The 109854-nt window shown below is 40.5% G+C and overlaps 6 protein-coding genes across 14 annotated transcripts; 5 read left to right on the top strand and 1 right to left on the bottom strand.

The window, feature by feature from the left end:
* Positions 1-15087: 15087 nt before the first annotated feature.
* Positions 15088-20927, top strand: LOC113574106 (mucin-15). Its single transcript, XM_027004788.3, has 4 exons — positions 15088-15266; positions 15339-15399; positions 18516-18686; positions 19848-20927. The coding sequence occupies exons 1-4, from the start codon at positions 15234-15236 to the stop codon at positions 19967-19969; spliced, it is 387 nt and encodes a 128-aa protein (XP_026860589.1). The 5' UTR covers positions 15088-15233; the 3' UTR covers positions 19970-20927.
* Positions 20928-21052: 125 nt separating this feature from the next.
* On the top strand, positions 21053-28283 carry dis3l (DIS3 like exosome 3'-5' exoribonuclease). Of its 4 annotated transcripts, none has more exons than XM_027004764.3 (17): positions 21053-21298; positions 21866-22019; positions 22218-22346; positions 22443-22578; positions 22782-22949; positions 23091-23169; positions 23284-23463; positions 23779-23948; positions 24239-24400; positions 24664-24914; positions 25008-25100; positions 25220-25744; positions 25910-26064; positions 26376-26554; positions 26899-27044; positions 27218-27389; positions 27769-28283. In XM_027004764.3, the coding sequence occupies exons 1-17, from the start codon at positions 21169-21171 to the stop codon at positions 28105-28107; spliced, it is 3168 nt and encodes a 1055-aa protein (XP_026860565.2). In that variant the 5' UTR covers positions 21053-21168; the 3' UTR covers positions 28108-28283. The 4 variants fall into 4 exon arrangements, with proteins under 4 accessions (XP_026860565.2, XP_081562392.1, XP_081562393.1 ...); XM_081706266.1 differs by having other exon boundaries at positions 21158-21298; positions 22178-22346; XM_081706267.1 differs by having other exon boundaries at positions 21175-21298; positions 21852-22019; positions 22178-22346.
* A 140-nt stretch (positions 28284-28423) lies between these two features.
* On the top strand, positions 28424-32683 carry slc25a44b (solute carrier family 25 member 44b). 4 transcript variants are annotated; one of them, XM_027004767.3, is made up of 4 exons: positions 28424-28820; positions 29704-30378; positions 31025-31152; positions 31936-32683. In XM_027004767.3, exons 2-4 carry the CDS (start codon positions 29748-29750, stop codon positions 32125-32127), a joined length of 951 nt encoding a protein of 316 aa, XP_026860568.2. In that variant the 5' UTR covers positions 28424-28820; positions 29704-29747; the 3' UTR covers positions 32128-32683. The 4 variants fall into 4 exon arrangements, 3 of the variants coding, with proteins under 3 accessions (XP_026860568.2, XP_026860567.2, XP_026860566.2); XM_027004766.3 differs by having other exon boundaries at positions 28424-29049; XR_014119563.1 differs by having other exon boundaries at positions 28424-30378; positions 31030-31152; positions 31936-32074.
* Positions 32684-35850: 3167 nt separating this feature from the next.
* Positions 35851-41484, top strand: crabp1b (cellular retinoic acid binding protein 1b). The gene is made up of 4 exons (XM_027004779.3): positions 35851-36089; positions 37477-37655; positions 39021-39134; positions 41078-41484. The coding sequence occupies exons 1-4, from the start codon at positions 36020-36022 to the stop codon at positions 41126-41128; spliced, it is 414 nt and encodes a 137-aa protein (XP_026860580.1). The 5' UTR covers positions 35851-36019; the 3' UTR covers positions 41129-41484.
* Positions 41485-43315: 1831 nt separating this feature from the next.
* sin3ab (SIN3 transcription regulator family member Ab) lies at positions 43316-59140 on the bottom strand. 2 transcript variants are annotated; one of them, XM_027004762.3, is made up of 21 exons: positions 58929-59140; positions 56895-57147; positions 56319-56501; positions 56028-56134; positions 55461-55758; positions 54004-54255; positions 53629-53781; positions 53333-53488; positions 53017-53103; positions 52365-52483; positions 50930-51140; positions 50552-50668; positions 50209-50447; positions 49900-50083; positions 49170-49764; positions 48619-48788; positions 48220-48393; positions 47850-47942; positions 47530-47624; positions 45080-45281; positions 43316-44871 (listed from the first exon to the last, which is right to left on the bottom strand). In XM_027004762.3, the coding sequence occupies exons 2-21, from the start codon at positions 57072-57074 to the stop codon at positions 44650-44652; spliced, it is 3837 nt and encodes a 1278-aa protein (XP_026860563.1). In that variant the 5' UTR covers positions 57075-57147; positions 58929-59140; the 3' UTR covers positions 43316-44649. The 2 variants fall into 2 exon arrangements, with proteins under 2 accessions (XP_026860563.1, XP_081562437.1); XM_081706311.1 differs by lacking the exon at positions 58929-59140 and adding an exon at positions 57466-57578.
* Positions 59141-73329: 14189 nt separating this feature from the next.
* Positions 73330-87727, top strand: lingo1b (leucine rich repeat and Ig domain containing 1b). Of its 2 annotated transcripts, none has more exons than XM_027004750.3 (3): positions 73330-73430; positions 73670-74105; positions 84862-87727. In XM_027004750.3, the coding sequence occupies exons 2-3, from the start codon at positions 74094-74096 to the stop codon at positions 86713-86715; spliced, it is 1866 nt and encodes a 621-aa protein (XP_026860551.1). In that variant the 5' UTR covers positions 73330-73430; positions 73670-74093; the 3' UTR covers positions 86716-87727. The 2 variants fall into 2 exon arrangements, with proteins under 2 accessions (XP_026860551.1, XP_026860550.1); XM_027004749.3 differs by having other exon boundaries at positions 84859-87727.
* The last annotated feature ends 22127 nt before the right edge of the window (positions 87728-109854 follow it).

Below are 109854 nucleotides of genomic sequence, written 5' to 3'. Positions count from 1 at the left end.
GGGTCTGTGTTTAAGAGTGTGGATTTATTTTCAGCTTTTTAGAGGAGCACAGAGGTAATCACGCTGTCTCCTCCACACTAACATGGCACATTTTAGAAGCCACAGTACTGAGCATGGCCTAGGGTATCAGCTTGTGTATGTCCTCCCTGAAAAGAGCCACAGATTTACATGTGATATGGACACATGGCTTGTACACAAAAAGGAAGGAAGAAAGAAATGCTAAAAGCAAAAAGGAAAGCTGCAGTAGGTCTCTGAAACAACTGAACACCATTACACCTTTCTCCCCGGAGAGGTGTTTGTCTTGCATTGCTGATACCGTATTGATGAGATCAGAGGCTGCAAGCTTTTAGAATGCCACCACCGTTAAACCATAATGGCCTCCACATGTGGCTATAGGGGCCTGGCAGCTCTGTGGTGCTCTTCTTTATGACAGTCATTATCCCATGATGGCTTAATTGCAAATATAGTACAGGAAGAAGAAAGGAAACAATCAACAATCAACAATCAGTATGATCTATGGAGACAGAGTGTGCATGTTCTTCATGAAAAAAAAAAATGTTGCTTGCACATGACATTTGCAGTTCAGACGCCACCCAGTTTGCCATTCATAGACTTTGTTTTAGCTTGGGGGCCCAAACTTATTTGAAGAATTCAAAGTTAGGACACAATATTATATTTTGTACTATTTTTTTCATTATTGTGCTCTTTGAGACAATAGGATTGTTAGTGTCTGGAAGATGAACAAAGCTAAGTAAACTATGTAAACTATATAAATAAACTAAGAGGAAGAAGAAAAAAAACAATGAAGAAGACAAAACAAGTCACAAATAACAATCTGTACAAGAAAACCAAATACTGCATCTCCGGGCTTAGTGTTGACCTCAGGCACAATTAAATAATAAGTTCCTAGTGATCTGAGAGCCGTGGTTAAAGGTGGGGGCTGTAGATGGATGTATTGGTCCTAAACCATTTAGTGATTTATAGTCAAGTAACAGCACCTTGAAGTCAATTCTGTAACATGCTGGGATCCACAGGGTGACGTGTTACATTCTTGAGGTTCTAGCGAAAACTATTAGCTGCATTTTAAATCAGCTGATCTTGTTTTAATGTCTATTTAGGAACACCCATAGGAGACAATTACAGTAATCAACCCTGTTAGAAATAAATACTTGGATGAGTTTTTCATGGTCTTGTTTTGACAAAAGGTCTCTAAATTTGTTGATATTTTTGAGATGACAGTATGCTGATAGTAATTGCTTTACCATGACTGCTAAAACTGAGATCAGAGCATAGCAGGAGACCAAGTTTATGAAGCAGTTCTTTTAATTTGAGGGCCCTAGAGTCTAGATACAAAGCAAGTGTACCATTTACTTCTTTATTCTCAAACAAAGCTATCTCTGTTTGATCTTTACTCTGCTGCAGACCTTATAGGCTTCGTATTAACACTGAGTCAGTGGCCTTGGCAGTACCCTACCTCTCCCCAGGTGTTTCCACTTGTGAACTCTGTTCTTTTAATGTTAAATAAACTTTGTTACTTAAAAGTGGTTATTCAGGTTTTCATTTCAATTGAAAATTTCCCAGCAAATGACTGTTTTATGATATTTAACTAAGTGGAGCAAGTTTTATAAGCTATAAGGCCAAGCAGCTCTCTGCCAAGATTGCTGCCAGAGGGCCCTCACAAGAGCTGCCCATCTGTAGGTCCCATCCTGTTCAAGAATGAAGGAGGGCTCTCGATCTCCACCACTGAGCTGTATGGAAAGAATGGCACTTCAAGGATGTTTTGAGAAAAGAGACAGAGAGAGAGAGAGAGAGAGAGAGAGAGAGAGAGAGAGATTCAGAGGAATGTTCTAGAGAATGAAATTGACTCATGGGCAGTGAAGAGTGAAATGACATTGGTATATGAATCTAGCTATTGTGTTGGGTCTACATATGGGGATACAGCACTCATTTAATAATGCTCATAAGCACATTTAAGATGAGAGAAATACTGTTTCTTTGAAACCAGTCAAGGAGAAACTGCACGGCTAACTGTATTTGAGATACCTGGAATTCAGTTTAGACTGAAATACACAGAGATGAAAAAGAATCAGAAACCAGAAGAAGGACCTTAGCTATAAGCAAATGATACTTTAAAAAGGCTCTACAGGTCCTGCTACCTGCAATCTAATAAGAGGGCTATACCGAGCCTGGATAATCAAGTTATTTTTATGTTCCATCTGGGCCACGGCCTTAATTAACTAAATGTTTCAGGATCATCAAATCTCGCGTGATTTCATTCAGCATATCATTTTACCTACGATAGCTAGCTACTCAACTTCTTCATTGGTGAAGAAACAAGGTAAAATAAACTTAAACATTTTCTTAAGATAAACCCCGTATTACAGATTGCGTTAGGCAGATAACCAAGTCTGTCTTACTGCTGCGTTGCATTTGTAAGACTGAGAGGAAAAAAAAAAGTTTTCTAATCCAGACCAGGGACGGCTAGCTAGTTAAATAAATGTTAAGATTTTATATAGTTTTACATTTTTTTAAATATTGTTATTATAATGTATACTATTTTTCAAATGAAAATAAAATCAAACAGACTGTGACTATATTAGCTAACTAGCTAAGCATGTCCTGTCCCAGGATAATCTAGATCAACTAGTGACCATTGCGCTTAGACAAAAACTCAGTTTTGCCAACAGTTTTGCTTATAGGGCTAACTATGATTTTTGATTGGCTAACGAATCACCAGAGACGGCAGAGAGGAGCCTCCTATCCCACCAATGAGAGGAGCTGAGTCTTCCTTTCCATCCAATGAGAGGATCTTAGTCTTCTTTTCAATCTAATGAGAGAAGACTAGTCTTCCTTTCCATCCATTCAGAGGAGCTTAGTCTTCCTTTCTATCCAATGAAAGAATCTGGAGTTTTCCTTTGCATTCAAAGAGAACAGGCAGTGTGATACTCCTTAACCATTCTGAACAAATGCATATGAAATTTAGATTTGTTAAAATCGTTTGTTAAAATCTTTTGAAGTAATTATATTAAAATGTTTAAATGTTTGATGAAATATCTTAATGGCACATCACACAGAGGAAATAAATACCAAAAACATCTTATCAAGAAATAACCATATTTTTTGAGAGACACCTATGTGGCTTTTACATGTGAGCTTATTTTGTTAAACGTCTTTTGGGAAATCCAGCAGTTAAAGTGGAAAAGAATCCCAGAGGTTATAAGGCAAATGAAAGACAGATTTTCTGCACCCAGAAATGGCAACTACGTAATGCATAGCTCAGAAACAACATAGGACAAAAATCAATTGGGTCCTTCTGATCAGAATCAATAGTTTATCATTTTTGTTCATGCATTTCAACCCTAACATCCTAAACAGGTTCAATCAAAATGAAAGAATGGTTAATTGTGTTCCTTCGACTGACACCGACAAACTAACAACAGCAACTGTGTAAGACATGGCCCTATAGATATGAACTTACTATTCACATATAGATATGAACTTACCTTGGCCAACTGTTCACATATAGATATGAACTTACCTTAGCCAACTATTCACATATAGATATGAACTTACCTTAGCCAACTATTCACATATAGATATGAACTTACCTTAGCCAACTATTCACATATAGATATGAACTTACCTTAGCCAACTATTCACATATAGATATGAACTTACCTTAGCCAACTGTTCACATATAGATATGAACTTACCTTAGCCAACTATTCACATATAGATATGAACTTACCTTAGCCAACTGTTCACATATAGATATGAACTTACCTTAGCCAACTGTTCACATATAGATATGAACTTACCTTAGCCAACTGTTCACATATAGATATGAACTTACCTTAGCCAACTGTTCACATATAGATATGAACTTACCTTAGCCAACTGTTCACATATAGATATGAACTTACCTTAGCCAACTGTTCACATATAGATATGAACTTACCTTAGCCAACTGTTCACATATAGATATGAACTTACCTTAGCCAACTGTTCACATATAGATATGAACTTACCTTAGCCAACTGTTCACATATAGATATGAACTTACCTTAGCTATATGGCCTTGGCAGTACCCTACCTCTCCCCAGGTGTTTCCACTTGTGAACTCTGTTCTTTTAATGTTAAATAAACTTTGTTACTTAAAAGTGGTTATTCAGGTTTTCATTTCAATTGAAAATTTCCCAGCAAATGACTGTTTTATGATATTTAACTAAGTGGAGCAAGTTTTATAAGCTATAAGGCCAAGCAGCTCTCTGCCAAGATTGCTGCCAGAGGGCCCTCACAAGAGCTGCCCATCTGTAGGTCCCATCCTGTTCAAGAATGAAGGAGGGCTCTCGATCTCCACCACTGAGCTGTATGGAAAGAATGGCACTTCAAGGATGTTTTGAGAAAAGAGACAGAGAGACAGAGAGAGAGAGAGAGAGAGAGAGAGAGAGAGACAGAGAGACAGAGAGAGAGAGAGAGAGAGAGAGAGAGAGAGAAAGAGAGACAGAGAGAGAGAGAGCAAGAGACCACCAGAGAGATGGAGACTGAGACAGACTTACTGCCAGCACATGTTCATAAGCTACTGTTTCTTATTAAGAGAGTCTCAGGCCAGAAGCAGCAGTGGACAGGAATATGGAAGAGAGGCTGAACCACGGCTTGACAGGCCAGGCTTCATTTTTCCATCCATGGGAACATACGAGGCCTCTTCATTCCCCATTCATCATTCTAAGCTGTGAGAGAGAGAGAGAGAGAGAGAGAGAGAGAGAGAGAGAGAGAGGGAGAGGGAGGGGATGAGAGAGAGGGAGAGAGAGAGAGAGAGAGAGAGAGAGAGAGAGAGAGAGAGAAGGGAAAAAATTAATGGAGGAATAATTTGTTTTACAAGTACAGGCTGTTCTACACACCTGTCAATGTGTTTCCTGTTTGCCGCCAGGAAGCCCAAATTTGACACGAGACATTCTGCAGTTCCAATAAGCTTTAGCCCTCCCATTTTACGATGAAGCAGTAAACCACTGCCACTTTGTATGCAAACAGCATATACTTTCAAATTTGACGCTTTGTGAAGGGGATGCTTTAGTAGAAAGATAAACCAACTGTCAAAGGCAAAGGCATCCGAAGAAGCTGAACCAATACAAATGCAACTTTTTGAGTTTCTGCTGTTAGACTTAAAGTGCTGAACAATGAGCCACGGCCGGGGTGCTTCCACCACTGCTAGCAGCTTAATACTATTGCTTTGTTGCAACAGTATGTCCAGGGAATGGCTTTGTTGAAACGTGTGGCAATTACAACTATGAAACCTTTCACACTGAACATAAATACTGTTGCTACAGCAATGATCTCATCATAACAACAACCAGAAGCAACTGCTGTCAGCAAGATTTATGGTACACGCTGGTTTGATAGTATCCATTTCCAGTACTGCGATGCACTCGAAACATGTGCTGAATATATTATATATGTTGTTCAGGAGAAGCATTTCAGCTCCAAAATGTCCCAGACAAATGGAAGCTTTTGGGGCCAAATCTGCAAAACGATGACCATTAATGAACTTTCCAAATGTCGACTAGACTGCAGTAACTCCCAATGGCCACAAATCCGGGTGGTTAGTCCTTTGCATGGTCTATTTGGATCCAACTGAGCTGGAATTGTATGAACATTTTGAGCAATTTAGAATATTTTTTTAAATAAACTTTTGAAGTCTTTTCACCAGAATGTGTGTGTGGGTGTGGGTGTATGTGTGTGTGAATGTGTGGGCTTGAGAGCTTATATGGTTTTGTCATAATCCTAAACAAATAAGAAATTAAACATGAATAACAAATGAGCATGTCAGATATGGATGGGTACATGGTTTCCATGATTGATAAAGAGTTAAAATGTTTGTGATCTAACTACCTAAACTATCTCTCTTTTTTGTGGTTATGTTTAAGCATTACGTTAAGTTCAGATGCACGCTTGGTATTTTTTAATTACAGTTAGTACATAGGTCAATGGAAATATCCCACAAAGATGGTAAAACAAATGTGTGAGTGTTGTATTTGTGTGTGTGTGTGTGTGTGTGTGTGTGTGTGTGTGCACGCATTCCACCTGAGTTACTGGATTTGGAGCAAAAACAGTTCCCTCATTCTCTATTTAATTAGGAAACCTGTAGTGTCTGAGACAATCAGACAGTTTAGCTGAACAGGGAGAGGATCAGCCTGGAGAATTAATAACCTATGACAACCTCAGCCAAGCTCTCCAAGTGATGGATTCTGGGCAAAGAACACAGCTGGTGGAGTTCTGCAATTAAGTAGAATGCTAGTGAAACAGCTATGCTTAAAAATTAGGTGTTAAAGCGATGCTTTCATTTATAAAAGATAAATTTCTTGGTTTGCATAAACTCACAGATGTATTCTGTCATTGTCGAACAATCTAAAACCAAATGTTAAACAAAAAATGTGTGAAGGAGGAGGAGAGAGTGAGTAAGACTAAGTCAGCACAAATGAATCCTGTGAGAAACTGAGACTGTCATAGATGACAGTGGGAATAGGTTGCTCATGTATGCGAACACAGCTTTAATAATGCAGTTGTGATACAGCCCTCAGTAATACAAACTGAGCAAGAAGTAAAGATGACATAAAGTAAGACAAGGCAAAACAAGTTAATTTCTATAGCAACGTTCATGCTCTGAGGTCATTCAAAGTGTTTTACAGATTAGGAAATACCAATATAATAAAATGAATTTAAATTAGCTTCAAAAGGATGCAAAGAGGAGGAAATTAAAAACAATGGATTTAAAGAGAAGAAATGAAAAATTAAATTAAATTAAATTAGGATAATTAGGTGCCATTACACAATAAAGGTACAGTAGACCTAAGAGAATAGTGTTTTACACTGAGTTGAAAGACTGGTCAAATAAGAAAACATTTAATTCAGATTTAAAAGTGTTGGGGGTCTTCTAATATTCTCTGTCAGCTGGATCTATATGCAGCATAACAGCTAAACACTGCTTGTCTGTGCCTGGTCTTTCCTTGGGCAGGACTACCTGAGAGTTCTGCTTGACTCATATCACTGAAGCATATCAGTGGTCCTACACCATTACAGAATTTATAGACCAATAACAGGACCTTAAAGTCAATTCCATAAGATACTGGTACCTGTGGAAGGATTTAAGAAAGGACCACAGGAACACAGTACTGACACCCTTTGAGGAGGCCAGGTGTGCTAAGCTAAGGTGAGATTTCGCAAAGGGTACAGGGAACCATGGGAAACATAGGAATGTGATTACAAGGGGCAGGTGCAAAAACAGTGTTCAGAAACTGGGCAGGGGATATGGTTGTGTGACAGTGGTAAACCAAATAGCACCAACCAACCAACCATCATGTCTTGAGAATAATATTACTGCCATTGCCTGATGTCAGTGGAAGCATATAAACTCCACAGAAGGGCTTACTGAAATTTTTGTTAAGTCACAATAGAACCATTGGAGGCAGAGAATCCTACTGATCTATGATTTTTATCTTCCAAGTTCAAAGGTCAATCAATTCACGAATAGAGATGCTTAAGGTTGCTTTACTTAAGTTGGACCATTATTTAAATGGTCCTTTTTCCAGACAGGAGCAGTCAAAGTTGGGCAGCAGGTGGCCAAGTGCTATTTTAACGTCGTGTGCTCTAGAGAGGTCTGCACAAAGCATGTGTGTTCAACCGTGCATCGAGCTGCTCTGGTTTTAATCAGTGATCTCTGGCTGGAATGGCTAAGGAGCCAGAGGATGGTGGGGGTGACTGGGAAGAGGCCCTGGCTGCTTTTGTTTACTGCAGTGACACACAAAACCTGTGGCACAGCAGTGACGTCCCAGTCCTTTACTCCCTGCAGCAGGGCATAATCCGTTATGGCTTAAGTATGCAACAGCTGTTTTATATTATTATTCTGAGAACATCGTTTATTTTTCAAACTGGGACATCCTGTGAGAGTGCATACACATACATGGCTGTGTGCATTTATTGTGGCATTCGAAACATCTCAAAACTGTCCACAGCTATCACTGAGAACCATGGGTGTGGAACGAATGCTCCTACATAGTCCTGCATAGCCTGGGAGAAAAAAATCTAAATAATTTTCCCTGAAGTGGTCTAAGCCATGGGTCTGCATACGTGGGCAAATGCATGTTGTGTGCTAGCACGTGCACCCATGTGTTTGCCCGCCCGTGTGTATCTTAAACACTCCCAGCAGCCCTCAGGTGTAAGACACATCCACACAAAGGAGCCGTTGAGAGCACCTTGGTCCAGGGCCACACGGGCTTTTTCTTATTTTAGGCCAAAGAGGAGGATCACAGATGCCTTCCACATGCGGTAAGCGCTGGGAGCTCTGCGGTGCTTGGCTGGGGCCCACCCTGGGCCTGCACTGCCGTGCTAATAGTTGGAGTGTGCTCTGCAGGAATAGCTGCGGTGATGCTCTGACCGCCGGCTACCAGCCAGCGGAGCTGACACCCGCCCAGGCCCCCCCACAGATGTCTACTGCCCATCAATGGCCTCATTGTGCCCTGCACAGTGCCAGCTTTACAGACCCGCTGTAGTCACTGCAGGAAAGTGGGGAGGCTTCTCATGGTGAAAGACCGAAGAGTGGCATGATGGCAGTACAGTACAGAGGCTAGCGGCAATGACGAAGGTGTCAATGTGGTGGGAGAGGCTGACCCAGACTGTTGCTACTATACGTCATGGAAGGAGTGAGAGCCATCTGCTTGTTTCAGATATGTGTGAATGACGTTGCTGAGCCGAGTTCTTGTTTTTCCTTTGAACTTGCTAGGTACGTAGGCCTTGGCAAGATAATGACTTATAATAAGACTCTTCTTATTCTTTATTTGTAGCAGAGAGGGTTGGATGTGTGAGACATTACAAGACATTAATTATGTAATTAGCCTGCATATCCTTTCATTTGAGCAACAATACATCACACTATGCAGTGATACATCTGAAAATGTATTTGAGTGAAACTCTGTGCCACATCCGTTACTCGCTGAATGATTAGTCAATGTCCATTTTCTGTGCTGTGGACCAAAATTCACATCAATCCTTATACGTTCCTTCTGTGAGTCAGAGCCAACACCAGGTGTATAAGTTTTTCACTTGGAGTCTGTGGATGACAGCACTATCCTCTCAACTGAAAGCTGGAATCCCAGCAGTCAGTCCTGTCTTTGAACTATGAGGTCATGGGTTCAAGCTTGGTTGTCAGTATGCTTCTGGGGAAGGCACTTGACCCCAATTTGCAACTCGCACCTGTGACTGGTATCTGTGAGCCCCTTCAGGTCAACATGACATAATAATCTGGGCTTTTCTTGCCAGTGGGTTTGTGTTATGCTCTTAAAATAAGATGTAATTTCTGTTCCTGTAGTAGAGCTGGTCTTCATTTTGGCAAGTTTTCACTCTCTGTGTGTTATTAAGGAAGTGCTTACATGATTTTCCACCAAGGGAAATGGACTGAGACATTTGCTGGATTTAGTCAGAAAATTAAAACCTTTAAGGCATTTTGCTCTTTTTGAGCCCACTGAGAAAGGACATAAGAAATAAGAAAATAAATGCTTTTGTAACATGCATACAAAAGATGAAAGGACTAAGACACCATGAGACCAAATCATGAATTAAATTAAATTTATGACTAGTGAACTATGCTCAGGAGGTTTGTATATGTCATCAGTCAAATTAAGTTGCACTCTTGCACATAATTATCAAAAAGTTAATTCCCAAACCAAACCTCCAAATAAACCAACAGGATAGAAAACGGTAGATCATGGCCATTTTGTTCTGGCATGCCATTCCTTCTCAGTGCATCATTAAAGCTCTGTGAGGTAGTTGTGGTGTTCAGCATTTATAGTGACACACAGGTTATTCATTGTGATAAATGGGTTGTGAATGAAGTAAAGCTGGAAAATATTTCCCTCTAAAATCATTGCAGATTTAGAAAACGAGCAAAATCGTCTGCCATGAGACATTTTTCCACCCACATGTTTTTGTCTGCTTGTGACTAATGAAGTTTGTATGTGTATATGCGTGTTTGATTTTGGAACATCAGTCTTAATTTATGACTGCAGATTGTATTTTGGATCATTTTTCATGCCCCTGAAGACTGATCAAATGATGTTGCTGGTGCGTTTGTGTGTGAGAGAGAGAGGAGAGAGAGAGAGAGAGAGAGTGTTAGAGAGTGCATCTGTGTCTGAGGATGTGCGCGAGTGTATTCTATATGTGATGTCTCTCAGGAACCTTCCAACTCCCTCAGTGGGGAATTCAGCTCAGAACACAATCTGCTAGAAGCAGTGACTGAAGAGCTGAGCCAAATGACCCAGTTTATACATCTGAGTGTACAGCAGTTTGCATGGATGGTAGATTCGATCATCAGATTTCACACTGAAGAATCTTCTGTCTCCACTTCCCTTCATTTCAGCTACTCCACTCCTGATATGCTTTCCCTCTTCTCAAAGGCCAGTCCTTGTTCCTGGCTGGTCTTGCTTCTCCTTCACTGTCTGGAGTCTGGAAGCTCCTTTCTCACCTCCTTCATGTCATGGTCACTTTCAAAATCCCTAGGACTCTCTGGTTCTGTAGGTTTGAGCAGGTATGCGGCTCTTGGCAGGTGAGTCTTGGAATGTACTGGAATGATTCACTGCACACTAGATTTATGACTTCAAGACATGATTTATTAAGATTATTTTAAAATGTATTTAACCTGTGCAAAACTAATACCATTATAAATCATTTCAGTACTCTTTTTAGTCAGTTTGCATGTGCTAGAAATCACGTTTATATACATGTCCAAATAAAATCTATTAATATATAAAATATATTTAAAAATGCATATTTTCTTTTTATTCTCTCTCTTTTACTCATTCTCTTTTTTCAACAATAATTTATTTATTTTTTGCTATCTTTATTTGAAACCCAGAAATATTACACTGCTGTTGTGCAAGACCTCATACACTAAACAAGTCAGGTCCTTTCTTTCACAGTTCATTAGCCAAAGCGACCCTGGTATCGACAGAACCAATCCCCATGAGGCTATGCAGGACAGCAGAGATCTGAAATTGCAGTGTTCTCTCCTATCAAGTGGTGCTTGACAGGAGGGCTTCTCTTACTCCTACATTTTTTCAGAATTTATGTAATATGTGGGTAAATGGAAAACCAGCTGTGTGGATTTAATAAATTTTAAATAAGGCAAGTCTTTCTGTGGTCATGGAGGAGGGAGGCTTGAGGCTAGCCAGAGGTTGAAGCTTGGCAAGCATCTAATGTCCACTATCCATAAAATGCATGTTGTACAAGTCTGAATGACTACCATTCCACCACATCACCTTAATTTAACTGAGAAATTGTCACACCCTTTCAAATGTTTATTACCTAATAAATGTATGTATGTATGTATATATGTGTGTGTGTGTGTGTGTAACCTAGTCGGCCCGAGTGCCGCAGGGCACGGAGGACGACTGTGAATGACATTTATTAACATAAAACATAGACAACAACGGTGGCATGACTACACATTTAACATTAAACGAAGAACACATACACATTAATAAGTGACTACACAAATCAACGTTACGACTACAGCGATGTTCACAGAGATCGATATTAACACATAAGTAGCAACAATGACCAACAGGGTTGCATACACTGACAGGGGTTTTATAGACAGACAAACATGTAACATTAAAACCTGTGCAGGTGTGACCCATCCCAGGGGGGCGTGGTTACAAATTATACAAATATGAATCCCCCTGCATGTTTTATTCCTACATATATAAATACATATTCCATATACCATATTCCCCACTCATCCTCCTCCGGGCAGTCTCTTTTTCCTTCAAGCTTGGGGTCCTCTACCAGAGGCCTGGGAGCCTGGGAGCTTGAGAGTCCTGTGTAGTGCCCTAGCTGTTCCCAAGACTGCACTCTTTTGGACAGAGATATCAGATGTTGTTCCTTGGATTTGCTGGAGCCACTGTCCCTGTGGAACCACTGTTGCCTTGACGTTCCACATCTTTTCCAGCTCTTCATATGAGCCACTTCCACTGTTTGCTGGTGGTACATAGCATGCAGGGGTTTATCCTCCCATGATGGTTTCTGTTCCTTCTCATTTCCATCCAACTCAGGTTTCTGCTGTCTGAAGTACTCATTAAGCACTTCATCACTTGGGGCCATCTTCCTGGAATACACCTGGATCTTGGATGTTTCATCCTGGATAGTGGCATTCATGCTCACTAGTCCTCGGCCCCCTCCCCCTGCTTAGTGTATAGTCTCAGAGTGCTGGATTTGGGATGAACCCCTCCATGCATTGTGAAGTGTTTCCTTGTCTTGATGTCAGTGGTTTCTATCTCCTCCTTTGGCATGCTGATTATCCCAGTGAGGTATCTGATGACTGGTAGAAGGTAAGTGCTGATAGCTTGAATTTTGCACTTCTCATTCAGCTGACTTCTCAGGACTCACTCTTTGTAGGTATTTGGCTGTAGCTGCTTTCCTTGTGGCCTCTTCATGATTCCCATTTGCCTCTGGGATTCCAAGGCACTTGTAGCTGCCCTCAACATCTGCTCTGTTACCTTCTGGTAGTACAGTCCCCTCAATTCTAGCTAACTTTCCTCTCTTTGTAACCACCCAAACACACTTATCCAGTCCAAAGGACACTTTGATGTCACTGCTGTATATCCTGTTGAAATGGATTAATGAGACAATGTCGCATTCATACATACAGCTTGATGCCATCCATGTAGAGGAGGTGGCTGATGGTTGCTCCATTCCAGAGCCTGTATCTGTAGCCACTCTTCTTGATTATTTCACTGCCTGGGTTCGGACTTATGCAGAACAGCAGCAGGTACAGGGCCGCTCCTTGATAAATTCCGCACTTGATGGTGACTTGTGCTGTTGGCCTGAAGTTGGCTGCTAGATTTGCCTTCCACAGCCCCATTGAGTTCTTGATAAAGGCTCTTTATATCTGAAGCAACATGCTTAATTATTAAATACATTTTGTATGTAAAAACAATTCTGCAAACCTACAGGTGCCAGAACTGGGGTTTTATAGGTGAGTTTATGGGTGAATTGTTTGGGCCACAATTCCAGAATAACACCAATGTATAGTGTCATCTGCAGCCAAGGCTCAAATAAAACCAGAATTGATCTGGCTCTCTGGATGGAAACAACCAAAGTTAGAAGGACATATGTGTAATAAATAGCTTGAGACTAAAAAAGAAGAAAGATCACCAGGCATTCCCACACTGAACATTTTAGCATAATTTTGAATTTTTCTACCCCAAACCTTTTCACTTTTCCATACATTTATAATAACGTATACTCACAAACATGAATAAAATATCAAATATATACTCACTGATTACTGTTTCAGGAAGATTGATGACCCAAGCACATATTTCCTAATAGCTTTGCTGCTCTATTCAGTCAACTTTATTTCAATCACATTCACTAAACCACTTAGTTTTTAGTTCTACATTTTCATCCCTGGTTAATCACCAGGCCAAGGGCATGTTTTTGCTTTGCTTTTCTCAAGGTCAATTTAATTTCTCAGGTCAATTTCATTTTATTAATATTAACAGTGTAATTGTGCAGAAAACTCATAAATTGTTGTAAGGAAAGTCTTGGTAAGTAGTCGTTAAATGGTCAAGAAAGTAAAAACAGTTAACGCTCAGCCATCGAAATGCAAATGTTCAATTAAAATCAGCCATAGTACTCCAACCTCTATTATAACATTGTCCAGGGCTTTTATAGGTTCCTATGCTGCTGCTGGACTGACTGACAGTTTCATCGGGCCTACTAGATCCAGATGCTCATTACCATTTTCTGTAGTATGTAATCACTTGTATAATCTGCTGAATTTAGGCCAAAATACAAGAAGAAATGGCAATTCAGGATGTGGTGTTGCACACAAAGAGCAAGATGAGAGTGAATATATTAAAGTACAGAGTCTAATTTAAAGTCCAAAAATATCAAGAACAGGAGGGAAAGGGAAAAAAAAAGCAAAGCCAAGGCACTAGCAAAACACACAGACAAGCAGCAACCTCAGCAGACAGCTGCAGCAGCTCAAACGCAAAATACTTGAGCCGGCGACCTGTAGGACTTAAATAAGGCGAGAGTGAAATGAGGAGCAGGTGCAGGTGATTACTAATGAACGGGTGATTGGGAATGGAGTAGTCGTTGTGAAGTGTGATTGGTGGGTCTTCGGCTGACCGACCACCGGGGCATGGCACAGGAGAAACCTGACCTGTTCTTTACAGATTTCTAGGCAGTTTAAACTTTTGAATAAATACTTCTTCTATCTTGGATAAATGTTTTATACTGGGTCTCATAAGTCAAAATAACAAAAGATACATTTTTAAAAATGCTGCTTTTGTTGACTGCCTCTATATATGTAGCCCAATTCACTAATTCACAGTATTGTTGACCCTTTTTATTACACGTATGATGGCAGTGGATCATTATAAATTCATTAATCCGTACGTCTAGACGGCCTTTTATACTGCCTTAGCTCCTTTTCCGTTTTTCTTTTTCTCTGTAACAAAATTTTCAACAATAAACACTGCCCTCTGCTGTTTAGGCCTTGGATTAGTAGATATTACATAGTTACCTCGTCAGCTATTTGCATGAATATATTACGCTTTTTCTTCTGTTTATTCTATAGTGCGCATGATCGTATTCACATTATGGATTAAAAGCTTTTAAAAATAAGACTCTTATCAGATGATTTACACACACACACACACACATACACACCCCACTACCACCGCCACTAATATATTCATAATCACTCTACATGGGGTATGACATATTATTCAACAAAAAAAAAAAATGAAAACATGATGTAATGGTAAGAGTGATACTCCTCTCCCTCCAGACAGAAGTTAATTTAAGATGAGGGTTATCCCGGCGGACTTGTGACGCATGCCGTCATTAGCTATGTAAAAAAAAAAAGCTCTGTCTTTTGTAATCAGATATAGAGAATAGATATGAGCAGAAAGAAATTGGATCGGTGTTGCTCCGTGTTACCTCGGAGACAGCGCATGGTTGGCATGCCTGACAAACCTGTTAGGCAGGTGCTGCTCCTATTGGGAAATTGTCACATGTACCACAGTTTTGTAAAAATATTGCGCAGAGTCAAGGGCGGCTAGTAGAACACACCTGTGAGTAACGTGCTGGCGAATGCTGAAGCAGAAATGAAGACTTGCGATAAACAAGTGCTTCTCGTTGCATCGACGTGACGTCTCATGTGACGTTAGGCGATGCAGAAGCGCGGTCAACTGGTGCAAATTCAGGTACGTTCAGTTTTTGTATAAGCTCAGGTGTGACAGGGACCGCCCCTCACTTTCATTTTGTTTCTTGAACAGAGAACAGTAGGCGATTTTCTGTATTCACCTGTTCCGATTGCCACAGCCTTGACAGATACAGGTAGGATAACATTCTTTAATGTTAATTCATTATTTTATTTGTTTTCTGACAATTATTGATTTGGGTCAGTTTTTTAAACAAATAATTAATTAAATAAAACAAATCGAAATGTAGGTGTTGCAATTCACTGAAATAGCTATAATTCCCTAACTTAGCAATGACCCCAGCTTGGATCCATTCAACATACTGTTAGTGGTAGTGAGAAACTTAAAAAATCTGGCTGATTTATTTAAAATGTATCACATTTATTTTAAATTTATCACAGAATTATTGCTAGCTTTGTGTATGTGTTGGCATTTGAGTGTGTGTGTACGTGTGTGTGTGTGTGTGTGTGTGTGTGTGTGTGTGTGTGTGTGTGTGTGCGAATGCATGTGTGTGCGAGAAAGCGAGAGAGAGAATGAGAGAGAGAGAGAGAGAGAGAGAGAGAGAGAGAGAGAGAGAGAGAGAGAGAGAGAGAGAGAGGGAGGGAGGGAGGGAGGCCAAGGGGCAAAAGAAAATAGTTTGTTCTTTTGTCACTAAAACCTGAATCACAAGAATTTGAACCTTGTGATGCTGTGACAAATAGTTTCCATATATTCAAACAAACATATATTTTAACCTTTTTAATACTACCCTTTATCAGGCAAAACATTATATAATGTTTTTCTAACTAAAACAACCATTCTTTGTAACTACTATTAGAAAAGATATAACTGAAATTGATTGTAACACCAGTTTGGAATTCTATGTATATTATATTTTATGTATATTATATTTACAGTTTTGGTAATCTCCACTGTATAGCATTCACTTGGGTGTTATGTTAACCTCAAGTTCAGAGAGGCAGTGCATAGATTCACTTCACTGAATACACAACAATAGAATTGGAGAGATTATGAGAATCTTGGGTGTGTCGTTGAAGCGATGTATTGTGGGTGATTATGAAATGCAAAGGATTCTATTATAGATGCACTTTGTTGACCTAGTATCTTCCTGTGATGACTCATTAAATACAGCAGCCTACTGTGTCCCACGAGGTATTTGGCATAATCTTTGTGACTGTGGGTTTTCTTCTCTCCTGACAAGATTATAACCATTTTCAAAATAAAATTAATGTTAAACCATTAAATGTTAAACCATAAAATGAACAACAAACAAATAACAAACAAACCAACAAATGAATAAATAAATCAGGGTTAAACTGTATTAAAGCTCATTTTTAAGTAAAGGTCTTAAAACAATTACAACAAACAAAATTTCACATGGCTCCGATATAGACAGTTTTTTTTTTTCTCTTAGACAGGGAAAGAAAGCAGAAATGAAGCTGGGTTTAGGCTTTGCCTTTGCTATACTACTGACACTTCACAGCCTCCAGCTAGTGTCTGCTCAAATACCGAACAGCTGGAAGAGAATTCTGGCCACAAACTCACCTGAGGAAATGTTCAGTGGGGATGATGAATACCCAAACTCAAACCAGACTTTGGAGGAGAGCAGGCAGGATTTACTTTTGACTACCCCAACCTCACTCAATTCCAGTAGTGAGCTTTTAGAAATGCCAGACAACACCAACAAAACCTTGATCCAGGAAGACATCCCTGTTGTTCCCACACCACATCTGATTTCTTTGATGACCAATGAAATGAGTGTGAATCACACAAACACAATGCAGCCTGGAAGCTTGCCCTCCAACAATACAGCCAATGACACTTTTGAGGCCACTCAAAACCCAACATCTACAGGGGACAAAGGAAGCATGGCACCTGTGACAAACACTACAATAACTCCATTTGAAGGTACAGCTAATGGGACCTCTTCAAGAATGACCACCATGTCACCGACAACTAATATGACAACTGGCAAGTTACCAGAAACTGTAAGACCTGAGACTACAGCTATGTATTCCACAAACTCAAATAGAACTTGGGGATCGTTTGATGTAAAAGGAGGAACAGATAGAGGTGAGAAACACTGCTCGATTTTTTTGTCCATACCTTCTCAAAAAGAATTGACATTGTTGAGATTTTCTTCAGTTAGGGGCCCATATTTATCAAACCTCTGAGTACTTACCTTGGCAATATCTCAGTAAACTTAACAAGGTCAGGTCTTGTACTCTGGAAGCTTAATGAGCACAATTACATGGGTGTGAAAAATATGATCCTAGAATAGCACTCTTACTTGAAGAGCCTTCAGAGTTGTGGTCCTAAGATTTTGTTTCTTATCTTTGAACCCTAAGAGTCAGACTAAACTCACATACTATATAAAGACATCCCAGTTTTGATTCATGGTGCTGAGTATGGAATTAGTACAATTTTAAATTGAATCAGGGAGATGTAAAAAAAAAAAAAAAGGCCATTTAGCACTGATAACAACATTTTCAATAGAAATTTTATAGAAGGCATGAGTCATCACGAGCAGCATAATTTTTAAGCAGTGAGACATCATGGGTGTCCATAGCCAAAGAACAGATCTTCTTATTTCCACCCCCAAGCTGTCCCACATTTTTAGTGTCTCATTTCAGCTATAAAGCTCCCACTGGCTCTGTGCATAGGATTGAGTTTCAGGGCTGGGCTGTCCCCTGTGCTGGACCGAGCTCTCTGATTACTGACACCTAACCTTACAGGACAATGAGGGCTGTGTTCTTTCAGCTGGTCTGTGAGGGTGTGTGTTCCTAGGTCAGGAGCAGACCTGTGCAGGGCTACCTTACCGCTAGGCTAATGCTGTCATTGTCATTCTCAGAAAGTACCAAGGTGTTTCCTGAAATCAGTGTTTCTTAAACCTGTATAGATACGCATAGTTATAGGCAAATATTTTGGCAATCCAGTGAAAATGTATTTGGGAAACAATGGGTTAAGTGTTGAAAATGGTTTTGAGAGTGCTGGACGCTGCTAAACTAGCAGGAAAAGGAAATCTTTGTGTTGGGAAACTCTTCTAGAACTCAATAGATCTATCTATATCTATATATCTAACCTTGCTATAAGTGTTAGATTTAATGTCTGTATACTTTAACAGAGGAAAGTGTTTCTTCTTTGCATTTTGTGCCATTTCTGTTGTGAACATGTTGGCTTTAGATCCTACATTAATATGGAAAAATGACTCTGCCTCACCAGATTATCTGATGATCTACAATCTTTTTGCAGGTGTTTCTTCAGACATTCAGAAAAACACCAACAATCATGCATGGGGAGCCATCTTGGGTATTGGCATTGCAGTGGGAATCACTGCCCTGGCGGTCTATGTCATCACCAAATGGAGGAACCACAGGGACTTCTCACATAGGAAACTAGTCGAAGATACCCGATGTGATCCAGGTAAAAGCAAACCATTTATCATTCTCATCTTCATTATTATCACGCTATTAGATAATTGCCATATTCTCCAGTCCAAACACAATTCCAATGTTCTTGCCACAGATTCTGTTCACTGTAAAGACTTTAGGATGTCCTTGTGTGGTTGTATGACGGTAAAAAGAGAGAAAGTAATCAGGACAGAGGAGCTGAACTAAAATCCATTGATCTCCGCAAAGTAAGACAGGCCCTAAAAAAATCCATCTTAATGAGAAGAATGAGATCAAAGCTATCAGGACATATGTCTTTCCCAGTCATGATATTTACACCCACCTGGCATAATGAGCTGTCCAAGGGAGGAAGTGGAAGATGGCATTGTGAAACCCCGAAACTTCTCGCAGTGGAGCAACCCTGACCAATCCACATTCAGACACTGTAAGAAGTGAATGAAAGCAAGGCCTTGAAAGTATCATGACCACTGCAATGAGTGGGGGTGGCCCTTATTAGACAATATGTGCAAATCAAGCAAAGAAAGCCCTGAGACAATTCATCATTTAGTAGCAGACAGCAAGAACATTCAATATGAAGCATGATCAGGTGGCAGAGATAGGGACATCTGCAAGGAATATGAGTTAAACATTCTTAAGTAACAGAGAATGGTGGTAAACAACAGAACTAAGATTCTGTGGAACTTCTGTGAAAGAAGGGTGATCCAAACATACACAGTGAGATACAGCGGAAAACATCAGTGGCAATAGATATAGCTACCCAAAGGGGGTGCAACATCAAAAAGAAGTAATACAAGAAGTTGGAGACGTATCAGGCACTGAAAGAGAAACAGAAAGGGATGCAGAAGGTGGTGGATAATTCAGGTGTTGTCAAAGAGCATTTGGGGCAGTGACCCATAAACTGAAAGAATGGCTACAACAGCTCCCAGGACTGACATTGACAACATTGACATCATTGTCGGTGCAGAAACATGCAGTTCTCAGAAAACACTGTGCCATACCCTTAAATTATTGTTTTAAACATTAGCCTGTATCTATTACTGTAAACATTCATAACACTTTGTCAACTTTAGGTCACGCTCTGTTTCAGCAGTGATGGCAACTAACAACATAGTAGTGATAGGGCTACATGCATTACCTATTGGCTCTAATATATGTTTGTGCTTCGTATTTATAGTTCTCAGATTGGACAACAGTGAGCCTCTCGACTTAAAATTTGATGGCTGTGCTTACTACAATCCTGGGCTACAAGGGGATAACATCCAAATGACTAACTTCCCACAAGGACACTATAAATGAAGAACAGTCCTTGGGGCCAAAATACTGATAGCAAATACTGGGAGCACCGCTTCTGTAAAATGATAAGGCCCCTTACCTAGAAATCAGTAAATGCCAAATGAACTTTAAATTAACCTCTTACTCATAAGTAAGGGATTAAAACTTTTCCTTTTCTGTTGTTTCCTTTAAATGTTTTATTCCTCTAGACAAAGTCCTTTTCCTCATGGATGTTTCTGAATATTGAAGAATGTTATACTATTATACTCCATAAATGTTTTGTTTTATAGGATTTGTTTTATAGGAATTATGTGTCTTTGAAATTGTTATGTAGGCATTACTTGTTACATTTTTTGTTAAGGCAGTAAATATTAAGCAATTAAAATAATAATTAGAATTATAATAACAAATTAAAATAAATTAGTCAAACATTCCTATATATATGGGCATTCTTTGGAACAACCAGATTTTCATCAAATTTTCATTTTATAAGGTGGTAAGATTTTAAGGGTGTAATGGGTAAGACTGTTACATATTTAATACTAAATTCCATTTTTATGGTAAGACTGCTTTTACCTGCCAGAACACAATAAAATCTGCATTGAGGCTTCATTCTTAGGCATTTTGTTAAACATTTTCTTCCATTCATTATCAATAAAGCCTGAGAACTGGGAACTGAAGAGCCTCATATGTCTGTAGCTGCAATCATTTTTTTGGTAATGTAGATTACAAATGGAGGATTGTAGTACAATGTGCAAGAACTGTGTTTATCTTCTGTTTTCATGCAGTGTTTTAGATCTTCCAGAAGTCATCCAGTGAGCGAATGACTTGCCATGGTAAAACAGCTGTCTACTAGGAAAAACCCTAACTACTGCACCATTAAGTGCATACTGCAGACTATATGCCTGCTATCAAAATGGATTTATGCAATGCTAAAATATAACTGAGAAATAATATAAGAATAAAAGTCTTTTTAAAGCGTGTCAGCATTTTTATTCATATAATAAGCTATGTCCCATGCTTAATAATGTCCATATTACTTGTACCGATGTTTTTAATAGGCTTCATAATTCATCCAGGCCTATTGGTGGCGACACATACATTTAAGTTCGTTTCAGTGCACCAGGTTACCAAACTGAAGAAGATTGCAGGAACTTGGCGATGGTACTTGTTATTGATGAGACGGAACACGGCATTTAGATGCAACTCTTCTAGATTTGGAAATGATTAAAACTGAAAAAGTACTTCATCTAAAGAGTTCGCGTGGGCGAAAAGTGCGTGTAGTGCGAGAGCTTTATTTAAGAGAACAGGTGGCGTGCGGCAGCGCACTGTGTCAGGCAGGATGTGAAAATGGTAAGAGCAGTTTTTGTTATAGGTGAATTAATGTAGGATTCAGTTTATTATTACATATTACAACACAGAAAAGGTTTTTGTTACAGGTGAATTAATTTAGCATTCAGTGTTTTTGTTATTATTATTATTATTATTAGTAGTAGTAGTAGTAGTAGTGATAGTAGTAGGTTACTGTCGACACAAAAATAAAAAAGAAAATGTCGTTTTCTAGTTTAATTAAAACAATTCACTTTAGCTTCCTTTACTGATCCTGTCAAAGACATGTGGCACCTAACTTGTGTTTTTAAAATACTATGGTAATGTTTTATTAATGTATCATAGCTAAAAGTAAAATGTAGGCAAGTGTTTTTGTGCAAGGAGCTATATATTTCAACTGTGGAATCCACTAGACTTGGTCTCTGTCTCAGTTATTTCCTCCAATTTATATTTGTAGTTACAGAAGGAAAAACACAGGGGCCTGATGGAATAGTGAATACTCTACTGTCATTGTGAGGAGAGACAGCAGATTATTCTTGCTTTGTTTAGACTGAATCCTAAATGCTAAGGTTGTCAGTGTGCTGTAAATAGATGGCAAGCTGCTGTCGGGAGATGTGACCCACTATGTTGTTCCGGATGCTGGTGTGGTGCGGGACTTCCTGGAGATTCTGGAGTTCAGGGAGCTGTGTGGGATTGTGTTCACCCAGACGGCTTGCCAGGCTGCCCAGCACGCACGTGGCCGGAGGTATGCTACCCAAAAAACAACAACAACAAAAAATAGTGCATGTGTATTATTTAATATCGAAAAGAGGAGAATCATTGATAATCAGGCTACTTAAATCCACTGGTGATCTTTAATCTAGGAGATTTGAAGCATCCAGGTTTATGTTCTGTGTCCCACAGTGGTGTGCAACTGTGTTGCTGTTATGAACCTATCCTGCAGGCACTATAACAGGTTACGTGGTCTTCTGAAAGACCCTCGCCATGACTGTGTTCTGTTCGCCAATGAGTTTCAGCAGTATTCCTACTGCCCCCGTGAGAAAGGAGAAACGCAAGAGCAGTGGCACACAAGGTGACTGATTCATGTGTGCCTATAATTCCTGAGTCATACGACATAAGCTCGTCTGGTGAACAGCTAGCTGATCTTGTGCAATTGTGTTTGCTTCAGGTGTGTGTACCATGCAGCAGTGTGGTATTATAACCATCTGGCTGGTCTGACCCCAGTTGTTATGATCACAGAAGACCAGAATACTATCAAAACGTGCAGCAGCCTAAATAGTGGAGTTTATGTCATCTCAACTAATGTATGTTTGTATTTTTTTTTTAATTAATATCTTAATCTCTCATAGCTAAATGCTTAGTTTTTCCCCTTAGCAGAATTGTTATTTCTTGTAGTTACACCATCAGGCATTAGAGTTAATTAACCTCTTACTGTCTTGTCATGGATTCTACCTAACAGTAGACTCTTCATGACTTAGCACTGCATCATTCATCTCTTGATCTGTAGGAATATTTGGAAAGTTTCTGGCCGGATCTGCAGGCGGCCCGGGAGCTGTATGCATCCATTGCTCAGACCCTGCAGGAGAGAGAGAGTGAAGGAGTGGAGAAGGAATACCCGGAGCACCTGCCTGCAGATGTTCTAGAGGCAGGGATCAAATCCGGAAGGTACATTCAGGTGAGGTCTACACGAGAGGAAAAAAGAACCTGGTTTTTTTTTTTGTTGTTGTTGTTTTTTTCATTAGAAACATGTACTTCTGCTCTGGGCTTTTTGAGGAGCTGCTATTAGGGTGATCTTTCCTGTGATTCCTGTTTCAAGGGCATGCTTAATGTAAACAAGCACCGGGCGCAAAACGAGGCCTTTGTGCGCTTTGAAGGCTCCACGAACAAGAACACAGGTCAGCAATCATAAGCACAATTTCTGCTTGCGTTCTACACTGTGACAGTGTGCAAAGAGTGGGCTTGCTGTTGAACTTTGACCTCTGACCCAGCCTGTGACCTTGTATCAATAGAGCTGAACAGTGATGTGCTGATCAGTGGTATGAAACATCGTAATCGTGCGATACAAGGTGACTCAGTTGCTGTGGAGCTGTTGCCGCGCAGTGAGTGGAAGGGGCGGACCACAGCATTAGCGGCAGGGCAGGGTGAAGAGCGTGCAGGGGAGGACGCCCAAAGCCAGCTCATGCCCACAGGTAAATGCAGCAACCCCACATTTTTACCTTACCTACAGATATCCTAACCCTCACATGGCTACCGCATTATGGAAGAATAACTTTACTTGAGGTTTAAGTGGCTGTGTCGGAAAGCACTGAGCTCTGGCCAGGCAATACAGGTGAGCAGATACAGTCAGGGTGAATAAGGATCTGCATTTACTTCTGAAAACAGTACCGTGTAAACCTAAAGTATGATAAGATTAGATGTATGCACAACGTCACCAACCAGGACTAGTGGATGGTGTAAAGGTGGAACAATTGATACTAGTGACTTTTCTCATCCCTCCAACGTAGGCAGGGTGGTGGGTATCCTCCAGAGGAACTGGAGAGACTATGTGGTAACGTTCCCACCACGAGAGGAGCTCCAGTCCCAGAGCCGAAACTCCCAGAAGATTCTGGTCATTCCCTGGGATTATCGCATCCCAAAGATACGGATTAGCACCCAGCAGGCAGAGACACTGCAGGTCTGTCTTAGACAAGCAAGAAAATATATAATTTCTTTTCTCTTTATTTGTGGCCTTGCTCAATATACAGAATTAGCAACATTACATTGTTTATATGACATCACTTTTTTAATCAGTGTTCCAATGCTTTATAGACAACTTTTGAAAATATCACTTAAAATATCAAGTTATTAATTTAGATAGCATATACACCACATGCTTGTGTACCATAGCTTGCTCAGAATTCAAAATGGTACTGAAAATGGTACTGTGTGGAATGCAGCACTAATGTGTTTGAGCGCTGTGTACAGGACCACAGGGTGATCGTGCGCGTGGACTCATGGGAAAGCACCTCTCTCTACCCGAGCGGCCACAGTGTCAGGGTCTTGGGGAAGGCTGGAGAGCTGGAGACCGAGATCCAGACCATCTTGCTGGAGAACAGCATCCACGTGGCTCCCTTCTCTGAGGCCCAGGTGAGCAGGGCTTCCAGCTGGCGCAATGTGCTGTGATGAGCATGGGCTCACAGCAGTTAAAGTGGATAAAATCACCCCTTGCTTTTCAGCCTGATGGTAGCAGCTGAACATAGTGTTGCATTGTTATCACATTTGTGATCAGGTATAAGTAAATATGAAAATAAGAGTTACAAAGGACAGATTTGAATTATATTTTTGCTTAATACATACTTTGTGTTTATGAGGTGTTTTTTTAAGTGTACTTGTCCATTTTTCTTTCCCAGTTGCGGGAGATGTCACTGAACTCTAAGGAACACCCATGGCAGGTGGATCCGGCTGAGGTCAGCTCACGGCGGGACCTGCGGGATACGCACCTGGTGTTCAGCATCGACCCGCTGGGCTGTGAGGACGTGGACGACACACTGTCCATTCGTACCCTGCCAGGGGGCAAGCACCTGGAGCTGGGTGTGCATATCGCAGATGTCACACACTTTGTTAAAGAGGGCTCGCTTACTGATCTGGAGGCACGTTCCAGGTACCAAGCAAATGGAAGCATGATGGCTGTAGGGTCATTTCTGCTAAGGTACTGGGCCCTTTAATCACTGCTATGTGTCTGCACTCCTTCCAGGGCCACCACCTATTACCTGGCTGACCGCAGGTATGACATGCTGCCAGCAGTGCTGAGTGCTGACCTCTGCTCCCTGCTGAGAAGAGTGGACAGGTGAGCCACATGAAGTTAGAATGTCCCTGAGAAGGTTTTTTGTACAGTTTACGGGGAATATTGCTGGTATGTGGTTCTTTCCATTTACTTGTTATCCTCTTATTCATTGTATTCCTTAGATATGCCATGAGTGTACTGTGGGAGCTGGATGCAGAGTCTCTGGCTGTGTGTAATGTGTGGTATGGTCGCACTCTAATCCACTCCTCCTACCAGCTGCACTACGAGTTGGCACAGAGCCTGCTAAATGGGGAAGGGCCTGAAGTACCTGAGCTAGCACAGCTTGAGAGCTCTGAGCAGGACCGGAAACTGGCTGAGCTCCTGCATGCCCTGGAGACTCTGACCAGGGTGGCTCGACACCTGCGAGCACAGAGGGATTGGGGGGGCGCTCTTGAGCTGGAGGGGGTGGAGGTGAGGGCACAGCTGGACAAGGACAAGAACATTGTAGCTCTGGTGCCCAAAGAGCCCCTGGAGGTACATGAGACGGTGGCAGAGTGCATGATCTACGCCAACCACTGGGTGGCGCGTAAGATCCAGGAGCGCTTTCCACACCAAGCACTACTAAGGCACCACCCGCCGCCAAAACAGGAGTTTTTTAACCAACTGATTGACAGTGCCAAGAGTCGTGGCTTTACCATTGATACACGGTAGGGAATTCTGTCTCTATTCTGAGGAGCACAACATTTGTTGCACAGAATCTCTAAAATGTACAAAGTAACTGGATTTCAGATATAAAGGCCCTTGTCCCAGTAATGCCATAGTTTTGCTAAAAGTTGTTTATGCCTGTCTTATGCCCACCTATGCTGTAACAGGTCAAACAAAGCTCTGGCAGATTCTCTGGACCAGGCAATGGATCCACAGGACCCCCTGGTAAACAGGCTGCTCAGGATGATGGCTACCCAAGCCATGTCTAATGCCCTGTATTTCTCTACTGGGTCCTGTCCAGAAGAAGAGTACTATCACTATGGTACAATGGTTTTACCTCGTACATTCTCTCTTCTTCTGCCTAATGGGGCCTGGGCTCTTAAATAACCTTTGAGAGTGGAATTACAGGTCATGTCTTAGCAATAATTAAGATCTGTGTTTATTAACTAAAAATATACTAAGAGGACCACAGGGGCTAAGAGTTGTGTCCATCCGGAACAGCAGTATGGTTAAGGCTTGAAAATTAGCCTTTGCTCTACGTATTAACTTTTTAAACGCCTTCACAGGACACTGAGCAGAACTTTTAAGAATGTCTCTGACCTTTCCAGTGCTCACTTTATGTCTTACTGGCAGGTCTTGCTCTGGATCGCTACACTCACTTCACTTCTCCAATCAGGCGCTATGCTGATATCATTGTGCATCGCCTGCTTATGGCTGCTCTCCAATCAGAGAAAGAGGACTGCCTTCACAAGACCTTAGCTAGCAACAAGGAACTGGAGGAAATGGCTCAACAAATCAACAACAAGAATCGAGTAAGTAGGGCTGGTCCCAGGCATGTTTTTATAATTAAGATCAACATCAGCTTTTAAATAGTACAATCCTATTGTTCATCTTTGTACTATGATACCTTTCATGAACTTGTACACTTGTAACGATGCTGATGCTCAAGATTAATTTTTTGGGATTACTTTTCCTACCCTTTTGTAATTCATATGCACATAATTTGAGGGGGCTAAGCATTTGATGAGACACAAACAAATGTTAAACATGACACAAAATGAGTTAATGATAAGACTTCAATTAAAAGAAGGCACTGGCTGTAATGGTGTTCTTCTGTAACAGCAGTATACAGTAAAGCTCTCTGTTTGACCCACAGGCAGCACAGCACATTCAGAAACAGTCCATCGAGCTATTCCAGTACCTCTACTTCCGAGACAAGGACCCGCTCACAGATGAGCGTTGTGTGGCTGATGCCATTATCTACACCATCAGGGCGAATGGCATGCTGGTCTTCATCCCACAGTAATAACCTGTTATAACACTCCACAACGAACGACTAGAGTGTTGGAACTTGAGTGCAGTAGAATACTGGTATCAAATGTAGAACTCTGTATTTGTAGCATACAGTATAATGCAGAAGCAGTAAACAGCAGAAACGGTCATGGAAGATTTGCCCTTGGTGTGAATGCTTGCAGGTACAGTTTGAAGGGTGCCGTGTACCTGAAGAATCGGGAGGGACAGGTGGTGAGCATAGAGGATGAGGGCAGGTGTACGTGGCAGGCGGGGACACTGCAGAGGCATCCTGACAGAATCAGCACCTGCACCACCGCAGGGACACACATCTTTCACCTGTTCGACCATGTCACTGTGAGTACAAATACTCCTGGTAACCACATTGATATGAACGTCACAATGCAGGTGTGCTCTTTAGCCCAGGCAGACTCCAGCAAAACCTACTGATGTCCTATAGTCCTTTTATGAAGTTTTATAAAGATTCAAAGATGTAACATTGCTACCCAACACATATCATGGGATATGTTTTGGGAAGCAATGTCATGTTTTTGCAACTTTACAAAAGCTCCAACAAATAGTATTATAAAGATAACCTGAAGGGTTCCTGTTGGAGTTGATATGGGGAGTGAACGGACTTCAGAATCATACCTGTAACTGTCTCTTCACAATTTAACATCATATTTTCATTTGCATTGTATTCCTCTCTTTGGTTTCCTGGTCATTCACACCTTAGGTGCGCATCTCTGTGGAGCCCTCCCGTTGCCATGCCAACAGCTTGAGTCTGGAGCTTATCAGCAATAGGCCACACGCGGCTGCACGGTCTGAGTCTCGGCCGACCGGCCGTGGCCACTCGGAGCTGGTCCAGGAGGTAGTGCGAAGGGAAGAGGCCTCCCAGCAGGCTGTGCAGGAGAAGAAAAGACCCAAACTGAGCCGGGAGGACAGGGAGTTCAGGCAGAGCAAAAAGCCCAATCTCTACTCCCTCCTGCAGGAGATCAGTGAGCTGGCTCTGCTTGACTCGTCTGTTTGTCACGTGCCCAGCAGTGAACCACAGACATGCATTACCTCATCTTAGCTTTATTTCAGGAACTGAATTCATTCCAGAATCCAAAATATAGTATCTTCTCTTGAAGTAGCCCTAAGGGGCTACTTCATTCATTATTTGGATGGTGGGTTTTATGTAGTATTGCTGGTAGTCTGGCTGCGCATTTAATATATTTTTCTGTATAAAGTGTAGATTTTAACTATGAAGTTTTTAAGTGTTATGTCCTTGTTTCGGTACTCATTTACCTTTACCCTAAGGCACCGGTTGTGGCTAACGTTACGAAGGCCCTGCAGCGTGAGGATGCCCAGCTACTGGGTGCGTGTCTCACAGGCCTGGTATGGGTTTAGTGAACGGGACAATCTGTTCGAAAGAACCTTGTCCTCTGTGGTGTCACCTGTGCTGGGTAAACTGGGGAAAAAAGAAAGAAGCGATAATAAGAAAGTATCGAAAATGAAAGTATAAAAAAAAAAATCAGTGTTCCTTAAAGCAAGCTAAGTTTTCTGCTGTAGCATTTGACAACACGATATAAAAAGGGTAGCATTTGAAAGCTAAATGAAAACAGGAACAAAAGAACAGTGAATGTCCAGTACCAGTATAAATTAATATGTAAAACATGGGTGTGTATACGTGTTTGCGTCCTACACATATATGGTGCTAGTTTTGAGGACCTTTCTGCTTACACGTGCATCACGGTATCGGAATCCCTCCACTGAGCACATGTGCAGATGCTGGCTATCTTAAATGTGTGTTTCTAGACCGCCAACTATTAACCTGTATGAAGGCTTGATTGGTAATATCATGGTTTGGTAGTTGTTAGCATGACGTCCAGCTAGCTGCCTGGGAAGGTAGAACATTCGAAGCTGCCGGTGTGTTGACAATAAATAGATTGCTAGCTAGGTTAACACGACTTAATGGAAAGACATAAAATAAGCCTGTGATGGGATTTAATTAACAATCATACTTTGCTGCACGGTAAGGCATTTGCCAGATTATAATGTGTACTCTTAGCTGTCATTTTTATAGTATGATCACGTTTTCTTTGGCTAGTTAGCTTGGCTAGCTAATGCTATGTAACTAAACCAGTATTAAGATGGCTATCGTTGGGGTTTTTCTCACAACATCTAACTGAATAGTCTGGACAGGTGTTTTGCTTTGATCAAAGCTAATATTTTAATTGGGGTCAGTTTAGTAGTGTCCTGTTAGACTAGTTTTTGTGGTGTCTCCAAAGTTTAGCTGTCTTAGCGTTCTTAGCTGGAATGTGCGAAGGCACATTGCCTCTTGGCTGTGCCGACTAGGTACTTACTGTGCCGATTAGTTGATTGATTTTTTTTTTTTAAAGCCCCTTCCTTTAATCAGTAAATTATGAACCGTTATTCCAATCCCAAACTAACTGATTGGTTAACCTAGTTCTAAGTCACTAACAGTGTTTAAACGTCCGACTTGCATTTGGTATTTTGCAGCAGCTTCACAGCCATCTAGCTAGTTACTATGTAGAGCATTATCGTGTCCTGGTATACTAGTCTGTTTGTCATGGTGTGTAACCATGTTTGAGTTTAACATCTAACGTTAGCTATATTTGAAGCAGTGACGTGAACGTATGGCCGAGTAAATATAATTGTTCCTCAGGGGGAGAAGCCTGAGGCTGGGGCCGGGCACTCCAAGCAGGAACCATGCAGCAGAAGAGGAACATTCAGATCATAGAGTGGGAGGACTTGGACAAGCGAAAGTTCTACTCCTTTGGAGTATTCATGACCATGACCATCCGTGCTACTGTTTACCCAGCCATGCTCATCCGTACCAGGCTCCAGGTGCAGAAGGGGAAATCCCTCTATACGGGAACCTACGACGCCTTTCGAAAAATCCTGCGAGCTGAGGGCATTAGGGGACTTTACAGGGGTTTTGTGGTCAATACATTTACCCTCATATCTGGACAGGCGTACATCACCACTTACGAGCTGGTGAGGAAGTACGTGTCCAGCTATTCCAAGGACAATACACTAAAATCACTGGTGGCAGGGGGATCAGCGTCGCTAGTAGCCCAGAGTATCACCGTCCCAATAGACGTGATCTCCCAGCAGCTTATGATGCAGGGCCAAGGAGAACATCTGACTCGCTTTAAAGTCAAACCCAAAGCATCAGCAGCAGCAAAGCACACAGTCACTTTCGGTCAGACCAGAAACATTATAGCTCAGATATTTGCAGCCGATGGGTTCCGCGGATTTTATCGAGGTTATGTGGCATCTCTCCTCACATACATACCTAACAGTGCAGTCTGGTGGCCTTTTTACCACTTTTATGCAGGTAAGAAACTCCTTTAGTTCTGATGTTAGAGCAAGGTGCCAGCAAGACCTGGGTTGTGGGTTCAATTCCCCAGGGGAAAATTATAAAACATTGTCATACTGATAAATATGTAACATAAGTTGCTGTGGATAAGAGGGTCTGCCAAATGCAAAGAACTTGTCAGTTAAGTATTTTATTCTTCCTTTTAAATAATTTAACAAAATAACCCAGGAAGGCTCCTTGATAATTTCGCCAGCATTTCTCACAGGTTCTTTCTGAGTGACATTCCCTCTTTCTCAGGGAATTTAGGAAGAGTTTGCCTAAACTGTCGTCATGAGTTTATTGAAGTCATGGATATTAGGAGTTACATCTTTGATCATAGGCAAAAAGTGGCAAGTTGTGAGTTGCTGTTTATGTATGAAAGCAATTCACACAAGCTTTATCCCTGATATTTCGGTTTGTCATCAAGTATACTGCTTCTGTGTTTACTTTGAAGAAGAACTTGTTAAAAATGGCTTCCCTGTGGTTGTAACAGTATCAAAGGAATCTGTGAGATTTTGAGGCCAATATCTTCTAGTCAAAAGCTTCTAAGCTATTGGAACCAAATTCTTCAGTTCTTTGTAGTACCTTCAGACATTTGGGCCTGTTAATTGCTGCTTCTCCACAGAACAGTTATCCAAGATGGCACCAAGTGACTGTCCACATTTAGTGCTTCAAGCCATGGCTGGACCACTTGCTGCTGCCACTGCTTCCACTGTCACCAACCCCATGGATGTAGTCAGAGCCCGGGTTCAGGTAATGCACTAAACTGCCCACTTACTGTTTTTGTAAAAATGGGGCACTGGATTTGAAGACATAATAACTAAAGAGTGCAGACTATTTGCTGTATTTTGTAAATGACTGCATTATTGGCTGGACAAAACTATCAAAACAATGCCCAATGTTTAATGATGACTGTGGACTCAAATTACTGTTATCGATTGCAAAAGACATTTACTCTTGGTTCATATAGTGCAGTGGGCATCCGTGCTCCCTCTCCTATAGAGGAATGGTGTTCAGTCCCCCATTTTATACCAATAAGACTCCTTGTGCAAGACTCCTAACACTACATTTGTAACATGATTGCAATTGTAAGTTACTCTGGATAAGGGCATCTGCCAAATGTGTAAATATAGACTTTCAAAGTGAAATCTTAGTTTTAAAACTTTCAGGTTCTCTTTACTTTTTGTTCTATGATGGAGACCCTGTATATTTTTTTGTTCCATGATTTGGAGACCCTGTATATTAAAAAACTAAAAACAAAAACAAAAAAAACCTCACAAATTAAAACTGACATTCTACACTTTAACCTCCTTGTCATTTTTCATGTCAATGTGTTAAGGCCAAAGACCAGTAATGATAATGATGGTAAAATTACTTATCTGTGCTGAAAACTCAGCTGCACTTACAGAGCTCACATAGTCTGTCCTGTGTATTTTCAAAATCCTTTCAAAGTGTTGCTTTTGTGTTTTGTGGTTTGAATCTGTGCAGTGTTTGACTCTGCCATAGATGAAAGGGATGTATTGTTTGTGTTGGCAGGTTGAAGGCAGGACTTCAGTGATTGAGACTTTCAAGCAGCTGCTCAGTGAAGAAGGGTTCTGGGGGATGACCAAGGGCCTCTCCGCCCGCATCATATCCTCCACCCCCACAGCAATAGTCATGGTTGTTGGCTACGAAACCCTGAAAAAACTGAGCCTTCGGCCAGAGCTCGTCGATTCCAGGCACTGGTAGAAGCTCTGTTATGTCTCAGCCATCTCCTCCGTGACTCCACTACTGAACATCATCCAGCCTAGATTTTGCCATTTAACCTTGCAGCATTTCAGTGTGTTGGGAGCAAGTTACATTTGGTATATTTTATATTATGGCTTAACATGACATGACATTAATTGAATGTTGTATTGATTGTAAGTGGGGAAACCCTGCTCAGGAAGCCTGCATGCTTGAATGCTTTTCGGCAAGGCATTTGATCGGAAAGAGGGAAATTTTTATTGTGTGTTTTAATTTATTCTTTCTTACAATCTAGGGCATATCTTTTTTTCCCCCCAAGTAATCAACGAGATGTATTCTGAATGTGGGAGAAGTTATAAACAGAATGTTTATTTTAGTGTTTTTACAAATAGCACCTGTCTGCCACTTTGTGTTTTGTAGTGCACTGGATCATGTGCTCCCTGTAATCTCTTTATAATTGTCATATGTAATTATGTAAATCATTTCATGTGCCAGTCATTTCATATAAACCTCATACTGTTCTCTTGGGCTCTGATGGGAGTAAAGGTGCTTAATCACAGTGAAATGTGCTGTTTCAAAGAAAGCAATTTGTTGCGCAGAACATGTGACAAAATATGCACTGTTGTCAGGTTGGTAAGTAAACAGAGTGTGACTGAATGCACTGCAAATATACCTTTGAAATGTGTATTTGAAGTTAGAAAGATGACTCAAGCTTTGACTCAAGTTACTACAATAGTACAGCGTCAAAGGATTTAATGACTCATATGATGGAAACAACATGCTGTGCGTATTTCTTGTACCTCAGCCTTTATATGGCCTGCACTTTTTCAAGTTTCAGTAGGGATTATACCATTTTTAAATCTGAGTTTTGACTACAAATTTAACAAAGATTTAACTGATTTGGTCTCATTTGTCACATGCTCTAAACCATAAACAAAATTACATATAGGCTACACTGGGAAGAAATGCCAGGCTGTAAAGACATTTTGTCTGTATAAATATTTCATCACCACTTTGACAATATTATGCACACTGACGTTATTATAACCTCTTTCTCAGTGTTAAGCTACAAAGATATTTAAATTCAGACCTCAAAATCTGGTCATGGATTTTAGAATTCAGATAGTTAACGAAAGAGTTGATGATGCTGGACTGTTTTGTCATTAGATAACTCCTGTAACAGGGTTGGAACAGACCGCGAGGACTGATTTGAATATCTGCTATACAATTTTCACAGTCCTTTGAAATGATCTACATCTTCCTTCATCATCCTGAAATGAATCCTATGAAATGAATTTGTTTTATAGGTTCCTGAAAGTGTTTTGAAACCTCTGAAATTGCATAGTATTGGGCTCATTTCAGAGTAATATGTATGCGCTAGTGGTTAAATTGGTTTTAGATTAAAAAACAATTTCCAACGTTTAAGTGGTAATTTTCATAATAATGATAACTAAATACGCTACTGCAATCCAATACAATACTAAAACTCTGCTAAATTAGGACACCATTTTATGAGTTAATTTTATTTTCAAAGCAGTTATTTTATAATAACTCCTTTGATCGTAGGTGCATACCTGCGGAGCTCACGGGTACTACAAGCACGTGTTCAAGGCAGACGCGTTCTCTCCACGCCCGACGTGAAAGTGTTCTGCTCAGTGAACACCTGGCCACGCAGGCATTAACATCCTCGGGGAGCGAGGCCAGTGAGCGAGCCCCGGCTACGTTTCTGCATACACTCTTGCGGTGGTGTCTTATGAAACTGCCACCAGCCTTTTGAAGGGTCTCGGCTCTCTGCAAAGGTTCTCGTAAGCAGTCTCTCTCTCTCTCTCTCTCTCTCTCTCTTTCTTACCCCCCCGGTTCTAGCTGCTAGACGGAAGATAGTAGTTCAGATGTATTTCCTCGACGTTATAGCCTTAATATGCTCTTGGATAAATGCTTTGCCACGGAGCCTCGGGCAAAATTGCCTCGAGCGATCTATATCTCTGCTGATACCCAGTGACATGCAGTGCAAAGGAATATACAAAGGAATATTAATTTCTTAAATTAATCGTTGTCCTGAAAAAGAATTTACAACAAAGAATACAGACTTGGGCTAATTCACTTAACTACTGAAAAGGAATGTCGTGTCTAAAGTATTAGAATAATATATGAAATAACGTTAGCTGTTAAAAGAAATTGGTAAATAGCTTCTTGCCTAAAATAAATAACAAATACTTTCATATTTTAATTGATATTAATATGAAATGGGTCCTCGAGGGGCCCGATGCTTCAGCGAGTGACCAGTGTAAGGTCAGCAATTACTAATGGGGAGGACCTTTAAGATACTGCTTGCTACTAAATCAATCTGTAGCCAGGGTATCTACAGTCTCTAAACCCTGGGGCTGGGGGGCATATACTGGGGGGGCATTATTAATGACAAAATAAGGACAATGGCCCCAATAGATGCCCCAAAGGGCATGAGAGCTAAATAAATATGATATTAGGAGATAAGGTTTTGACAGAGAAGGCAGTGCTTCTGTTTTGATGCCTCATGGGTGATGAATGTGGACCACTAGCAGAACATGTGTTGATGACTGGGCTGTGATTTAATTGGATGATTTCATATGCCAGCTCCAGCTGAGGCCTATTAGAATGGGCAGGAGATGATTGAAAGTTTTGAAAAAACCATGTTCAAACACATTTGGTATTCTGACCAGGACTATCCTTAATGATACAGAAATAGTCCTATGTGTGTTTACATTGACAATAAAATATAGTCAAATTGTAAATAAAGAAATATGTAGTTTACTAAAATATTTACCAGAAACTCACTGGCAAGATCTATATGCGAAGCAGTTGGTCTTCACATCACACTCGCAGCACATTCACTGCGCTTCTTAAAACAAAGGGGAGAAAACGGACAGACACAGAACATCTGAAGTCTCAAATCAAACCCATTGATTGATGGGACAAACTGCATCTGATCAGGGTGCATAGGGAAGTAGATGGGTCACCCCCCCACCCCCCCTGCTTCCTGGGGGAAAGACAAAGTGCTCTCTGGCCTCTCTCTACATTAATTATCAACCGCTGTCCAGAAGGCACTTTGTCAAGGAGATAAATGATACGATGTCAGAAAAGGAACAAATCAGACAGGAGAGGAGGGTGGGCCTCTCTCTCTCTTTCTCTCTCTCCCTCTTTTTCTCTCTCTTTCTTTCTATCTGCTTTTTTTTTTCTTTTTCTCCTGGGGCCATTCCTCTGTGCTCCGAGAGGTGGAAACAGGATAAATTGTTTGTCATGGCAACTGTATTAGCAACATGACCAGAAAGGTACTGGGCAATTTTCAACATGGTTTCAGACATCGAATAGGCCTAGCCCCACACTAAATAAATAAATAGATAGATAGATAGATAGATAGATAGATAGATAGATAGATAGATAGATAGATAGAATGATTTTAATTTAAATATTTAACCAAGTATATACTATGCAACTAATAATTCTCTGATAAAATGTCCATGCATGATGAGATTTCCATGCAACCCCCAACCCCCCCTCCCCCCATTGCTCTATAGTTAGCTCTTCTATGAGAGTTCATCAGACTAAAGTGGAGGGGAGTAGAATGGGGGGGTATTGGTGGTAAGGGACTTTGCTCCTGTAAGCCAGTGCATCTGCCAAGGCAAGAGGGCGGGACCTCTGACTCACGTCACAGAGACTTGCTATTGCCAATGGTCCAGATGAGCAGAGAGAGAGGGAGAGAAAAAGAGAGAGAAAGAGAGAAGAAGAAGAAGAAAAGGGGAAAGGAAAGAGGGAAAGGGTGATAGTTCCTTTGACATTAAGAGACTTAACAAGGACAGAAAGGAATTCCAACTAGATCTTTTTAAGGCTTTTGTAAAAGAAAATATAAAAAAAATTAAGGATGCCAAACTTTGCAGGTACCTGGAAAATGAAGAGCAGTGAAAATTTTGAAGAGCTACTCAAAGCTCTCGGTAAGTAATTTACCAAGTCCTTTCCCCATTCTGTTATTTAAAGCTGAAGCAGGATCCTTTGAACATACTTCGTAATCACGTGCAGTCATTTGTTTCCCCTCTGCCTCGCCTGTGCTATCCCTTGTGCTCTTGGTTTGTACGGCAGCATATTCAGGCATTAATTGGTGTGAAGAGTAAATCACTGTTAGTTTCAGGCTGCTGCACAGATTATTTTCTGTCCTGTTGTTTCTTTGGCAGTGTGTTTCATTCTTATTCAAATTTTCAAATTAAGATGTACATGGGAATTTGGGTTCAAAAAATAAGTCCTTTCAAACAAGTGGTTTAAGGTATATAATGTAAATGAACACCTGCTTATTTTAGTCAGTTACAGTAAAATATAAAAATATAAATCTTTATAAAGTGTTCATGTTCGAGTGTTCATCATGTAAAGCCCCTGTGACATAGTTTTTGTAGTTCATTTAAATAATGATGTCTGCATTCTAAAAGGTTCAGACAGAGTTGTGAATCTGGTGCTGTGTGTATGATTAAGAGGAAGCAGTGAGTTGTTGAACTATTCCACCCAGACTTCTTGGTTGATGACCATAGGTGCTGACGGCACATGCTTATAAAGGGTTTTCCAGCTAAGACTGATTACTTTGGGAAATTGAAAACTCCACATTCCTGTTGCATGTGGCTCTAAGCTCATTGCAGGATTTGGAGAGATACAGGCTTCGAAGAAAGAAACTTGCACTGAGGGACGCATAATAATTGTATACAGGAGGCAAGCCAGAAGATTACTCATTCGATTGTTTATACCAGACGTCTGTGCCGAGAGTGTGTAGGCTTGTAATCAGTCTGTAGAGAGATCTGCTGCACTCTGATGAGAACACAAAACCAAGAGTCGTGACATTCCTTCCAGTCAACACCTTGTCATTACATTCCCATACTGCAACATCTGTTGATAACAATCTGTTCTGTGGTGGCTTGATGGCTTTTTATGCATAAAATTGCAAGACCCCTGGTGAAGCTCAATGTCAGTAAATCATATTGCATAGCTTTAATTTTTGCCCCTTCACCGAATACACAAAAGTAACAGAAATACAGTTCAGTTATCCCCTCTCTCTAGATAGAAATCATGCCAGAACAAATCATGTAATCGTACCCACCTTGGAGGAAATTAGGGAGAAAGATGTGAAGACATTCTCTGAACATGAATAGAGATGAAACGCGGCACAAAGAAAAAACTGTTCCTGGAAATTTAATCTACTTTGAAATACAATCTGTTAACCTAGTGTACCTACAATGCAAATGCTCTGATTCCTTGCCCAGTTATATTTACTGGAGTTTTCAGTCTTAATGGAGATTAATGTCATCATTCGGATTTCCTGGTCTGTGGCGTGTTTTTCAGGGGTGAATGCCATGCTGAGGAAGGTGGCCTGTGCAGCTGCCTCCAAGCCCCTGGTGGAGATCCGTCAGAATGGGGAGCAGTTCTACATAAAGACCTCTACAACTGTCAGGACCACCGAGATCAACTTTAAGATCGGTGAGGAATTCAACGAGGAGACTGTAGATGGACGGAAATGCAAGGTAACTGCAGACAGCAATCGTGCCGTGATGCCATTCACATGTTTAAGAATGGTTGATACAAGACATGGCTCAGACTAACTCAGGATGCTGAGCTATTTCTCAGAAACAGGTCGCGTGTGGAACCATCATAATAAGATCATCCTCTGGCCTGTTGGTGAACTTCACAATGAACATTGAGATCTCAGTATCTACTTTAAGCTTTAAGCTACCTTTAAGCTGCTACACAGACAGAGCCATAGCGGATTCCTTTATAGATCACCAGTGCCTCGAACTAATACTGCAGGCTTAACAAGAATAAACTAAGACAACCTAAACTCCTCATAATCTGCTAGATTTGAGTAGGCTGGATCAAATTGGATTATGTACAATAGGAAATAATCTAATCATAATTTTCACACTCAGTTTTAGTAGCACAGTTCCTTTTCATTCACTAATTCTTTGGTATGGGTTTGGTATCTGCCATTCAACCACACAACTGAGGGTTCAATTGTTTGTTTGTTTGTTTTTTCCATGTCCCCACCCATCAATGGTCATGGGACAGGCTGCTGTACACCAGAATGGCCCCTTCTGAGAGGTGGCTGTGAAAGCATAGGGTGGTCACAACCTAAATCTTCACGTAGAGGTCAGACTGGTGGCAGGCAGCTTTACTGACTAACTTTTATGACTGCTGATTTTTTATGGCTTTGTAAAACCAAGAACAGCCATGGCTTATAATAAACAACTGCTATTTAGAGTATTCATTCACAAAATGTGCGTTCATTTCACCAATCTACTTTACAAATAAATAAAGGGCAAAACAATAAAATTGCATTTGAAATATACTGCAGAGTGTTGTTAAATGACTTATGGGAAGGCATACAGCGATGACTGCCCAGCCTGTAGAAAGTTCAGAGGCCCCAGGTGGAACCCATGAGGCCACTGGGGAGCTTTTCGGAAGGGTGAACTCTGGCAGTGACTTATGTCTACATTGTGATGATGTAGCAGGGTCAGCCGCAATGCTACACTCTTCAACATTCTTAGGAAGCACTTTCAGGTTAATGGTCCTTAAAGTGCTGATGGCAGTGTCTATGGAAATTCTTATAATAATAATAATAATAATAATAATAATAATAATAATAATGATGATGATGATGATGATACATATTATTATGGTTATATTATTATTATTATTATACTTGTTATGATTATTATTGTTGTTATTATTATTATTTTCTATTACTATTATTATTATTATTAAGCTGACATCATAATCTCTTAAGCTGCAATAATTGCGGCAGTTCAATTCCCAATGATTTTGCAACAGATTCTCATTGAAACACCAGAAACCTTTGTCTCTGTTCAGTGCTGACCTGAGGTTTTTCGCAGAGCCTGGCTACATGGGAGACAGAGAACAAGATTGCCTGCAGGCAGACCCTGCTGGATGGAAATGGCCCAAAGACCTTCTGGAGCCGGGAACTTCGGGGCGACGAGCTGATCCTGGTGAGAAAGCTCCTGTCCGCTTTGTCTTCAGCTCCAGCATGGTGTGCCTGCCACATCCTGGGTGCTGTTTGCAGGGCTCAGTTCTGATAGATGACCCAATCTCAAATGGATGGCATGCAAGATAGATGTGATTCATACTCGTGTAAAACATACATCGTACATTCACTGTACAGCACAGGTCTCGGGGCATTTTCTTATGGTACTCCTCAGTCACTTTTCAGGGCAGATCTAATCTTTCCCGTTCGTGCTGTGTGTTGACTCGGACATAAGGTAGTGGTTAAGGGTACATTCCATGCCACTCTGTGCGCTAGACCCCATTAGTGACACGTCTCTCATTTCTTCTGTTCATTGCCTTTTTTCCAACCGATTTCGAGAATGTGGAGTGAGTAAACATCTGGCCTTTTGGTTTTACAGACCAGATGGACAACAGTAAATGGGCCTAATAACCCAGGGGAGGGGCTTTACCAAAGGGGAGGGGCTTTACTGGAGAAGAGGATTTCCTCTTTTACAGCCTTTGCAGTCCCTCAGGGATGTCAACTGTTCTCTCCTTACAATGAAGTGTCTGTGATCAATAACTGGGAGCTTCTTTTTGCAAGGCTCGCCACAGGGAGAATACTCTTGTAAAATGTGAAATTCATGAGACTACCCACTGAAATTATGTACAATATCAGAACAAATTGTATCCATAAGTTAATGGGAAAGAGGCTCTGTGGAAATTCTGTTCGACTGATTTATTATAGTCTTATGTTTCCTTTTGCATTTGAACATTGGCATGATGCTTAATACAAAGGAAATCAAACCTATGTAAACTGAGGGAAAAATACCATTTAAGATAAGAATCGAAACTTGAAGAACATAATATAAAATGTAATGTAGTTTTGCTGCTTTCAATGAAAATACAGTAAATAACTGTCAACTGCTACTATTCTAGTAATGAACTCATACTAAATCACCACAAAGGGGAAACCCCTTCGTCTCTTAACAAACATTATGAGTGAATGATGAGATTTGTCTCAACCTGTCCCAGGAAATAAAGTAAATACTGTACCTGATGTAGATACTGTGTGTAGCCCACAGTGAAGGCGTTCTGTCCTGGGTCAATGACATCTGTTTGCCAGTAAAACTGTGACCCATATCAAAATAGCTGCTAGCTGATTGGGAAATTAGGCTTTTTAGTACAGGATGAGTAAGCAGCCGGACATTTTTTGCCCAGCCTGTTCTTCTGTTTGCTTATCCTTTCATCGGGAGGAAATATGATTCCTCCAACCCAGAAGATTCGGATGCAATGCCTCTTCGTTTGTGAGAGCCACGTTTCCATGATTCTGTTGGCCAGCAGCAGAGCAGCAGCGCTCCTGTGGGTGACCTGGGCCAGGCTGCTTGATGGGCTTCATTGATCATGTTACGTGGGGGAATGCTAGTGGCGTGCGTGGCCCTGACACTCCCTGTGCTAATGTCTCCCAGGACGCTCCCGTGTTGGGCAGATGGCCTGTCTTTAACACCATTCTTTAAAGAGTTTGCGCACGTGGTGGTGCAGCCCTCTCCCCCTCCAGATGGTGTTTGGTGCCGACAGCCGCTCCATTCCGGCCCGATAAATATGGCAGGCCAGTATCAGGCTGTCAGACCAACCCACCTCTCCTCCCCTCTGGCACTGATGTGACTGACCGCTCTCAAACAATGGCGAGTCTCAGCTTGTGGAGCCAAGCCTTTCCAGGGGTGCAGTAGCTGGACATGAAATCAAATATGCAACTGTGTAGAAATACAGACCTGTAAAAAGAGTATTCCATTGGCACATGCTAGAGGAACATATAGTATGATAGCCATGTTCTTGATTCGAGGCAATCCAAGGCAACCAACTATTCTCTTATGTGTCAGGATTATATGGAAGAGGATGAAAGTTCAGTAACATCAAATTAAAAAATTCTCTCTGTGTTTTCACTCTTTAGATTTTTGGAGCTGATGATGTAGTGTGCACAAGGATTTACATACGGGAATAAGATTCACGACGAACAGATGACGGAATCATCCAACACTTGTCAACTTGCAGGAGTGACACTTCACTCCTACTTTACATTACAGGGTTTTTTATTTTTGTTTTTGCTTTTGTTTTTTTAAACTATTTGTAGTTTCCTGTGAGATTATTTTGTTACACATTCCTGGTCATGTAACTAATAGGTTTTCATCGTATAGAGCAACAGACAACTGCGCAAAGTAGAATGTAACAAGGTTAATCTATTCATACTAAAACCTGTCAGATAGTCTTCACCTCATTTCTGCTTTGATGTTTAATTGCTTTGTACTTGTTTAACCAAAACTACAAGATTATCGTGGATAATAAAGATCCATATAGAGATATCTTACTAATAAAGGGCTCTGTTTATTTCACAGTAATAATTATCTATAATTAGCACTCTTTACTGTACATATATAGAAGTGTGCAATAATGATACATAATGTTCACCATACAACATTGTTCAATTATAATCTTTGACACTAAGCCACAGAAATGCAATAAATAATGGAAGCTCAGCTTAGTGACAACGTTTTGCTCCAGAAATTAGTGAGTCACTTTGAAAAAAGTGGATGGTGTACTTACCAAAACATTTCTCCCCCACTTTAGCTGACTTGGCATAAATTGTAAATAATTAATGTAACCAAAGATTTACAATAAATATTAAAGCTTAAACCTATCATCATTACTAGGGCAGGATATCAGTGAAAAAACTAAGAAACAGCTGCTTGCTGCATTCTATGCTGTGTTTCTATGGTTACAAATATATCACACCAAGAGGAAGCGAGTAGCATAGTCCCATCTGAAACTGGTTTAGAGTACTGTTCCTTATGTGAACTGCTGGCATATCTTGAAACATCTATTTGTAAAAAGAACATGAATATGTAACTTCAAAATTTTGTTTTTCCTTGTGCTTTTACCACTCAAAACACAAAGAGTATCATTATGAAATCTTTTATCTTCTTTATACATCCAGCTATTCAAGCAGTCACGCACAATAGAAATCATGCTCAGTAGAAAGACAACATGATTAGAAACAGGATAACAAGTGAAGTAAAAAATGAAAGTAAAAACAAGTACGTTTTTGTGAGCAACGATAAAATGTAAAAAATGTAGCAGCAAATCTAGTGTCGCTCAGGGCAACCCAGTAAAAAGGCTTTAGGTTTCCACACCCCATTTGTGAAAAAGCACTATTCTGTCTGACAGCATGGTCATTTGTCTGCTGTGAGGCCTACCCACTGTGGGCCTGAAGGTCCCTCTTTCAGCTGTTGCATGAGAGAAAAGGCAACAATGGTCTGAGCTGAGATCAGTGGGCTTCTCACTGAGTAATGAGCCACAACACCCACTAGTGAGACAGAAAGTTGGTTTGGGTGAAGAGGCAACCAATGCTAGCTCTTTTGGCCTATGTAAGACCTTTGCATTGCACATTGCACATCAGCGTTTTCCGTTAAAAAAGGCCTCCAGCACCCACAATATTAAGTGCACTAGTCTGGTTTTTCCTAGTTTCTCTTACCATCATAAAAAATATGGGAATATTATTGTGCTTATGATTTAAGCTAGCAATTTAACTCTTAGTTTGATTACAATGGAGGATTCATGTTTCAAGAGAAGCCAGCAAGTGCATTGTACAGGTTACATCATCTATAAAATGGGGAGGACCAATGCATATGCACAGTGTACACTGAACAGATACAAAAAAAAAAAAAGTAACATTAGATTACAAAAAAAGGTTGCAGCACATTAGTCTCTGTAGCCAACAAAGCTAACCAAATGCTCCCTCTGCTGTCATTTGTACACAATTACATTAATCAGATTGCAGAGATGTGTTTTTGATATTTAATGGGAATTCATTCCCATCTTTGAAGTGTAGGGCTTGTTTATCTGCATTTTGCCTTGTTTTCAGTGTGCCTAAACCAATTTAACAGGATCAGGAGACCTAGTTAGGATAAGCAGTTTGTGGAGCTTTACTCATTCAGTGACTACGGTAAGGAATCCAGCAGATGAACACCTCTTCTCATGCTTTTGAGCATGTAAATCCCACCATATGCACCTTTCAGTGTGTAATCTTGTGTCACAGTGAAGACCAATTGTTATAAAATGAGAAACAAATATTGGACTGCTGTCATAATGTGGAAAAACTGTTGTGGAAGTAAATCAATGATAAAGGCATCAGTTTAATCTACTACAACTTTGTTTTATTTCAATCTTTAAAACAATGGTAAATAATACAAAAGGACTGTACATGAGACCATAGAAACATGCTGTCATTGTCTTTTTTTTATAGGCTTTACCATATTCAGCAGTTATCAATGTTTAGCGCACCAAAAAAAAAAAGTGCTCCGACTTCACAACATTTCATATTAGGAATAGGGAGGCAAAACTGGCCAATAACAGTGAAGTGTTTCTAAGCTCTACTCATAATATAGTAGCACGGGCAGTGTCACAAATCTCAAATTTTTTAAATGTGTCATGGAATGGCAATGTACATACAGAATATTTTCGAAAGTTTCAAAGTTCCAGACAACTCACAGCCACAAACATGTAAAAAAAAAGAAAAACTCCCTTTGGTTAAAAAAACGTAATCGGTTTTAATATACAGACCAGCATTAGTCACCTCTGCTATGATAAGAAAAGTCTAAAAAGGTGAACTACAGTTTAATGTTTTCAGAATATAAACAGTCTGGAAAATATACAAGTTATTTACAGTGAGATTCTGCGGCTGCTGCTCTTGCTGTTTTCATGTTGAGGCTGGTATCATAGATCTCCATTAATGCATCATTACCTTGCTCAGGGGTTCTATAAATATTTAAGAGCACAGAGCTGTCACGCAGATCTGCAGCACCTGTACAAATTCACAACATCAAGGAAGGCTTAGCTGCTTGATCCGACACAAACAGCTCACCACACTTGCATCCAACACGTTATCGTTTTCAGTGTTTTCTCCATCCTATTTATCTATGCGAAGTAAAATTTGGCTGTGAAGTGTGTGTTTGCATGTGAAGATATGGGTAAAATTGAACCAAAATAGGTTTTTTCCCCTAATCAATGACTCAATTTCAAAAGACAAAAAAGAAAGAGAAAAATTAGAAAGGAAGTATACTACACGCTGACCTGTGATGCCACTCATAAAAATTAACTTTACATTTTGATTACTTGTGTAGACATTTACACAAAAGACTTTGTGTAATTATAAAACAGACAAAAAAAAGTTATTGCAGTGTACTCCATCATGACTAAAAGACCAGAAGGTATGCCAGCTTGCCATTATGCTCAATAAAAAAGTTCCCATCTAAAAATTTAAGACACTAATAATAATAATAATAACAATAACAACAACAACAACAATAATAACAATCTTGATAAGAGTGAGGAGTCTACAAAGTGCTCCATGGCAACCAGCATTAAATTTCAGTGCTGCTTCAGTCATGTGTCTTTTTTTTCCTTCTTAAAAAGTTAAAAAGAAACCACACCCCTCCGTAAAGGTCACCGCCCCCAGAGAGTGCAATGTTAGGGAGTGGTGCTGTACAGGACCCTGTATCTGTTGATGGTCTGGAAGTGGAGGACGGTGGGCTCACAGCTGGTCTTGCAAGGCTGCAGCCCCTCTTGGCCTTCTCCCATCAGCCACCTCTGATTGTCGGCGGCCATGTCACTGGTCACATGAGCCTTCCTCCATGTGTCCAGCCATGCCTGGAAGCGCTGGTGCAGGCGTGTGCTGACTTGCTGGTGGGACTAGAGACAACGACACATCAACAGCAGCCAAAAACGATATTGCAAGGTGACCAAAATACCAGCATGATGTTGTGCTATTAATGTTATTGTGACAGTCCACTGTGCACCCACAAAAACAGAGCTTCTTGTGATATGCATTTAGCACTTATTGACTTGCACAGAGCTTGATGACAAAGCACCCAGATGAAATCTGGTGCTCCTCTCATACCTGGTGGGCTCTTGACAGCGCTGTGCGGCGGTACATGTAATCCTCTGATTTGATGACATACACCATCTTGTACGAGTTCAGCTTGAACATGCATTCCATCTTGGGGTCGTCTGCGGGGTCAGAGGCTTTCTTGGCAGCTTCCTTCGCCTCCCGCATCTGTAAGTCTGGCCCTTGCTGGCACTTGCGGATGCGCCGGAGATTCCTAACAGAGAGGAGCATCGTGTCAATGTGCAGGAACATGTAAGGAAATACCTTCACCTGCGCTATGCATTCCACTACTTCTGACCCACAACCCATGAACCAAAGCTTGGCGCCTCAGTGCGAGGAGAAAGGAAGAAACCCCAATCAGAAAGGGCTGATCATGTACAAAGGCAACTGTGTACAGTGCACCTCCGCTTGGAGTCATAGATTGCTTTTAACAGGCTCATATCCTTGGCAAATCTCTTTTAAGCACATCAAGTCCAGATTTTGAAAAGGGCAAAAATAAATAAATAAATAAACAAACAAATAAATAAATAAATAAAGCAAAAAAAAAAACAAACATAGAGGTAATTTCCCCGCTTCAATAAAGACTAAAATTAGAAGTGTACTTACCACACAGGTTACAGATGAGAACGGGGACTGAAACCATGAATCATATTTTGTATTCAGGGCTCCACTTTACAGAAATTGAGATGCACTAGCCAATTCTCAGTAAAAATAAGAAATGACAGTTAAAAGGCCAGGATATGGGTAGATACTTTTTGTAAACATCAACAGTTCAAACATATGGCCATGCACAAAGAAAAACCTACTTGGTTGTCTGTTGCATTAATTTTCAAAGGGCAAACTGTGAAGCAACATAAATATGAAATTGGGGATAACAGCCTGAACCGCCCAATCACACATCTGTGGTGAGATGCACAGAACGGAAACAATAGTGAGTGTCAAACACCACATATCAAAAACCTGTTGCCAGTTCATGTACGATCAATGTAAAAGCTATCCAGCACTGCACACACTGAAACATGCATGCCAAACCAAACCACAAAAATAATTGATGAGAACAAGCCAAGAAACATCTTCCCATGCAAGTGCAAGTGCTTGAGCTTTGGGAAAGAAATGCACGCAGATTTGAGGATACAGTTCAGACCAGCATTTTATTTTGACAAGCCCCTCTCCCCCCAAATCTCAAATACAGCTGTATGGGAGTCAGTCACACACAGTGGAGAGTTACACTTTTGCCCACAGCACCACCCTGTAAACTGACAACTGCACCCAGAAGCACAAACTACAGCCGGAGGCGCACTGTATCTATGAAATGTGTAATACACAGTGTCTGCTGAGGAAAGACCAACACTCAAATTATAAAGACCATACAACCATTTATAAGAACATGAAAAGCTTCCATACATTGATCAATTCTGGTCACTACAGAATCATTTATGTGAAAGTCATTGCACGAACAGAACAGCACAAAAAATGTTTTTATATCTGATAAATAGTATAATCGAAGGCTTTCAATCTGTAAGCCTTATGCCATTTAAAAAAAGGTTATGGAAAATCTACTGAAAGGACCTGTGGATCTGTTGAGGGTACTGAGTGAATCAGCCTGTTGATCTAATCTCAGTCTATTTATCATTTCATTCCCCAATGCAAAGATGAACTTCAAAGGAACATGCTTACCCAACAATTCCTTATTAAGAGTAGTGGTATAAAAAATATTTTTTCCATACTTACATATGAAGTACAAAGATTAAAATCATATGCATTTGCTTCCTGCATGTCAGTTATTTTCAACATCACAGTTATAATAAGCAGTCAGAATTGAATAATGAAATGCACCATGGTTTGTATCTAAAAACCAAAAAAGGTTTCAAATGTTTCTGACCAAAAATATCTGAAATAAATAATCACTCCTCTACTTACAATGCAGTTCATAAATAAAGTACACACCAATATTAATGTTCCATAGCATCCCCTGAGCAAAAAGAAACAGCCTAACAACTCCCCTGTCCCTTAAATAAATTTCAGTAAAGTGCAGTGGCAATGAGAGAAAAGGTTTGTGTTTGAGTGGGAAACCAGTGAGGTGATTATAAACAGAGGCAGTTTTCAAAATGGTTCCCCAAACATTCCACCACAGCAGACATAACCACTGAACGTGCCTACATTGCATCTGTTCCATTACACCATCGAAACTGATGCATGCCAGCAAACCTGTGTGTGGCATGGTGTTCTACACATCCATAACAGTGATTACACTTTGGGTGAAATGCATCACTTGACATACTGCAACATCATACTGTGCCCTGACGTTCTTCTGACCAGACCCAGAGGGCCTCCCTAAACGATGGCCGGAGTTTTGAATAGTCTATCTATCAGGCTGAAGGCAGGGGTTCGCAGGAGGGGCTTCGGTTAGGAAAGCCGCTCACGGCTCTGGGCTCAGGAGACAGGTCGGGGCCGAGCCTCACCTGGGCAGAAACACGGGCTTCTGGGAGAGGTGCTCCCGCAGTTCCGGGGATGCAGAGTCCGTGTTCAGGTACCGCTCCACATAATCGGACCAACGCTGTGCGAATCAAACAGACACACCTCTTAGAATGTCAGCAGTAATAGCTCATTGCCTTATAAAGACATCCAAAGATAGGTTTGGATTGTGGGGAATTTCAAATGAATGTTTATAACAAATGAGATCAACAAAGTAAAAGAAGCAGTGCAGTGATGTCGGTGCTGAGAGTGTAGTGGGGAGAGTGATGCAGTGTTTTGAACACAGGGTTAATACGGTGTTCTGAACCTCGGCCTCCACGGGCTCGTCCGAGTTTTCCTCCTCTGTATCCAGGAGCTCCACAGCTACCTGTACACTCCCTTTACTCTTTTGAAACAGTAACTGCAGAGAAACCACACACACACAAACAATGACACAGAGATACAGCCTGCACAGTGTTTTCAGCTGACTAACAATTAGTTTAATTGAAGGACAGGTAGCATGGGGCAAACTGAAATCGCCTACACAGAAACGATATCCTCAAACTCCATCTTCTACCGTACGTGTTAAATCAAACCTTCTGCATCATTTTCAGTTACAGAGTGCAGCAGAAGTTCTCCCTGTAGCCCCTGCTGCTGACAGGCTCAAAAAAACTGCCATCATCTAGAGCACGCCGTACCTTGAAGCAGTTCTCATCTGCCATCAGCTGCTCAGCTTTGCGCTGGTAGACCACCTCAGCACTTGCCCTGTTCGCCTGAGTGGCCACACTCCCACCGGACGCTTTAGTGCTGCATTCGCTGAGAAACAGGTCTGTCACCTGAATGCAGATCTCATCGCTCACAATGTGCTGGAGCTGTGGAGGGGGGTGGGGGGTGGGGTGTAAGGGGAAGAGGAGAGGAAGTATTCAGCTCCAAGTCAGGCTCCAGCCCAACGCCTTGGACAGAAATATCGAGGGCGTTAAAGGACAAGGAGCTGAGCCCATGCTGAACACTAAGGAAGATGTGTAGGAAGACTGTTGAGGGGCTGTCTAGAACCCAGACAATTGTCATTTATATGTGGTTATGCGAGTGTCCCCCACCTGCCGGACGATGCTCTGGATAAGCTTGTCCATGGTGAATGCGATGTAGGCATGGATGGTGAACATCTCCCTCAGCTGGTCCTCGTACTGACACGTCTCCATGTTCCCATCCAGAAGATTGCGTACCATCTCCAGAAAGGCCGAGTAGTAGTCCTCAACTTCAATGTCCACTGTAAAAGAGTAACGAAGGACATGATGCAACAGAAGTGGTTTTCCAGCCAGGAAACCCCCCCTCCCCCCCTAGGAAACCTCGTTCACAGCTGAGAATGACTCAACCCTCCAACACATGCTCATTTCACCATATGCGTGTACACGTCTCGGGTCATTACCGATCCGGTACTTACATCCCCCACGATAGTGTAAACTTAAAATATATATTTAAATTGCTTGCACAGCTGATGAACAACCTTTGTCCAAAACACCTATAGCTCGCCTGCTGGAGCAGGTAGAGCAAAGTGCTTGCAACAACAAGCTCATGGGTTTGAGACACAAGGGTATTTAAATTTATCAGTATTCATCATACTGTGATGTTCGTCAGAGGCCGCACTTACTGGGTTCCCTGAGCCGGAGCTGGACGGCGGGGCTGTCGTTCTTCTCTCTCTTGAGACCGAGCACATTGCGCTCCCACTCCCTCTCACGCACCTCCTCCTCGATCTGCCGCTCGGCCTGCTCGTAGATGCGCAGCAGTCGTGAGCAGAGCATGTGGTGCAGCCGCAGGAAGACATACCAGTTGTTGTTGACATAGAACAAGTTGTAAGCCTCGTCGACGGTGCTTGCATTCTGCTGCTGCGTCTGCTGCACTGGCACCACTGGCCCGGGGCCGAACAGCAGCTTGGACTTGGCCGATGCCGTTCCGTTAGGCCTCTTGGCACTGTCCACATCCGCCTCTGCTGCCTCCTCATCCTCCTCCTCTTCCTCCTCGACGTCGGAGAGCTCGCCTCGCCTGGCGAACAGCATGTCGGGGATGAAGTGGTAGATGACTTGCTTTATCTTGTACTTGTCATCCTTGTGGATGCTGGATTGCCTCTTGACATGGTGGATGATGAGAGAGGCTGCGTCCTCCAGGATCTGGCTGTCCTCGTACGGCAAGGTCATGTGAGGGCCGGATGGAGGGGCGGCACTGTCCTCTGATGCCTGCTCCTGTCGCTACATGGATCACACAGCAGTTAACCATCACAGTAACACCAAAGGTGGCTGGACAAAGAATGAGCATGTACACAAACATACAATGTACAAACATACAGACAAAAGAGAAACAGAAATTCAGCTCCGTACTCTCACCTCATCGTACTGAGCCTCAATTTCGTTGAGCAGTGTCTTCGAGCGCAATACTTTCGTGTCATTCTGCTTGAAGTTAATGCCCTGGTGGTCTAATGACTTGAGGTAATACTTCTCATTCTGCTCCCTCCAGATCTTGTTGAATCCCCTCTGAGCCTCACGCCACTCTTCCTCTTTCATTTTCATTCTGAAAACACAGTGTCAGTATGCACCTCACCAAGCATCAAATAGAAGAAAAACTTGCCCAAAAAAAATGGTACTAAAAACAGTAAAACCAAATGTATTCATTTTGACTGATTATTTTAGGCTTACCTTCTTAAGACAATGGGTACAGAGACTGAAGGATTCCTTTTTAAACCATCAATGATGTCAGCAGCCTTGTCCCCATATATCCTTTGGATAGCTTTGCGGTGAATGACCTCAGAAGAGCCTCCGATAGTGTTGTCCAACCTAAATCTGGCCTGCTCCTCCGCAGACATCCGTGACAGTTTCTTCTGAACGGTCTCCAGCACACGGATGGTGGCCAGGTTCGTCTCCAAGACTACATCAAGCTACCCAAAAATATACATGCGCATATTGTATAGTACAACCTGACCAGTGCCTGGCATCAAATACATTCAATGCAAATAGGTAGACATTATGGGCCTTCTCTTACCTCGAAGCGCTCGTCTTCACATCTGTATATGTGCTCTTCATACTGGGTCTTTTTGGAGCTGACAAAAGTTGAGTCCTCAGACCAGGATGGGAATGAAACCCATGTGTCGTTCAGCACCTGAAAATGTTTTTAAATCAATTCATTAAAATCAGCATTTAAGATGATTTAAACATTTTGTATTAATTATATGACCTGATTCTTTCTTTGTTCCGATGATTAATTTAACAACATTGTTGCAAAAAGTACATCAATAAAGAACAACATTCGAATTTAAGTAAATCAAGGCTAATCAAATAAGGAAGTATATATTAAAACAGACTCTTTAACAAGATGTCTGAATGGAAGGAAGCCATAATTCACATAAATCACTGTCCTCACCTCCTTACAGAGTGGAGTTCTTCCTGTGCACTTGGGCTGCTGGAAGGTCTTGGGCAGAGCTCTGTAACTGAAACCTAGTCTCTTGCAGGACGAATAGTCAATCTCCATGGCAATGCCCTCTGTGGCCCGCTCTTTGGGATAGCTCTCAATGTGGGTACACTCTTTGTAGCCCAGGAAGTTCTTGAACCAGGTAAACAGCTCTGGGAATTTCCTGCAACAAATAATTTTTTGGCAATCAAATGTCAGAACCACAGTAGAAATAAACAGGGTCATGTTTCTCAAAAATAAAGGTTTTGCTTAGCATTGATCTGGTTCTATGATTACCCTTATTAAATTAGCAATAAATATTTTTACCACCAAAAAGGAGCAAACAATATTTATGAAAGTGATTATTATTTAAAATTTTTTTTACAATAAAATGCATTTGACATGAGATGAAGAATTAAACTGCACTGTAGACCTCAAAATACAACAAACAAACCACCACGCCCCACACACAATTTATGCTCCCTATACTAGTCGTCCCCCCCCCCCCATGACTGGAGGCAGCCATGTTTAAAATCATCCAGGCCACTAGATGTCAGTATAACGGCTGTGCCAAAAAGCAAAGAAGGATTGGAAACATTGGAAAAATGACTCCTTGCTCCTTTAACAGATGGGCTGGTATTTCTGCCATCAAAAGTTTATAAAAATTTATTTGTTGACCAAACAGATGAAGCCATGCCAACTTTTAAGATTTTAATATTAATACTATATTTTTAAGTAACATATTAAAATATAATACTTTGCAAATGACTTCAATGGTAATGAGAGAAACATTCCTATTGCTTCCTGTTCTCTCTTGTTTTTATTTTTGCAGGCACATTCAATAGAGCACAAGCAAAATTACAGACTGCGTCACGACCTGATCCGTTTCCCTGCATCCTGATTTACATATCTTAAGCACACCGTTGTCATGCCATTTATGAACATTTTACAGCACTGTCATAGCCGTATTATAAACAATAGTCTTACTAGATGTGACAAAAAATTCCAGATGCATTTATACTTGTAATTCTGCCAAGAAACGGCAGCACACATTGTGCTCGTCACTTTGAAAAAGAGAGAAAAAAAAAACCAAAAAAACCCCCACCAGCATGATGTACTTCAACACCGAGTTAGAGTTATTTACAAAATGTTAAGGTTTGGTTTAGTTTGTTTATTTTTATGAATTAAAAAGTTACATTTATAAATTATATTGACGAATTTAAGGATTAAAAAGTTAAAATGCTCAGTACAAAATAAAATCTACTTGGTTTTTTGGTTTTAGTGGGGAGGAATTAACACTTGGTTTATGGTTTCAATTTTTGATTGTGTCTTCTCAATGTAAGGAGCCATTCTAGTAAGGATTTTAACACATGCCCTTTTATCTAATGTTTAGCAACTTCTGACTCACCCTAAGAAAGGTAGCACCAGTTGCACCAGCTCTGCTCGGGAGATCACCTCTTGATTGAAGATCATCAAACAACGCAGGAAATTGTCATAGGCTTCTGCACTCCGCAGTGCTTTCCTCACCTGAGATAAATTACCATAAATGCGATAACCATTCACGTGAATCAAATTTCTGTAATTTAGTACTCCTTTAAGCTCCTCTGCATCTCAATTTGGTCCCATTTTCATATACAAATAAAATACACTACCAGTCACAAGTTTGGACACACCTACTCTTCGGTGATTTTTATTGTTTTCTACATTTTAGAAAATGGGTGAAGGTTATAAAATTGAAATAACACATGCGATTGTGCAGTGTTAAACAAATACTGACTGTCTTCTTTCAAAGTAGCCACCTTTACTTTGATGACTGTTTTGCACGTTTGGTGTTCTCTTAACTAGTTTAATGAGGCAGCCACCTCTGCTCCATCAGTCTTGAAGAAATTCTCTCACATGCTGAAAACATGCAGGTTGACAGATTCTGCATGAAAACTATTTGCTGAGGGGGCATTTAAAATGAATTTGAATGTGTCCAACCTTTTACTGGTACTGCACCAATAAATCAATCAAAAGAACAGAAAACTGCAGAGTGACAAAGCAACCATGTATGTACTTACCTTTTCAAAAAACAACGATTCAGTGCCAATTCCATATTTGCTGCCTTCTGCCATTGGATGCTCTTTCCCCATAAACTTTGGTTTCTTCTGGTAATAAGAATAAAACAGCAGGTTTTCAAGCTGGTAAACAAAGCAACTAAGTGGACTCCTAACATGACACCCACACACACACACCCACACACACAATATATATATATAAATAAAAATAATACACACTCACCCACACACATTTATGCATCCACCAAAATAACCCGGCCCACTACTCTGCAAAAGCTCAAACAGCAGGGGGAAAGGGAAAGCATATTGCAGTATTTACCTTTACAGGTGGAGTAGCACCAGGCCCAGTATGTCTGCGGATCTGACAGCCATTCTGGTTAAACCGTTGCTTGTTGTTGAGCTGAGGCCTCTTCAGCACACTTCCAGGGTCTATACGCACAGACTCTGCCTTATCGGCGGCTGTTTTGCTCAGTAACTGTACAGAATAGAAAAGCATTACAATGCAAAGAAAGGTATTACAATGCAAACCAGACCACAGTTAGAATTTTAATTAGAAGATGTTTGGTTTTTCTAACCAATTTAAGTGCAACTTAAGTTTATCATCAGACTGCTTACCACAGAACTGTTGGCATCTGGCAGAAACTGCCCAAACTCAGATAGAAGGTCCTCCTGGTTCTTGAAAAGTCTAGCCACCTGAGCGTACACTTCCTGCTCAGTGAGAGCTGGAGTGTAGTTCCCCCCTGCTTCCTTAGCATTCCGCTGCTCCTTCTACACAAACAAGCCCTCTCTTAGATCCTTCCCAGAAACTAGCTGGTAGGCCAAGTATACTACTTTGTTCAAAGGCCGATTTATCTGTTCGAAGAGTCTACAACATGTTAAATAAGCAAAGATTTTTTTTAAAACATCAAGCTATAAAGGACACTCTCCCATAAATAATGTCTTTTTTCTTCAAAGCTGCTTCTTGTCCGTTTCATCTGCATCGTATCTTACCTGGTACGTGTGCAGAATCTCCAGGAAGGCTTTGTAGATGTCTGGCTGCCCCTGAAAGCGGTTCTTGATCTTGTTCACGTAGTTGATGGCATGGTTGAACTCCACGGGCTGGTTGTTCTGCAGCGGGGGGGCACTGGCAGGTGTGCTGCTCAGCGGAGTGTGAGACTGCACCGATGGGGAGCGGGGTGAAGCATACGAGGGTATGGATGGATTGGGCTGGCTGGTTGGGGTCAGTGCAGGAGACTGCATTGGCTGTGGCAAATGCAAAGATTCTATATTAGTATTAAAACAGCACTAGGTATGTGACAACTGTCTCGGTTGCCATCAATTCCATCCATAAGTGACCATAATTTCTGCCTGTATGCTCCAGCACACGTAATTAAACAAATGCAGTCTTCAACAGATGCACACGCACAACTCTAGATACAAGAAGTGAACTGTGTGGAAATTACAACAATTTTTATACATAGTGCTCTCATTTTAGGGCTCCAAAAATAATTGGACAACTGTCTACTCAGTTGGATCTTGGCTGACTATGTGTTATTACTTTGTTGCTTTGTCATGTACAAGGGACACCAGAGCCAAGTCTATGTAGTTGGTACTAATGTAGTCTAAGTAGTCACAGTCATGGCCAACACATATGGTGCTTCAAAGGCAGCTTTTAAGAAGGTAAGACAAAAGAACTTGTGATCTTAGCAATGTCAAGTGGTCAAGATGAACATGGAAGATACCAACCACTGATAACCCTCAAAATCAGAGGGTTACAGGTTACAGTTTCTTAAACAAATACACAGAAAGTGTTGGAAAGAGGAAATAATGGAGGAAAAGAAAGTACAAATGGTACATAGCATCACATCACCTGTAAGACATGGTGGAGCGAATGTCATTGCCTGAACATGTATGGCTACTGGTGTTGCTGGCTCATTTGTCTTTGACTGATAATGAACGTGACATCATGACAGCAAAAGCATTACAAAGTCTGAAGTGTACAACAGCAAATCCAACCAAATGCCTCATAACTCATTGGGACGAATTTCAACCTTGCAGCAGGACAATGAGCACCAGCATACTGTTAAAACAACTTTGGTGGTTGTTAAGGTCAAGAAGTAGAATGTTCTTGACTGACCAAATAAATCATTTGACCTGAATCCTACTGAAAAGTGTCTTTGGTATTGAAGACAAGAAGAAAGGCCAAAGTACTGAAGAACAAAAGGGAACTAAAAATGACTGCACTCACTACAGGCTTGTGCATCACCATCGTTCTGTAAAATGGGGACTATGTATAGAAAGGGCTGAAAGTCCTGCACGCTTTACTTAGTACATGAGTCAATAGGCCCTAGAAAGATTCCATTTCAAAATCAATGTGCCACAACAGGAAAACAGCGCAAAAAATGTCACTGTCCCAAAGTAAAAATACTACATTTGAATGAAGTGTATGTAGTACAAGTACTGCTTACCTTACTGATCTTGGCAGGAGTTGGCTGACTAGGCATGGTGAGTGCAGCGGTGCTGGTGGGAGCTGGGGTCTGGGTCTGGGGTTGTGCCTGAGCCTGCTGTGTGTAGGGGATGTTCTGGACTGAGATGCCATGTGGGGTGATGTGGTGGATCTGGCCTGGGGTCGTGACGTTGACCAGGTCGTTGGTCTGCACTTCTATCTTGTAGCCGGGAGGCAGGAAGGTGTTGAATCCCATGATGAGATCTGGGTGGCCTTTAAACAGCTGCGAGACTCTGTTAATCACGCCTGGAGTATCGATGCTGGAAACACATAGGTCATATTAACTCAGGGGAAAAAGAAAGTCAACAGTTTTCAGAAACAAAATTGCATGACCTCTCATTAACAGTGTACTATGTGCAAGTTTATCAAGTAATTGCACAGTAATTACCTATTTACCACTTTCCTAACACAGTAGTACAGCATAAATAGCTTATTCTATGAAAGGTGTGCAATAAAAATAAATATAGCATTTTCTTTTAAACAAAATAATCTTGAAAACATTTAATGACAGCACAGACATCATACTGACCTTTGAGATTTGAATTCTTTCATTATATCCAGAAAATCATTGTACACTTGTGGCTGATTTCCAAACTGGAGCTTCACTTGATCAAGGTAGGAAAGGGCATCTTCAACCTGTCAGCCCACAAACACAGGGTTGTAATACTAAACAGAAATCACAAATAACCAGCAAATGACTGCCATTTACGTTGTCAGACACAACATAAGGTTACTTATTTATTCATTTGTTTGTTTAACTTTTGCGTTTACTGTGCTGTTCCTAAATTACACTGATAACATCTGGGAAAAGGGGTCATACTTTAAGTCTCTGAAATTGTTGCTGGCCTGAAGGTGGGGCAGAGGCAGCAGGGGGAGCCTGAGAATGGCCCTGTCCTACAGGAGCTCCCGTGGGCTGGACCGCAGGGCTGTGGTGGTGTGAGCCACCATGTACGGTGGGGCTGCTTGTGTGCCCGTGTCCTCCAGAGTTCTGTGTCAAGGGTACCTGCAAGGGCAATGGACAAAAGAAAGCAAATCCAAGGTACTCTTAGCATAAAGATTTTTTTGCCGAACAAAAAATGTCTATGGAAAAGCTAATCTTGCAGTCTTTTGTGACTGATCTTGCACATGGATAAGCTGCAGCTGTGCAGTGCATTAACTGCAGTTTTAATAATATAACTGGTTGAAGCATCTGTTTGTGTCTCAGATGTGACATTATGCCAAGCTGTATTCTTTTCAGTTGTTTTTTTATTTTATTCTTGCACTACTATATTCACCAGTTATTTAGAAAGGGGGAATAAATTATGGAAGGAATTACATATTCTAGATTTTGTTCCTATGAAATTGCTAGCAAGTAGAGAAAAGGCTACTTAAAACCTTTTTTATGACTGCCACATACCTGATAGGTCTGTGGGACTGGGGAGTACTGCACAGTGGTAGAGGGCTGCATGTTGTCTGAGGCAGCCTCATACACGGACGATGCAGAGGAAAGGACGCGGTGCTGAAAGCCCTCTGCACCCCCTGGAAGCCTCCGCTGAGACCCAAACGCTGTATCCTGATCCTCCAAACGTCGCTTCATTATGTACTCATGCTCCACGGCTTAACAGGACCCAGCGCAAAGAAGCAGTGGATCTGAGGCAGCTGAGAAATAACTGAACAAACAGTGCAGGGAGACTCTTGTAAAATGCAAGGTACATATTTTTACCAAGAAAATTGTAAGTTACATTATCAAAAAACAAGCCATATCTATTACTACATAAATATGGCATTAAAAAAGAGCAATGTTTTACTCAGAGTACTGAAAACACTGAACAGCTGTGCGGATTCATGGTGTTTAGTTTTGTCTGTTCAATGCAGAAACATAAAAGCCTGTCACATGGTTGCTGAACATCTATATTTTGCAGATCAGTTCTTAAACAAATACTAAAAAGACTGCAGCGCACTGTGTACAACTTTATGCTACAGCTCACCTGGTAGAGCAGGTAGAGCAAAGTGCTAACAACACCAAGCTCAAGGGTTCGATAGCCAGAAAGCACACGCACCGTCATACTGAAAAATATATTTAAGTCGCTCTGTGTAAAGCGTCTGGCAAAGGCAGACTGAAAATGAAAAAAAAACCAACCAAAAAAAAACCGAAAAACAACCACAGAATAAAAAAAAAATCCACGTAGCGACAATGAATCAATGGCAGCACCTTTCAAATTAGTACGACAGATTAGTGCGACTTTGTATACTTATTTTTGTTACGGTATAATGCGTTCAGATATTATGACAGCTGTCGACATTTGGACATTTAGGGAAATCACCTTATAAACACACGAATATTCAACAAGCACAATCTGTTTGTTGCAAAAAGTGTCTGCTTTTCACGAGAGGGAATACAGCTACGCCGATCTCTTTGGAGACGGTTTTGCGCCGTTAACTCGCTCTCTAGACTGTATCTGCCATTAACGCAATAGCCAATGTCAAAACAAGGATTGCTAGCGAAGTTAGCAGTCTTGGTAACTAGCTACCCACTACAGCTTCGATTTTAAGTACCTACAGCTGTCTTAAACAACGGAAGCTGTCAGTACTTCGCTTTAAACTGCACAGAATTCATTTAAAATACACCAAGTTTGGCCAAACTTTGAGCTTCATATCTTTACACTGACTCCGCTTCTTTCCCCTCCCCCCCGCGCCAGGCCTGGCTGTGACCGCGAGCTGGCCACCGTATACCAATCGCACACACGAGCTACCTAACACGAGCTACCTAGCACGAGCTAACTACAAGGCGACTATTAGCTACCATATCTTATCTGAGCTACCATCGTTTACGCTGGCTACACGTGAAGCGTGACTTGTTATTTTTGCCAAGCGTTTTACGGAATGGTAAAGAATGCCTCGCACTGCATCAAGTAATACATGTATATACATATATACTTAATTAAATGGGCAAGAAACGCTGCCTTAGTTGGCTAACGTTAGCTGGCTTGCTATTCAGCTAGCTAGCTAACTGTGTTTTTTAAAATCAGGAAGTCCCGATGAATGACTTTTACCGGTCTACGACCGAATCAACAAAACAATGCCAGCTAGACAGTCAGACTGCTGTGTTCGTGTTGTACAATTGTATAAAGTAATTCAGGAATTACTTGTTGTAATTACAGTTAGCCAATCATTAGCTAGCCAGCTAGGTTATATGATTGGGCATATGTTCAGGCAAGCTCAATTTAAAACGCGTTAGCTTGATAGCTAGCTAGATAACTAGCTAGCAATAGGTCTCTAGTTTGCATTTATCTTTAGGTTCTGTGTATTACCTACTGTTTTTCCAAGAGTAAATTAGTCTTCGCTAAATGAATAAAAGGCAAAGATCACCCCGTTGTTTCTAGTTTACATAATGCTCTGCTTTCAAGCAAAATCTAGAATGGCATAGCTAGCTAGTAAATAGAAAACTCACCTCACAAGTGTGACCTGAGACAACAAAGTCTCCTAGTCAGTCCACGTTTAATCACTCCAGTATTACTCCCCAAAAAATCTGGACAAATAAAATTGTTCTAAAACGTTAAACAGCGTAAAGTCTGAAATCTAAATGCCAAAATAACAGTGTACTAACCATCCATCCAAAGCGCCAGACCTCCAATTACATGCTAAGCTGCTAATTGGCTAACATCGGAAAACAACCTCAGTAGGTTTTTCAACGGGAGGCGTGGCTTTGAAATGGGCGTATCCTTAGAGACGATAGTAACTCCCCCCCCCCCCACAACATGATTGGGTATATTTGAACCTTATGACCTTATTCGTGGTTAGATTCGTATCAAATTTACACAAGTTTCGCTCGAAGAGTAGAAAGACTAACATAATCGCACCTTTGCAAGAGTGATAAATATTTTCAGACATCCAAAGTATTTTACAAGTTCAGATGTTTAACTTAAGCACTGGACAGACGCGCGCATCGTTTTGTCATCTGCTTTCATCTTTGTGCCTTTTAAAATTGAAATAGGACCTAGCATAAATGTGCTGCGGATGTAGTAATTGCTACTGTAATTTAAACTATAATGAAAAGCTAAAAGACGCTGTTTCATGTTCATTTTCCCTCTTTTCGTTTACACATGTGCTTGCACATTGTGAATGACAATAAAATTGAATTGAATTGAACTGAGTTGAATTGAATCGAATTATATTGAAATGAATTAACTGGCTTAAGACGCATATGGAATGACGTTTCTAGGGCTATAGAATGGCGAGTATTTTCTATGTCTGCAACCTATCACACAAGGTGGTTACTAAAATTACTTAGTTAAAATGAAGTTTATCCTATTTTGTTTTGCTTTTAAAATGTAAAGTTTACAATTGATAATAAAGTAGTTAAATTATTTTTACTATGAAAAGAAGCTTTAAGATCCGTCTCTGAAGTCCTCCAACTAGGTTTTAGAAAAGGCTCTGGTCGATGGGATATAAGACAATCATAAATGCATCGTTTTATTGGACTTGGACGACGAACTTGGTTGGATTAAATCACCAATGTGGTGATTTCAAGCAAACAGAAATTGACAACAGGTGACCAGGTCCTTTTTAAAAATAATGTATCTTTCTGATAATCCAAAGATAGCTATAATGGCTAATAAATAGCGTGTCACCACCGGTTTTTATATTATAATGAATCCCCAGGGAATTCTGGAGAGTAGCGAAGAACTGCCATACCCATCAGCAGATGGAGACAAATTGCAAACGCTATGGCTTGTGGTCCCTGTCATAGCATAATAAGATAGCTTCGTTGGCATAAGTCTGAGTCCTCTGCCAAATTACATTATCACTTATGAGGTTCAAGATCACTGACATAAGTCTATGACCCTTGGCTAATTGAATAGTTTTATAATGTAAAACAAATTGTGCTCTGCAGTCCAAACTTTGGCTCACAACACACTTTAGTGGAAACCCTTATTTATGAATTGATCTGTCTGTTATATTATTAACGTTATGTATTCTCATAGTATGCAAGTCTATCTGATGTATACTTTACTTCTTGTGGCTTTTCCATGTCTCAAATAATTTGTAATAATAAGAACATTACGAGCTATTTATAGAAGTTAGGTTTGATTTCAGTCAGCATCTCCAAGATCAGTTCTTTTGCCAAGTAACAAACATGCCAGTCATAAATGATGTCGACCAGCCTCTGTTCATACTTGACATACTAACTTAAGAACATTTGCTCTTTGATCATCCACAAATGATCTCCAAGGGCCTCATGCTATGATGCATTCCCTTCCATGATGTTTCAGATTTGCTTCTTTTGACCGGTTCTGATGTTTGTCATCTGTTCCTGGGTCTGTCACATTTCCTTTTTTTCTTAGGAGTCATGAATAAGAACATATCTATTTGTCATTCATTGTTTGGCTCCAAACCTTATTTTCAGAGTTTTGTTCTACTCGTGTGCTCTTCTATAGATATTCATTACATATGTTTTTGGCAAGTCTATATCAAGGACATTTCTTAGTGCATTATTAATGAAGGTTTTTTGTTTCTCACTGTGCTACTGTACAACATTTCTCTGCTGAACAAGATGCTGAACAAGATCTGCTGAAGAAGAATGATTTGGTATAGGGAGAATAAGTGCTTTAGTTAATGTTTGGAGCACCATATTTGTCTCAATGTTGGCAAGGCAGAATTTGTTTGTTTGTGGACACCACTGCACCATGTTTGTGCCCATTTGTGCATTAGTGATATGCAACGGAGAATTAAAGCAAATACCCGCAAACTGCCAGGGAAGAGCTATAGAATATTGATTCACATGCTTCAATCAATTACTGTATGAATGAGGCATTTTCAACAAGCAGATAATGTGTTTTGAGAAACTTCATCTTTTTACATTGTAGCTTCTGTTGTGACCTTCTGGTGCTCTGTGGGGGTGTGTGATAGTCCACAATGATTAAAAATGACAAATTAATATAAATGTGATTGCCCTAAACATCTGTTTAATTTTTCCACTAAAGCAGTAGAGGCCAAATGATTCCTCTTTTGTGCCAGTGGCCTTTAAAAGCTTACTGTCCCATCGATTCCCAGTTCACCTGTGGCAACAACCAAGCACTCTGAAATATTGTTTGAAAAAAAAAAAAAATTGAGAATGCTCAGTCCTGACACAGAATTTTAAGGAACAAACAACATTGTAAAAAGGATTGACTCAATCCTCTAAATGGGCAGTAGAATTTGACGGAGAACATAAATCAAGTGGTTCAATAAACAAGAAACACAGGTGAACAGAGCTGTCGTGAGAAGCATGTGGACTCGTATGAGATCAGCCATGGGAGTCCTCAGATCCTCCTCTGCTTGTGTGTCTGGCTCAGACAGAAGTTCAGAGGTGGATGAGAAATGATGTTTGCTCCTGTTGAGACAAGGGACTCCTTTTTTTTTTCTCTCTGCCTGTTTCCTGCACTTTGTCTACTTTGCAAGTGGGCATTCCTAGACACGAGGCTGTTTAGTTGTATGAGGGCCTTGAAGTGAAGGTGCCTGGAGGGGGGAGGGTGTGAGGTGGGGGGCGCGATGAATGGGGAGGAGGATGAAGAATGCTGACGTTTCACTGGGTTGTGTATAGTGCACAATTAGTCTGGTGTGATACAGACCCTGCTCTGACTGATCACAAATAGTCTGCCATGTTACGAACCCTGTTTGCACCATTTGTTATCGCTTTAGTTTGTCAACTGGAGATAATACTCAGGTATACTATTATATTTTCTCAGACAAACCCCCAATCTTTTTATTTAATTAATTAGTTTTTTTTGGTGACAAAGACTAACCTATTAGCTGAGTATGCTATCCATGCACAATTAGGAAATCTCCCAACACAGCAGGACGTTGGATGAATCCAACTCTTACTGATCATCTTGGCACTGAGGCGAAGGTACCTGACAGATAGAGCAACGTATAATCTGAGATTTTCTATCACTGTGTTAGGAGCCAAGGCCAACCGTGATCCCTCCATTATCATCTTGGGTAATCAGATCCCTGCCATCAGCACAGGATGCTGAAAAATGGTTCAGTCTATCAGACTTAATTCCCCATTTCCTTCAGTATGGCCACTTCCTGTAAATGTGCCCCATTTTAAATGTGATGCATAACGAAGCTGCTCACTGGGACAGCAATGAATAAATAGTGTTTCCTCATTTCTTCCAAAGACATCACCAAGTTTCTCATAAATATAAATGATACTCTACAATCACATTAAAGCATCTTAATTTTAGAATCTGGTTTTCTATTAATTGTCTAAGCAAATGATTGCCAAAGCCCACTACACAGTGCTCTGTGTGCAGGCAGTGTACACACAATAATATGAATGCTAAAACCAATGACTCCAGAATGAGAGTTTCTTAGTGTGTAACTTGGTATGTCCCTTAACACATTTGTTTTTTTTAAAAATACACTTGAGCCTGGAAATAACAAAATGATATTTTGTTATAAAGACAGAAAATTAATATTAAATAGAGGTGATGAATTTGTAGATTTCTTAGAAGTCACGCTTAGTGGAACAGTTCCTCAGGGCATTTTTTGCACTTCTTCATATTAATAATTGAGTGTTGGGGTGTCACGGAATGCTCGCCTCTCGTGAGTCATGTGGTTTGGCCCACCACGTGCAGTGGGAGGGTTTTGTTTGTTACCACGCCTGCACACACCTGCACCTTGGTTGTCTTTGTGTATTTAAACCCGCATCAGTGTATGTAGTGCTGTTGGTCATTGTTGATGTAGTGTGCTGAGGTTTATGTTAGTGTCATCATTGTTAAATGTATTTGTGTTCATCGTTTTTGTTATATGTGAGTGTCATTGTCTTTATGAATAAATGTGTGTACAAGTCGTTGGAATCCGTGCATCCTGCCCCTCGCCCTTCATCACTCGGGCACACGTTATTGTGTACACACAATAATATGAATGCTAAAACCAAGGACTCTAGAATGAGAGTTTCTTAGTATGTAACTTGGTATGTCCCTTAACACATTTTTTTTTTTTTTTAAATACACATGAGCCTGGAAATAACAAAATGATATTTTTTTATAAAGACAGAAAATTAATATTAAAATAGAGGTGATGAATTTGTAGATTTCTTAGAAGTCATGCTTAGTGGAACAGTTCCTCAGGGCATTTCTTGCACTTCTTCATATTAATAATTGAGCGTTGGGGTGTCACGGAATGCTTGCCTCTCGTGAGTCATGTGGTTTGGCCCACCACGTGCAGTGGGAGGGTTTTGTTTGTTACCACGCCTGCACACATCTGCACCTTGTTTGTCTTTGTGTATTTAAACCCACATCAGTGTATGTAGTGCTGTTGGTCATTATTGATGTAGCGTGTTGAGGTTTATGTTAGTGTCATCATTGTTAAATGTATTTGTGTTCATCATTTTTGTTATATGTGAGTGTCGTTGTCTTTATGAATAAATGTGTGTACAAGTTGTTGGAATCTGTGCATCCTGCCCCTTGCCCTTCGGCACTCGGGCACACGTTACATGGGGAATCATTGTTACAAGCTCTAAGATCAGCAAATCAAGACACTAGATCAGGATGTAATTCAGTTTAAACATCAGATTAAATCAGATTAAAAATTATATGATCAGACATTGTCAAACAGAAAGTGTTGCAAGATAAGGCAATTAGACAAATTGACAATGTGTTAAGGCTTTTGGCTTCTAGTATAGACACACTGCAGGGGACAAATATAATTTTTAGGACATATTATTATTATTATTATTTTAGGACATCATGACTGTTTCACTGTATATATATAATAATAAATAATGTTATAATAAATTGCTGCTGTTCATGTAGGGGGGCATGGCCTAGGAGCAGAGCGATGTAGGGGCAGATCAGTGAATGGAAACGCTTGACTGTGTCCATTCTGCAGGACATGGTTGAGAAGTCCTTTGCGCTTGACTGGTGGCTGTTTCACTTTTAGGCTTTTTGTTCACAAGCCCTGTCGCCTGGCCTTTGCAGCTTGTTGCTTTTTTTTCCTGGTGCTCATTGAGCACTCATTATGCCATTCAGTCTCTAGTCTAATCACAACTACCAGGTCATCAGCCTGCTAGAGTCTCTAAGTCTTTGCTTCATCTCTAAAGAGCACCAGAGGTTATTTTGAATTGATGAAAGGGGCAGAAGCAAATTAGAATTATATGATGATTTTCCTTTAAAAAAGTATATGGCATCTAATAAATGTAAGTTTTGAACAGTGTTGGTCTTTGCTTCTGAAGTCAAAATAACTATTTATCAATTTGCATCAAATATGCAGGAGAATCAAAGTTAGGAAAGATCCCTTGGCTGGTTAAAAGTTCATGCATTTTAATATGCAGCAACCAACTTCAGTTAATTTTCACCTCCAAACTGACATGACTGTATAACAAAAGCAGACAGCTAGCACTGACTCTAACTAACTTTGTGGGTTATTTTTTCAGGCAGAGTAGGAAAGTACAGATGAACCATTCCCTCTGTGTATCATCATACATTTGCGCAGCCGGAGCTTTCATACAAACCTGTAATGTGTAGCATCTGCTACTACAGGCTTCCATTTTTTCATTTGCCCTCTAGGTCCCCTACTAGTTTTCAGACTCTCTAGGTCTTAAGAATACCAATTATCCAACCTTAAAATTGTGTGCAATGTGCAGAGCCTCAGGCAAGTAACGTCTCTCTTGGTGCATGTTAAGGCATTTATACTGCTTTGCCCCAAATTACCAGATAGATAGGTTTCTACCGTATTGAAGGAAAACTTTGAAACCTTGAGCTTCACAGCACACGAGTTGTAAAGAACACTCTCTCAGTCTTATGTTTCCTTTTCATTGTGTAAGATAAACTATATGTTTGTCTTAAAGGGATATAACTACATCGTATTTGTTACACACTTAACTAAGTCCAAATTTTCATCCAAGTTGATATCTGATTTCAGTGTCAACCAAGTCTTAATTATTAAGGGAAAACTTACTGAACAGTAGCATCCATTAGGACATTTCATTTGAATGAAAAATCTAGCCTTTGCCTTTACCAAAAAAATGCTCCTGCATTTATTGCAGAAAAAAAAAGCTTTTTAGAAATGTCCAACTTGCAGGTCCAACTTGCCTGTTTTATCCATAAATTACCTGAGCTGTAAGAGACTCACATGTGCGAAGCAACCTTTGTTTGGTGATACAGATATTGCACCCTATGCGTAATGAGGTAATTTGTCGTCCTCTGAAGCTGTGGAACAGGGCAGCTCAGGAACAAAAGGTGGCTGGCGGGGAACCTGACTCATAATGACCGGACCGCCAGCTGCGTCTGCCCTAATGGCAGCCTGTCACGGCTCATGTGATTTCTGTGAGTTCATTTCATGGGTTTTCTCCCTGAGTGGTTTGTCTGCATGATGAAGAGCGGAATGAAGTTCTGATAGATCGGACATGGTTTCCAACTAACTTGGCATGATGGGAAAGAATGATTGTGCCTTGCGATGTACAGTACAACATGACTGGTTGGCCATATATTTATTATTTTAATGCAGATATTACCATCATCCTCTCTGGAATTAAACATGTCTGAAATGATATATGTCTATATGAATATTTATATACAGCAAACAAGACGTCCTTAGGACTACAAGAGACATGTGACAGAAATTTTCCCACATTTTAATGCTTTATTATTTAGGAACACATTTGTGAGATAGCAACTAAATTATTAAATTATTAGCAAATCAAATGAAAGTTAATACTCTGCTTAGCTGATCAGAAAACTGGACAGCACTTGTAGCCAAAGTTTTTGTTAAAGTATATATGACAAGCCACAGCAAGCAAGCTTGTTGTAAAACACCCATCTGTCCCAAAAATCACAGCTCTCTGCAAACTGTTAGATATATGCTGCAAAGGGATGAAGACTCAATTAGTTATAACAGCTATTGCATTTGTCCAGAGGGGCGGATGTCTGCTGGGGAGGATGTCTGCTGGGGACAACTCTGCATGCTGCACCTTCATTATGGGTGGAAATCTTAAAGCCCCAATGACTTGGTTCTAGCCTTTCCCGGGCAGTTGAACAAAAGATCAGGATTTGCTGCAGGTGTTGTTTAATAATTCATGGATCTGTGTAGCTCACTTCATATTCAGCAACACTCTATAGACCTGCCAAATCCATCAGCCTCTGTGTCCGCCCAGACATGAGTTTTAATCCCTGGATTACATTTAAATGATCCTAATCTGAGAAGAAATATGGTCAGGTAATATATACATATATAATGCTTCCTGGATTAAGTTCCACATCGAATGTCAATTAACCAGGACACTTTGATGGCAAGTGGGCTATATGAAACAAACCATAGATGGATAAAGTTGGATAACATGGAATTAATAGAATACTACTATAGCAGCAAGTCCAATGGAAGAATTTACAAGAAGCACAGAAGGGAACTATGGATGACAAAAAGACCTTCATCCATAGTCACAAATAAGCATCTAGTAAGTGTTCAAATGATACCTCCTGTCACAGCTGGAGATGAATGAAGCATAGGAAAAATAGCACTGCCCAAATACAATACAGCATCTGAGACAAAATGGTCAGAATGTGAAAAGAATGCAGGATTACCAGAGTATATAATGGACATGGTGTGTGACCCAGCTGTGGACATGTGGAAGGTGATCATGTCTAAACTAACTATTGTCAGCCACCGCTGTAGGCTCCCCTGATTTAGTGGCAAGCTATCTTTAGACAATATGGTAGAATATATGAATGCAGCAATAAGAACAATCCCAACCAGAATTATAAATGAAACCAGCAAACTGGCATATGCCACTGAAGAGGTCTTGAGACCATAGGCTACAAATAGAGCAAACTGGAGAATGAATCATCACATAATATAGCAACTCAGAGTGATTAAGACAGCTCCCAGAGCAGCAACCTGTCAGCATTGTCCATGAGTAGGTCACTAACAAGAAGAACTGGGCAGCACCTAAATCTGATATGATCTGATTTGATCTACTGACTAAAGAAACTAACAGTTCTGCATGGCTAATTAGTAACTCAAATGAATGAGCTGCTTTACCAGCTCCTATTCGTCATGAAGGACCCCAACAATGGCCAAACACCAACCAATGACAGACCTGCCTGTCTACAACATGGAAGCTCTTGTCAGGCATTCTAGTCACCAAACTGATTAAAAATGTCTGCAAATATATAAGCTCTGTACAGAACGGGATTGGAAACAATAACAGAGGCTCAAAGCAGCACCTACGGATAGGTTGAACTGTCAATCAAGAATCAGACCAACCTAAGCATGGATGGATTATATAAAAGCATATGAATGAATGCCACACACCTGGATACCTAATGCCTTTGTAAACCAAATAAGACCATAAAACCTTTCATCCAGAACTCGGTGGAAGGCTGTAAGCCAATTATAAATACCTGGGGACTCTCAAATCACACAGGAATCATAAGGCAGAAATAAGTAGAAGAACAGCCAAGTACCTTCTTAGTGTAAGGCATGTCCTCTAGAGCCAGTTGAGCATAATGGGAATATAAGAGTAATAAGATCAAATCCATGAACATATATGCCCTGCCAGTCATTAGAAACCCATCAGAAAAAAATAAGATGGGCATGCCGGGGCAGTGGTAGCTCAATGGATATGTTACTTGATATGCCAAGTTGCCACTTTTGGGCCCCTGAGCAAGGCCCTTAATCCTCAATTTCTCAAGTTGTGTTCAGTCAGAATTGTAAGTTGCCTTGGATAAAAGCTAAGTGTCATAAATGTAATAGAAGTTGCCAACATCAAGACCAGAAAACCCACAATACATGGGCACTCACCCAAAAACCAATGCCCAAAGTGACAGGGAGGAACAACCATCAAGTGGCAGGGATCACATATAGTAGCATACACAAGACATGAGCTGGACACTTACTGTTGGAGAACAACAAGGCTATGATTCTTTGGGACTTCCAGATCCACATATAAGCAAATAGCAGAGAACCATCCAGACACTATGATACCAGCAGTGGTAATAGATGTGGCAGTCCCAAGTGATATAAACATCCAAAGGAACTTCCCAGTTTTGCTTGCACAGCTGATGAAGGATCTCTGTCTGAAACCCCTGTTTCTTTTTTTCTATTGTGCACTACACAGCATTTTTGTGATTTATATATCAGTATATACAGTATATATACTGTGTGTATATATAAATATATAAGAGAAGCACTTTGCTTGCACAGCTGATAAAGGTCCATGTATTTTACTACAATTTTGAAATTTTGAATCTATCTATATATGTCACTCTTTTTGTTTTGCTCCAGGTTGCATTCACGGAGGTCACACATGTAGAGGAATTGTCAGAAAATAAGCATTTCAAAATGCACAAGTACGTGGGTGTGCAATGTTTTTCCACTAAAGACATTTATTCAGTCTTCTGAAAAACTGCCTATAGTAACATTGACACTCTTTACACTTAAACAGTGCTAAAAAGGGTACACTCGTCCATGGTTTAATTTTGTAGTTTTGTAACGCTGCTGGCCCGAGTGCCGCAGGGCATGGGGCAGGACGCACAGACTTCCTCGACGGTGCAAGATGTTTATTAATATAAACATAGATGACAAAGGTGGCACTCACATACATTAGCTACGCTGAACATGATAAACACATTGAACATTTGACGACTAACACATACACATGAAATGGTGATAACACAAACAGACGTTACGGCTACAGCGTTGTTCACATATATCAGCAGTTGCACAAAGTATCGACAATGACCAATGAGGGTGCACACACTGACAAGGGTTTAAATAGACAGACAAACATTCAACATTAAACCCTGTGCAGGTGTATGCAATCCCGGGGGGGCGTGGTTACAAATAATACACATGTGAATTCTCCTGCATACGGCGGGCCGTACCACGTGACTCGTGGGGTGAGGAGCATTCCGTGACAGTACCCCCTCCCTAGGGGCATGGCTCCTGAAGCATCCTATTCCTTGACAGCGAATCCCAGGCCACCCTGCACACATACAGACATCGCACGGCAATGCCCGGTGCCCACCTAATACAAGGCAGCCACAAACCGCCAGCCAGGGAGACCTCTCTGAAAGAAGGAGAAAAGCAGAGTCCCTGCCTCTCTCGGGGCAGTCCAGTATGCTCCACGTGATGTGTGGAGGGGAAGCATTCCTCGACGATAACCCCTTCCCAGGGTCGCAGCTCCCGATGCCTCCCATTCTGGGACAGTGAACCCCAAGACACTGCACGGCAATGCCTGGTACCCACCCAGCACAAGGCAGGCTAGGAACTGCCTACCAGGGAGATGTGATGCGTCCCCGCAACGTGATGGCCTGTAAACACACAAAAGGTACGAATACACACAAATAAGTATGCCATTAAACCAACACATAAGGAACACTGTGCTGGAAATGTGTCCTTGGCCCCGATGGACACACAGGGGTGCACGTCCACCCCAATTCCGAGTGTGGCACACCCCCTAACGGTCCTCCTTACACCTGCCGCTCTAGGAGTGCTCCAGAGGAACTCTCCCTCCAGGACTTTGGACAGACCCTTTCAGTTCTCTTGGTGAGTTTGCAGAAGCGGAAGAACTCGGGCATTCCCCTCCTTGGCCGGAGACCTCGCTGAGTCCACCTTACCGCCCTCACCACAGTCCTCGTGGATCGCCTCGGCTTTCCTTGGCCTCAGCTTGATAGCCCTAGGCACCCCCAAAATATTTCCAGGGGGTGTTCCTCTCCACCTTTGGAGTTTCCGCGAACGTCGGTCGCAGTACTCTCCCCAATCTCCCGGGATCCTGGCAGCAGTTTGGGACGTGCATAAGTACCTTCCAGTAGGAAGTCCGTTTTGTGTCGAGGGGGTAGGCGTCCTGTGGAGTGTTCATCATTCTGTAACGCTGCTGGCCCGGGTGCCGCAGGGCGTGGGACAGGACGCACAGAGTTCCTCGATAGTGCAAGACGTTGTTTTGAATTAAGTTTTGAATTAGGATGTCCATTTTTGTACTGCAGCACAAAAAAAAATGCACATAAAAGCATAAACAACACTGAGCAAAATGGTCTAATATATTCAGATGTTTGATATCATCTGATTTCGCTGTATACCTGATATATTTGTTTTATGATTGCACTGATTGAGTTTTCTGCACTCCAAATGTCACATGTTAGAAATTTAGCCCGCACCTAAAACAGTGGTACAACTGCAGTTACAACAGAAAATAAGAATTTTGTAGAGCACCTACTGTGAGACCCATAAATGTTTGTCAGCTCATATACAGTATGCTTATAAACACCTTAAACACTACACTCAGGATGTATCAAGAAAAGAGAGCAGAAATTGATTTCCTTTTTCTTAACCAGAGTCATTAAAATAAATGGCAGGATCAAAAAGCTAAGTTTGATTAAAGCGGCACTTTGATGTAGTCATTTGCCACCCTTGGCTGGGTGCCTCTACCTGAGAGATTCAGAAGATGATTGAGAGAGTGGCGAGGGAAGTAGCAGTCCCTTTGAAGCACACCTGTACCAGTTAGTTACATACCCTACGTAAGTGCAGTTACTGCCATCATGGCATGATCTAGTGAAGACTTTGACATACTGACACTGCAGAGTATTTAAAATGGTATCATGGTGGTAGATGTAGTCATTTATGTACAGTTATATAGATCTTGTCACTAAGGCCTCTCCTAAGCACTGCGTGCATTGGTACAATTCATGTTTCTTGTATTCTGCTGTAAACGTCAGTGAAGGGTAGTGAAGAAAATTGCCAGAACGGGAGAAGGAGGTGTGTGTGTTAGACCTTGTGCTGTGCCTGGAATGCGCATACAAGACTGTGATCACTGTGGAATCTGCTTAAGGAGCTCACTGATGCATCAACAGCCCATAAAAATGTCTGGGAGAATATCACTCAACCAACAACCCCCCCCAACCACTCGGCAACAAACCTTGCATTACGAGAGACCTGAGATAGGGATGCTAAAAGCAACATTCCATTTGCTTCTTATACAGTTAGACAGGAAACTTGTCTTGCTAGGTCAGGTCAAATAAGCAAATGAATGAGGCCAAGAGAGTAGGTAAACAGGTGGGATGAAAATTCCTTTCAGTCGACAGCTATGCTTGCCAAACAAACCAGAGATCAGATAAATGAGGGGCTGGAACAGCTCTCTGAGCATGTCACTGTAAAGCAGTCCTTTATATTGGACTCGAAGATTTTTTTTTTTTAATCAAGAATCAGAGAATAATGGTTCTACCTATAAATCTTTTGTGTAATGTCATCATTTCAGTATGGGTATTAGATGCACTGACATTTAATCTTATTTCCTTTGGTGGTCCCTAGAGACCTGCATCTGCAAACCTGCTATATATTCAAGGCAGTGTTTCATTGCACAACTGATGCAGCTCACACTACAACTTTGGGGAATCTTTAAATATTTAATTGTGTTATCATTGCTACAATGTTGTGGTTTTTCAGAGGATAGTCATAATTATTTCAAGAGACAATTATTTTTTCCCCCAGTCTTTGGATATTTTTTTCCAGAACCCTATTCAGGTTCCAGAGCATGTTTTAAGTACATAAACTGTGCATACACTATTGACTTTGCAAATAATAAAACATTTGGTATGACAGCTAATCTTGTCATTTAAAACATTATGAACATTTCCTAATCCCAGATTAAGCCCTAAAACTAAACTAAAAATAATTTCCAATGGTGTTTTATTTTTGGCATTGCAATTTAATCCAACATTAAATTTAATCCATGTATGGGAAATTGGGCCAGTGTCATCTAATTATTGTGATGAATTATAAATGCATATATTCATCTAAATGATCAAAGTAGTTACAGCTATTATGCAACATTCTCAATTAATCCTCACCTACTTCAGGATTAGTCTTTGTCCCAACTTCCCAACCAGACAGCATTTCTCTCCTACTGAGAAAACATTAACTATCTTGCTTATCATGAGCAAAACTGAAGATGTTTTGATGCTTTATTATTCTTGTTGGAAACACATGTCAGTGTCACAAAACATACTGTTAGATTGATAATATGTAAAGAATGTAAAGGTATACTAAGGCATAATGTGTAGAGACAACCTTGATTCTCACCATAAACCAGATGTCAGATGGAGCTGTAAGTCATTGCTGTGCCAGTTCTTAGTTGCTGCTTCATGGTAAGATTACATTGTTAACAAAATGATGAGGACAGATCCAAGATTGATCACATACATTTGCGCACATGCACGCACGCACACACACAGGCACACACGCGCGCGCACACACACACACACACACACACACACACACACACACATTTCCTCATCTCCCACACTGAGGCTTCTCCTTTTACTGTATGGAGATAAATCCTTCATACAATGTTCTCTGCTCTGCTTCTCTCTCTCACTCTGCCTCTCTCTCTCTCTCTCCCTCTATCGCACGCTCTGCAGTGAGAAATCTTGGCTCGCCTCTCTGCTTCTGATGCTAAAGAGCGCCTCCACTTCCTGCTTGACGCCAGCATCTTCCCTCCTGCCTCTACCAATCTGCATTCGATTATCCCTCCACAGTAATCTTGCTCATCCTTCTACCTGGTGCTCCCCTGCTTCCCCTCTACTGTTCAGAATAATGCCACAGGGACATACAAGGATTTAACCCAGATTATTTCTCCATAAGGCAAACCCTCATAGACTAACCTTCCAGTTCAAAATGCAGTACTCATACAGGGCAAAATTCTGTCTGTCATAATGTAACCCGTGCTCATTCTCGCCGTTTCTCTCTCTCTCTCTCTCTCTCTCTCTCTCTCTCTCTCTCTCTCTCTCTCTCTCTCTCTCTCTCAGCTGGTCACTGGTTATCTTCCCCGCCCGTTTGCCTTCTCAAGCCTTCTCCTTTTGTCACATCGTGGCTCCTGGGTACTTTAGATGAGGGCTGTGTTTTGCATAAAAGCTTGGCATTAATCAGCCTTTGCTGGCAGAAAGATGGAGGAAAGGAGTCAGCCTTTCCAGAGGTATGCTCAAATCTTTATTCACCCACATGGTTATGACATGCATGTGTCCCTGCCATCACTCTTGGACTCTCTCTCTCGCTTTCCCTTTATTTTCTCTTTCCCTCTCTCTTCAATCTCTCACCCCCTCCCCCCTCTGTTGCAGTTGCTGTGACGAACAGCAGAATTGAATTTTATTAGTCACATCGGCCCTGTTTTGAGCATCGTGCAGCTTTTCTCTTGTTCTCTCCTCTCTCTCTCAGCCTGGCGATCTTGAGCATGCTCCCCCCTTTCCCCCTTCTCTCCCTCCATCTCTCCATCTCTCGATGCGCCACGGCTCCTCCCTCCACCTTGCACAGTGGTGGCCCCTCCCTCTCCATCTTTCTTTCTCCACTCGCTCTCTCGCTCTGCTAGGTACGGCGTGTATTTCGAAGCCCTGGGAGCCGGTGCACTCCTGTTTACATGGCTGCCTGTGTCTGGGGCAGGAGCTCACACATTCTGGGGACTGCGGCTGTCCCCGTTCCGCCTTCTGAGTGTTTTCCAGTCCATTGGCTCGCTTTCAGGAATTGTTTTTTTCCTCGTGAATTTCTTCAAAGGCCTCCTCAGTGCCTCTCTGGCCGCTCTGGCCTTATTCGGATCTAAACAGCAACCCTGCAGAATGGACCTGCCAAAATTAGACTTCTCTGCATGACGTTTCTGGTAAAGGACAATTTATGTTTAATACTGGAAAATGCATGTTAAGTTATAGAATGTTGCTTTTGGTGAGACAGGTGGGATAGAAGAGGCTGATGTCTGGAATTTTATGGTGAAATGTGTGTATGCGTGTGTGTGTGTGTGTGTGTGTGTGAGAGAGAGAGAGAGAGAGAGAGAGAGAGAGAGAGAGAGAGAGAGAGAGAGAGAGAGATAGAGAAAAGTATATTCCAGACAGTAAGATATAGAATAATGGTGACTAATTTGACATTGCATATAGGATTTGAGACCACCATGGATTATATTGTCATGGAGATCATCATCATATTCACATAAACATAAACACAAGCCATTTTCAGTTTGTTCTGTGCTCTTGGTCTTTCTAAAATGGATGTCTATTTATTGGATTAGACATTTATTTGTGAATGTATGTGTCTAATTGTCTGTTCAGGGTGCTTGTTCATTGTTTATGGGTATTTATGGTTATAAAATAAAGGGTATTAATTTCAGCGTGTGGAAGCAAATACCATCCCAGTGATTTCCCCATGATTTTTAATTCTTTTACTATTTAGAGTCTTCATAATGGAATCTGTAGGATCTCTATGTTTCTCTCTCTGTATTTAGCTCTTTTCGTCTCTCTCTGATTCTCTCTCTGTATCTCTCTCTATCCCCCCCCCCCCCCCCGCACTCTCTCCCTCTTTCTCTTTATAACTGACCAGAACATGCAAAGCCAGTTCCATAGATGGCAAGGTGGTGTTTTAAGGGCAACAATGCACTTTACTTTCAAATCTTGGCAGATAATGAATTAACTGAGGGATACCTGGGGCATGATGTATGCTTGATCTTTGACTGATGCCTCCTTCAGAGCTGCCACATTTCACTACCTGTACTTTTTGGCACTTGCATGGAAATGAATGCTTCATTACCTTGACTGTATTATTTTTTTAATTGTGGATTAGATTTGTAAATGTATGTGGGTTGGCTGGCCTGACATTGCCTAATAAACATGAACTCCGTAGCCAGAACATCGTGACAGTTGATCAAACCAAATGAGTAAAGTGTAAGCAGTGCTCAGTGCTCTGTTACACAATCCACACGTTGAGCACTGAGCTAAAGCTCTTTCTGCCTTTCTCTAAGATGACTGGCATTCATCACCACGTAATATATGCAAATATGCATATAAACATGTATTGGGAAGGAACACTGAAGATGAAGCAACTGCATGGTAACACGGTCTCTGTCACATCCAAGGGAGAAAATGCAGCAGACAAACTAGAGTGATTTATGCCAGACTAAACCTTCTTACAGTCAATAGGGACACAATTAAGACCCGAATCAATAACCTGAAATATGTTTTCAATAAGCCAGTGATTATGTTAACAGCAGTTCACCCACTAAGCAAATTCTCTGCTGGTGGTAATGGCTATTATGATAATGCTCTATTCTGATAAGGTACACCAGATGACGAGCGATAAGGCTGTGCGTTCTTTCCCTCGCCCCGATCAGTCATGTGTTCCACCCTAAACGTCTCCTCGGTTTTTGTTAAATGATGCAACACAGCAAGTGGGGGCAAATATATTCAAATAATTCAGATCCTCACCAATCAACCCCCAGACACCCCCCCCCCCCTCTCATTTTCGCCCCGCCCCTATCACTCCACCTCCCTCTGCCCACTACATTTTTATGGACTGTGAGAAAAACGATGGGAGCCAGATTGGCTGCTTTTGTCCTCGCTGTAGTGCAATGCTGGAATCAGGATCCATCGGTGCAACGGCTCATTTCTGCCGCACAGGATGAAGGACCATTAAAATGACCCAAGCGTTGCAGTCACACTGGCTGAGGGGGGTTTGCAGCGACAGGCATCCAAGTGGCATATCAGACACCACGTGCTCCATCCAGCTCTCCCACAAATGCGTTCAGAAGGTCAGAGAGTGTCTACTCTGCAGAAGATCCCCCTTAAAATTTAATCAAAGCAGCTTTATGTAAAAAAAAAAAAAAAAAAGAGAGACAGGCTCCAGGGGGTAGGGCCCTCTTGCCCTCTAGTCCCTCTCTCTTACCCTTGGCTGGTTCTTTGGAGGGGATGGGTTAGTAAAATCCGTGCGTAGATTACCATCTGCATTTCCACGGTTCAGCTGTATTTATCATAGAGCATTCAACCCTGGATCTGCCCTTATTATATCACCTTCTCTACCACTAATGGCTGTATTTTTTCCTTAGTGAGAAAGGAGAGGAAGGGATCACTGATAGCATAGGCTGCACATAAAATGATTAGGCTGGGATGGAGGGCTGGCGAGAAGAACAATGCTGGTATAGTTCAGGAAGACTGAACGTGATCATCTCTTGGCTAATTTCAGGGGATAAGTTCCGTTCTAGTGGAACTATTGATAAAGAACTCCAAGTAGCTTGGCAAGAGATTGCTTTTGGGATTACGTTCACCCTACATTCCCTCCCCATTTCTCCTCTCCTTCTTTTCAATTAAAGCCAAAACAAAGAGCCCTGTGTGTAAAGGAGGAAAGGAGGTTGGAGTAATTACCGGCTTAGGCCTGCTACTAGTGGTGAATTTCAAGCATATCTCTGGAGCATTAATGAGGAACGCGGACCATTTTATGAAAAGATTATCAACCATTGTCAGGTGGCAGAGGGACTGACTGGTGCGGAACTGGTTCCAATTCGATTTTGCACTATGACAGGAAATTTGACGAGCTGCAGCAGCCAGTAATAATTCAGAAGATCCCTTGGCTGCCCCGCCTAATAACATTCACAGTGCTGCAATAGTGAACCATTTGATTGATAGCTCTGACATGGAATAGATGTTTCTCACTAACAAAGTGAAATTCCATGCCAACTAGACATTTTTGTATAGTTTTATGATTTATAGCCAACAAATGCATATTTTAATCTAATTTCATCTGGCATGTCGCTAGGGAGGTATTTAGTTAAAGTACTGTAGACGATATATAAATAAAACAAATTTCATATTTAACATATTTAATGCTGGGAACAGCATGTTTTTTTCTTAATTTATAATGGAAAGAGAAGTTTTAAATCATCCGTATGATATGAGGGGCCTTTTTGTGTTAGGAGACTTACATATCTTAGAGTAGTGTTCTTGTTATTTCTTCATCAAATTTCACATTAGTCTTCCTCTCTGTGACCTCTGGCATTTCTCAGCTCTGAGCCCAAACCTTAGGCTTTGATCTAAATATAACGGTAGTCAAAAAACAAGATCAAAAGGGTGAAGAAATTGGAAGTCAAATGGAAGAACACTGCTGGAAGAAAATATCTTGAATAATGCATCTGTACTATCAGGACCTGGGTTGATTTGATATACAAAATTGTAATTGCGAGCTGGGGGAAGATGAATGCTTAGGGCAGGGGAGCTGATTATTGATCTGGGCCAGGTCCTCTGTGATGAACGGCTGTTGTAAATACACATAACGACATCTTCTTATGTTGTAATGGATGGCAGTCTCTGGATTCTTAACAAGGGCAAGTTATCACTTCATTATGAAATGTCTATTGCCACCCCATTCGCATTCAGGATAAATTATATTTGTGCAAGATTTGTGCAGTATTTATCTTTTTAGTTATTAATCATGAAGGCACTTGGTCATGTACTGCATGCACTAATATTTGGAACTGAAATGCTGTAAGATTCAGAAATGGTGACTAAGGTCACCAATGCCACCACTGGCCTTGTAATGCAGGTCATACAGCACCTCAAAATCAGTTAAGTGGGTACTCCAAATATTTATGCGTTAAGAAGATATAAAATTTGATTACTGAATGCATTTCCTATTCGGACTCTGTTCTGCATTGTGTCCACAGATGACAGAGAAAGAGAAAGAGAGAGAGAGAGAGAGAGAGAGAGAGAGAGAGAGAGAGAGAGAGAGAGAGAGAAAGCGAGAGAGAAATGTTTTGAATAAGTAAAATTGACTGAGAAATAAGATATGCTTCCCTGTGGATAAAAGGGGCTATTAGCTACTCAACATATAGTCTGCATTCTCTGTGCTTTTAACATGCAGCAGATTTCTATGAGAGTCCCAGAACATTATGAGCATCCATAGACTTAAGGCAGAGTGCTGAGTCATGTTTTTATCAAACAGTGATTAATCATTATCTGAGTTGGCCGCAAGAGTATACTGTGTAATATAAACCTAAGCCTAAATTCAACTTGACTCCCTCCAAATTGAACAGGGGAAATTACAATGATTCAATTACTATGCTGCTTTAAATAGCTAATACTTTATATTTAAGGTTAACATTGTGAAGATTAGTATAACTTGCTTTGTGTTAAAGCTTTTTGTTTTATCTACTGATCAAGCCACTTAACTTCATTGATTATATGTATTAGGTTAAGTTATTATGTTTATTAATATGTTCTTAGGGTTATTTAAAAATGCACTGAAGTGCTTTTTGGGTCATTTATAAAGCATTTGTATGTTATTATACAGCGATTTAAATGTGCATCTAAACCAATCTGTGCTTGTAACCATTAATAATTAATTTAAAGTTATTTTTTTGGGCAGTAAAGCTTATTTAAATGTATAATCATTTGGTCAGCAGGCTTAATAGTTTTATTAATGTGAACTGTAGGTTAAACAACAGCAGACTACTGAGTTCCTGGGGTCACTATGACCTCAATTGGTAAGTACTTGGCTATGTGAACTATGTTGGTTTGCTGAGAATTGACTAAATGTTAGCAAGAATGTCAATACAGTAGACTAAAGTAAACATTTTGACCGACAGCAGTGTTTTTAAAACTGATCCAAAAGACACATATAGCAATTCGATGCCTGGCTGAGGAAGTAACTGTTTCTTGTTTGGGTCAAATGTAATATGATGTCATATTTATTTTTCTTACCAGAAACATGCATGTGGGTCAGTATTCCTAATGGCTTGTTTGCTTTGCTTGGTCCGGCGGGCCCACTCTGGCAAGGTCGGAGACAACAAAAACGTTATGGACAGGGAAACTGAGGAGGCAAAAGAAATGGTCTAGAGTCATATTTGTTCCCCCTTCCCAAGGTTATCACTAGGAAGAAATGAGGGACAACGAGGCAGTGAAAGAGGATAAACAGGCCTTCGGTTTGAATTACGGTGCTACAGCAGGAGTAAAGGCAGGATATAACCAGGGTGTGGTGATGGAATACATAAGCAGGGGAACATAAAAAAAGATAAAATCAACTTAGCCAATATGTGCTTTTGCTACTACTGAAAACAATGAAGGAGAATGTCTGGATTTATTTGTTAAATTTATCATGATAAAATAAAAAGTGAGAAATATGATATTGTTGACAAAGTTAAATGATCACAGCTGAAAGGCCATGCAACCTTAAGTCATTACTCATTTCCAGTGTTAAATTGTAGAATCTCACAGCCTTAAATAGAGAAATAAAGCGGTTTCCCTCTATTGGAGGTGGAATTGATTTCTCTCTCTGAGATGATTGATGGCCCTGAATGTGACAGAGAAAGAAAAGGATAAATCTCCAAACGTCCATGCTTATGAGCTACTCTAGCATTGCAAAGATTGTAATAATCTTAAAGAAATCTGTTTCTTCACCAACCAGACAAAGGCACTTCAGCAGGTAGGCAATCTGACTTGAAAAATAAGACTCTCTCTCTCTCTCTCTCTCTCTCTCTCTCTCTCTCTCTCTCTCTGTCTCCCTGTCATGAGGTTTATGTCCACCTGTCAATTTCTGATTGACCTTGACAGGTCAACAGGCCATTGCCATGCACGAATATGCCTTTTTAGATGCATGAATACCAATTATCCCTATTCTGTGCAAGCGACACATGAACAACTCCTTGAGTTATGGAAGGTATTGCATTACAGAAATGTGGAGCATCCCATACTAGAATGAAGAAGGTTGGAGAACTTCTCTCCAAGGGATGCTATGTTAAAATAAATCTGCGATGCCCTCTTAGTTTCCTTGCCTCCAGCAAGCATGCAGGCTCGATTGGGTACGACCTCATAGTGTGGAGGGAGGTGCAATAGAGGAGGAAAACTGTTTCTCCCATGCAATTCTGAGCACAGTTACCAGGCCACGACAGAACAGAACGAAAAGAAGCTAAAAAGCTCCCAGGAAGCAATGGTCAGGCGTCACACCAAAAAGTCGTTGGAAAATGTAAAACATGGACATTACACTGTAGGATTGTTTTATTTATTTTTTATTTATTTTGAACCTTTTCCTCTTGAAATAGTGTAAGACAATAAGAAATGCAACAGGATGTAAAGCTTCATTTAGTATTCATGAAATCTCTCTACAGGAAACTGTACTACAAAACTTGAAAATCATTGCACATAAACAGTTGAGTGTGCTTTTGGGATGTTCATAAATGTTTTAAGCCCATGGCTAATAGTGGTGGTGCGAAAGCCAGCACGTTCAAACAATTCAAGAACATCCCTTTTAGTGCATTAGTTGTTGAGTAAAATAATATTATCACATGAAATATATGGAATCGTAGTAATGTAATAGAAAGACTAGAAAGCACAAAAAACCCATTTTTTTCTAAATATCTAAACAGCTGTTTCTAAGTTTGTAATAATTTACAGTAGTCCCAATGAGTTCCTTGCATTTTTTCACTCTCATGGCCAGAAAGAGGCTGATCTGGCATTTATTCCATTTTTACAAATACAGGGGGATAATGTGGATTGAGTCAGGTGAACACAAGCAGTCCCTTTCCAGACAAAGAACTTTGTGCTTGGACCAGAGAACTCCACCAACCAAAAATGAGAGCTGCAGATATTCTCTAATAGTGGGAATTACTGGCTATAGTGGGAGTTACTGGCTATAGTGGGAATTACTGGCTGTTTGAATGAGCCCACTATACTGAGCATCACTAAGTCATTAAAATATTCTGGCAGTTAAACAGAGCTAAGCAGTTTTTACTCCTCTTCATACATAATTACTAGTCACCTGACTGACTTTGAGTTTTTTTAAAGCAATAATTCAAATTTTAATTGAATAATAAATTCAGCACTTTGATTAGAGGCATTTCAACTGCTGGTGTTTGACCACTGAGGCCAATGAGCACTGCGGTATTCGCGTCTGCAAACATCTGGACTGTTTCACTGAAACAAATTTAGATTATTTAGATTAATTACAGAGCTTATTGCATGAAGTTAAATTACTGTATGTGTACAAGTGTGTGTGCATGTGCACGTATGTCTGTGTGCATTTATCCATGTGTGATGTATGTGTGTGTGTGTGTGTGTGTGTGTGTGTGAGAGAGAGAGAGAGAGAGAGAGAGAGAGAGAATATGTATCTGTTGCATCAATGTGAGTATCATTTGTACTTTTTTAAAAATTCAGCCAGCATTCTTATTAATTCTCAGTTTGCCTCTTGGCAACTTGTAGATTAGGAGCAAAAAAAAGCAGCACAAATGAGCTTTTTTTTTTTTATCTGCATAGAACAGGTATCCATTTCAGCCCAAGAGCAGCACTCTCTCTTCCAGCAGGGACACTGTAAAGCCATAACAATAAAATAAAGGGTCAATGTAGATTTGGATGTGTTGGTTTCTTTTAATTAGGGAATTCGTGACACACCGAAGAGGCATTAGCAACTGTAATTAAGTAGTCATTTTCAATTGTGAATTAATTTAAAATAAAATTCCTAACTGAGGAGGTGAAAGCTCATGATTTCTTTAACCTTAGACATGTGCTTTAAATTAAAGTCATAAAGAAGGTATTGGAGTTATCCAGGAAGCACTTAAGTAATCACATTTTAACAGGTCAACCCTCTAATACTGTGGTCCAGAGCTATTCTTTGTTGTAATTAATATATGGTTTTCTGCATAGTATTATGTTCTATTTCAAATGCTATAGTATTACAACATACTGTTTCATGTTTCCAGCAATGTGTTAGATCTCAGTGAGTTAATCAAAAACCCCTGCTGTTCCTGTGGCACTTATGCTTGCGGAGTAGGACAGAACGCTTCGAGCCCGTTTAGATGAGGTGTAAATACCGCATGATTACAACCCCACCTTTATGGTAGATCTGGTTACGTCATGACCTTCACCCCCCAACCATCTCAGCTATTGTAGTCATTTAATCGATGCTGTAATTCTCACACACTACCACGAACACCCCTCGGCCCAACATGGGGGACGCATGCAGATCACGCTCAGCAGATATATAACTGTCGGGATTGACTGCAGCAGCCATCTCGAGCCGACCAAGGAGTATCTATTGATGCATCGTATATATTGCAAATCTCCTCTCTCAGTTTTCACATTGAAAACGGCTCCTCTCGGTGTCAACACACCCGAAAATCTACACGAGGCTGGAACCGTCGATAGCATCTCGGCAGCAACGCTGCACCAAGCAGATGGCCGCATGCGGGCCGATTCTCTTTCTTTTTCCTACAGCACTCTCAGCTGGTCGAAGTAGATGGCCTCTGGCTGCTTCACAGTGTGAAGCTCTGGGCTTTTATCGCGATGTGCGACAGGTCCCTCTCTCAGGTTTCGATGAAAATAGATAATGAGAAAATGAAATAATACATCTCCAAAAGTCATTTTAATGGCTATAAGAAGTGCAATTGTGTATATGCTCCTGGAGTGTTGTATTTCAGAGGGTAGTCAGTAAATTCAATTATTTGTAAAAGATTTACTTAAATTAATCAAAACCTAGGTTTGCTGTTTTTAATAGGTTTGCCTGTTTTCCAGGCATAAATTAATCCTAAATCTTGCCTAAGTCACTGACTATATTGCAGTGCCAATCGTGAAGCAATAAAATGATTTTTAGTCTATTTCTAGTCCTTAATCTGGCCCTAACAATTTTGATATGTTTGATCATTACTACCCATATGTGGATAGTTAAGTGTTATCATAACATTTGATTGTTATCATGGGTATATTCGAAGATGGTTTCAAATGTATTTTAATGACATTTACATTTATGTGATTATGGTAGTCAAAATGCCATATTCTGTAATAATCGTGTTTTACCACCTTACCACTGGCAGCCACCAACGTGTGAATACTGATGGTGTTTTCATTTGAAGGGGACAACTTTTTACTGACAAATTTGCCTACACATATGCCAGCCTTGCCTACTACAGACACATGTAGGGCAAGACAGCTGAAGCAAGGCGATGTTAATCCTCTGTCAAAGAAAATCCAACTAAGGAAGAAAAACAAGATGTTGTAACTTCTAACCTAGAAAAGATCAAATAAAAACTGTATTATTGTCATCAAATGTTCAGTTTCTTTTGTTAGCTAATACATGTGTCTTGGTTGTTCTGATGGAAGAAATTGAATATGAACCTCAAAATGGTCAGAGTAACACAAAACTCATTAGCTGTAAAACATATTTGCATTAAGCTTTAAATATACATCACTGTCTATGCAAATATTTCACCAAGCAAGCAAGGTCTTTGTTTTATTAGAACATATAACTCTAAGAGGTAAAAATGGGATTCTGTGATCGATTTTAGAAAGTAGAGCTTGAAGGCTTCTGCAAGTTAAAACCCTTGTGAGTCAACGTTAGCTAGGGTTGAGGAGCGGTTCTGTGTCTCAGTGCCAGTCTTGCTTTATACTGTACAGCCCTCCTCTCCCACTTTCTGTGTAGTTTGCTTTCAAGATTTCTCAAATAGATACTGGAAATGTGCAATAACAGTTGGAGGTAAAAATAGTGATGAAACCTGTGTGGACAATGAACACAGCAAGCTTTACTTTGGACAAAATGCCATAAAAGTGAAGTTTAATATTTGGCCTATTTAGGCCAATATTTCATCTCAAGCAGTTCACAGTATGTTAACATTAGGAGTCTTGGACTATTTTGGTCATCTTTGAATCTTTCCGATTTAGCCTTTATATACCACCTGAAATAATGTTTACTCTGCAAATGTTTTGGTTTTTTTCAGCACATCACCTATGTAACCTGACACAGACAGGTTATTTTTTTCACTTTGTTATGTCCTAACAACATATTGGTTCCAAAAACCATACAAAACATACAAAACATCTAAAATTAGATTAGAAAAAAAAAAAAAAATTTACTATAAAAACATAGTGACGCATTTTAAAGACTGAAAATGAAAACACAAGTTGCAAATGTGAATATGTAAATTTAAAATTTAGATAAAATTTAGATAAAATAAAACCATATACAATTGTCTGGTCTGCAGACAGAAAACAAAAACTAGCGTTCCAAGCCAGCACTTCCGACACAAGGTGACAGCAATGTTCAACATGACTGTGTTTTTATGCTGTCATGTCTTGTCATGTCATCACTCCATTGTGATCAGTGAATCCAGGGGGCAACATGGGAATTTTACACAAATCTTTTACACAAAGTACACAAGGTGCATCAATACCAAATTAAGAAAAATAACATTAAAAGAAATACAGTCCCCTTTTAAATATGAACATAGTACTTTGTTTTGTACTGTTTTCTAAAATGATCTTAACAAAATGAACACTGCAACTGTAAGAGCAGCAAATTAATTACAAATATTATTTTATTCTTGTCATTACTTATTGTTCCTCAGACTCAGACTATATATTTTTTGTTTTCAGTATGTCATTAATTAAGTGCTATTGGTTTGGCTTTATGCAACACAATCTGTGCAAGTACAGTATAACATCATTGTGTTCATAAGCAGATTTGCCTGAGCTTTACTTGGAGAAACATTTTACTTTACTTACCTTTCCTGCTGTCCTATTGTTAGATTCTTACATTAAGGTTTGAATTCAGTAGTGTATGTCTGGAGGCCAGCTCCTTCAGTGAGTATGACAAAGCACCTCTGGCTTGTGTCTCAGCAGGTAACTAGCAGGATGGTGGCCGGTGAGGTGAGTGGGCACAGCTACCTGGTGGCATGCTGGCAGCCCATTCTTATCCTGATGCTGGGCACGGTACTGTCTGGCTCGGCCACGGGGTGCCCTTTCCGCTGTGAGTGCAGTGGCCAGGACCGCTCTGTCCAGTGCCACCGCCGGAAGCTGACTGCTCTCCCTGAGGGAATCCCCATCGAGACGCGCCTGTTGGACCTAAGCAAGAACCGCCTGAAAGCCATCAACCCCGAAGAGTTCATCAACTACCCCCACTTGGAGGAGCTGCAGCTCAACGAAAACATCATCTCGGTTATCGAGCCTGGGGCCTTCAGCAATCTCTTTGGCTTACGGACGTTGGGATTGCGCAATAACAAGCTGAAACTCATCCAGCTGGGTGTATTCACTGGCTTGACTAACCTCACCAGACTGGACATCAGCGAGAATAAAATAGTCATCCTGTTGGACTACATGTTTCAGGACCTTTATAATCTAAAGGAACTGGAGGTGGGGGATAATGACCTGGTCTTCATCTCACATAGAGCCTTTCATGGCCTCAGCAGTTTAGAGCAGCTCACAATGGAGAGGTGCAACCTGACCTCTGTGCCCACAGAGGCCTTCAGCCATCTCCATAACTTGCTGGTACTCAAGATGCACAATTTCAATGTCAACATTATTAAGGACTTTTCTTTCAGGAGACTCTACCGACTGAAAGTCTTAGAGATAGCAAGTTGGCCCTTTCTAGAAATCCTGACTGACAAGTCCCTCCATGGACTCAACATTACTACCTTGAGTATCACGAATTGCAACCTCACTGCCATTCCATATGTGGCCATCCGGCACCTTGTGTATCTTCGCTCTCTCAACCTTTCTTTCAATCCCATAGAGGTCGTGGAGGGAAACAAAATGCACAATTTAATGAGACTCCAGGTATTTGACTTAGTAGGAGGGCGATTGGTCACAATTGAGCCTTACTCTTTCAGAGGACTAAATTACCTGAAGGTTCTCAATGTATCCAGCAATAGCCTGAGCACTTTAGAAGAGTCTGCCTTTCACTCGGTTGGTAACCTGGAGACTCTGGCCCTATATGACAACCCCTTGGCATGTGACTGCCGTTTGCTATGGGTCTTTCGGCGGCGCTTGAGGCTCAATTTCAACAAACAGCAGCCATCTTGTGCCACACCTGAGTTTGTGCAGGGGAAAGAGTTTAAACACTTCCCAGATACTCTCTCTACTAACTACTTCACTTGCCAGAAATCTAAGATCCGGGACCACAAACCCCTTCAGAGGATTGTGGATGAAGGGACTACAGTTCGTTTTGCATGCCAAGCAGATGGGGACCCGGCCCCTGTAATTATGTGGCAGTCTCCAAGGAAGCAGTTCATCACCACTAAAACTGTTGGACGTTTGTCAGTTTCCATGGATGGCACCCTGGAAGTGAGGTACGCCCAAATACAAGACAATGGCACATATGCATGTATAGCTACCAATGCAGGGGGTAATGACACCAAACTTGCTCATTTACATGTTCATAGTTATTCCCCCAACTGGCCCCATCAACCTAACAAGACATTTGCCTTCATCTCTAACCAACCCAATGAAGGTAGTGCCAACGGGACTGGTAAATCAGGCCCATTTCCATTCGATATGAAGACTCTGATAATTGCTACTACTATGGGGTTCATTTCCTTCCTTGGAGTGGTGCTGTTCTGTCTTGTACTCCTCTTCCTCTGGAGTCGAGGGAAAGGTAATCCCAAGCCAAACATTGAGATTGAGTATGTGCCACGTAAAGTAGATGGGGAGACTAGTTCAACAGGGGACTCCCATAAGATCCGAATGAAAATGATGTAAAAGCCTCCTCTTCACTATAAGGCAGTCATGATTAACTGAAGTTTATGTGTGAAATCTTTGGCAGGAGACTTCATTTGAGGACTGAGGGAGAAATCGTGTTTGTTTCCCACATAGAACTGGTGGAAAAAACAATGTTTAAAATAAAGCCTTTTCCAAATATTCTTTGCCAATCACTTCACGGCATTGCCTGGCTGGGATTGTTACTTCAAAAGGAAGTCAAAAGGAATTTCAAGGGATCTTGATTTTGTTTTTGTTTTGGTTACTGTGAAGATGACTTTGATTATTTGAGAACCAGAAAGCAGAGGGCCAGTTTTAACCCACACTTGTCTTTGTCTTTTTACCTTTTGTCATTTTTTTAATGTACATAATTATTTCTGTGTACATAGGGCAATACAGTTGTTAAAAGCAAGGGTTCAGAAGTCATGTTCATGGGTTGTTGAGCATAATGGAGTTTTTGTGATGTGCTTACACTGGTCAGTTACATGTAAACTGTATACCCGTCTGATAAAATTGCTGTAAATGACCATTGCCAACTCTTTATAAGAGATATTCATTTTTTAAAAATTAACTAATGATTATGCTTGACAATCATCCATGTTATAAAGTCAAGTGTTAATCCTTAAATATGACATCTTTAAATGGATGGGATAAGTATTGATGCCAGAAATAAACCTATCTATAAGCCAAATGTAGCTTTGAACTTAAAGCCATTTGGTATTTCTGAATGTGCACTGAAGCCACTGATTATGTTTTGGCATCCACATTGAAATATATCTGACAGAAGTCTCAAAAGAAGCCTCAGTAGTTTTCATCTGCTGATAAAAGAGTTTACATTTTTATTGCTTTATCTTACTCATCATATTGTATCATGATTAATTAACGATACCTTAATCCACCCATAACATGTATAATGCAGGGATTCCTCTGAAGGTAAATGTGTTCATAACCCCTTACATCAGTATTACCTCTGGAACAATGGCAGACTGTAAAACAATAAAATGAAATAATTTTTTTTTAAAGTTCAAATTTGATTTTTTTCAAAGTGTTTTATACCTCAAACTTATAAAAGTGCTTGAGATCATGGAAAGATCATGGGCCTGTTTGATGTGAGTACATTAAACCCATTGTAATGTTAATCATTATGAATATGAAATGCTAAATCAATCACAGGTTACATTTTAAAGTTCAGACCCTGTAAGTCAGACTCTGTGGAACAGGATTAGCATAAATAGATACTTTTAGGTTCCAAGAGGAATAAAGCAAAGAAATCCCAAAAGCTAGGTAAATACTGAAGTGTCTACTGAATGAAGGCATGGTAAAGTAATGGGTAGTGTTTAGATCAAACACATTATAGGACTCGACCCACAACGTAATGCATGGCACCAAAACACTAAACAATTCCACACCAGCTGTAGAAAAGGAGGACCTGTTTTTGAAACACCCTACAGAAAAAAAATATCATCAATCTGTCATGCTGTGACATTAATCAGTTTAATCCTCTATTGCAAGATGTGGTGTGAGATACAGGACAGATGCTTCCCTACTGAGTTTTTTTAAAAGTAGAGGGGTTTTTTTTAAGTAGAGCTAACAGTCCACTTGTCTGAACGTGTGATCCAACGAGATAAATTATGATGCCAATGATGTTTGAATCATTAAAACTTCATAAGTAATAATTGGTGACAGTTAGGAGTTAACAGAACACTGAAGATGTGTTTTAGACTAAGCAATGCAGCCAGTGTTGCTCATAAACTTAGAATATAGTAAATTATGCTGAATATGAAAAAGTCAAGTATCTTAACATAGCTTTAATTAAAAGATTTAACTGAAACTGTGCTATGCCTACAGCAAGTTGTGCCTGCCAGTCTGGCAATAGTAGCACAAATAATTACTGAATAAGAGATTTAATGAAATTCAAAATTTGATCAGAGTTTACTCTGCATTTTTTACATTTTTTTAATGTTGATGCATAAATAAATGCTTGATTACTGTTAACTCATGAGGTCACATGCAGGGAAGGCTGGGGCCTCTCTGAGATACATTAGGTCAGGATTGGTCTAAAAAAACAAAAATACCGTTTCCTAATTTGCTTTTTTTTTTGTTGAGACATTCGTCATTTAACCACTCATAGTATCCCCTCATTAATTATTAACAATATCTTAGGACTATTAACATTGCTTGCACACACAATCAATGCTCGTTGTGTTGTGAAGCATGACAAGCCGTGGGTTGAATGAATCCAGTAATGGGGATGCAACTACAGCAGACAATGGCATCAAAAGACAGGATGTACTGACAGCTGGTCATGTCTCGCGGGAACACAATTGGCATAGCTACTCCATCAGATGCAGAGGTAGCACGGATGCTGTGCAGCTTGTATAAGATCAGTCTTCCTTCCGTTCACAGCTAGATGACTCACGGACCATCAGCCAAGCCACGCATGGCGCTTTAATACTGAGCAAACTCAACAGCTAAAGGGGAGCGGTGGGCTTTAATGAGGGAGGAAGCGAAGCATTAAGCCTCAGAGTGTGCACAGTGCAGTGAGAGAGTCAGAGAGAGCGAGGGCTGATATAATTAATTCTTAAAAATAAAGTCATCTGGACACAACTAATAAAAGAAGTGCATACCACCACAAAAGCTAATAATCATCACTGGAGAATTCACTTAATAATCTTTATAAAGATTATGATTATGTACATAATCAATTTAAACATATCAAAGGAGAATATTCTCCTCTTGTGTTACTTTCCTATACCCTGGGATTTGGGAGAATTGTGTAATTGACCCAAATGTTTTAAAACATTTCTTTAACACACCAGAGTAAGGCATTTTGCCACTAAATTTTGTAGACTGAAAAGACTGAAAGGGGATCTTCATTGCAATGTCACTCCATTGCAAAGAATCACTTACATCTGCCAGGTGAGAGTGTGGCAGGTGTGTTTGTGTGTTTGACAAAGAGGGAGGCACAGAGACAGGGGGTAGGAGGAAGGTATGGGAGAAGGCGAGAGAAGGGTGATGCCAGCAAGGAGTTTGTAGCTCTAAGACACTCAGCGGAGCATCTGTTGTAAAGAGCTTATTTACATTCTGGCCAAATAGAGGAAGAGCGGAAGGAGAATGAGAGAATCAGTAGCTATATGCAGTCTCTGGGCACTTTGGCTGTTTGGAGACCTGGGACTCTGTTTTTGTGGACAGCTCAAGTGCAGAAATAAAGTATAAGACTATGATGCAGGCACACGTAGTCGTGCCAAAAATGTTTGCTATTTCCATGATTGGCGGCACAGACGCCAGATTTGGCACAGAGCGGCACAGGTGTTGCCTCAGCCTGAATACACGATGAACGTGTGGTTAGGTGTGCCGTCCCAAACTCCGATCACACAAACTCCTCTCATTCCTTTTAAAAGCCGAATGTGAGCCAGAGACATATAGTGCAGTGACAATTCCGTAACTGCAGGAACTGCAGCCCTAAAAAAAATGTTCACAGATACGGAAATGGACATACTTGTCTGTACACACTTCCCAAGCCACAATATATGGCACTAAAGATAATAATAATTTATAATAATACATTTATACAAGCAATTATAATAAAATAATTGCTATTATTATTATAGTTGTTCACTGTGATCAGATTTGTTATATGACTAATTTAAATTAGTTATTACATCATTTTCTGTACGTAATGACCTGACAGCTCTCTAATTCACATATAATAGTCTCAACTGAATTGTTTTCCCTTACAAAAAAAATCTAATCAGTTGTGTTTTGTTAGTATTTGGAAATATAGTTTAGTTGTTCATGAAATATAGTTTAGTTGTTCATGAAAGCTGTTCATAAATCCCGTGGTGAGAAATTAAACATGGGTTTAAAACTAACGTAGCGCTGACAAAGTTTAAATGTTACACCCCCTGTTGTGACACTCCACCCATCTTTCTGTCCACCAAATTAACATATGGCAATAAATGTGAGTGCGCCCTACAAAATCATTAATGGCCGTTAGGTGGCTTTAAAGATAGAGCCCGTGTTTTTTCACGTTTTTTCATGAATGCGATACTTGACCCGACTGACCTTGGCAAATTTGCTGCTTTCAGTGGCAATATCAGGAAGTGGGGTTAGCACTATGCTTTCTCTGTTCCGAGGTCAGCATGCATGATTTGTGAGCATTTAAGCTGTCATATATTAATTTTTGCGTATCATAATGTATATATGGACAAACTGCCATTTTGTTTACAATAAGATGCAAAGATAAATAAATTCTCTAAAGCTTGCAGAAAATGAAATGTCAGAGAGAAAACATTGTGATATATAATTGATGGTGAGTGCTCCTTCCATTATTAATAAACTGTAGCTCTGCATTTTTCATGAAATCCTGCCTCACTGTAGCCCTACATGTGAGGAGAGTTTCACTCTGTGCAACATTAGACCAAAACGTCTGCTTGCGAAATTCCTGAGAGCGGACGACTGCTCCAAAAAACACTGCTCTTCAGGATGCCCAGTGTACACGTCAAGCAGCGGTGAGAGTGCTCATCTATCACAAAACCAATAGTATTTTAATGCTCGCTGCTTGTACATTCCCCTACCAAATTCAAAATAAAAATAACCCCCATAAATAAATAAAAAGAAAAGAAAAAAGAGCCACTTGTTCCGTTTATTTTCACCTCTTCCCCTTTCATGCTTCCCTTTATGAATTTCATATTGTTTAGAAAGATTTGCAGCAGCTCATAATGTGCAAAGCACAATGAGAAGAAAATTTCTTTTTTTTAAATTAATCAAACCATTTAGTGTACACTATTTAATGTCTTTTACTCACAGATGTTGCAGACCCTGCCTACTGTAACTGGCAGACACTGGGAAACAAGGTCCTTTGGCTTCTTGTACAATCAAATGGGATGCAGTTTCTAAAGGAGACCATTGTTCATCTGAAGATTTTAGGCTTTGAATTGGCAATACTGAATTAGTGTATTTTTCTCTATAACTTGGTAAGTGTATGTAATCCATCTTACATTGCAGTGCAACATATTCCTACATGTATGTATGTTAATTCAGCTTCAAAGAAAGTCTTCCAAGTTTCCTTTCAGCAAGGTTATGTGTGACTTATTTGCTTCTGAAATCAACTGTACTGTTACAGTGACTGATATTCCACACAATTCCACACAAGGACCATCTCATCATTCTCCCTTATCTCACCAGCATTCAAACTCATTCTGGTCACCACTGGAACCATGAAATATACCATATCGGAAAATTGCCGTCTATTCAATATAGATGATATTTACAAAATGTTTGGTTTACTGACTGCTACACCGAGGATCTTCAGACAGAACACACTATTCTCATATAATACAAACTCAAGGATGGCTTTTCAAAATGTTTCCATTTCTTAAAATCTGAGCAGTGAAAACTGCACATTTACTTCACAGCTTACAGCAATGGTTTCAAGACATGGAATGCCTTGATTAGGAAAGTTTACAGCAATAAATAACATTTTACACCACACAAGAAGTGGCACTTAAACATGAAAGAGTGCCAGCCAACCAGGAAATAATATTACACAAACTAAATTCTCATGGCATAAATAATTCTCATGGTATAAATATTCATAAAATAGATGTACATAGATGCACAACTAAACTGGTGGATTTGCAATTTCTGAATACATTTTGGAAAGGCTGCTCCTATGCATCCATTTGTAGTTTTTTTTTTAAGGGGGCAGGTAGCGGACGCAGTCAATTATTCTAAATACACCCAGTCATCAAACTGAAGGTCTGGAAAAAACAGCAACATGCCTCCAATGTAACAAATAGCCTAGAGATGTTCTGTTAAAAAAACACAAAATCATTTTTAAATGTCACTCAATGGAAACATCTCTACCCTATACTTCTGACTGAAGCTGCAGGCCTGCTGGGATGACCTAACTGAGGTTCTTTTGAAAGTGATAAATGTATGCTTTAATTATTCTTTTGGCTTATAGCTTAATTGGGGAGGTGGGGAGGGGTTCAGCCTCTAAGTTATGGCTTCATGAACTAATATATACCTGATAAAATATAGAAGCTCAGATTTATTCTGAAATGGTGTTGTTCAGTTTTGTCAATTTGATGGAATTTAACAACCTCTTCTTGACTATCAAGACCAATTAAAAAAACACTTCTGGAATCTTCTAAACATCTTAAGAGGTATATATACACATAAGGTTTCCAGAGGTCCTTCATCTGTCTGAAATATCCTGTTTCTTTGGAAACCGTGAGTACTTCACTAAAATGTTGAATTGTTCCACTCTTACTAGAGTACACTGTGCAGTTTCTCACCTGGAATCGTATTCAAATTTATATGTATATGTGTGTATAATACACACACACACACACGCAGTATTGTAGATATTAAAAACATAATATTTATTCCATGGGGTTCTAAAGTTTTTGGAGTTTCTTCATAATGCTGCCATACCAACAACTGTGACATGGAGCATTATCTTGCTGGAAGTAACCATCACAAGATGGATACAGTATAGGCATAAAGGCATGGATACGGTTAGCAACAATAACATGGCTAGCAGTTAAATGGCTTTGGCATTTAAATGATGCTCAGTTGGTATTAACAGGGCTGAAGTGTGCCAAGAAAATATCCCCAACACCATTACATCACTAACATCAGCCTGGACTGTTGATACAAAGCAGGATGGTTCCTGGCTGCTTTTATGTTGTTTACTTCTTATTCTGACCCTACCATCCAAATGTCGCTGCAGAAATCGAGACTCATCAGATCAGGCAACGTTTTTCCAATCTTCTATCATCCAATTTTGGTGAGCCTGTGCAAATTGTAGTCTCCGTTGCCTGTTCTTAGCTGACAGGATTGGCACGTGGTGTGGTCTTCTGCTGCTGTGGTTCGATGTGTTGCACATTCATGGATGCTCTGCTGCATACCTCAGTTATAATGGGTGGTTATTTGAGTTACTGTTGCCTTTCTATCAGCTAAATTCAGTCTGGCCATTCTTCTCTGACCTTTGGCATCAACAAAGCATTTTCACACAGAGAACTGCTGCTCACTGGATATTTTCTGTTTTTTGGGTCATTCTCTATAAACCCTAGAGATAGTTGTGCATGAAAATCTGAGTACATCAGCAGTTTCTAAAATATTCAGATCAGCCAATCTAACACCAACAACCATGGTACGTTCAAAGTTACTTAAATCATCTTTCTTTGCCATTCTAATGCCCATTCCCCATTCTCAGGTTGAACTTCAGCAGATCTTGACCATGTCTACATGCCTAATTGCATTGGTGAGTGTGCACACACACACACACACACACACACACACACACATATAATTTTACCTTGTACTTGGCCATTCAATGTTACTAAGCTTTAAGAAGAATGCAAATCATTTGAATCTACCATGCTTTACTTGTATATAATTTGTCCTAAGGGAAGTGAGAGAGAGATACTTTGTTCCTTTTGTTCATGACAATGTGACCTTTCTCGAAGACTCTTATTTCTCCTGACTGCCTGTGGTGGTGCCTAACTAGACTGCCACTGTAATGCACTAAACAGTTAGATGTTATTTTAGATATCATATGATTACACTGGAAATGCAAAGTAATAAAGTCAACCTGAAATAAGAAGTGTGTAAAGTGAGTAAATTACCATTCCATTACACTGATGCTCTTCATACAAAAAGCTGAGGAGAGGGTCCCTTATACAGAAGGAAAGAACTGTTATAAGTGACCTACCATAGTGGGATCAAGTAGAGCAATTTAATATGCTCACATAGAGAAGATGACACTACTTCACCTGAAGTAGTGTACAACAGCATTACTCTGTTGAAAGCTAGGCCTACAACTCCAGGCCCACACAGTGCACATCTAAAGTCATGAGCAATTCACAGGTTTGATGCTGCATGCCTCCCCAACATGTCCTCAGTGACTGAGCCCTTGTGGAAACCCCGCTCTCCACACCATCAGCGCCCCCCACCCCCCTGGTACAACTATTGTGCTCAGCGATGATGTCTGATCATTAATTTTCAATTACCCCGCTATCAGACATCTCCCTCAGTCTCCTAATCAGTTTAGCGACAGCAAATCAGGAAGCAACACCTGTGGTGAAGGTGGGTAATCGCTGGGCTGACTGGCCCGTGAGCAGGAATCACACGGAATCATCGTGATGAACTGAAGCAAGTGGCAGAGAGAAAACTCATTAAAGCCTGCCAGGCTTTGAATACACTGCGCCGGTCCACTCTTCCACAATAGATCCATGTCAAACAAATGTTACACAGACATGGGGAGGGTCATGCCTGAAGTGGTTCATTTCATTTGAAGGGTTTTTTTTTTTTCAGTTAAGTCACATTAATCTTCTCTATAATTACTCAAAGCATGTGTGTGGTATGATGTGGATCTCTGAATCTGGATTCCACAGCACAATACATGAGGTTTCTTCAGTACATCGGATAAAAAAGAATCTGCAGAACTGTTTTCATATTAGAGGTACAGCAGCAATAGTACCATTCCTTAATCACAGTTATGGACATGGCCAGATTCACCCCCATGGTCCTAGCTCTTCGTCACCTGTCTGGCAGTTATAGCTCACAGCAAGGCAGCAGTCTGTGCTTAACTGACCCACAGTAAGTTAATGTACATATTCTATACTTACATATTAGTTCACCGGGCTGTAAGAATGCCTGCAGAGTCACTGTCAGCGTCATAGTTATGCTGAAGTAGTATATTCACTGTGCTGCGTGAGGAGGCAAAGTATGAATTAATGAAATGGCTCCCATGTGGCCATCAGCAGTAAGTAATCAAATAATTCATGTGCTCTTCCATTTGGGAGATGGCCTGCCAGCTGCGCCTGTTCAGCCTTCTGAGATCCTGGTACTCTGATGCCAACCTGGCCCTGATCAGAAGACTCTCAGGAAAATACCAGCTGTCTTGCCAAATAACGAGAGGAGTCATAATCTCTCTTTTGTTGCATATAAATAACTCTGCCAGAGAGAAGGGAAAGATTGGCATGGATTTAAAGTGATTGAAACAGGTGTCTAAGAAGAAGCGGATATGGCAATGTATTATTGAAGCAAACACTTAAAAAAAATTAACCACTGTCTAATGTTTCCTATTCATATAAATGAATGAACAATTCAGTGCTTATTGTAACCTAGGTTACTATCTTTGCAACCCTATGAATAAACCATAAGAAGAGTAATATAAGAAGTACAGCAGTACAGCAGTATTGTAGTATCACTATATCACAAAGATTAAGATATACAAAAAATGGAAAATAAAGTGATGTGCCCATCAGTTTAGAATGCTTTCACATCCTATTAAAATAAAAGACGAAGACAGACGGTACTAGGGCATTGGCACCTCAGTGGTTCAGGTACTTGACTTACAACCAGAAGGTTGCTGGTTCAAGCCTTGCCACTGTTGGGTCCCTGAACAAGGCCCTTAAATGCTTAAGGTATACTCAGTCATAATTCTAAATTGCTTTGGATAAAAATGTCAGGTAAACATAATCTCTTACCTATACACCTACATCTTTTGTTGAAGGGTTTTGTATCTGGTCAGGTGACTCCCAGACAACTCTAAATGATAAATATGCACACCATGGAATGGCGGCATGGACTCAAGAAAGAATTGAGGTTGGATTAACAAAAACTACCAGGGAACAAATTAACTTTTTCAAAGTAGCAAATTTGCAGTGGTGCTTTATGGCCCACCTGTGGTCCACAGGGCTCATTGTGATGGAGATACATGCTTTCTCCACGCCACAATTCACTACAAGTATTCACCACTAAGCCATATGTTTCTCTAAAGGTTATTCAGAATCTCGAGCTTGTGAATAGCCAAATGTCACCCTGCTAATATGATTATCCTCAATCCTGTGAATTCATATTTGTACTGACAAGTCTGTCATATTGCTGAAATTATCATGCAGTCAAGAACCAGGTCATCTTTTCAGACATGTTCATGCAACCTGTTTAGTAAAACATTTTGTTGCACCTCAAGGAAGACAGCCCCTGACCCAGTTTGCGCATAGTGCTGCAGAGGTGATACCCTGCTTTAGGTTCAAATCCCAGTTGTATAATGTGCTTTTTTACCATGAAATGGAACAGAGACATGTTTTGTCATTCGTTGTTGTTATTGTTGTTGTTTTGATATGGAACAGTAATATATTCCACTTTTGTGGCTCAGGGAATTCTTTCACAACAGCTGTGTGGTAAGGACCTTACCATATACCACAATGTGTTTACTTTGCAAATGCTTGATCGGTGGTTTGCGTCAGCCAAAATTGTTGCAGATACTCTGAGGATTTAGTGCTGAAGCTTTCAGATTTCCACTGACAAAAACGAGCGCTCTTGCTTGCGCTTGCGCTACTTTCATGTTTGAATGGTAGTGGAAATAATTTTTTTTATTTTAAATGAAAAACAACAACAAAACTCTATCAAATGGGATTTATTTTTTTGTTTCTAACTCTTAACATACAGAAGAGTTATGCTGTACACAAATATCCCTGCATGCATAGTAGTGTTGTTCCTGTGAAACTTGCAGTTGTTTGAAGCACTGAGTGCATTGAGTGTTAAGAGCCTCTTTGTTCAGACTCCTTGAAGCACATGCTGCCTCTCTCCACATACTGGATTATTAGTGCCTTGAGATAATGGCAGGATTTTACACAGAAGCCATCAATCAAACCTTGTCAGGCACTTCACAGACATTTTCCACAGTGATATAAAATGAAATATGTGTGATATCACTCATGTGTTATAAACGCATGCACCTCCTTTGGATTTTGACATATTACATGTGCGTGAGAAGACATCATTTTCTGTATGAATACCTGTATATTGAAAATTAATATAGATACGGGCTCATAGTTGAGCAAGTTTTTTCCCCCTCTTTAAAATGTAGTGATTTGCATATTGAAAGAAACTGGAATACATTAACCTTTTATGCTGTTGTTTTTATTCCTCTACTTGATTGTTAAAAATGGAACAACATTGGTCATCTTGCCAGCAGCCCTGGGACTGATTCATTCAAGCTGCTGTCTCCGATCAGCCTTCGAGCAAACAATTACAACAACAAAGGGACTGAATCAGGGAAATGGGCCTCTTTTGTCAGCACAGGTACGTCCTGACTTTTCCAAAGATTTTGCAATCATTGCAGTATATGAACAAAAGGTCACCGGTGCTCATCGATGTGAATGGACGCAGCCCTGAGGTTTATCGTGCAATTTCAGACAGCCTCCCGGCATCAGAAACCACATCGTCATAACTCCAGTTCTCTGAGGAATATGGCTTTTTTATCCGGCTTTTTGAGCAGCCATGCTTGTGGCATCTGCCGTCTTCGTCTTTTTCCCACATTACAGGGGCTGCTTGGATGCTGGCTGTCACATGATAAGCCCTTGAACAAGCTAGATACTATATTGCATAAGGAATACCCTCATTACATATGGTATATAAGCCACTATCTGGGATGCAGTGTCCCACAGACACCATCCGCACAATGGTTAAAGTGCCACACAAGAGACAACAAATTCATAGCCCGGGTGTCATTGGAACTTCATCTGAGTTTGAGACAATATCCAAATCCTATTTTGTATATCCAATTTATGAAATGGTTTTCAATAAAATGAATGTGTAATAGATGTCTGATTGACGCAAAGGATTACCCCAATCTTTTAAAACCTGGAAACTGAGTCACACTCATATTTAAGTACACTGTATAGTTGTAACTTTGTATGCTACCAAAGACTTAAAATGAAATTAAAGAGGTGACATTGTGCTTAAATGCAACTTACAAAGTGTTTACACAGTATATTGCCATGAGATTAAAGACTCTGGGGCACCTGAATGGCATGACCAAGGGCTCATTCATCACTGAAGACGGATGCCTCCATTTTTTTAAGCAGTCTCGGAGTTCAGCTGAAAGTGTTTGGATGCTGTGAGCAAATATTGATTTTGCTCTCTTCCCTCTGTGGGCTGTTACAGCAGTGACAGTTCAAGCCACCCTCACTGTGTGAAAAAGCAAATGTGTGGGACTTAAGTGACTCAACCATCTGCCATCCCACCCCCTCATCCAAAAAAATACAATAAAATAATAATAATAATAATAAAAAAATGCAACAAAACAAAAACAAGGCTTCCTCCTCCTCCCATGCCATGTTTCTCCCACACAAAAACACACACAACACTATCCATGTGTGCATTACAGATGACCGTCCATTCTTATGTAGGATTCCATTCAAACTTCTTCATCCCCTGTGATTTCAGCATATTGTGCCATGGCATGCCTCTGCTCTAGTCGTCTCAGTTTTGTCTGCCCTGTCATTCCAGTTTCCCATTATTCTGTGTGTGTCTTGGTGAAAGTACCCAGATGCCAAGGTTGCAGGCACTGCAGAGTAATGACAACCAGTCGACAAGCGTGCGAGCTGCCCAGCAACCCCTCTGCTTCAATCAGGAGAGTCTTCCTTCTAGTGACACCATTCATCTGAAGCTCGTCCACAACATCCTGCAACAAGGCAGAGCAACTCTGGGAGTTTTTCAGGTTACTATATTTACTCAGGATTGAATTATTCTAGGCAGAAGTATCTGCATGATTCTTACAAAAAATATTTTCACTTTTTGCGTTATTTTCTGGTCTTGATGTAATTGATGTACTATGACACACCTGATTTTTGGTCTGGCTGTATGTTTATTTAATATCAAAATGTAAACCAGTAAATGCTCATTAATGCATCAATACTCTCTTGTTCTGCTCTCTCATATACACACAACACACACATGCAAATTTCCATGCCACACATTTCTCCTGTGCTCATTCTGCTTACTTTTGATTTATTCACTGCTGCTTAAAAAATTGAATCAGTTTCAAATGATACAACATTCCTTGTTATAATAGTATTGTTAGTTATTTTCTACTGAATTGCATGCTATTCCAGACATATTCTTTTGAAAACTGGCAGCTACTCAGAAGACTGAGAAAAAAAGTGTGGCATCATTCCCACGGCACAGGCATGATGGCAGTAGCAAAAGAATTAGCCCAACTTGAATTACTCATTAATTATTTAACAATTCAACTGGTATAAATTTCTGTTTATTTGGGTGCCACCTTTGATAATAGAAATGAATCTCTTTTTTTGTAAATTCAGTCCCTGTAGCGCATGTATACTGTCAGTGTGTGTCACTTTACAGGGAGCTCAGGGATTGGGGCAACAGCTGTCTAGAACTATTACCTCTTGCCAGTGAAAAACCCTGTTTGTCAGAGGTCATCTGAAGGGAGCAGCTTTCCCCATTTGAGGTTTTAAACAGCGCACAGAGACATGACAAACATAATTACTGCCATCCTGTGTTGAGGGACCCTTGTTTACGCTCCCAAACCAGCGGTCATTTCAAAGGCCTTGCCGTGCTCATCAGGCCTCAGCATCGTTTCCCAGCTCTGACCTGGAGCATAGAAGCTGAGTAGTGCATCACGGATGACATGGCATCTGCTGAGAGCTCGGCATGGTGGAGGAGGAGGTGAAAGTGAATGGGGAGAGGAACGCACATGGCTGGCAGGGCGATGGTGCCACCACGGTGCCGGTAATGAGAGTCTTATGGGCAAGCTGGGACTGGCCTCTCTGCCACAGCCTGGCGGCAGCTGCTGCTGCAGGAACCATGTGGCCCTCTGAGAGGAGTCAGCTCTGTTCTCTTCCCAACGGTTTGCACACGGCACAGTTGAGCACTACGACTGAGGTTATTGCTGCTTTAAGAGAGCAGAAAGTGGAGGACTAGAGTCTGGCAGCAGGAGAAATAGGGAGACCTGTTCATCACTCGGGCTGCTCTGGGGTCTGTTATGATAAAGCAACTGCCTTCAGAAGACACGCAACAGAAGGAAAAGCAAAGTTTTGTTGTTAGACCTTTTAATGCATTAGCTAAGCCCCAGTATACATTTAAAGGGAGATACTGAAAGCTGATATTCATTTCACAAAGATATTCATTTCAAATTAACTGGCCAATAGTTAGATATCAATCTTAAAAAATCTCCATTTATTTCTCCCTTTGCATGATTAAACCAGCTCCATATTTTCACTGAGATGCTCAGGACTAATTTTCTTTCCACCCCGTGTGCTTCTCTACCTCTGCAGTGCTGCCTTTTCTTTCAATTTCATGGCTGTACAGGTGAAGAAGGCTCCGGGTGCCACTACCCCTAAAAGTAGACTTTAAATTTCAAGCCACATTAAGCCTCACTCGTTGCTCTTTGCAAACAGAATTGTCTTCCGTTCCTCTCGTCTCCCCCAGACTGTCTGGCCGCGTTATTTTAGTTCGCGTCAGACCTCGGTTTGCCAACCCTATATCATTTCGTGCCAGTCAAAAAAGTGCAGCGTGCTCGAAAAAGCAGAACTATGATCCTGGCCATGGATTTCTTCTCCTTTGTGGCCTCGAGATGACAATGTCATATCGGCTCTGGCAGTGGGGAATTGCCATGGATTGATGGGAATTCGGTGGCTGTCCACTTCCATTGCCATGACTTGGCTCGCCTCTCCTGCACAACACAGACAAGTTCATTGCTCCTATTCCTCCTGTTCCCCAACGGATCATTCACAAGGGCCAGAACATCTGGATCTGTTCTCATGCTTTGCAACACATTTTCTCTAAACAGTAAGTTCTTTATTGTCATAACTTATACACTTCCTGCCCCGTTTTACTCCTTATGGGTGGTGTTTAGTGGAAATAAGTGGCATCTCCTTTAAAAAGTAGCATAATAACAAAAACGGGTGCCTTTATTAGAACCTGCTGGCCAAAATGGATCTCTCTGTACTGCTGTCAGACACTGTTAATCAAAGAAATTTAAATGTGCTGAACCTCATTCTTCATTCATGAAGAGATGCTCACATTCCTTTCTGGCTTCAAATTTGCAGGGACTCTGCTGAACAAGAATGGTCTGTTCGCTCATTAGTTTTACTGAGTCTCTCTATTTTTATTGTCACCTAAAACTGGAGTCACATCAGAAACCATGAAATTCTTCCAAAGCTGTTGGACAGCACAGCTGGAAAAGCTGCAGTATATAAATGTTGTAAATATTCTCTGCCATTAAAGAATATTTTGGCAAGATTTTTAATGAGACTTAAAAAAAAAAAAAAAAAACTCCCTCAGCTTTTTATGAGATTTCATGAGAAAATTCAACCGGGGGTTATTTAAAGTGGCTGTTGTGTTAATGATGCCATTGCATTTCCTGTTCTGAATGCTGCAACTAGGTTGTACAAAAGATTACAGACAATTAATGACAGAGCTGGTAGGCATTATTTATCATAAAATGGCTGAGAGACATCTCACTTTGAAATCTAGTGACAGTTAACCTCTTTGAAGTGAAGGTATGACATGCTATCCAATTTTCTAATTAACTATGAGATGCTTCACAGGTTTATTTTGGGCTGGTAGCCTATAAACCTGTAGCTGAGCTCTCAGCATGAAGCGTAGTAACAGTTTCACTTAAATCTCATTTCCGTGATTGCTGCTCCTAGATATCTAGCATTAAATTAAATTTATTACACTTATATCTAACAAATTACTGACTATTTGTGAAATCTGCATGATGACTCCCAAGTTACAAAGGGTTTGAGTGTCAACACTTAAATGAGATATTCACAAAATTATTTGTAAAAAGTGAGTAGGCATATAAATAATTATTTAGCCATTCCAAGTGTAAGTTGTACTTCTGACAGAAACACTGCATTCACAGTTTTTAAGTAGCTTACATTTAAAAACTTTAATTTAATACAATTAAAGCCTTCTGTAACAGATCCGTGAATGCAGTCATCAATATTTTGTTTTCATTGAAATGCTTTCATGTCTGATTCATCTTCTGTGTATCACTCCGCCTACTCCACTCAGCTCCACTTCACTCCACTTCATAATAAATAGCTAATTCAGTTTTGTGGGCTAAAGACTCACAATGACCTTATTGAGTCTGCATACATTTACTGAATTCACATACATTACAAATGTAATTTTAAGGAGGATTATTTATTTATTTGTTTATTTACTGAACTTAATTTATATATGTGTGTGCAGTCCTGCAAATACCATAAATCATCACTATCCATCTGAGGCATTTGTCCTGGGTCTTGTGAACTTGTGAACTAGAGCATGCCCTTTCAGCCACTGTCCTTTGTGCATGAACCAACTCCTGCCAACAGAAATGCGCTGTTGCGACATGGTTGCCTTTTACGACAGCGACCTGAGCCCCAAGGCACTTCTTGATCTATGGAAGACTTGCACATTTAGTGGACATGCGGTGGACTCAGCTGAGTTCATGTGCTGATCACATTAGTTTAGCAGCATGGAATAAAAGCATCTCTGAGGGGGAGAGTGACTCACCAGTCATTGCTTCCTTCTCTGTAGCCACTGCTGAGCAATTGCATGGCTTGGAAAACTCTTTTATTTCATAGCACATGGGATTGAGGCTGGGCTTAGTGAGTGAGTGTGTGTGTGTGTGTGTGTGTGTGTGTGTGTGTGTGTGTGTGTGTGTGCGCGTGTGCGCGTGCGGGGGTGTGTGTTTGTACCATATGAGTATTTCAGACCATCAAGTGTGACAACTTCACATGGCCTCAAATATTTACAAGGAAAAGTCTAAGATTACAATCCCACACAGAGTATTTTGCTGACATTCCCCACAAGTCTCAGAATGGCATTGACATTCAATGTGTGTTTATCCAACTGGCTATCGTTGCACTTCAAAGGCAGCACAGCCATTGGGGCTCACTGCACATGCCTAGATAAATGCAGCACTGCTCTGGATTTTATTCCCCTAAATGATGAGTTAGCTTCTGGTCAGTTATCTATTAAGAATCTAAACCATTATACCATTATTCTCTTTATTCTAACACTACCTCCTCTGTACAATCTGAGCAACCTTGATTATCTTTAACAAATTACTGGAATATAATTCAGCAAACAAGTTTATTGGCCATTAGTCTGGATATATATGGCTCTACAACATAAGAGAGGATGAGAAGAGGTGAAACCACTTACACTCCATGCAGACACAGCAACGCAAGGGTTCATTGAAGAGCTATTCTGTTCTGATTCATTGCAGGTGTAAAAAAGCGTGTATCCCATTAGTATTCCTGATGTAGTCGCTGAATTCCCTTTTCAGACAGAGGCTGTTCAAGGTTTTGTAGAGCTTCATGGACTACCTTGAGGCCAGGCTTCATCGCAAACCATTACTGACATACTTGGCTTGAAGTCCATTGAACATGGTTTCTGGCATGTAAAAGACAGAGGTACCAATGAATTCCCTTGAAAATAAACCTGTTTCTTTTAGGCCAAAAAAACCCTCTCTGTAACCCACCAAGTCAATTAAAGATACTCCCAGGCTCCACATCACTCATAACAAACAATGTTCTTTTCAAAAGGAGTTTCAGGATCAGGGTTAAAATATCCATTGGGTTATACTCAGAGCAATACCTCTGCAGCTCATGTTACCTTAGATTAGCCCAATACTGAATATGCACATGTATACACACACACACACAAAGGCATAAACTGAAGCATAATCAGAGGCAAAAACTGGGGCATTAATACGCCTCAGGGTACCACAGAGAGCACTAGGGTAACTCAGTGCTTGAGGGCTTGCAGCACTTCTCACCTCACCTGACTACATAATTCTGCCATACACAGCCATGTGGGGTTTGTATGGACATCAGCAATTAAGACACTTGTACACTCTAGAATTCATGTTGCTGCTACCATTATATTATTAATAAAGATAACGGAGCCAGTTTCACTGGCAACCATACATGCTCCTGCCACAGAATTTCACGAGGTGGAATGCTTGGAAGTTGATCTTTGTCTTCATCTTTGCCTGAAGAATTGCTTAAGAACCTCGCCTTTCTTCAGTTGCTTTCTTCTTCCAAACCCTCCCCCCTCCCAAGGTCATGCTGACCTCAGAGTTTTACAATGGTGATTTATAAGCCTGAAGAAAGTGGAAATGTTCATTTACATCCTTTGCCAAGTAATGGTGTAAGCCACTCAAGTGTGTACAGAATTATACTGAGAACATATATTGGGATTGGTTTTATGTGAATAGCCACATAATCTTTTTAATGTTCTGGATGATTGTGGTCTCATCAACAGGTCTTTCATTAGTTATAGTCAGAGGTTTGCTATTGAAAAAGTGTTGTGATAATTGGCTGAATTAATTTAGATTTTTTTTTTTTTTTACCTATGTGAAATACTGTGTACTGTTATTTTTACTTGACTTGTCCCTTTTCCATAGATTTGCTGAAAAATGACAAAGCACCACACAGCAGGAAACAGATAAAAGTTATGGACCAATGCATTTTTATTTGAAGGTATAAGAGGTGTATACTTTATAATATAACTCATTTATAGGTTGTGCTTTGATTTACTAGTCTGTCTATTAGTGAGTCCAAACAGACCATTCTGCCACAGAAATAGGTGAAGATCACAGAATAAGGTATTTTCAGACCTGTTGTACTACATGTTTATTTTCCAATGCAACAAAGCCTTGATAAGAAACACCACCACCCCCTGCCTTTCCCTATTACGGTGGTGTGAAGAAGTGTTTGCCCCCCTTCCTGATACCTAATTTTTTGCATGTTTGTCACACTTAAATGTTTCAGATGAAACTAATTTAAATATTAGACAAAGATAACGCAAACAAAATGCAGTTTTTAAATGAAGGTCTTCATTATTAAGAGGAAAAAATATCCAAACCTACATGGCCCTGTGTGAAAAAGTGATTGCCCCCTAAACCTAATAACTGGTTAGGCCACCCTTAGCAGCAACAACTGCAATCAAGCGTTCACAATAACTGGCAATGAGTCTTTTACAGCGCTGTGGAGGAATTTTGGCCCACTCATCTTTGTTTTCGAGCATGAACCACCTTTTTGAGGTCATACCACAGCATCTAAATCAGAGTCAGGTCAGCACTTTGACTAGGCCACTCCAAAGTCTTCATTTTGTTTTTCTTAAGCCATTCAGAGGTGGACTTGCTGGTGTGTTTTGGATCATTGTCCTGCTGCAGAACCCAAGTGCGCTTCAGCTTGAGGTCACGAACAGATGGCCAGACATTCTCCTTCTGGATTTTTTGGTAGACAGCAGAATTCATGGTTCCATTTATTTATTAAGTCTTCCAGGTCCTGAAGCAGCAAAACAGCCCCAGACCATCACACTACAACCACCATATTTTACTGTTGGTATGATGTTCCTTTTCTGAAATGCTGTGTCACTTTTACGCCAGATGTAATGGGACATACACCTTCCAAAAAGTTCAACTTTTGTCTCGTCAGTCCAGATAATATTTTCCCAAAAGTCTTGGGGATCATCAAGATGTTTTCTGGCAAAACTGAGACAAGCCTTTACGTTCCATTTGCTCAGCAGTCGTTTTCATCTTGGAACTCTCCCATGCAGGCCATTTTTGCCCAGTCTCTTTCTTATGGAGGAGTCATGAACACTGACCTTAACTGAGGCAAGTGAGGCCTGCAGTTCTTTGGATGTTGTTGTGGGGTCTTTTGTGACCTCTTGGTTGAGTTGGCACTGTGCTCTTGGGGTAATTTTGGTTGGCCGGCCACTCCTGGGAACTGTTCCATGTTATCGCCATTTGTGGATAATGGCTCTCACTTTGGTTTGCTGGAGTTCCAAAGCTAGATTGATAGATCTCAAATACTTTGTATCTCATTTGTTCCTGAATTTCTTTGGATCACAACATGGTGTCTAGCTTTTGAGGATCTTTTGGTCTACTTCACTATGTCAGGCAGGTCTTATTTAAGTGATTTCTTGTTTGAGAACAGGTGTGGGAGTAATCAGGCCTGGGTGTGGCTAGAGCAATTGAACTCAGCTTTCCGAAGATGTGATAAACCACAGTTAATTTATGTTTTAAAAGGGGGGCAACCACTTTTTTACACAGGTCCATGTAGTTTGGATTTTTTTCCCCTTAATAATAAAAACCTTCCTTTAAAAACTGCATTTTGTGCTTTGTGTTATCTTTGTCTAATATTTAAATTTGTTTGATGATCTGAAACATTTGTGTGACAAACATGCAAAAAATAAGATATCAGGAAGGGGGGCAAACACTTCTTCACACCACTCTAGTTAAACTTAATAGATATCTCCGTGACATCAATCTGACACAATTCATAACCTTTCCATTCCACTGAAAATCAAGGTTTTGACCTTTTTTAACATGTCCATGTGACTTTTATATGCTAAGAGACAAATCATCAGCAAAATTATCTGCCAGGGTCATGGCTGAGCATTTTGGCTAAAGCATTTGGCTGAGCATGTTAGCACATTTTGGAAAGACGATCAAGTTCCACAGCTAATCACATATCATACAACATAGATATGAGGTTGTTTGTTTAAAATATGTATTTTGATGGGGGATTCTAAAGCATATCGTCGTTTATTCTTTTAAAATGTACTTATCACTGCACACTGTCACTGTCAATATAATTCCTGCACACTGTATACAGTACACTGTATATATACTAGAGGCCTTTACCAAAGATTTTTTATGGTGTTCAAAGTGTTTCTTCTTTACGGCACATCCGGATGTTTATCTTTACAAGACAGTTAACTTGTCTGAGCAGGCAAATGGGAACAAAGTTCTCTAATGTTAGATACACTTCATTAATTGTTTGATAACGCAGTCTCGCCTGAGGCTTATGTTATCTATTATTTTTACATTTCTAATGTTGTAGAGAGTGATACATATAAATGCACTAACGTTCTTATACACCGTCTTGCAGTATTACCCAACCAAGTCGCTCTTCTCCTTCTTCTGACTCAGTTTCCGGTTCAAACATGTATGGCAGAATTATTCCAATATTACCACTTGCCATTGTGCAGCGTAAATTTTTTAACAATACAGAACACAGTCAAAGGTGAGAAGGTAAGCATGAGCTGCAGATGAGTGGCAGAGTGGTGGGTGGAGATAGAGGCCAGGCTTTTCGCATATTCATTGAGCTACGCATACTGAATGAAGGCAAAGGTGGAGAGTTACATCACCTTTAAGATATTAGGGGATTGTTTTTTGGAAATAGCTTAATAACGTAATATGTAACTTTGATGAACGGAGATGAGTTTTAAAGGTTTAATGAGAGGGTCTTTAAAACTTGAGAGAATCATTTGAGAATTGCTTGTATTTTAGGGCTTTTGAAATTGAGTCCCATTATATATTTATTGCCTCTTGAAAGTCTGTCCAAGTCAGTATAAAAGCCTAGTTCTGTGTTGGCCAAACTGGACCTAATTACTTAAATTAAATCAATGTGGACAAGATTTAACTTTGCTGATTTCTGAAAAATGACTTCCAGGCCAACTAAAGAAATGACTGGGGATTGCTTTCCTGTTTCAAATATTCTCACAAAAAGGCCAAGCTTTCGGAGGATCAGCCTGATAGAAGATTGATGAGAAGAGGCCATATAGCTAAGGAATTACATACCCTGGTGCCAGATAGTCCTGCTCACATTAACAGCGACTTTTCAGTAGAGAAAGCTACCTATACATAACAGTGAGAAGACACACACTGTATTTAGTCTGTTCTATGGGTTTGCTTTTTGCAACATACTTTGAAATGCTGAACATGTGTTTTATTAGCAGTGGTAGAACTTTTGCTGCACATGTGTTTTATTGCTAGTGGTAGAAAGTAACAGCTGGACTTAGGATCAAAACCTCTTTTGAATTTTTAGATATAAAATTGGTTATGAGATTGCAAAACAAAAAAATTCAAGTTGAAACTTTCATTCTGAATAGGACTGATTTATAATTTACTAATCTAATGAGTAAAAAAATAATTAATCACAGTATACTACATATCACATTGTTTATAGGTAATTTTTAACATGTGTAACATTCTATAGGTGTCGGGTTTTACTGATGCTATATCAGCATTTATTTGTAACAGTCTTGGTGTTGCCTTTTCTACACAATACTGGTGATAATACTTCAGTACATTGGTAATTGTTAATATAACACTTAATTTAACACTATCTGACATGACCAGTGTAAAACCCATCAGTGAAAATTGCTAAAAGTGATCTTCTGTGACCTGCCTGGTTGTTTGCTATTGCTAAGCTCACATTGTAGCTTTGTCACTGAGTGGTATATTGTAATTTTTCAGCCTCATGATGGTCACTTCACTGGTCTTCTTGCTTAGAAACAACAGCAACAGACAGAATCACACAGTGTCTGAACCAAAACCACAAAAATGGTCAAGTGTGCAATTATTTATTGACTGTATTGCTTTTAGTGGATTCATCATTATTTAACCCACTCTGTTTCTTAATACCAAAGTTAATCCAACCAGTTGGACCTTCAAACTGAGTAAAACATAACTAGTTTGATCAAGTTACCAAAAAGTAACTTTGCAACATATCTATCATTTGAACACAGTCCCAAAGTACTAGGAAAAGTCAAGAAAAGCTGTAGCTTATTAACTGTTTTCTGACCAATATCAGACATCTAAACCTTTCATTAGAGAGAACATTTAAAATAGCAATTGATTCTACCAATAAGCATCAGATGTAAAGATTCCTCACAGATCTTAAGGTTAGTCATTCTTGTCAAGGCAAGGATTATATCTCAGGACTGTAAAATCTGATGTTTACTTTAATAAGTGGACGTTTGACTTTAGAAAGTCTCTATTTATGAACTCTATTTGTGGTTATAAAAATCTTATATCTGCACCATTACATAAATAAATATATAGGTCAGTCAGGTGAGGTGATACATATATTCTTTTCTCTCACTAAGCCTAGACACATTCTTGTAAAAATATTTTTCTGTTTACATTCATTATGTAATTTTACCTCAATTACAGAACTACTTAAAAAGGTCCTTGTTCTGTATATGTTTGCTTGCAGATGAGTTTAACGGCACTAGGTGTTAATGGGAATTCTGTAATTTCCTACAGCTAGGATTGTTACTGGTTGTGTTTAACATGATATGTAGATTGCAAAAAGTAGTGGTTCAAAAAAGGTTTAATGAACAAGCGAACCGCAGACACACAGAAATGTCTCTTTCTGGAAAATACATGAAAAACGCATTGAGGTCATTAAACGAATTTGCTTCAATTTAATGATTCACCCTTGGAAGTGCTGGCAGAAGAGGTCTGCAGAACAAATTGATGTCTTCAGTCAGAGATGTGACCCATTTATCACTGTA

This window comes from Electrophorus electricus, chromosome 23 (assembly GCF_041902795.1).
Source record: "Electrophorus electricus isolate QZ-2024a chromosome 23, ASM4190279v1, whole genome shotgun sequence".
Classification (NCBI taxonomy): Eukaryota; Metazoa; Chordata; class Actinopteri; order Gymnotiformes; family Gymnotidae; genus Electrophorus; species Electrophorus electricus.
Note: the sequence above shows the minus strand (reverse complement) of the source record. Positions and strands in the feature narration are given on the sequence as shown.

Coding starts and splice junctions, on each gene's coding strand:
- LOC113574106 (XM_027004788.3), top strand. CDS start 15,234: ATGCAGAAGCGCGGTCAACTGGTGCAAATTCAG. Junction 15,400..18,515: donor CACAGCCTTGACAGATACAG/GTAGGATAACAT, acceptor ATCTTTTTGCAG/GTGTTTCTTCAGACATTCAG. Junction 18,687..19,847: donor AGATACCCGATGTGATCCAG/GTAAAAGCAAAC, acceptor TCGTATTTATAG/TTCTCAGATTGGACAACAGT.
- dis3l (XM_027004764.3), top strand. CDS start 21,169: ATGATTAAAACTGAAAAAGTACTTCATCTAAAGAGTTCGCGTGGGCGA. Junction 24,915..25,007: donor GATCTGGAGGCACGTTCCAG/GTACCAAGCAAA, acceptor CACTCCTTCCAG/GGCCACCACCTATTACCTGG. Junction 27,045..27,217: donor ATGCTGGTCTTCATCCCACA/GTAATAACCTGT, acceptor GAATGCTTGCAG/GTACAGTTTGAAGGGTGCCG.
- slc25a44b (XM_027004767.3), top strand. CDS start 29,748: ATGCAGCAGAAGAGGAACATTCAGATCATAGAGTGGGAGGACTTGGAC. Junction 30,379..31,024: donor TTTTTACCACTTTTATGCAG/GTAAGAAACTCC, acceptor GCTTCTCCACAG/AACAGTTATCCAAGATGGCA. Junction 31,153..31,935: donor TAGTCAGAGCCCGGGTTCAG/GTAATGCACTAA, acceptor TTGTGTTGGCAG/GTTGAAGGCAGGACTTCAGT.
- crabp1b (XM_027004779.3), top strand. CDS start 36,020: ATGCCAAACTTTGCAGGTACCTGGAAAATGAAGAGCAGTGAAAATTTT. Junction 37,656..39,020: donor TAGATGGACGGAAATGCAAG/GTAACTGCAGAC, acceptor GGTTTTTCGCAG/AGCCTGGCTACATGGGAGAC. Junction 39,135..41,077: donor GGGGCGACGAGCTGATCCTG/GTGAGAAAGCTC, acceptor TTCACTCTTTAG/ATTTTTGGAGCTGATGATGT.
- sin3ab (XM_027004762.3), bottom strand. CDS start 57,074: ATGAAGCGACGTTTGGAGGATCAGGATACAGCGTTTGGGTCTCAGCGG. Junction 53,489..53,628: donor CAGATGCCAACAGTTCTGTG/GTAAGCAGTCTG, acceptor TATTCTGTACAG/TTACTGAGCAAAACAGCCGC. Junction 50,448..50,551: donor GTGAAGACGAGCGCTTCGAG/GTAAGAGAAGGC, acceptor ATTTTTGGGTAG/CTTGATGTAGTCTTGGAGAC.